The sequence below is a fragment of the Ascidiella aspersa genome, chromosome 2 (genome assembly GCF_963924565.1).
Source record: "Ascidiella aspersa chromosome 2, kaAscAspe10.2, whole genome shotgun sequence".
NCBI lineage: Eukaryota > Metazoa > Chordata > Ascidiacea > Phlebobranchia > Ascidiidae > Ascidiella > Ascidiella aspersa.
Window position 1 is genome coordinate 22,912,223 of NC_139448.1, and position 127,822 is coordinate 23,040,044.

The following is a 127,822-nucleotide window of genomic DNA, read 5'->3' on the forward strand; positions in this document are numbered from 1 at the left end:
AGGACTAGGCTACATCTCCTAATCGCTAAAGTCTATAATAGAACGAGGGTCGGACTACAGAAAATCATAATTTTTGGAATTTTGGAACATCTGCAAGAAAGGTACCGGTAAAACAATGAACACCAAAACAGGAGTGATGCTCTTAACATGCTACAAACGCTTGCTTAAACACTAGATGCTAACTCGTTATCGCTAATTGCCGTGTTGCTTCTTGCATTTTTTTCCTTTGTGTTTTTTCCTATATTGTAGCCTATTACGAGCGTTTGGTGTCACCCTGACGAAGGCGACTTATAGGTTGCCTAAACACTGGTTAAAATAATTACAATAACCAGAAGAGATTTTTTTGAATATTACTACTTTTTTCTATATGTTAGGCTACTATAGGCTAGCGCCCCGCGAACTAATAGTTTATGAAAAATAAATTTGTGACGCGATCTCTATTAAAAAAAAACTCAAATAAAATCCTCGATTTGCCCCTGCTCGGTACGACGTTTACGTTATTTTCTCGAAAGTTATCTGTTCATTGTGTATACCGATCATAATCCTACATTTGGGTTTTTCGAAATAATATTCTCAGCATGCTCCCTCGAATGTCAACAAATTAAGGCGAGTCCTTAATTTGTTTCAAGACTCACGACACGTTTTAAGACTCGCGACGCCTGATAGAATCAAAGCCATGGCAACGTAAAGTATTATACATGATACACGGTCTTTCTCACCGACCCACAAGAACCACAAGAAAGCTGATGTAATCTATGTTCGTATAGGACAGGAGCTGCTGAACCACATTGGTTTATGGGCTAAAATATGATGTGTGCTTTGCCAGGATTGCCAGATTCAGTGACATGTTCATGCGGCTATCTGGAATTATTCGACCTTAAAAGATCGTTTTAGCTACGAAAACATTGAAATCGTGCACTACATTTACCGTTTTACTAATGTTCGTTAACAGACTATACCATTGCCAGAAACAATCACGATGACATGTGCGCGCGCTTTAATTTGTAATTAAATTTTTTAGGTTTCACCTTCAGGTCTGTGAACAACGGGGTAGCAAAGCGACTCTGACTCGCTTGAGTCGTCTCATCTGGATAAAAAAATGGTTTACAGTTTAACCGTGTTTATTACGGGTGTTTTTTCAACTTCATAGCACACAGCAGCTTTTGCCGGCGTGCTTCAAATCTAAAGATGCTTCAATCTAGGAATTGTTGAACTTAATGAAACCCGCGGGCGGCAATTGCACTTGTTTATCATTATTAGTTATTACTAGGGCGATTATTTTTTGACTTGTCAAAAAATGTCAAAATTTTGTCACAATTTACACGTTAGATCAAATTTATCGTTCAATTTAAAAAAAAAATTTAGTTTTGATATAACTTCAAAGTCATTTTCACCGTATTATATCTTCATTAGAGCAATATACTGTATAAAAAACGTGCGAATAACGACGCCCAGGTTATTTAAATCAATGGAATTACTAACAGGTCAAATTTTTGTCAAAATAAATTATTGTTAGGTCAAATTTGTCAAAATTTTAACTGTTTAGGTCAAAATTTCTTAATTTTTTGGTCAAAAATAATCGCCCTAGTTATTACCTATATTCCTACTCTTACCAGCTTGTCAAAATAAGGCCATTTAAAGCAATCTTTTAAAATAATTCACACTTTGTTCATATATAATAAATAATAATGTATTTCTGGTCCCTTTCTTGACCGGGCCCTATACGACATTTTCTATGTACGTAATATAAAAACTCAACCTAATAAAATAATGGCAATATGAAAAATACGAACCACAGACCGACACGTGCGAAGTATCGAATAGACCAGGGGTCGGCAACCCCTGGCACGCGTGCCACTTTTGGCACGCGAGATGATTTTTCAGGGCACGCCAAATGATTTGCGCACGTTATATCACCTTGAGAAAGTGCAACCATTACTTTTCTTATCCCCCGTTTTGCAAGTGATATTATCGTTTTTTTTTCCTTTTTGTTACCAGTGGCTTGCTCTTTAGGTAGTAGGGTCGGGTCACGCGTCTTAATCTAATGCGAAACCAAAATCGAGCGCAAAACGCCATTTTTTGTCTTTTGTTTGGTCGACCGTAAACCCCGGATAGTTTGCTCTTTCGTTATTCGTTTAGGTTGACTGATTAGCAAGTGTGTATTCGACAATTGACAACACTTAGTCAAACCTTCTTTCTTTTTTCTCGCTGAAAACCGTCGAGTTATACGCAGTATGTTCCTCGCTGTTCGGTCTCTGCGCTAATATCCGATGTTGGTGTAACATCGACATTTGTTTAACTCAGTGTTTCCCAACCTTTTTTACACTAGTGCCCCCTTGAGCTCAATATTATTTCATATCGCCCCCCTCATCTTGCTTTACGGTAAAGTATTATATCAATCGTTGTCTAACATCATATTGTCTTAACCTTCGTTTCGATAAGCTGTCAGTCATATTTTAGGTTGTCTAACATAAATTCACTGTAGGAATTAATACATACATTATTTCACCAGGTTATGTCATACTTTCTGCACCCCAAGATTTAAATCAGGGGTCGGCAACCTTTTCTAGTCGCGGGCACCAAACAAACTCAGAAAGGTCTCTGTGGGCCGCACAAAATGTTAACTAAGAATTGTGTTATTACAATGTTAGAACAAATTGAGTTATTAAAGTGTTAGCTTTTTCATCCATACTACTAATGAAAAGTGTAATAAAGCTACTTTGAGGAAACGCGATAACCTCAATATATTTGAGGAAACGCGATAACCTTAAGATAGTGTAATTCAGTGTTTGTTAATGTTTTGAGGTCCGAGCGCACCTGCCAATCGAAGCGAGCGTGATTTTTTTGGGTATATCGGCATTTCTTTTAAATTTCCTGCTAGTTTGTATAACATTGCCGAAAAAAAATCAAAAGGTTAAAAAATAGATGTCTAATATTTTTGAATACGTTTTCCGTTTGTCCGCGACGCACTTGGCAGCCTTCCATGGCGCAACGGTAAAGAAACGCTTATCTAGTCCAAAAACAGCATCAAAACGTAAACAAACTTAATGTAGAAAGATCATTGGCGCGAAGCGCGAAAATTTTTCGCCCGTACGAAGTTAAAATAGTCGTATTTGGTGAAATGAAAAGTATTTGAAATGGACTCGAATCTAGTTGTCAAAGAGGCGGCGGACAGAATCTGGCCCGTGGGCCGTAGGCTGTTGAGCCCTGCTTTAAATATACAAGCATTTTGCCACGTATTAAACGGTGAAACGCAACAGCAACCAACAACTTAACATAAGAAAGCCAATTATTACGTAACAATGGTCAGGAAACTACTACAAGTTTGCAGTACGGAAGTTGCCATTTAAGGTTAAAAATTACCTACAGTGCTGCTTGTTACTATTTTTATGTGAACTTTTTATGAAAACTTTTTTTTTAAGCACTTTTATGTAACTCCCTCTTATGTGTGTTCAACGCCCCCCAAATGACAAAAAGACCCAAAACGCGCAATTGTAACTCGCCAACGCCCAAAAGGGGGCGGTACCGCCCACGTTGGGAACCTCTGGTTTAACAGAAGCAGATTTTTAAAGGAGGTATAATGGTGACTGTCGTGCGCGTTTCAAAGTTTCCATTTTTAAGTAATGATGGTTGACGCAAAATTGTGCTCTTTAAGCATACTCTAAGACCAGGTGCTAAGTGTGCAATGGACACAACTTATTTCCCCTCAATCGCAGCTTGTAATTTAGGTGACTTGGCACACAGCTCGGCGCAGATGTTGCGCTAATCGTGGCATAATAACACCGGAAAGAACGATATTCGTCTAGCATTACAGGTGGTCAAAGACGTGCTTGTAATTTGGCGCTCGTTCCGTTCATGGAACTTGAAACTGCGCTGCTGATAGTCGAATTATGTGTGATTCTACCACAATTGATCACACATATTTCACGGTCTTGGTTTGTTTTTTTGCTTAAAGTTAACGATTGCACACCGTGATTTCGCAGCTGGCGCCTGGCAGGATTGTCGGCGACGCACTTGGTCGCTTTTGCTGGACGTATTTGGCTGTTTCTGATTAGTTTTTTTATCACGTCTTGCAATCACCATTCTATGACGTCATACTGTCACTCTTTTATGACGTCATTATTCATTAAGGTCCGACGAAAAATAGGGGAATTCCCTAGTTGATAATTCAGGACCCCCCCTTTTTGATTTTCTGGTTACGCCCCTGGTTGCCCCCCCTGGAAAATTTTCTGCGGGCGCCCCTGGCTGCAGTTGTCCAATTTTAACTCAAAATAAAGAACTAAAGAATAACTAACAATCACTATTTATTTAACGTACGTAGTAAGCAAGTAGTGGGGCATTGTGGCAGACTGTTTCCGCTAGCCACATTATCATGTAAGACCGAAAACTGTCTGCGGGCCGCTTAAAATCCCTTCGCGGGCCCTGAACCAAATGGTTGCACACATTTCCAGTTCGATCTGCAATGTTCGTGTCACAAATTGGTGTCTTAACTGTTGTATTTAACATTATTTTCTGTCGGCGTTAATTGTTGCTTACGACTTCACAATGACCCGAAAGTGGCGTGATGTTTACTGCGTTAAAGCAGGTCATTCTATATTAAAAGTTACGAGGAAAACTTTTATAGAGATCAGTGGTTAATCAGGGCACTCTACATTAAAAGTAAGCACGTGTGTTTTTGTGCGACTGAGAAACCAAGCTAAAAGCGAAACTGATAGTTAACACTTATAGGTATCGGCTTAAAAGCGTCGAAGTATATTCCAAAATAGCAGGCACAGTAGGCTATTATGTTCGTGACAGTTCATTTTTTTTCAGCAGGTTTGGGGTATATTCACAGAATTTAACTTGTGAAATTAGGTTTAAAGGCGTCTCCCAAGATACGTAAATTAGATGTCATATCCAGTGGCGTAGCCAGCCGAAAATTTTTGGGGACAAAAAGCTTGAACTTTTTTGTTTAGCTTTTGCCATTGTATGAACTGCGTATCGATTACAAATAAATATACTAGCAAATCGTTTCGAGCAGCAACTGACTGAGTTTCGTTTGTGACGTAACAGTCCATGACAACTGAAGTTGTGGTATACCTGGGATCGACTGTTGTGGTACTGTTCATAAATGCCACAAAACAAATTATTAGGAGTACAATATTTATCATTTTGGCGGGGCATGGCCCGTGTGCCCCCCTGGCTATGCCTATGGTCAGATCATTCGTAAATTAGCAGATCATCGGACTCAGAATTTGAGTAATACTAGGTAAAACCTCCCGAAGTGCGCATGTAAATTTTGATAAGGCACTAAAACTGTAAATTGTTAAGGTGGAATATCATATGGTGGCATATTTTCCATCATGCCTATGAGTGGATTGCTGAATATTCTTCATATTTAAGTTACGTAAATGGATAACATACAGGCTGTAGAGTCGGGATCGAACATTTGGCCGGACTCGCACTCGGGTTGTTTTTAACCAACTCCACAGTCCTGTGAAATTGATTTGTGTCCAATTTGTCAAAGAGGCGGCGGGCCGGATGAATTACATCGTTTTATTATTAGAAAGAATTATATCGCGGGCCGTAGGTTGCCGACCCCTGGAATAAACAATCACAATCCATTGTTATTATGTAATTTAATGCATTACTGTTATAATCTGGGTTAAATAACTTGGTAAATATAAATAAAAAAATGATAAAGAACGCTTTAGAAACTACACTAAGACAAACAAAGCACACAACTCTAAAATAAGCACGTTTTTTAGAAATAAGCACATTTGCGTTTTCTAAGACACTGCGCCCAAAATAAGCACAAATCTTAGAAATAAGTACGGTATGGTAACCCTGCATATAGCCTAGGCCAGTGTTTCTTAAAGTGGTGAATGGTTCACCCCAGGGTGAATACAATATTTGCAGGGGTGAACCAACCAAAAGGGGTGAATAAGGGTGAACGAAAGTTCAGGAGTATCCTATAGTCACTAGTAAACAACTTTCTGAAGTAAATCGAATAAAACCTGTTATTTTTTGTTATTTTTTTGCTTATTGTTATAATTAAGTTGGTTTGCACTGAGTGTATGAGTTAGGCCTACCATATGTCGTCTCTTTTAGAAGGATTTGTCCCCTTTTCTTAAGAAAACTGAATGGTCCTCCGAGGACGCTCAAACATGTCCTCTTTTTTCGCATTTCGAGTTAGTTGCTTATACTTTTAACAAGACTTTTAGGCGAGAGGTTGTATTTATATCCAAAATTACTTAAGCCATGAAAGATGCTGAATTGCTGGTTTAAAAAGGGTTTCTAGGGGGGCTCCAAGCAATTCGTAGGGGGGAGGCGAGCTCTGAAAAAGTTAATATTTAAATTTTTTGCTATGATTCTAATGGTATCGTTTTCGTTTTGGTTGTACACGACTCCTACAGCGCTGAACAAACTCTGTTTTTGCCAACTTTAACATTAAAACTGCCAAAAAAAATTTGTGAATCTTCTGTTATTACTTTGTTGAGCACAAAGTCTCTTTGAGTGTCAATCCATGTTTTCATATCATCGAAGGTATAAGGGCCCTATTTAATTATAATTTTTCTAACTTTTAGATAAACGATAAAAGTCATCCCCCGTTCGAACTATTTTTTATCCACATTTTATATAATTGGATAACAGGCTTGCAACAGGGGGACGAAATGTTTTGCGAAAAGCCTCCTGGTTTTACAGTTTAGCGCCAATTCAACCAATTAAATCCAATTTTTTTCGCGCTTTGCGCGACCGACAACAAACTACACTATTTTTTTAAGTTGTCTCAGTGATATTTAATTAAAAATTCCGAATTGCTTTTCGTAGGGATGCAAGTCATAGGAAAATTACAAAGGGTGCCGCTGCTGAACAAAGTTGTGGATATGGCACGTATTTCTCAAACGTAACAATTCTATTTTCGTTTTACTTGCAGGAAAAAAATGTCCTCTTTTTGGGTGCTAAAAATATGGTAGCCCTAGTATAAGTACAAAAATTTGGTGACTTTGTTTTGTGCTTTTTTAGCTTTATATTCCTGGACTCGAGAAATTATAGATTTTCAATGTTAAAACTTAGCTTGAGTTGATTTTAACAAAAATCGAAACAACTTGAGTCATTTTGTGCTGTTATATATATATAGACGAGATAGTTTTATCATATCATGAGACAAGGGTGAATGAAATCTAGAGATAGATGCTAGGGGTGAACGAAACTAAAAAAGTTTAAGAAGCACTGGCCTAGGCTACGTACAAAGCTTGCCAGATTGGCTTTTTTGACAAGAGGCTAAAACTATATAGAGCCCAAAACTTTCTAAAACTAATTAAAATGCATACGTTTTTTCGAAACCTTTCCTGCTTAAATATCAAAATAATAAATCATTTTATTACGGGACATTGTTTAAAAACATTGTTGCATGGATTTATTGTATTGCACCACGCTTGAACATTGAAAAAACATTATATTAGCAAATTTTTCGATATATTGTCATTATAGGAGTTTAATTTGCCAATAAAGATATGCATTTTTAAATGTTGTGAACGTACTGCTATCTAACTCATATGGCTACAGCACACTTATACTTGTTTTAAACCTCCCGAGAGATTAAAACTAATTGGGATTTTTATCATACCAATCAACCATTGAGTATACGAAAGTGAATGTGTTTTGAATAGAAAAATACGTTTAAATGTTTTCCAGGTTTTTACGTGCAGTTCGGGTTCAAATAAAAATTTTAAGGACGTTAACAAACTCCTCGCGGACAGACGGTTGCCGACCACTGTACTAATAAATAAGACTGACCAACACGATTTTTGCTGCATCGTATATAGGCCTGGCTAAGGTGCCTAATGGACTCATTTTGTGGCACCGTGTACCAAAATCACTGTTATTTTCCTTCATTAGGTCGAGGTTTTATGTTATGCGATATAGCTAGTAATTTTAGACCATAACTATACGAATAAATATTTTGGCAGTCATAAACCAACTTTGCTGAAAACACTGAATCATATTTATTACTATTTGCATTGGCTATAGTAAATATTTTTTTTTAGTTGCAAAACTAAGTTTTTTAATACAAACGTGGTTTTAAAATGAAAATCCACCACAAAACTTCCATTTTTCTTATTGCTTGCCAATTAAGGATAATTGAAATGAGGCATACATATTGCACTGAATGACGACGTGCTTGCCTTTAAATATATTGGACAACGGCAGTTTCTTTTTATACGAGGCAATTTGCTCTTATTTTTAATTGTATATTAATTTTCCTGGGAATATTGGTGCAATACGTTTTTAGGCGACCGAGTAAAGAGCTAGTATAATGAAAACTTTCATCCACCTGTAGTTGAATTTTGTGATTTTTGAGTAGGTTTTTTTTCGTTTGGTAGGTTAGGCGAAACTGTAGTGTTGCAGGCTTTACATGCCTGGTAGCCCTCAGAATAGGCTGACGAGTTACTATTGCGATTGTGTAAGCTATTCAATAAAGAATTAGATATTTTCAGGCAGAAAGGATTGAGTTGCTTTTAAAAACGATTCTAATGTATTCTGCTATGTAGGCTATGTGGGAGTGAACAAGAAACAAATGGACGAAATTATAAACAGTTGATCTTGCGTATTCCAAATGAAATTGGGTGACCGAAAAAAGCCCTGGACACCGCATATCATATGTAAACGTTGTGCAGAACATTGAGTCAATATGGACAAACCTCAAAAGAAAAAGCCTAACATTTGACATCTAATGAAGTGGTGAGAACCGAAAAATTACTTTAAGACAAAAATATCACATGTTAGTTTTATGGAGTAAATAAACAACAGAAATAAATCTGAACAATAAACTGACTTTTTCGAATTTAAAATCGACAAGAAAACGAGAAGAGAAAATAAATTAATTAATAAAAAATTACATTGGTTTTCCTTATTAGGATGATTTTTCTCATAGAGAACTAAAGACTTGCCAAGATTACAACTTTGAAATCAAATGTTTTCAAACGACTCTCATCTCCTTTTATGGGAAGATAGACACTATACTGATTTGCGTATTGTCAAAGACTGAATGGGTGTACTCTCACAATGATAGAAGAAATTGATGTCTAGGAGTATAAAGGATTGGTGCCTGTTTACTGACAGCTCTAAACACGCAGTTTGAAATGCATTCTTCTCCAAGAAAACTGCCAATACGTTTAATCGTATTCCTTTGGCTATTTGAGTTTTGAAGAAAATATGACCAAATTTAACTTGTTTACTTCCATCAGCACTAATAGGCCGTAAGCAATGATGGGATTCAATTTTTTTGTCAGCCGGTTCTATCACAAAAGTCATATTTTTTAGCCGTTTCTGTTACAAAAACTCATATTTTTTGACAAATAAACTGCAGCGAGCATACATTAACATTGTGTCATAATGAACCGGCTGAATCCCACGACTGGCCGTAAGTGTTGTAAAAAGATTAACTTTTTACTTGGACAGCAGGAAAGAGAAAGGTATACACATTTAAAGTGTTTATGGGAGAGCAAACAGCATTGGGCAAATAATAATTGGTCTATGAGAGAAGACATGTTGTGTTCTCATTTTCGTGGTTTGGTATGCTATTGTAGTGTTCTAGTGGGAAAATTTTCTTGCAAACATACATTTAATTGGAATTTCATCTTCTTGTATAACAAACAGTATTATCTTGTTATTCTTAGTGTTATTTTTGAAGGCATAATAATTGCACTTTTACACTAAGAAATATGTTTGCGCTTTTGCAATTCAGTTTTAAAAAAAACAAAAGTTAATAGCAGAAATGGCCATCATTTGCATTTCTCACTACAAGCGGAGTACTCTCCAGCAAAAAAATAGCCCTGATAGAGACAAACTGATTTGCATCGCCGTATTACGATTATTCTAAGGCCGGGGTCGGCATCCTACCGCCGGCGACCTCTTTTTCAAACAAGACACGGGTCATGTTTCATATTTTAAACTATTTAAATCATGAAGCGCGAATCTAATTTTACTTTCAAGTAAATTTTCGTTTTAAAAGAGTCACAAAAGGGACAGACCAAAGGGACGTGTGCAAGGAAATTATCTATGTGAAAGTTATTTGTAGCAACTTTCTAAAATAAAAGATTCTTCAACTTAATCTATATCCCTTTTTCGCTGATGTATTCCGTCGCGTACGATAAGCATATAACTTAACAAGAGTATAAGAAATATGTGCATCTTTTATTTTGTGTGTGCGCAATGCATCACGTCGCCTTGTAAATTAAAAGGTTTGCCAATTTAAACCGAACAAAGGCAATTTTTTCCGCTTCACGCGTTGCTACTTTATTGGAATAAATTAGACTATTTTTTAATTGCATACGGCCCGCCGAGAACTTTCTGAGTTTGGTTTGGCCTGCGACTAGGAAAAGGTTTGCTGTTCTTAGACAACACTATTTGACTGAAGCCATGATTTTGATTCAATGATCGAAATCAAGTGTAATGGTGACGGCATTACCACAACTGGTTCACTGCAGCAAAAGCCTTATAAAGAATCACGTAAATATTACACGATCTAAGTTTTTCTCGTGAAACCTTCATATATATTTTTTTCTGTGTGAAGACGTATTGCATTAAAGACTAAAAGTAATAGAGACCCATATTTTGTTGAGTTTGCTAATAGTAATCCTAAAACTTTTTTCTCTATTGAACTCGTGTAGGCCTACTAATATGCAGCTGAAAAACAGTCTAAACGCGAAAAGCGCAAAGAAATTGCGTTTGGTCTAAAATTATTTTTATAAACAGGCAAAAAACACTAAAATGAAAAAAAAGTTTGCAAAATTTGCATTTTTATAGCATATATCAAAAAATGTACTTTGGGTGACATGGTCTCCCACTCCCCTGGAAAAGCCCCTGCTAAACTACCCTAATCTATAGCTTTTGAAACAATTTTGTAAGGGAAAAAATGTTTTTAACTCAAATATCGTTTCTTTCTTGTGACGCTGTTACCGATGATCAAGTATTTCTAGTCTGAAATATTTTTGTACCTGACATATACCCCATTTCCTTTTTTTTTCAACGAGATACGTTTTTTACTATCAACACAAAAATATAAAATGTAAAATGTAGTTTACAAAAATAACAACCACTTGGGATGAATGGGATTGATACGATGGTCTTCTGTTCTCACTTCACCACTTGTTTTGTTGTGACACAAAACGATTTTAACGCTTGATGCAAGGTTGTTTTTCCTTTGACGTTTCACGAATTCGCGTGCGGTCGCAAAGCTCGAGATTTGTGCGTCAGGTGCACATGGCGACAACGGTGATTACGTAAACAGTTTTTACTGTGATAAATCTTTCGATTTTTGCCTGTAACAGCACATGAAGATGTATTGTCGCTGTATTGTGTAGATGGTGGAGGTGGGGGAGGGTGGAAACAGGTACTGGATGAAAGTGCACATAGAGAATCAACATCTTCAGTACTGTCGCTTACTCTTACATTAAAATCTCCATACGACGAGCGTAGAGGGACTAGTTGCTGAGGCATAGAAACGAAACCATCTGCCGTATACGAGTATACGCATGAACTTGAGTCTTTATCTTTTGGAAAAGTTTCTTGATTTATGACACATTCTGTGTTATGGTTTTCTTCACTGGAGCATGTTGCTTTAATTTCACCCATTCGACTAATGTCAGTTGCGTTTCCCAGAAAACCAGTGAGAGGATTCAAACGATCTCGTTTGCAAACACAGTATCTACGTAACAATAGAAACACTGGGTTACTATTTTAAATCAAGGAAATAAACTGGTTTTAACCAAGACTGCGGAATCGGTTAAAATACGCCAAGTTCGACGCCGGTCAAAAAATTATCCCGAGTCCGATTCCTGAGCCCCGAGCCCGTCTCCAACTATACAGCCAGTATTTAACTCATGTATCTAAAACAAGGCAACTAGAATAATGCGGATATTCAGCAATACAGTCATGTGTTTAAGATAATTCACCACCCACAATACGTGGTTGACAAATAGATATATGCGTGCTATTGCACGATTTACTGTTTTAGGTCTTATCAGTTTAGAAATTTGGTGCAGCGCATGTGCACCTCGGACTCGAAACGTTTTGGTAGTCGCAAAACAAACCGACTCCATCGAGTTCCGAGTCCGACTCCAACTCCGCAGTCCTTGTTTTAACATATCAAATAAAATAATATTAAAATATACTTACATTGTTAATGAAAAAACAACCATCAAACTCAAACCAGCAGGAATACCGATGATAATTGGCAGTGACAAAGATTTTTCGGCACTAAATGGTAACGAATCTTCTTTTGTTAGGACTGAGTTGCCTAAATAAGTTTAAGAAGTTTAGTGTTGATGTGTGTAGGTTGTTTTAAAATAGTTTATACTGACTAAGGGCGGAGCAATATTTGTTTAAAAAAAGTTTTGGTAGTTTGTAGTAATTTCCAAATATTTCTACATTTGATCGACAGAATAACAGTAGATATTACACCTGAAACGAGAAAGACCCACAGGGATGCGAACTGTGCGCAAATATTTAGACAGAGCGCACAAATGTTATTTATTATTTTTCCAAGTTTCTGTACCTTTTATATTTCGCCAGTTTAAACTTCTGCTGTTCTAAGCGCTATACTGCATGTTTCGTTTAATGTTGCGAGATACCAGTAGTCAAGCTTTTCATAAGTTTAAATAGATCTTCCGATTAGATAATTATTAATTCCCATCATTGATAACGAAAAAATATTTAAATTTAAACTATAGCACTATGTTACAAAACTATAGCATTATATTACTTAACAATTAACTCAATATTTTGTGAAAGTTTATGTTCTGCGTAACAACCAAAATGACTTCGGTAGCCTACAGCTAGGGCATTGGGGCACACAACCGCAGCCGTTAACGGTAACTTATACGCAGGGCCGGATAAACCATTAGGCTACTAAGGTCTTGGGCCCGGAAAAATTCAGCCCTTAATTTTTTTTAGGCTAATTTTTTGTCAGGCTGATATAATGATACAGATCCAGTACCACTTGACTACAGCTGTTTCTGCTTAAAAATAAATGACTGAGTCGAGTCAATATATATATACTTTTATTACTTTTTGTAGCTTGGTTTGTAAAATTAATCCCTTCTCCAGTAAACAGTCTTAGGTCTACAATACCCTTAATCCGGCCCTGCTAATACGGCCGTATGTATGTTTGGGAAAACACAAGTGTTGGTGGCGGTACGTTGATACAATGTTTTTGTCCACTTTATTCAAACATTACACATCTAAACCTGGTTTAAAAGTAAACAGGTTTTTTAAGTTATAGGCCAGACATATATCAGACTCCAGCTGCTGGTCTAGATTGGCTAAGATCAGTGTTTGGAAGCGATGCGAAAAGATTTACTGCAAAAAGCAAGAAGCTTTATGGCGCTATTCATCTAAAGGCGTCGTGTAACATTACCACATTTTTTTGCAGCAAACGCTTTGACACCTGATTCCAAATATACATTTTTTATAGGTTACTTTGGTACATCAGTGCAAACCAGTCCGTTCAGGAACATCACGCTCTTTATATTACTTAAAGCACGCTTTTATATCACTTAACCCTATGACTAAACATAGTACGTTGTATCTGAAAAAAAAATGTTTAAGAAAAAATTAGAAAGCTCAAATAATTTTCCAGGTTAGCATCCCTCCTGGCGGCTGTGAGAAAAATACAGACGGTTTATGCGGTCGTCAATAGCTAAAAGGTTGTGTACCCCTGAACTAGGGGCACGTACCACAGATTGATATTGTCCTACTCAGTTTTACAGTTGTTATTTAAAAAAGGTTGAAATTCTTTTAAAATGGTTCACATGCTTTTATCGCAATTAAATAACAAAATATAGCAGTGCAATGTTTATGTTATTTTGTTTTTTAAGGGCAAATTTTACTTTAGCGTTAATAAATTTAGTTACTTACATTTGTTTACTTGCTTATTTATAATAAATTTATTTTTGAGGGTTTATCGCTGCGTTCGATCGCAAACCATAACAACTATATATGCCTATATAAATTTGGTATCGGATCGGCATCTGTTCCTTCTTATAGCGATACTACTTTCATTGATCACTCCCAATTTGTGTCACAGTTTAATTGTTAGTTGGCGTGAAATCAGAGTAAGACAAGTACGCAAACATGAAGTTCTTGTATAAACAAACTAAATATTTTCACTTACGTGGTAATACAGTGAGGTAAGCGTAGCGAAAATTATATCCCATTGTATTGACTCCAAAGCAATAGTACATTCCACCATCTCTGACAGACACGTGCTTGATGACTAACTTGTTTAGGTACGACCCATCTCTTAATCGTTTCATCTAAAATTAATTTGCGTTTAACATTAGGAAGTCCCGCACTTTTTGACTTACAAGCTAGTATCAACAACCTCTTGCGTGGGAAGAACAACAAATGAGTTTTCCGCAGAAACAAATTGATTGTCTTGCCATTTGTCCATTGGATGTCCGTTATGTCGTTGATCAATGCGTTTTATCCATTTTATGGTTGGAGGCACAGGACTAGAAACTTGACATTGAATTGATGTTTTATCTCCAACAGTTACCGTAGTGTTAATTGGATGTGGACTGAGCAGCACGGGCCTTTCTCGAATATCACCTGTGCAATTACATCCACATGATAATAATTCACATATATAAGTTTGCGCGTTATCTGTAACAGTTTTGCGACGACGAATACAATATTCTAGTTAAATATTAACAGGAGGCGAACCACAGATATCAATAACGACTTCGCTAAATCTTCAATTTGTTAACGGAGTCTAAACCATATTTGTTTACGCTGTAAACCTCTGTACATCGTGGCAGGGTTTTTATACAAATATCAGTGGTACAAAAGCCAGTACAAAGATTTTAGCTATACTTTTTGATTCCTTTGCGATTGTTGCATTATCATTGTTCTTCGCAAGAATATAAAACAAACTTTCTTTTATTGTTTCATGATGATCAACTTTATAATTTAATACGTACTTTGCTTATAAAATGTTCAAGCATCCATTTGTAACACATTTACCAGTATACCATGTTTTTTTTTTTAATATTTACTTACCAACTACTTGTAAAGTATAGTCGAATGTTATTTCACCCGCATAATTCCAAACCCTGCAAGTATATCTGCCGCTGTGCTCTGGTTTTAAATCGCGGAGCCTAAGCGTCCATTGGGGCTTAGTTCGATTCATATCGTATCCTATTGTAGTGAGATTGTCGTTCTTATACCTGCAACAAGATTTTTAGTTAACTTTTCGCAAAAGCATTTACTTTTAAAGTAATTTATGAAGTTGGTCTAACCCTAAAAATAAATTTCAATAGAATTATAGATATCGTTTAATTGATCCTTCATATTTGGGGTTGTAGCCTACTCTGGTAATTCAATTTTATTTTATACATTATTGATTTTAGTAGCGCATGCTTGAGTGGCGGCAGATAACCTATGCAAATGTTTCGCAACCTGATGGTCGCGACCCAAAATGCCGTACGATTTGGTTAGGTCGCCGGCTGCAGTAGTTCACAAGGTTATAGGTTTGTTGAGATTGGTCATATTAATAAATTCGATGTTTTGTATGCTATTGCCTTATGTTTTGTTCAATGTAAAATTTAGTGAGGAGAATTGGGTCGCCTAAGCTTCGCTGTTATATTTATACGCTTAGTATTGGGGTCGCGAAAAAACGTTGGGAAAAACTTACCTATGTTATTCGGCATGTAATTACTTAAGTCAATGCTTGTGGTATGTGTCTTTAAGTAACTAATTTTTAAATTATTTCACTTAAAGTGCTTTTGGCAACTTTATTTAAGTCGTTAAATTAACGACTTAACTTGAGCATTTTGGCAAATGGCTTACATTAATCTACAGCGTTTGAATTGCAAGCAATTTGCGTAATAAGTAGGATTTTACTTCAAATTTTAGACGTAAATATTTGTTCGCTATTTGATTCGTTTTTAGTATTTGCCATAGAAATATTGCTTAAAACCGGATGAACTTAAAATTTTTAATAGTGTTTTTTTTATTTTATTTTTTTTATTTTTAATAAATTTTTTTAATAAGTTTTGTGATGCCAATGACTTGACTTGGATTTGACTTGGTATGGCAATGACTTGTACTGAAACTATAGGGTAACTATGACTTTAGTCATTTATTAATTATTTGTTTATAACAGAGGTGATTTGCTACCTTGCACCGAACACCTTTGGTTCGGCCAATTTAAGCAATAACGTCTTTAAGAATACAAATATATCGAAAACATTTAGTACACTCACCATTCAATTTTAGGAGGTGGTCGTCCCCTGGCTTTGCACTTTAACCGTACAGTTTTTCCATATAGTTGTACAATACTGTGATGGCGCATTTTTTTAGGCTGTGTGAATATGGGCTTTTCTAAACAAACCATAATATAGTTTTAAAATTTACATTTTAGCAGCAAACTGTAAAGAAACGCACATATATATAAAGAATGTTTATATACTTGGGAGTTCTTATGGCTTATATAACTTTATAACCCGAGGTTAATACAGTTGTTTTGTTAAATGAACTTCCTTAAGTTATTTAGTAAACGTTGAACAATACAGCCGGAGTGATACATTAAGCGGAGAAATATAAGCGGCCCTAGGCATGTGCAAAATTTGCGATTATATCGCTCGATCAGCATTACTTTAGAAAAATAAATACGGCGTCTGACAAATAGCTGTTACTGCATAAGCCAGCTTTCTTTTTGTAACACGCCGTCCAATGCGTTGTGAAATATTGTAAACATACGAAGTTCTATGCGCAGATAGGAAATTAGTAAACTAGATTACGTATACACAGTTACAATTGCAATCTATATTCTTACCTGATTTTTTGAAACGTTGTCCTTTCTTTTTACCTAAACACATATTTTAATAAAAAATGTGGCAGCAAAATTGTTGTTATTCATATTTTGAATATGTTGTGATATTATAACCTTATCCTCATAAAAGCCGAACAAAAAATACATTTTTATTGACAATTTATTGTTTCAGACAAAATTTCTAAATTAACCGTTTAGATGTGCTGAGTGCAACTAATGGTGCCCATATAGAAGTGTATTAAATAAAGTAATTATATTTTTAATTATTTTTAATTAAATGTTGATTAAATGTTTAGAAGTGTATTTAATGTGTCAATAAAGACTTTATGAAATACTGATTAACATAAAACAAGTCTCATTGCGATATCTCATCATTTCACTTTTTAATAATTTTTTAAATTGTAAAGAGACTTTATGGACACCCTGTATTACTATAGTGTCCAGCGTATAGCAAACACAATTATAGAAAAAAATCTTGGAAAAAGTATTGCTAAAATAGATCTTAGATGATAAAACACGGTGGTGAATAGATTACCAATTACCACAACAAGTTTTACCCTATTCAGCGCAGTCTTTACAACTGCCCATTTCAGAGCAGTCAAACAACAGCGCTTTGTATCGCGTGTTTGAAAACAAATACCTCGCCGAGTTTAATTCGCGTCCGACCGTCCGTGTTATTTGATATATATTGATTTTGTTGCAACGAACTGTCTATTTACCACAGTTTCAATAAATGTGTAATAACTAATAACGTTTGGCCAATTAAATCCAATGTATTATGCCTTGAATGAGCAAACGTTTAGTTTGTTTAAAGCCTGTTCTAGCTTTTTAAATAGCATTTTGTGCTGAAATAGAGGGAAATAACGATATTGGTGTACAGCAACGCCAAACATAAAGTTATATTCTTGCTGTACACATAAGCAATTATTAGACATTTCTGTGTGGGAAATTATTCGCAAGAAACAAGAAGAATTTGACTTGAAAGAAGACTTCACACACGTGCAAGCAAGCAGAACCATGAATACAAAGTTGGTTCTAACTCTGTCGTGGGCGCTACAATAAAATACCGGAATGGATAAATATTAATTTCCTTCATTATGTTCACTAGTTTATTGAAATCAGAGAAAATGCGGAATTATTATACTTTAACAATTTTGGACAACCTATTATGCAGTATGGATGGCAATAAAGTCACTGAAACACAATGAAAGGGAAGCAGTTAAAGGACGTATGACATTGTTTGTGCACACGAGCGTGATCAACGGCAAAATTCTCCAGGTTACAAGTGAAGTAGACGCGAGATATATCAAGTAACAGTCAACGCTACAGTGGTTTCCTGCAACTCAACTATTTAAACAGTGTTTAGCTAACTTTGTCAAACATCACGACACAGCACAAAGGACAAATTTGCATCACGAACGTAAAAGTTTTTAGATTCGACCAATTTCAAGTATGACAACGGCCTGCAGAAGGCTGTCGTTCTCGAGTATATTTTGTTATAAAAGTTTGAATCGACGATTCGTAATAAAAAATATATGCGTATCGGGTAAATTAATATTTTACACAACTTATTCTCGCAATTTTACATAAAGGTCGACCCCGAAAGGTTACTCATTGTTATTTCTTCTACAAGATAAAACATAGACTTTATCGATAATAATTTTTAGGTAACATTATATTTTCCCAAAATTGAACTTTTTCAAAACTTAGGTTTGCCGTCGTGTTTGTACGCAACTAAATATCATAATAGATTCTACTAAATGAATAAAAAATCACAATATATAAACAATCAAAATTAGTTTTTTGTTAGATCGTCGATAGTATTACATTAGTAAAGAATCAAAGTTTGTTTTTATATGAATAAAAACAATTAAAGTTTAAGTAAAAACGAAAGTTAGTAATAAGAACCATAGACGTGACAATGGGAAAATGTTTTTATCTAGGTGAATCTGTATCATAACAGCATGTTTTTTTTAATCTGTATTGAATGCTAACAAGGGGTAAACTTAGCATCAGGAAGGAATATAGTGAGCCTAAAGTCGCTCATGCGCTAAAGCAAGTCGCCTTGTGACATTGTTGGGGTCGTATTACTACAAATGACAGGACCCGGGGCGTGAAAAAGGTGCAACAATCGACATTTCTTCAGAACATTTTAGTACGATACGATCATCGCGGGAAAATTTGTTTTGCTTTATTATACAACGTAAATATACTTTAGGAAAGTAATCTTACAATTAATTACCACAACGTTGCATTTGTTGTTATGCTTACCTAAAAAATAATAAAGGCATATCAAATCGTCGTCTAGAAAAGGTATAAAACATACAGTAGTAACTTCCATTGCGCATTTAGCTTCAAAATCTAAATCTAAAATTTCAACCACTTGTCAGTGTAACGTGTAAGAAGTACACGGCGGCCTAGAAATCTAAAACAGGGTTTCAATGGGCTATTCTACCACACCAGTTCGACACACTTCATGTCACAGTGGAAAAGATTAAGTGGCTCAAGCTAAGGGCTCAAGTTTTTTTAAGCTTGCTGCGCTAGTTTACTTATACATGAATGCAACAAAGTAGACAGAAGCTAACTGTCAATTAACAAGTATTAATGATCCAGCTAGTCAACGATAACTTTCAAGTTTGTAATGTATAAATGTGATCACAAAGTAAAAAATGTGATCACAAGAAGGTTTTAGTAACTGCTTATAAAAAAATATATCCTTTTACCTATGCCTTTATTACAAAAATGTTTGATAAACTTTTTTAACATTTCAAATTTGGTAAAAGCATTTCTTGGATATAACGCCCAAAATTTTCTGCTATTTATAAAAAATACATGGGTGAGTTGATGCTTATGAACTGTTACGACCTTGCGCAAAATTCAGTGCATTACGGTGCGTTATATTTCAAGAGTTGAAAATGTACAAATGGGTTAAAATGAAAAAAAAAAATGTAACCAGAACACGAAGGTCGTGACTAATTGCAGCTGAGTAGTAAAAAAGCTCTTGGTGACACTTGTTAGGTCAGCTAATAATTGAATGGGCTCAAACCTCTTCAAACTACGTAAAAGCACTTTAAGCGACCTGTTACTTTTTGAAGTAACTTCTTTACATACAAGTGGCTGCGCAATGTAGTATTGCTACTAATAATAAATCAGGATTTTTGTAACTTGCTTACAAGAAAGCAAACCTAACAATCTTATCCATATAAATAATGAAGATACCTTTGACGTTAAAGTGTATTTCAACATTTTTCTTTCCAAATCCATTAACTGCCTCGCAGTGATAGGTACCCGAATCAGACAAGTGGACGTTTCTAATTCGTAAACTCTTTCGACCAATTTTGAAACGTTTCCATTCGTTGCCAATTCGTTTTTCTAAATAAAAAATAAAAATATTTGTAATAGGTAACTATAGTATTTTGTTTCGTTTGTTTACTCAAACAATATCGTTTACCGTCTTTCCACCATGTTGTTAAAGGAATCGGTTTTCCAGACACACTGCAAACCAACGAATGAGTCTCACCAACGTAGGCTGTGATTGAGGTAGCATCAGTGGCCACTACACTTGGAGGATTACCTTCTTTAAAATATAGGTATTATGTAAATGACACATATAATTCCACTTGTTCACACAAATCGTTAGTAGGACTCTGCATTAAGTACCACCGATAATATATTTTGTATTTGCTTTTTAAAACAATCGGTGTACTGCATGTGATTATTTTATAAAACGAAGTGTAAAACATAATAAAAAAGTAAAGAATTTGTGCTTATTTGACATTTCAATAATTTTGTAAAAACACACTGAAAACGTTGGTGATTTAATTTCGTTAGAATTATATAAACAAAATATGCTTCAATATTTTTACACCAAGATACATGTCAGGGAGTCGAACCGTATTATTTTTTCGGCTCAGGTTAAGTTCGGGTTCAATAGTTTTTTTTCTAGAATCTGTTTGAATTGCGGTTTTGGTTCAGAAAAATCCAAAAATTCCCGTTCAGCTCTGATTTTTGTTATAACCCGTTTATGAATTTCAGATATAACATATAAAACGTTTTGGTTTAATATAAGTCAAGGGGCGGGCTCAAAACTTTGGTTTTAGGGGGTCGTCATCATGGGCGCCCGCACGGGGGGGGGGGGGGGTAGGGGGAACTTTCCCCCCCTGGAATTTTAAAATGCGATTATTAGTATTATTTATAAGTGTAATACTTATTACTTATGAAGGATAAAAATATTATACATTATCCATTGCACCAAGTGGCGTATCCAGGGAGCGGGAGTTGTTACCTCCTTTTTGTAAGTGATATTATCGTTTTTGTCATGGTTTAACAAACTGTTCGAAGCGGCGTGCTTTTTAAGTAATTGGGTCACGCGTCTTAATCAAATGCGAAACCAAAATCGTCGACCGTATTTGGTCGACCGTAAAAACTGTTTTTTTTTCTCTTTCGTTATTTGTTTAGGTTGACTGTTTAGAAAGTGTGTATTCGACAATTGACAACGCTAAGTCAAACCTTTTTACTTTTTTCTCGCTGAAAAACGTCGAGTTATACGCAGTATGTTCCTCGCTGTTCGGTCTCTGCGCTACTATCCGATGTTGGTGTAACATCGACATTTGTTTAACAGAAGCAGATTTTTAAAAGGAGGTATAATGGTGACTGTCGTGCGCGTTTCAAAGTCTCCATTTTTAAGTAGTGATTGTTGACGCAAATTATGCTCTTTAAGCATACTCTAAGACCACGTGCTATGTGTGCAATGGACACAACTTATTTCCCCTCAACCGCTTAACGCAAAATTATGCTCTTTAAGCATACTCTAAGACCACGTGCTATGTGTGCAATGGACACAACTTATTTCCCCTCAACCGCAGCTTGTAATTTAGCTGACTTGGCACACAGCTCGGCGCAGATGTTGCGCTAATCGTGGCATAATAACACCCAGAAAAAACGATCTTCGTTTAGTATTTCATGTGGTGAAAGACGGGCTTGTAATTTAGCGCTCGTTCCGTTCATAGAACTTGAAAACTGCGCTGCTGATAGTCGAATTATGTGTGATTCTACCACAATTAATTACACATATTTCACGGTCTTGGTTTGTTTTTTTGCCTGAAGTTAACGATTGCACGTGATTTCGCAGCTGGCGCCTGACAGGATGTTCGACGACGCACGTGGTCGCTTTTGTTGGACGTATTTGGCTGTTTCTGTTTAGTTTTTTATCACGTCTTGCAATCACCATTCTATGACGTCATACTGTTACTGTTTTATGACGTCATTATTCATTAAGGTTAGACGAAAAATAGAGGCAATTCTCTAAGTTGAAAATTCAGGACCCCCTTTTTGATTTTCTGGTTACGCCCCTGGTTGCCCCCCTCTGGAAAACTTTCTGCGGGCGCCCCTGGTCGTCATCATGTTTAGTGATTAGATAAAAAATTAACTCGACTTCATAAAACAAGTAACGTTAAGGAACCCGCTGTTTTTGACATAATTGTGCACAAATGTGCAATTGAAAGCTAAGCTCTGTCGCAAAAGTGATAAATTGCTGTTATTTGGTGTAAATTATCCAAACACTTTCCTAGCAAGGAGTCGTGGCGCCTTGAACACAAACACAGAATTACCAATGGCTTAATATAATAGCATTTATTTATCAAGATGACTTTGCCAAAACAACAAACTGTGAGGGCCATTGACCCTCCAAGGTGTAAGGCTGCCTAGAAACCAGACTGCGGGGTCGGTTAAACATAACCCGAGTCCGATTGTCAATTCCCCTATTCCGAGTCCGGATTAAGACTATGTGCGTTTTCGCCGTGCCCCGAGTCCGGCTCCGATTCTACAGCCTAGTACTTTGCCCATTTATGTAACTAAAATAATGTGGACATTAATAAAACTTCTCATTATGCAAAGGTATGCACGCGGTGCCTTTGGGCTGAAACGTTTTCGGAGTGAAATATATTAGAAGCTAATCACGAGGGCAAAGCTCGAAATAAAATTGGCTTAACGTTCAAAATAGATACAAATAATAAGTTTTTTAGGCCTCGTGTCCCTGAGTCCGCTTCTGCTTACCCTCAACTTAAAACTGTTGGTTTAACAACGTTTTTAACTTATAATCATCTGTATTTGCATGATGAATTAAAAGCGGTTAATCACCCCTTAATAAAACCACTAAACCATGCAAAGTGCACGATCTTTTTTATTTTTTCGTCACCTTACGCGTAATTGTTGCTGCGAATTTTATGATTTTTTCTGTTCCCTAACCTTTCCCTAAATAGGCTACTGCAAGCCTATCTCTGATAGGTACCTCCTGTCTTATACCTATCCCTTAGTTAATAAGTGTGTTAAAAAATAGGTTTAATATTATATTTTTTATTATTATGTGCACACTGTCATAGAAGGATGGATAAACAAAATTTGTTATAACTATTTACAAACGGCACCAAACTCGAACATGATATAACTTTAATCAGTAAGGATTATCTTTGCTATATTGAAGTTAAACGCTTCTTGGCAGGCTTCGATTTGCTTCAGGGCACTTAGAAAAGTATTTAGTTCAGTTCCGGTTGTATTCCCAAAATTCTTACGAAAAGTAATTCCAAGTTCGCGAAAACTTATGCCAATTGCTTAAGACTCCAGTTGAGTTTAGGGTTTGGCTCGACTCCCTGTTATACCACTATATTTTGAACTCACTTTTCGACGTAGCGTTGACGATAGCGACAAGGACAAAAGAGAAAAAAATGGTATAATAGTAATACTTGATAACAAAATAAAATTTCCGACAATTCACTGGCATGGTTACATGAATTATATAAACATTTTCCTGGAATATCTAAAAAATAGTTACATTTTTACGGGTGCAAGAGCACACCTACATATTTCCATAAACCAGGTCAAACGAAAGCATTTACTCGCACCAGGACTGCTGATAATGTTATCCTGTTTTGACAATGCCAAAGGTCTCAATTCGCTGTTTTAGTGAAAAAAGTGACCTAAACTGGCAAAATAAGAGTCTAAAAACAAGAACTCGTCTCGCCTTTACAGTTACCGTAAACTTTAACTAATAGTTAAAGATTCATTCGACTGGGTGATGCCTAGTTTTGTGGTGCAATATATTTCCATTAACAATTTGACTGACTTTGATAAAGACAGAATGGTCTTAAGATTTTAAGCGACCTGAATTTGCAGTGTTTTGTTTTTTGATAACTAGTACACGTCCTGCTCGGAATATTCCTCTATCTTACTGAACGCAACTCTCATGGCCTGGGATGCGACTATGATGAAGTACTTAACAGTTTTATACTATGCATTAAAAAATCCTAAAATTAATACTGTTATTGCAAATTGGTAGGCAATATTTTGCGTATGCCACAAGAGTATAACGAAATAAATTTATGATTGAGATTACATTGAAATATAATTTTTTTATTTAAAAACGGTAATACATTATACACATTCTTTATTTTTATGTTCTTTACTAAAAATTTGAAAAAACAGCACCAGTAATTCGTTAGATAAAACTAGGTCAATACTTCCTATAACTGATATACACGATAATTCAGCAGATATTTCTCTTGGCTACCACTACCATTTCAAAATACTATTATCCTATTTATTTTACAACATATATTACGCTTATATTACGCTTGGTAAAGAACTGTCCTTTAAGCTGCTTTGTTGACTCCTTATACCTATTGGACTGATGTATGCCTTCTCTGTGGGTATGGTATCATTGCTCGCGCCAGCTAGGTAGACTCACAATGGTGGCGGCGCAAGTCGACAAACAAACGTCACGGCACTGAAAGACTCAAACAAGAGGCCGTGTGATTGCGCGAAAATCGTAATTCTTAACCTACTCTTTACTGCCCCATGTCGGGAGAACAATTTGTTTATGGACAATACATAATATATATTTTCTTTAGTCGCAACAGAATTGCAGGTTTGTATAAGAAAACTTATTCTCCAAAGCTTTATTGTATTTACGTTGACTATCATAATTTGATTTCCATTTAGGTGCATGGTGTTATACTTCAATCAAGGTTTACAGTTAAAGTTAAAGGCGCTGGTCTAGAATCCTACCACAACGCACATTATTTGGGCTAGGGTGCGGGCAGTGACTATATGTATATCAATATGTACAGGGGCCTACCAAAGGCACTGGTACGAATAAGCGTTTTGGTTAAATTGGTTTAAGCAAGATTATCAAATAATGAATATAATAATACTTACCTACGCCCAAACGCTAATAACCCATATAATGGTAGCAATAAAACATCCCGAACGAAAATGTGGTTGGATTTTAGACCAGTGCCAGGTTTTAAAATGGTAAAAGTTATTTTTCTGTAATTCATAAGTTCAACATAACTCTACGCTTAGAGTGCCACTGCAATTAAAAAGATAACTGGTTAAGCTGACAGTGTAGTCTAAAGTCTAATGCTTTATCTAACATTTGGAGACTAATGTTAATTTAAACTATAAAGGCAAAAAGGTCCAAAAAGTATCTCCAGCGTCAAGCCTACATATTTCCATCACAACCATTGATCTTAGGGACACCTCCGATATAATGCGAAAATGCAGCTGAAATCAAGTTTAATCGCTTAAAGCGCGAAGAGAAATGCATTTACATAGTAGACTACAAATAAAAAAAAATTGGGGGGGGGGGGGGGAAGCATGATCTTGTGGCCCTAGATCCGCCACTGGTTATGTGGTACTTAACTGCATTTTGACCGCACATGAAAGAATAGCTGTTTACAACCAGTCCTGTTACATTGATTTGTTGTTATGTCACAGAATGTTTATGTTATATTCTGGAGCATTTTCATATTGTGTGACGTTATGCGAAACGAGTACGTACTACACACTCTGTTTAAAATTAAACCACGGAATGTAAACTTTATTAAAAGTCAAGGTAAGTATATTGGAACATTAGGTATTTTACAAAAGGCAAAGATAGTTTTGGAATTCCAATCTAAACCGCTAAAACGATGTTAAAGAGTCACATGTGCCTCTCGGAGTCGCGGTTGAAAACCAGAGTATGAAACTTTCGTTTAAAGATTTGTTTTAAAGCTTGTTGAGTTTTTGAAAGACGCTTAAGTTATACCAGCTAAAAGTACTTTCAGGCCCTTTTCACAGAGACGTGTGCAATAAAGTTTTATGCACACTCCATCTTCTGAATCCTCCCACAACGTGACGTTTTTATGTAATTTGGGTATGTAGCCCAATTAGCCAAAAAGTCCGAAGTCAAGTCTTTTCAAACAATAGCAAGTCAAGTACCAGTTCAAGTCATGATTAAAGGTAGTCAAGTCAAACCACTAATATAATAATGAAACGATAAACCATTAAAATTTGAGATAAATAGCTCCATTTTATATTAAAATGGTAAATGAAAACACTTAATTTCAACCATAGTCATTTGTCTAACTCCATAACAGAAGTCAAGTTAAGGCATTTGAAAACAGTGACATAAGAACACTTAAATCAACTCATTAAAACACTGCTTCATGCATGGGATTAAAATCGGATAAGAAAGCAAAATAAATGCGTTAAACGGAATTCTTTAAGGAGGTGATTAAATTTTATCGTTCATCGAGTTGAAGTAAACAACAATTGAATTCCGAATAGGCCGTTATAGTCTCGATTTTTTTGTTAATTTTAAAAAAAGGAATTCATTCCAGTAAGTTGCGGAAATATACCGCCCTCTTGCGGAAAAAAAACAATGGGTGGCGAAAACCTTGGAGGGGCGATAGATAGTGCCTGCTTTAAGCCAGGATAGTTTAAACTTGAGAGACATCATTATCTGTGGCTTGAGGAGTAATAAAGTGATTCCCAAACTTTCTCGTTTCGCATACTGTTACAAAGATTGTATCAAACTCTAATTAATTATAAAAAAGTAAATGTCTTTAAATTATTGCAGACTTTTCTTAAACTTGTCTATTAGCGTAGCACTCATATAACTTGGTATAAGGGGTGTACTTTACATTAGTTGTTTATAGGAATTTAACCCCAAGGAGCCTTGTGCAACGCAGCAATATCTAATGACTTAAGCCAGGATGGGCAACCGTTTCTCATTCGGGGGCCCAAACCAAACTCAGCAAGGTCTCAGCGGACAGTACAGAAAACATCACTGATCATTTGGTTGTTGAAACGTACATGTTTTTAAGCAGTAGATATAACAACTTTCCAACAGGGACATATTTAGCATTTTATGCATTGAAAAAAGTCTAACTTTATTCAAGAAAACGTTTGCGCGAAGCGCAAAAAACAATCTGTGAAGTGATTTATTGCTGCACAGAAACCCGTAAAAAGTTATGGTAAAGCACAAAAACAGTACGCTTTTCTTTAAAAATTTTGGTTGGACTTGGAGAGGTGTTACTTATACTTAAAAATATTTTTATAAGTGAATAAATGGATCCATGGTCTCGCAGAGAAGGATGTAACATAAATCCTCACGGATAGCCATTGTTATAATCACTTAAGTCACTGTTTTTAAATGATTTGATTTGACTGAAATCTTTTGGACAAATGACTTGGGTGAAATTAAGCATTTTGAGATAGTTTATGCTAATTTTGCACATAAAAACAATTTGCTTGCTGTATATTGCGTTTTTGGTGTTTTTTAGTTGAGGTATTACTCATAATCGGACAGGAACTTGTAATTTTTGTAACAAGGACTTGACTTGGAATTGACTTGTTCTAATTATGACTTGATTTGGACTTGACTTGTTATTTATTCAAAAAGACTTGACCGGGACATTTTGTTTACAACACTGCGGGAATGAGCGTATAATAACGTTGGTTGTTCAGGCGTTAGTTACGGTGACAGACACAAGGGGCAAACCTGGGTTAAAGTCTTTGTTAATGCTACAATCCAATATTGAAAAATGCTATACAGATTTATTCACCTTTTAAACTGAATATGCTGTAAGTACTGGTCTATCTATAGCAGGGGTGGTCAAGCCGAGGATTTTCAACCAAATTTGTGATGTAATCTCTCAGAAACATCATCCGTTTTGGGAAGAAAACTTTTCATCGAAAATTGTTCTACTTTCACGAATGGTCGTCTCACTCGGTGACTTTTTACAAAAGCATTCTAGTATGACCCCTCAGAGCAATTGTTAGTAAAAGTTTCAGATACATTTGCCGTTGTCCGAAGTGAAACTCTACTTTCTTGCCGATTTTCCCAAACTGATTTTTCACTTTCAAGTTTAACAACGCAATTAATTCAATAAATAGTTAGGTAATACCGCTGATAATTATGATTACAATGAGCCCCCTTCCAACAGAAAAAATCTTGTTACTCAAGTTGTTGAACCCCAAAGAAAACCTTACTATATTCAAAAAACGTGTCATGTCATTTTTTCATTTGAATTGAGACGGAAATGTAAGCTTTTTGGAAAAATACGCACACATTTCAAGACCGAAAATGTACGTACATTTTTTGACTAGAAACAATTTATGTATACATTTTGATACAATAATGGTGTGCCTATTTTGAGACAGGCACTTTGCTACGGAAAATGAGATTGGGATCAGTGTATTTAAATTAAACGTTATCCTCTCAGTTAGAAACGTACGTAATTTTTTTTTTTTAATTGCAGATTGCGCACGCTGTGGTTAGTTGTTGAAAAAAAAGTATTACACCCTTTCTAACCATAACTCCAGAGAATCAGACAACATCAATTAGTTTCGGAATTGGATTTTCTGATTTTGAACAATATAAAATAAATTACTGTATTTTTCTCATTAGAAATGACATTTCTAGACAACCCCAAAAGTTCTTAAATAAGTGACAAATGTTATTTACCTTTGCCATAAAGTTTCATGCACACGATAAAATGTGGTCACATTTGCAAGTGTACGTTCTGACATGTAGATATCTGAACAAAATCATGCGCACATTTAAATTTGCACAGTTTTTTGCACTTTGTGGAAACAATTCCAAGGCCCTTTATTTGTTGCGAAAGTTAGCTAATATGGGGGTCTCTTTAAATCAAGTGTCTCACCATTTTTTCGAAGCTACCCCAACCTTAAAGTGTAAGAACCACAACGAAGCTTTGGCGACCCAATTCTCCTACAGAACATTTTGTTATCGAACAAAGATATAAGAAATTATGCATTAATCAGTGCAAATTGAATTAATATGAGCCAGTCTCTTCGTATTTCTTACGCAATATTTTTCAAAGTTACCATTTTCAAAAAATCTACCCAAATAAAAGTACTGCAATCGGCGACCCAACCAAATTAAATTTTGGGTCGGGACCCATAGGTTGAGAAACAGCGCTTCAAAAACGAAATTTATTAGGAGTGCAGCACTGTGCGCTAGTAAAAAACATGTTTCAGCAATCGAGTGTGAAATATGCAGAATCCACCGTCATAAAAGGTGATGGTCAAGCGAGGGTTGATCCACGTTTTAGTAAATGTAAATGTTAAACTGAAAATTGGGTAAGTTGGTCTATTCAATAATTTTCATGGTTTCTTGAAAAAGCGCCAATATCTTTAATTTGGGCCTTTTAATTTTGAACTGCTGAAATAAAAAATATTGTGAAAGTTACATTCTGCAAAAAGTATAGTAATTCAATATAAATGGCACAATTAATTAAAGATAGTACGTCAAGAAACTTTGGTAGAGATTTTCGTTTTATGACGACATTATTTACTTAATACATGTTGCCTATCGAAGCTTAAAGCAAAGCTTATAAGGATCGTAACCTAAATGTTTTGCAAAACTTCAGAAAACTTAACAGTTATAGCCCGGAAAATTTAACATGACATAAATAATTTTGAAAGTAAGAAAAATTGTAGGCGATAAGAATCGATTATTTTAAGCGCTCATCCGTTCAAAGCAATCACCGCGAGCATTGGCCCGTATACTGGTAAGTGGTAAATAAACCAAATATATATTATACCGGTAGGTCTTACAGAAATATCTCTCATAGTCGGATTTTTTTCGGTAAGAAAAATCCTTCCTATGCAAGGCTAATTTTTGTGCTAGCAGGCAATTTATCAGTTATTATCGAAAAAAATATATTTAAAATAAAGTCAACAAGGGAAATTCAAGACGAAAAAACTATTTAGGTATCAACGTATATTTTTGCCTATAAGGATAATGCTTGTAGGCTACTTGTTTTGCTGTAGCGACAGATAAATCTGAAATGGAGTGCGTATTCTGTTCCGCCATTTAACCTTCCCTCTGCGATTTGTTCTGCTCCTTCTGGACCCGTTGTATCAGCGTTGTAATTGATTTCGCGGCGTCTTGGTAAATTCGTGTCAACATTTCCCAACATAATGTTTATGACTTATTAGCGGCCAGTCGACAGTTTTATAACAGCGGCAATAATAGAAACATATGGTCTTATGCAGAAATTATGCTGTGCTGTATGACATGGGTAAGATACAACATTCAAATCGCATTCACGTTTTAAATGTAATGGCGGTTTTCGGTTTATTGATAAATTACCTTATTTTACTTAGTATTACTTAATCTAGGAAAGGTGTTTTAGTATATATTTAATTTGAAAACTAATTAACTTTTTTTGTGGTATGGTGTTGGTTATGTCGCATATACAAGAATCATCACCGTTGGAAAAAACTCGTTCAACAGAATCAATGTCAAGTTCAGCTATTAAGATTGTCGCTCAATCGTCGCCAACAGATACTGGGTGTAAAAAGTTTTCTATTGCCAATATACTTGGTTTTCGCAAACAAGATGATTTTCGAGCTTTTCTTACTAAAAATGTTGAAAAAAATCAATGGAACAGCGATTTCGTCGAATTGGTTGAAAAAGACGAATCCAGCAGTTCTAAGGTTGAACAAAGCGACATGAATTTTAATACAAAGGCTCATCAAGATAGCGTAATACAAAGAAAAAATGATCAGGAACTTAATGATGATCAAAGTGAACATGAATCTGACAAAGATGCCTTAAACAAAAGCGAAAATCCCTTTAAAAATCAGTTTTGTGTCCCAATGAAAAGTGATGAATGTGGATTACTTTCAACTTCAATGTTACGACCAGAAACTAATATTTTTAGTATTCAAAAATGGCCTTCCGTTTTTTCTAACGCTAACAGTGGGCTGCATCCTACTTGGAGATTTTGGCAGGATATAGCGTTACGACAACCAAGTACCAACTATTCCAACTACCTCTCAAGCCAAGGATACCGATTCCAACCTTACATAAACAGACAAAGAGGAATGAAACCAACACCTCCAGAAACGAATACGACAAAACACATACATTATTCTTCTACCAAACTGTGCATTGAGAAAAATAGTTCGAATCCTGAGGGTGAGTTCATCAATTTATTTTAATTCAACAGCAGCTAACTTATAATACCCGAACAAGTTTAATAGCCTATTTATTTCAATGGGATAAAAATGGCTATTCTTTTTTTCAGATTTTTGTAGGTTAAACAATCATATACGATTGAGTTAAAATGTCCGAACTTCCACATTCGGTAGTTGCACGAACGCGAAGTTCACAGAAACTGTCAAATTATGACATGACGATTTATTGTAAGCTTAAGGAAATTGATGGTATAAATTTTAATTGCATGATTTCAGCTGTCTTATGAACATTATTAGACAGAAGTGTACCACTCAAGGTTGCGTTCGATCGCGTTAAATACAAAGCATAACAAGTTAGCGAATAACCGATGCAATTTCGAGATTTCGTTATTCGGCGTCAATACAAACGCTTTAGTAAAATGTATATGATTTTGCACGTATGGCACTTTCTACTTCATTGAAAATCCTATTGCAACAAAGCGCTTTTCAAAAAAATGTAGATCTTTGAGAAACTTTTAGCATTTAGTTAAAGTAAGTGTAATTTATAAATATTGGCAAAGTTTGGATAACTGTTATCCGACTACTATTGGTTTTCAATTAAATGTACAAATTTTACCTTTCGTCCGGTACAACATGTATTCAACCATGTGGAAAAAAGTAAATCAATTGCACGAAAGCCATCTTCTTGTGAACTGAAGCGTGTTTGATTGTGTGAAATTGGCGTGAACGGACAACAACAGACTTAAGAGTCATTTGAACTAAAACGGTTTTTACAACATTTTTCAGTAATTCTGGGTTTCCGTTAAACTCAATACTTCTGGGGTTGTAAAGTTGGGTTTGAGTTTTGAGTGGCAATAAAACGTAAATTAAAATAAATGTTTAATTAAATATGTTCGCGGATTCGGGCCTTTAACGTCCGTTGTTAAACAAGCTTATCCAATAAATATGCGCAGGCTTATACAAGTTTTAATATAAAAAATCTGTTCGATTGTTAACGCGCGCATATTGAGCCATTCTAACCCCAGGGGCGAATTCAGGGGTCACAAGGCCATTGCCCCACAAGAAACCTTGTTTATTCCTATTTTGAACTATACATTTAGGCCTAGGCAAATATTTCGCACTCAGCGCTATACTCTAAATCGCTTTGTAATAAGGTTTAGCCTTTTCTGTGGACATCTTTTCACCACAACTGTAGTTTTTGCGCTTTGGAAAAAATCACTAACCCTATATGACCATTGCACCGAAAGCACCACCTCTCCAATTTAAAACTTTAACAGCATAAACGCACTGCATGTTGTGTTACACTTTTCGTTCTGCGTGGTTTCTGTGTTTCTCTGAGCCAAAAAGCTATTGGTTCAACGACCTTAAAACTAATTTTCCCGAATCGTCTTGATAGTTATTTTGAACATTTAGCCATTTTTTTATAACGCTACGTCTAAAATAGAAGTTTTGTCTGTTTGATCCTAATGAACTGCATTAGCACGAACGCTTTATCGCCATATATGAAGGTGTATTTAGATCAAATTTTAATCGCACATCTACGCATGTGTTCGGTTAGGAACAGTTCATTTAAAGTTATTTGCCGCTCTTCCCAGGATTTAGGTAAGACGAATCGCGTTTGGTGCTAAACAAATTTAGATTATTTCATCTACTTTTATAAAGTTTTGGTGATTACTGGACTACCAAAATGTTTTTTTTTAAGGTGTGTAAGTTCATTAACAAACTATTTTATTGAAAACATATTAAGTTTAAATGTCACTGTCGTTTAATATTATAGTTAAATCCGAGTTGTTTATTTAGCTAAATTACCAAACATTTTAAGAATCACACAAAAAATATAGTTGTGATTTTAGGTTATATTTTAAACAATATTGGCCTTCGGTGGGATCAGTCGGAAAATAATAAAATTTGCAGTTGTGATATTAACTAAAATGTTGGTGGTTCGAATAAAATAGCCAAACTCTTAGTTCGTGCGATTAAGGCCTTTTTATAGCACTCCAAAGACATAGAAAGAAGAAAAAAACTTTGACATGTGCTGTTGTACAGCAGTTTTCGTCTTAAATTTCGCCTTTCGATGCCAATAATTTTACCATCCATCTATAAGTCTATAACAACATGTAAATGACTAGAGCATTTTTTTCAGAATATTGCGCGAAACACCGACAGTTAAAGTCACAGTAAATCTGTTGTGTTCACAAAATGGGCAAATACTCAAATGTGCTGTTTTTTGGGACTGCTCGAAATGTTGCGATTTATGCGAGGCGCAGTATTACATGGTTCCAAACTTGTATTACTTTCTCAGTCACTTTATAGTTTAGATTAAACAATTTTTATATAAGTTTTTTTTTTATAAAGTCCTACTTAATATAAATAACGCAACACTTATCCAACGGGTTCCCCAGAAAGGCTTACCAAACTAAATCTGTTTTTAAGATTTCCAAACAAGTAAAGTTAGTTTACACAATTAACCCGCCGTTAGATTCGAACTAACCGCCATAATCATAAGGGTAATATCGCGCTACAATGTGCTCGCTGTAACTAAGCATATTAGAACTATTATATTTTAAATGCACCAAAAAAACTAAAAAAGAAACGAAAGTAAAACTTTGTAAATGCAAATATTTTAAACTTCGTTTACATTTTCGTTGTATTCATTTGCCTAAAATTGTCATTTATTGTCAAATTTCGAACAATTCAAAGTACATTGGCTTGTACAAATTCAATAGGCCTACCTGTGATTTTCAACATTACATCGAAGAGGAACTCAACATTCTATATATCTATATGGACTTGATACAAGATCGTAGATAAATAATAAACATTTTTTTGGAAATTTAGCACTATATAGATAATACGATACTACATATTTATTGGTATCTATATTACAAAGTATTGTAAAATTTATAGACGTACCAAGGAACATATGTAAAAATCTAGCGACACAACCAAATCTTACCGTAAAGCGGCCATTTACAAAATCAATTGAAATATGGAGAAGCAAGGCCCGTTTACTTTTTTTCAAAAGAAAAAGCCCACGTTTGAAAAAAACTTTTACAGAATGTATGGTACAACACTTTTATGATATATTTATTTCTGAAAACAGGGTTAGAGGTTAACTAAAAACTGTTGGACAGTAATTCAAAATATGTTCATTATTTTACATGAAAGAAGTACGTTAAAGGATCGACCGCTTGTGTTTTTCCGCTATAACTAGAAACTTCTTTATTACAAGAGACTTCCTTTCATTTATCAATATTGTTAAAGGTAAAGGTTTGTTGGTATTAAAGAAAGTCATGAACTCATGCCGTTTTACCGAAGCCTTTTCACAACATGGTAGTTTTGAATGCCGCGCACAAAATGTTAGTGCTCACTTGCGTATGCCTTGGAGTTTCTGCTATTCATAGTTTTTTTTGTCCCAGACATCCCCTTACTAATAGCTATATATAAATATTGGCTTAAGAAAATATTTTATAACGTCATTAATCAAATAGCCTGTTTAGTTGTACTCAAGACGCTTTTAAAAAATGCGAGCCAAGTCAAACTCATCCAAAACTTTGTTATCAAGAACCTGTCAAAATTTGTCTTGGTTGTACATTTCAGAAACACAAAATTATCGAACTTATATAACGAAACTACAAATATATGGGGTAATTTTGCAGGCAAACAATTAGGTAGGTATCGACGCAAAAGTCTTAAACGATTCATTCGACACGAGAACTAAAATATGAAGGTGACCAAGTTTTAAGTTGACGATGCCAAAACTTTGATAAGCTGCCAGTTGATGCGATTATTTCCTTATAAAAAAGTAGCACAAGAAAGACGAAAGTTTTTTTTTTCTGACATGCGCTACAGTGCAATCATACTATTGGATAATGATCTTTGAAGTCTCGTATGCTTGTTACATGCCTAGTTGTAATAGGAATAGGCATGGGAGGATCCAGGATTTTTGTTTGGGGGTAGCATGGAAATATTTAGAGATGGCGTCACAAAGCTACGTCTTCACGTGCCGTCATAAAACCATTAATCCTTAAAACACTTATTGTTTTCGATCAAACTCGCACATAAATTGCAGCTGAATTCAGTCTAATCGCAAACAGGGCGAAATAAATTCGGTTTAAATTGCCAAACTTTTTTAGGGTACGTGACGTATTAGCCACATAAAATAAATTTAGATATTCCTCGAAAAAACAGTATTTATTGTTCAATTATAAAGTTTATGAGTTCACTGGAGTACACGCCGAAGTATGAGCATGGCGCATTTGGGCTGGATATAATTCCTTAAAACGGACAAGAACATAATAAAAATGGGTAGAAGTTTTGCATAAGATTATGTGCTGCAGAATACTCTAAAATTTTAATAATAATATATTGGTGACAGTGCACAGGCGTTTCAGCATTAAATAAATTAATGTTGTTTTACTAATGGTGTTGGTCGGAAAAGAATGTTTGACAGCAATTACAGAAGCTGTAGAAGGCCCGTATGTGATAAAGTTAGTGAAACAGATATCTCTGTAAAATGTTATCTCGGGACCTTGGTCAATGAAATTTACTTACAGCTTTTCATGTTGATTAGAAAAACAAGTTACGTTTCAATACTTTTGCAAAACAAAATATCATTAAATACATAATAGTTTAGGCACTCCAGCCACAAAGTGCAACATTCCCTGATAACGGGAATAATTTAGAGTTTAGTCTTCTACGGAAGTACTTTTAAAGTTATACTTATTTCAGATGAATGCATTTTTGCGTCTTGTTCTATTTTTTTACAGACAAGCAATATAAACCTAGCATAGAAGTTTTGTTATTTTACTCAGATTACAATTTTTTCAACTTAAGAAACAAACTCGACAATATTTATTTTGGATATATGACCAATGCGCCGTAAGTAGGCTACCGAAATATATTTTTTATGCGTTTTTTCTGCAACCACGCAACTGGGGCGTCAGCGATCCTCCCAACTTAGTCTTTTGCCAAGATAAGGTACAGCTTAAATCCATGTCGATCTTTTTTATGTAGCCAATGCGATATGCACTATTTTAATTATAAAATTGCTATTAGGCGAAACGATATATTCACGAGTCAAATGAAATTGAGTCCTCATTCAACTGTGAAAAGCGGTTACCCTACTCGCTTTTTTTCTTAAGAGCAAAAAATCATGTAATACATTTATCTATTATTTGTCCAAACGTATACTTCTTAGACCATTTGTCAGCCAAAATGAACCATGAACTCTCGAAAAGCATAAGAATCAGAAAATTAGTTGTGAAATGAAATGCTTACCTCGATATCGGAGCGCCAACTTTCAGCGGGACTGGCTTAAAATTCGTATCCGGATTATACCCCTGCTAAACAATAATCCTCGTATCACAAAACAAGTAATAGAAAAAATACAATTTTTGAGCGTAGGCCTACAAAAGTGCACTACTATTGTATTTAATTTGAGTTGTCATCTTCGGCTGTCATCATATAGCTATTTTGCTTCACAAAAAAACAGTAAACGTTCAAGCAAAGCCCCTTAAAAAGCAATCCTTATTTGGAAAACTTTAAGATGGAGTGGTATTACACAAAACTGAAATCGCAATATGTTATAGATTCGAGAAAACGAAAAAATGACTATTACCAAAGATTGCATTTTGTACATATTTTGTACAGAATAGATAAGATCATAGAATTAGTGAATTAAAAAACTTTCTGGACCGGAAGAATTTTTATCGTTTATTACAATAAGTTAGTAGATTTGTATTTCGAAAGGAGCCGTTAAACTATTGATTTTATATTCATACCCAAAATACAGAAAGCATGTGGTACGTACGTCTTTGAACTGAAAAAAGTTCCTCAAAACAAGCTACAACAAGCGAGAAAATCAATTAGAATTCACACGAAGCGCCAATATTATTTTGCATTTAGATTTAAATTTGCAATATATATTTGGGAAATCGACGACCTGCTTGCTTTTGAGTTAGGGTAGGGTAATCGGTATAAGAAGTTGGGTTAAGTATGAAGCTATTCCAACTTCGGTCTTATTTCTGAACTCCGTTTTTTTACAGTGTTTTTTTAAACATGTTGCAACAAATCTCGAAAGAACAATTAAATGAAACACAGAAACCCGTTGATGCTGGGAGCAATTCAAATGGACGTTACTCCTCGGTTAAGTTGAACTAGCAAAAGAACCCGCACCGACACAAAAACATTAAATCGGAGTCTTCTTGATTTATTTGTATTTTAGTGATTTTGTCATATAGTCCTAGTATTAAACTTTTTCTTTAAGATGGTTTCCAAATCGCTTGCCACGTGTATGTTTAAACAAATAGGGTGATTGATTTCGTCACAATATATTTATGGGTACCAAACAAATAGGTAAAGATCATTGGTCGGATAAGTTACCAAAACAGAAATTGTGATTTAAATTAGGCAAATAAGCTAATATTCTCTTGTTGTCATTACCTAAACACATCTCCTTCTGGATGAAAGGTTCTTCCAAAACTGTTAGACAAATAAGATATGCGAGAAGTGTTTGCATTTACGTCGGTAATACATGCAGGGGGCATGGCCTTTTTTCTCCTTCCCCCTTTTCCGCCCCTGGTACATAGTCGACATGGCTGAATATTGCTTACTTAGTAAAATAGCTCATAAAGCAAACGAAATTCTTGTTTACTTTTGCACAATGCACGTGACAAACTTTAAATAGAAGCATCTAACATTTTCGTTCGGAAAAATAAATAAGATTAGATAATTATTAATCAACAACGGTAATATAACAATACAAACAAATTCAAATCACAGATGTAATATCTATTCCTTTTTTTAATATCTATATTTTTACTAGATTCTCAAAATCCAGACAAAGCTCATCCACAAAAGCAAATAAAATCGTCAAAAGAAGCAGTGGACGTACTTGACAGTAGTGATATGTTTGCCTTGGAAGCAATTTTAACAAAATCAAATGATTTTGAAAGTGGACAAAGTGTGAAAGATAGTCCGACTGTGGAAAAAAAGAATATAAGAAGATCTTCTTCGCGAATTTCTAATTCCTCGTCATGTTCATGTAGTGATTCCTCATTTCCAAATAACAACTCAGACGATGACGCCCTTACAGCAGCAATGTGTAGTAAACCTGTCGAAAAAAACGACATGTCCAACACAAACTTTACCGAACCACGTAAAAAGAAAACACGCACTGTATTTTCTAGAAATCAAATATTTCAACTTGAATCTACATTTGATATGAAACGATACCTCAGTAGTTCCGAAAGAGCGGGATTAGCGGCAAGTTTGAATTTAACTGAAACACAGGTAGGCTGCATGGTTTTCTACTGCAGTTATTTAAATGTAAATTGGCATTTTACATCAACGTTGCGTTCAAAGTGATTTTTATATCTTGTGTTCTTTAAAAGTTTTTTTATAACGTTTTGTCAGTAGTATTACCTGACAAAAAACCTATAATTATTTATTCACCTGGGGCGAAATATAGAAATCAGAGCAAAATGTAATAACAAGAAGCTAAATAATTGATCGGCCATCTAATTTTAATAACTTGTTGAAAGAGCAAAAAAATTACGCGGAGTGTAAAATACTTAAATGAGTGATAGCATATTCTGAACAACCTATCTTTAATTCCAGATAAAAATATGGTTTCAAAATCGAAGAAATAAGTGGAAACGACAAGTTGCGTCCGATGTTGATGGGATTCCATATGCAACAACAATGCCTGCAAACTCTTTTAACGTAAATTCTCTTCAACAACATTCTTCCCAAAGAAACCACAGGCCAGCTATACTGCATAGGGGAACATTCAATCATCAAACTGTTGGGAACTCGTCTGCACAATTTCCCACACTACCGTGCTTAGGAAATGAGCGACACCTGTTCCAGTGGCCGGGCATGAAACTCTCTCCAAACATAGAAATGGCAAGAAATATTGGATCGGCATTTTCATATTATCCGAGAGCAATGATGGCTGCTGCAGTTGCAGCTGCAACGGCATCGGGTGGAGGATTATGTTATGGAACTGGAGAAATTCGCAACACTTTCTCGAATAGCAACGTGACAAACCATTTACGTCAAGACCATACATTAAAGAACGAACAATCAGACAACTCTTTTTCCACAAACGGAATAAAATAAGAAGGTAAATTTCTAACTCTAGTCGACCCACTTAACGGAATGAGTTTATTGTTAAATGTCGGCTAATCGTTGCAGTTGGTCTTTCCCTGGAGATAAAAAATCGATTTACTTCATTCATTTTTCATAATAAACTGGTCAAGTAGTGTGGCGCTCCTATAAACGAGCTTTAACCGCCGTTGCACAAACACCCGACTATGTCGTTTAAAAGTGATATTTATCTTCAATAAAGTGTTTGTTTGATTACCGCAAATCTAAAAATGACCGACCGGGAATATTGGCAAAGCCATACTCGTTTGGTCTTTAATAATTAATGGAAGAACACAAAACTTGTAACTGTCAAGTGAAGCTGTTAATGGGTGACGATTAGTAAGGTTTTAATAAGTTTATTTTATTTGTTTTATAGACATTGGAAACGAATTTATTGGGGAAGCGGTAAAGAATAATCTGAAAAAAAACGTGCTCTTATATGTTTAAAGGATATTTGTAAATAAAACGCTTTTTGCTGATCATTGAACACAGATGTAACGATTTTATTGTAAGACTCAAGGGAACGGTGTACGTGAAAGATACACAATGACGCAGAGCGAGTTGTTTGACATGACAATCCATTACCTCGTGCTCGATGCACGCTCGTTGAGCACTTAATAGACGTTGTCCCGAGAGTGCAACTTACTTGTTAGTGAATGACAATGCGATGGCTTCGTAGTTTATCATGAATTAGTCTTAAATTTTCGCTCGAGTCGGATTTGCATTAGGCGAGACATTAATGCAGTGCAATAATGGGCCGCGCCACGGCGTTAAGATCGAAGCTGATGTAGCGGCTCCGAGACGGCAAGCCGCTAATCTCCTTTAATTAGCTTTTCCCATTAATGGAATGTATGTCGTAATAAAACAACTTTAAATCAGTTTAAATTCCTAAAATATATAGTCTTGTAAACTGTTATCATTTACGTTATTTTAATCAGAACGAAACAACTGAACTGTAGTATAAACTCGCAATCAACACACGATATTACATTTATTTGAAAAAATGTCAAAACACGTAAAAATCAATAATAGTTTGCACAACCTGTCACCCTTGCTGGGTAGTTAATTCTGTGCAGCAGGTTTGACGTGACACGTGGGACAAGTGGGTGGCTCACTCACCTTTCACGAATTGCTACCAAAACACCTGCCTAAAGTGCTCACCAAACTATTCCTAAAGAGTTACTTCATATACTCTTTGTGAATGTGATTTTATTATCATAGGGTTTTTTATATGACACTATTGTTGGATGTCAAGGACGTATTTAGGTTGAAGGACGTATTTAGGCAAACTAGTTGTAAGCCATTACTTCAACATTTGCATGATTTCACAAAAAAATACATCGCATAAGTTTGCGGCCAGCACAAAACTTATTTTGCGTTGATTTTGTTTAACTTTGAAGTTGGATGTCAAGCATGACGCTTTCAATTTGATAAAAAATATTAATCATTTATTTTCAACTTTATCAATAATTTTGTATCTAGACAGCGACCAAGAAGAATTATCAGGCATCCCTACTTTGTGTCGTGACACATAAGTCGGAAAACACTGGTTTAGCGCAGTGTTTCCCAACGTGTAATCTAAAAATATTTTTTTTCGTCGTATCGCACGATTTGCCAGATTAATATTTTTTTAAATTTTGGGGTTGTGAACCACTAGTTTAAAGTGTACAAGTAAACTTTAAAAGTTTATATTCCTGACATTGGCTAACATTAAACGCTATCGATGGCCTTTACAGGGAGCTCTTAAATTAGTTTCAACACAAAAAACAAAAATAACAATCAAATCTAAAACTACAATCATTATATAGATGTGTTTTGTACCGCCAATTTTTCAAAAAATACTCTAACATTAAACGAAATTGAAAGCAATCAATTTTGTCAAAACCTTATTTCAAGTTTTAAATATAATTAATCTAGTAAAAGTTAACCACAATACGATATGGCCTTATTAGTCCTCCGTTTCTGTATGATGGTCTCCATGGCACCTTCCAATCAAAATAGGACTCCAGATTAATTTGCAAGATAATCGAAAATTCTAGGAAAGTGGATGTGCGCGAACCTGGAGAATGCGTTTACAATACACATAGTTAGGCTATTATGCAGTATAGTCTTCACAAAAATATTAGAGCGGTTGACATTACCCGAGCGGGACATTCTCTGTATCCGTCACGTAAACACCAACTGCAGCTGGCAGGCCAAAAAACACTTTTTTAAAGATATTTATTTTGTCATTGCAAAAGAATATAAAACACGATTCTTTAAACACTATGATTGAGTAACTAATAATACAGTCATGCGTAAACATGTGCCACACAAAGATTTTAATAAATCAGAAAAGCTTGTTTCATTTAGGTTTATGCGTGACATGCCTTAAATGGATTAAGTTTGCAACAGTTGCATTTTGGAAAGAATCTGAGTTTCCCCTTCGCTAGCCCATGGTAACATAGAAATTGTATAACTAAAATATAGGATGAATTTCCATGTAACGGGACCGTTAAAGCTTACTACCAATTTTAATATACTTTAACCTGATGAAGCACGGTTGTGCGAAAGCTTGTCGAGAATCTAACACAATTTGTCTTTATACAGTGCCACCTGATTCCTCTATTTAGAATTAGATAAATACGGCCATATACAAAGATTACCAATTTTAAGTTACTGATTAATAGGCATATAACATAAGCTATAGTTTATATAGGGTGGCATAGCATTTACCATGCTTGGCGCTTCAAGGTTAAAAATACAGCCTAGCGGTCTAAAACTCAGCTCCGGTTCGACCAAAGATATTTCCAAACCTACTCATAAAAGTTCTGATTTCAGGTTTGAATAAGTATCTTTCGGTATACTTAACCTGTCTGGGCCATAATTAATTGATATGGTATGATTGATGTGGCTCACTCATGATAAAAATACCAATTCGAAGTGTAAATAAGCTGATCAAAAAATCTCGGACTATGATGTACACAACCGTAGAAAAAAATAAAAAACATTAGCCATAGAGAAATCAGGCAAAAAATAATATTAAACGAATTCAATAGAGGCATTTTATAATAAAGTGTTGCGTCCTGGTGCTGTCTGCTGTGTTATATATTACGGAAGCTTACATTACGGAATCAATTTTTAAAACGAAAATAAATTGCACCATTTTACTTAGGCCTAAACAGTTAGGGGGGCATGCCGACAAATCAGCTGCCTTAGTTTTGTCCCTATATTGTTATGTGTTTCAACAAGAGGGACACTTATTAAAGTTATATCTAACTCCATTAGGTCCAACCTGAACAAAATGTCTTGACATTTTATCGAGAATATTGTCAGATTGTGGTATTTAATTGACATTTTATAAATTCGATATAAATGCGCTTTCAACGAATTTGACTCGCAGCTGAGCAACAACTAAATCATTCGTAGTCCATTGCCTCAAATGGCATTAAATAATATAACGTAGTAGGCTAAATAAATCTGTGATGGGAATTAGCGGTTCACGTAGCTGACTGGACTAGTCCTCCGGACATCATTCGCATGCCCTTTGAAGAAAATGAAATAAATAAATAAAATAAAACCAACATTGACTAACTTGTCGCTTTAAAACGTTGACCAACGTCTAATACTTAAATAGGTATGTATTTACATTTTGTGTATTGTTCCAGCGTATTTTTTAACCAAAGACCGCGACTTTTTTTGTTATAATTTATGTGCCTTTACTCAATCGGTGTGTACGACTTCGCGATCCGCAGATTCAAATAGTTAAAAAAATGTTGGCCTCAAAAATGTTTGAGTTGAATACCATTGTGTTTAACGTTTTGAATAGGTACATCAAACATATCATTCCAATATAGCCTATGTATGTACATACTACTGTACTTTGAATATTCCCGATTCCAAGCAACATTGCTCACAGCAAGACAAAAAACTAAACAGCATCAATTAATATTTTTATATACATGCGCGAGTGGCAAGTTTGAAACAAATGGTCTAGGAATGCTAGTATAGCCTATAAAGCAGATGCTTTATAAAGATGTTAAAACAGATATACATATATATATATATATATATATTGCTGGCAAAGGCATCGTCAGTATATCTGAGTAAACACGAAAACAGTATAGACCAGGGTGGTCCAAGTTTGACAGCATCGCGGGCCACAATATTTGTTGCATACTCTTGGCGGGCCACATAAAGCAGGTTACATTTTCGTTTGGTCGGGGTATGAAAAGTTTAACGATGACGCCGCCGCATATCATCGTCAAAAAGTAACGTCGTAGGCAGGGCTGGGGAGCCACCGTAAAATAGCATTAGCTCCGGCTCCAGCTCCGGAGCCATCAGCCAATTATTAAATGGCTCCGGCTCCAGCTCCGGAGTAGTAGAACTCATATCCTTCGGCAGCCATCAAACACACACCCAATGACTCCGGCTCCAGTTCTGGTGCCACCAGTCACTTATTCAATGGCAAGTTTGAAAAATATTGCTTTTGGCTAACTAACATTGGAGATGGAACAAAATATAATTTCTTAGCTTTAGCACCACAAATTGAAAAATGGCTGCAGCTCCACAAAAATAATAAAAAGGGCTCCGGCTCCACAAAATAATAAAAATGGCTCCGGCTCCGGCTCAAGCTCCACAAAAATAATAAAAATGGCTCCGCTCCGGAGAAAATGCTTAGCTCCGGGCTGCAGCTCAGGCTCCCCAGCCCTGGTCGAAGGACATATAAGGTCCACAAACTTGCAACTATCGTTGAAGTGATAACGAGACTGACAAAAAGGTGCGCGCGAAGCGCGAAAAAAAATTTAGTATTTGACAAAATTTCAATTTAGAAGAAGCTTACTGCACTTATAGGCGTAGAACTAAATTAATTTGGCTAAAATTGCATCACGGAGAGCGTCAGCCTTTAGTCATAGTGAAAAATTGTAAAACACTGTTTCGCAACCTTTTTTAACTTGCGGCACACTACGGAAATTTTAAATAGTTCGCGACACCCTTGCTCGTATTTTGGCTGAGTGGTTAAATGTAACGTTACAATAAACGAGATTGCAACAGCACCTTTGCAACAGGGTTGACAAAATCCATTTTTGGAATTTTTATCGTACACAAAAAATGTTTTTAAGTAGGCTACCGTAGCTTACTATTAGAGCAAAAATTTAAATCTTAAAGAATTTGAAATATATTTTGGTACCCTTGAGCGTTAATAATGGCGCCCTATAGAGTGCCAGGGCACCCCAATGGCGCCCTATAGAGTGTCAGGGCACCCCGGTTAAGAACCACATCTGTAAAAAATACTTTCCAGAAGCGCGGCATATTTTATTGTTCATTTACTTTGAAGTGGCAGAAATAGTAATATATATTGGGCTGTATTTTTATGTTATGCTCATATTAAAGATGGAAAACGAAAAGCAAAGATAACTTATAAGTTCGCAAAACAGCCATTTAAAAAAGTCCCATATGGGACGTAGTGCGACTTACAAAACGGTCTAATACAACAAAAAAATAAGGCGTTTTTTGTCACCCCCTGGATTCGAACTTGATAAGCGATAGTAATCTGGTTTATTTAATGGTGTAACCGGAAAATGTAATCATAACCAAACAGTTGCAGTATGCTTGCTGATCGTTGGTCACTTCTATTTCTTTGATTAAACCCTCAACTATACGCATTACAATAATTCAACAATGCTTCGCGAGCCATGAACAATGATGTCGCGGGCCACATGTGGCCCGCAGGCGTGGGTTTGGATCACCCTGGTATAGACAATGGGAAGAAATAAAAAATGTAATAAACAAAAAAAATAGAGTATAAAAAGCAGGGAATTTAAATCAATAAATTCCAGTAAAGTTTAGCATGTCAAATTCCTGTCTAAAACAACAACACAGTTTGAAAGACGCGGCAACAAGAGCTCAAGGCAGCAAAGAGAAAAAAGAAAAGAAAATTTAAAGTAGAGGCTTGAAAACACGATAACAACACCTAACGTGTCCGACCAATTACTACTGCATTGTTCGGCCATTCTGCTGTTACCTGGCAAGAGTTTAGGTCGCCTTTTTATTTAGGAAGGGTAAAGGTGATTTCAAACATCACACGTTTAGTGCAACGCTGGCAAGCTTGAATAGATTTACTATCGCAGTGAAACCTTTATAGTGCTGACCTTACAAATAATCTAATTCAGTAAGACCTCCGAAATATTTCGAGCGATAAAGTTACATACCCCCCCTCCCCCTTATCATTAATACCTGTCAGTTGTTGTCTAAGGTAAAATGTTAAATTTAAAGCTTGTAAGTGTTGTGTAGCCCGGAATTGTTTTTTCTGACTTGTTCATCGTTGCTTTTTGACTTCTCTTTAATGTTGGATAAATGTTTATGCAGTGCATAAGGATCCAGCAGTCACTTCCCAGGTTGATGAGGTCACTCCTATTAAGTGTTTTTTATGAAGGATACGTGCTTACTTTTTTGGTGGGATACCTATGCCCCGGGCGCCAAGGTAGAGGCGGGGCGCCAAAATGAGGCTGCTTTCTTTAAATACACTGTTCTATTAAAATTTGAATTGTTTTTCCGTATAAAGTAAGGTATATTATGTGGAGGAGGGGCGCCAATTTTATAGCTTTGAGGGCAAAATAAACGCAAATTAATGATATTCACAAGTGAAAAATAATTGTTATAGTTTCGATATAGTTTGATCGGTATCGTGAGTTCAAATCTCATCGCAGGCTAGTTGTTTTTCTAACCTCACATTGCTTGCGCTACAATCCTAATTATAGGTCAACTGAATTTGGTTTAAGGATTTCCTATAGTAGGCTATGCCGTAATCGTTGGTCGACTTCAGCAATGCACAGTATTTAACCACGCGGATTCTTCATTGGCATAGTGCTTGGACCCGTCTGTTAATCTTCAACATGCAGTTGTATGTAAGAAAACAATACAGCAGACAACGGTGCTATGTTTTGTTTGTTTCAAGATGTGCTCCCCTCTGAACCTATGTATAGGTCAGTTGGCAGATCGGCGTTACCGTATGGCCGAGGTCGTAGGATCGAACCTTACCGCAGACTAACGGTGTGCGCCACACCTTGCTTGCACTACAGTCCTGATTTGGCCAACTGATTTTGGTTACATCCTTTCCAGGGTACCCGGTATATTGAGTTAACTGTTTGATATTTTGCGAAGCAAAATTCTACATCTATAGTTAAAACATCATTGTTGCGTCATGATTCATAAAAGACTATAATGTCAATTGTTTTTAACCTTTTTTGCAGCGACCCAAAATCTTATCTAAGGGAGCGGTGCCGGCCTAAGATTTTATTTATGAGACAAGCAACCATAAAACGTATATGGTCGAACTCGTGCGTGAAACTGAAACCGGGTCTAAATATATTTATGGGTTTGTGCCTTTGTGGTAAATGCAACACACTCGGGTTTATTTGTTTTAAATTAACTAGTCTTGTAGCTTGGAAGTAGAACGCCTTAAAAACAAAATGACTCGTATTGTTCTATAATAGTAACCTATTTATTACTTTCAAAAGGGGATCGTCTAACACAGGTGTGTGACTGTAATCACTAGTTGGGAATTAAATTCGTGTTTATTCTATTACATTAACTATAGGAAAGGTGTTAACAACGATAATTACCATAATGTAAAAACGTTATATAATGACATGGCCTCGAAATCTCTCGTTCATGCGGTATTAGCCGTTCGCTCAATAATATTTGAGCGAATATCGTTTTTCTGTTTTTTACCAAAACCTCAAAAGACAACATAACGGTCCCCTGTCTACTGAAAAGGGGATTGTATCGTGCCACTTTTTGAAGCGTTTAGATTGAATAAGCGATAAATATTGCGTCATCCCGACTTTCGGCGGAACACAGCCTCAAAGTACGGCACCCCTACCAGTTAAATGTACCTAAAGCCTTGACAACGTTTGCCAACCCGCAAAGATTATGGCATCGTTACGTTGAGAAAATATTTGCCGTGATTGCTAACAACCAGCTGTACTCGCAACATCACACAGAGCAGCAAGGGGTTTGCTTATTATGCAAATTCAAACGATAAACTGCCTTCCGTTCATAGATGTCGAACTCGCAACGATCACTAACAGAGTGTTGTGCTCAACATATTTACGAAAATACAAGAATAACCGGCAGGCATCTCGCTTTGCTCTCATCACTCCATAATCTATTCTATACTATAGGCTCCCGCTATACGATTAAGAGGTATCGTGCAATTGCTTGAAGATCAGTGTACTCCCAAGCGTCTAGCACGAGGCAGAGCTATAAAGGGTACCTCAGCTAATTGCTTTTATTTACGACCGAATGAAACTTTGTTCTACATTCAAGCCAGTGATTTTAGAGCAGTGTGTTTTATAGCACGAAAGTCTGACTACAAGAAAATAATATTTTTGGAATCGTGGAACATTTACTACGTAGGCCCTATGTTACAGTGTTGCACCATGAATGTCAAATTATATGTAGACTCTCAGCATGCTACAAACATGCTTAATATATCATTGTGCTGTTGCGCGTGATTTGTCTTTAACTTTTTCCTTTGTGAAGAAGTTTAACGTTGAATAACAATTAAAGTCACCATGAAGATATAATGTTGATTAATAGTGTGTAGGCCAGTAAATAAAATGAATATAATCGAACAAATGCAAAAAAAAATAAGTTTTTTTCATGATTCATGAAGAAAGGTGACACAAACTAAAAAAAAGTAAAAAAAAAAAATATAAAAAATATCATGTATAAGATGTCATAATGACGTCAGTCATATTGTAATGGGCTACAAAATTTAAAATGTCGATATGTACTCTAGATTGGTCTCGTATGAAAAAAAAGTAAGGGCGGTATCCAAAAGTTAAATGGGACAAATCGTTTAAGAAAGTTATGACGTCATAAAGGCGTTATCAACAAAATATTGCTATGACTGATGTAAATTGATTTTAGCATAGAAACTGTAAATTGGTCACACATGTTTAGCAGTTTAGATCTACAATCGCGAAATACTCCTAAAAAGACGCCCAAAAGTCAGTACTTATATTAAATGTTAGAAAGAAACATTACGGCAACATCAAATATATAACTATTAGTCAGTGCCAATGAGATTAGTGGCTATCCTTTTTTTGGACAATAACCCTTACATTAATCGCATGCAATGGTGTACTGTAGGCCTAGGGGTCACTAAACTTTTCTCATTTAGGGCCAGAAAGCTGTAAGGCCTAGCTACCGCGGGCCGGATTAATTGACCCGACAGGCAGTGGTAAGGTGACGCCTGGTGTACTGCAAACCACCCTTGTTATGCGAACAATTGACAGTTGTAGGTTACACGTCGTCATGTAACCGCGAAGAGATTGCATAACCGCGAGAAATAGAAATAGGTTGGTTAGTAAGTTCAGGCTTTAAAAAATCTTTACAGATTTTGGGCGAAAACTGCAATATGTATTAACATTACTGTGTTTTAGCGTTGATGGATTTTCACTAAAATGTAGCCAAAAAGTCAGAAACGTGAGCCCCAAAAAATGTTTAGGGTAAATGAATTCACAAATACTCAGCTTTCACCATGTAGTTAAACGGGACATATCCCTGCTTTCCAGATGTATTGGCCATGAGCCACCAGTCAGCATTTCCCTCGAGGTCACTCGGTACCAGAAGTTCTAATATTTCGCCTCTTTTTACTGTTAACTCCAATGAGGAGCGGGCCTCGAAATCAAACTCAACGCGATAATTAACTTGTGAATTATCTTTCCACTCAATATACTCGTCATCATCCAACATCTCTTCTTCTTCATCTGTGATGTCACCTGGTTGAGAATCATCAGGACTTGTCACCATTGGTTGTGGAGATGTTGGATGGTAGTTTTTCAATGATGATTGTGATTGACAGTTGTCCACATAAGAAGCTTTGGGCGAAAGTTGTTCAGCACCAATTTGGACTTCAGTAGGTCGAAGCTGAACCTTGTTGGGTTCCTTATCGTAAGATGCAATCACACTGGTTGCTACAAAACCTTTTGTGTCTACAATAAGAGAGTTTTAACTTTCTGTGTTATTGGCAGGAGGCTTCTATCATTGGTAAAATTTTACAAAACTATGGTCGGTCCAGTACTTAAAATACGAATATAGGGTGTAAAAACTATCCAACTAATATAATTACCTCCATTGTCCATCAACCATTTGTCAGATTTACCCATCGGGTCCTGCCTCTTTACTACACCTAGCAATTGATTAGAAAAGCAAGACAAATCACACGAATTTTCAGCTTTCACAGCATATTTGGTAACAAACAAATCAGGAGGAAAATAATTGGCCAAGAGATAATTATTTCTGGTAGCAATTTGTTGATCCTTTTAAAAAATAAAATATTCGTCATGGCAAGGCATGAAAACGAATTGTAAATATATACATAAGTACCCTTGAATATAAAAATATCTTATTTAGGCCTGTGTAAGTCTGTTGAATAGCTGGACAAGAAAAATAATTAACCGAGGAACTATTTAGATTCATTTTTACACTTGTTGCTATCATTATCTTATTCAAAATTTGGCCTTTAACATTCTGTTAAAAATTCATTTTTTTATGTTAATCAAAACACAACCAATCCGCTAATACTAAAGAAATGACATTATAATTATAAAACAGTCGTTGTTGTTAAACAAAAACCAAAGTTTGGTAAACTTTTACACCTACTTGATCCGTTATTATAGCAGTAGCATTTCCTACAGCCATTGATAACAGTGGATGATATACATTTGGCGTTGCAGCTGCTTCAAATGTTGGTGGGACAATTAAATACCCAGATATTTTACTACTTCTCTGCAAAAGTAAACACCTTAAAGAACTTCTAAATACGACTGAAATTTATTTATCTTTGTTTTGCACTCACTTGTAAACAACTAGACATGTATTCTTCTTCCAGGCTCTCTAAGGTTTTTTTATTGGCCGCATCCAATCCTTTGGTAAAAAAGGCGGTGATCGCGAATGTATCCTACATAGTTATGTTTAACATAGAGCAATGCGATTTTGTATAACAAACCAGGACAATAACAACTACCTTAAGGATGTTTTGTTGAAAATTCGCATATAACTGCATAAAAATAGCAGCACAATGATCAAACAATGTCATGGAGAGGTCAGATAGTTTCGGGAGCTCTTCAAGAAGTTGAACATTGAGGGCTTCATAAATATTTTTTGCCATCTAAAAATATACAAAAAAAAAACATACTCTATATTTTTTAGTGTAGCTGTATTGTTTGTATATTTGGCAACTAAAAACGTCATTGTTCTTTTTTATATCTTTCGGATTTTCGCATACCTGTAAAACTGATTGGTAATGAAACCATAGTCAAACAAAACAACTTATTGTGTAACTGTAAATAATCCAATACAGAAAAAAATATAATAATCAAAGTAAAAGGGGACCAGTATAGAATATCCACAATAAGATTAAAACTGGTCAATACAGTTACACACAACAAAATTTCATTTTTAAGTGTTATTTTTATTTCTAAATTCTTATAAAAGTTTTGTTTGGCACTCTTGTTTTCATTGTTACATGCCCAGGATTCTAAAAAAGCCAAAATTAAAACAAATAACAAATTAAATTAGATTTCATTATTACGATGTATTACAAAATTTAGAGATGTATATAACTAATAAAATATTACTTGAACTTTTTCTTTGGAATCCACATTTTTTTGAATATTTTCCAAATCAAGTAGTTTATCAAATCGCTTGCCAATAATAGAATGTGGGCCTTCAAAACGATTAAGCAATGATGAAAGGGGTGACAATACTTTCAGTTGCAGCTCATCATACTATTAATAAATATTTTTGTTTTTAGAATGTTTTTTTCTCTCCAAAATAAAATACAATTCAGGTTACAAAAAAATTAAAAAAAAAAAATTAAACAATAGCACCTAAAAACTAAACAACAACACCCAAATTGTGATCAGATATACATTTAACGATGTAAAATAAACTATTTCACAGATATAGTAACTAGAGGCCTAGAGGACACAGATATAGCAGACTAGGTGGCACATATATAGTAGGTTAGAGAAGGGAAAGTTATTATTACGAGTTACCACAATACAGTGAGTGAAGGATTTGAGTAGCATGACTGAAAATTATAGCATGACTGAAAATATAATATCCTTATAGAAAGAACAAGGTAAATATATGAATAATCCAGGCACAGGCAGAGACTTTAGGTTTAATATCATGTTTTGTAATTGAAGTATATATGCTACAATCTTTTGATTAAAAGTTGTCCTTTTAAAAAAGCATTGGGGTATGTATCACACATACTATGTACAAATCGGGACTTACAAATTTTCTGTAATGATCCTCAATGATTTTCCTTGATGCAGAAATTATATGACGTAAAGCTTTTACATTAAATGAAGCGAACAAATCACTTAAATTCTCATAAACCACAAATTCAGAATGAAGCCATTCTTTGCAGCGTAAAACAAACGTCTCACAATTGTCCCGGAAATCTTTCACAACACGCTCAATGTCTTTAAACCTAAAAGGAAAAAGACTGTTGTTTTGGTGCATTAAGCATATTTCAGTAACACAACGGAAATCAATTTTAAATGCAAATGTTTTAGCAAATAGTCATTACTCAGAGACCCAGCTGCATTCCATAATTTTTGGCTGCTCAAGATTTCAACGCTTTCTGTCTTGGGGGGATTGAATGATTTGAACATGTAGCTTTACAGAAAAAAATGCAATATTTGTATGTTTACAGACAAATAGAAGCAAGTGGTAAAAAGCAACCTGGGTTGACCTGAACTCGAAACCTGGGTTTTGTTGCTGTTTTTTTTACAACCCAAAACCCTGGTTATAAAAACATGAAAAGTTTTTTTAGGAAGACTATAAGATGTAGGTAGGTTTTGCTCTGTTGAATGCTATATAATACTTCTCACTATTTGCTTATGGTTTTGTTATACTGTACTCATCACAATACGATTGCTGCGAAATAAAAAACTTGTTTATTTCTATTTTTTCATAGACATGCAAAGGTTTACCCGGTTATTTGATGTCACATAACTGAACCCGGGTTTTCAAATTTGGCCCCGAATTGCAATCACTAACACAGGCCTAGTTTATAGCATTGGGTTCAGCTCAAACTTTTTTTTTTGCTTGAGATTGTTGTGTATTTCTGATTTAAACAAATGAATTAAAAATGTTTGCTGTGCCTTTTTTCGGTTATGTTTTGCAATTTAGACAAAAGCTTGCAACTGGAACTTTTATTAGACAATTTAAGTGATTTATAATTTAAAGGAAGTGAGATGTACCCAAACATTTGTAAACTAGCTGTACTATCTGTTGATTGCCCACTTGAACTACATATTTGTGCAAGGCAATATTCTCAAGATTGGCAATCATTAAGTTAAACTGATGATCCTATTTGAAAACTGTTGAGGATGTTCTTTGTCCTGCATTGTCATGTATAAAGCCATGAATGAATGACGTAAACATCATCAACCACATCTATCTCATTAAACAGGCTTCATAAATTTTATAAAACACATGTTTTTTTTTAAATCACTTTTACTGAATAACATCATAAGAAAGACACTCAAGATTTGCAATGGGCCATTTATTTTAATAGGACATTTATTTTTTATTGGTCATTTCTTAACTGTTTACATTACCACTTTAAATATTTCAGTGGGCCACAGCCAAATATTTCAGTACCGTCCACACCTATTAAATTTAATTTACAAAAATGGGGTGGATCCAGCATTTAATTCATTTTTGAGTTTTAAATTTAAAAAGATGACATCATGGGTTATGCCACATTGTGACGTCCTAAAACAACTAATGTTCGAAACATTCGGTCTTCTTCGGCAAACTTATTTCCAAATATGGAAGTGAATCTCAGGTTAATCGCATATAATTTAACAAAGGCAGAAAATTCGTGTGGTACAGCACCTTAGGTAAAATGGTCAAAAATACTAGAATTTCGCACAATTTGTTTTACTTGCACATATTAAAAGTTAATATATATATATATGGATATATAATTTTTTTAGGACAGGACATGGCCTGGTGCCCCTTCGTACAGACCAATGTAAGTAAATCACAGAGCATGCACCCATTCATTCACAACCCTCGGTTAAAACTGGTGGCTGTATAATGTAGGTCGGCTGTTGATATGCGGCACTAGACATGATTGGAGTTTCAGAACACAGCTTGGTGCATATGTTGCGCTAATTGTGGCATGATAACACCCGGGAAAAACAATCTTCGTTTAGTATTTCATGTGGCCAAAGACATGGTTGAAATTTAGCAGAGTCCCATACATGAAACTTAGTAAATTGCGCTGCTAATAGTTGTAATTAAAGAAAAACAAAGGATAATGTAGAAAATGGATAAAAGATAAAGATTTAATGAATTTTAAGCGGATCCTACTTTATTTTGGAGTCATGCAAGTTGCCTTGATATATATTTAACACCATGTTAAAATAAAATGAGATATTCAAAAGGTATTAATGGTTTACTGACCTTTTTTCAAAGTATTTAAAATTTTCATCATTAGTTTCTGCTGTTCCAAGGCCAGTTACATGACCTAATCGTAAGGAAATTCGTGCAGATTTTTTCATCACTGAATGTAATGAAAGTTTTGAAATTTTTCCTGATAATGTTCCTTGAGATCCTTTGCGATATTTTCTGACTAGAAACAAAATAAGACTTGATATACCCTACAAATTAGGTTTGTCTATCTAATTAGTATTTTAATAACCTAAGTCTTTGCGTCTTTTTTCTTCATTGATTGAATTAGCAACTTCTTGCATCATTTTAAGCGATTGAACAAGGTCTGAATGGCAAGTGCTGTCAGAACCAAAATCAGAAACATCAGTTTGTTTAAGAAGCTGTTGTAGCAACAAGGGGTATTTTAAAATTCTTTGAACTGGTTTAATTAAAAATGATCCCAGGTCGAAAACATTGATCTTTGATCTGCAAGTGGAAACAAAATATTTTTTTTAATCATGCACAGAATAAATTTGATGTGAATTAGTGATTTACTGATATATTATGCAGCATATGTATCAGTGTTCTTAACATCTATGATTTTAATCTGTATTAGCTTTAAAAAACTTTGTGATGTATCTCCAAATGTTTGTCTGCCCTTGCCCTCAATCCACATGCTCTGAATCTGCCCCTGTTTATTTTGAGGTGCTTTAGTTTTTGCCAATATTGCCCGTGGCCACTCGATATATACAGACATCAGAGGTATTCAAAATTTGAATGATCATAACATACTTAACATTGCAAAGGCAATCTTCCAAAATTCCTTGAAAGTTTGAATCATCTTCAACTTTTTCTAGCATTGTAATTGCATCATCGTGGTTACGACAGTAAATAGTATACAACTCTTTCATTTCAGGAATGTGATCAATAAATATTTTGCCAATATTTAAAGGTTTGTCTTTGGTCTAAAAAAAAGAGATTACTGCAGCCATTTAATTGATTGTGGGAACTAGCAAAATTGAGTCTATTTTTACATTGTTTTTTTGGTTTCCATAAGGGTCTGGAGATTGTTTCAGACAACACAAAAATTTTTTAGAAAACTTGCAAATATCTTCTAGATTGCCGAACAACACATCGACTTGAATATCCACTGGAAGCTTTTAAAAACAAAACAAGTAAAAACACCTTACCATCTTAAAAACAATATTAGCTGTAAATAAAATACAAAAGTGACTCCAATTAAATCAGTGGTTCTTAACCTTTGTATGACTGGTATGCAGTGTTCCCGCTAATTTTTTACCAAGTGCGCAGGTGACCCAAAATTTTTGCGAAAATAAGTGCGCAAAGTGCCCAAATTGGATACACGGAAGACCTTTTTTTCCAATATTTTTGAATACGATTTTTGTTTGTCCGTGATGCACTAGGCAGCTTTTCACGGCGCAACGGTAGAGAAGCGCTAATCTAGTTCAATAAACAGCATCAAAACGTAAACACTGGACGTAAAAAGAAAATCTTTCGCACTTACGTAGTTAAAATAGTCAAAAAGTATTTAAAATGGACTCGTGTATAGTTTGTCGAAAGGCGGGCCCGATGAATTACAGAGACCGCTTGATTGATTGGTATTAATTGTCGAACACACACTTGTTGATCAGCCAACCCGACAAATAACGAAAGGCAAAAGAGAAAATTTATCTTATGCCTACCAGAGTTTGGGCTTTTTCCCAGCGTTTAAATATTTATTAAATTTACGCAAATTATTTGAGTAAGGGAACTGGTTATCGTTGGGTTCAGGTGGGTCAAGCATTATTAAATTTATCTCATAGTTTTTTGTGAGTTTTCAGCCAATATTTTTTATTTATATCTGCCGGAAGTTTACCTTAAGATCCAATTAGTGCAAATTGCCGTTACCTCAAGGTCTAAAAGTCAGACTCTCCTGCCTTTGGATGTCCTAAATGTCGTAGACCTTTTTGCATAAAACTGCACTAATTTTTGACAGATCGGCTGAAACTACACATGTGTGTAATTTCAAAGTAGAGCATAAGACACCGAATATAGGCAGAAATCACACCGGGCGTGACATGTAACCATAAAAATTATTGCACAAAATATTCATAGCAGAACTGGCACTTTTTTGGTCGTACGTAGCTACAATAAAATTGATTTGGGCACTTTTTGTTCCGTACGTAGCTCAAATAAAACTAATTGGGGCACTTTTTTGTCCGTACGTAGCTCAAATAAAACTAATTTGGGCATTTTTTTGTCCGTACGTAGCTCAAATAAAATAAATTTGGGCACATTTTTGTCTGTGCATAGTTCGAATAAAAGTAATTTGGGCACTTTTTTTGTCGTCATAGCTAAAACAAAACTAATTTAGGCACTTTTTTGGTTGTATGTAGCTTAAATATTTAACCAATTGGGGCACTTTCTGTTCTGTATGTAGCTCAAATAAAACTAATTGGAGCACTTTTTGTTCCGTATGCAGCTCAAAAAAAAACAATTTGGGCACTTATTAGGTCGTACGTAGCTTAAATAAAACTGATTTGGGCACTTTTTTGTCCCTACGTAGTTTGGATAAAAGTAATTTGGGCACTTTTTTGTCCGTACATAGCTCAAATAAAATAAATTTGGGCACTTTGTTGTCCGTGCTTAGCTCGGATAAAACTAATTTGGGCACTTTTTTGGTAGTACGTAGCTAAAAAAAAACTAACTAGACGGGGGTGCGGTTGTTGTATATTTTGTCAGGGGATATAGTTTCAGGGCTTAGTGTTTATTTTCAATTTTTACTTTATTTTAATTTTTTTTTTAATATTTTGTATTGTGTACTTTATATTATATATTTTGTTTTTCATTTTCCTTAACTTGTTTCTGCAAGCAAAAACAGATATGGGCCGAAAACTTCCACACTTAAAATATGCCTTTGATGCGAAAGTGGTTCAAATATGGCGTAGAATTTGGGGAATGATCGAAACATATATTTGATAAATAGAATTTACTTAGATAATGCATATGGCTATTTTACTAAATTTTGACCAGCTTACGTGTTTGAAAATCAAATATTATCATTCTCTTAAAGACTAAAAATGGTTTAACGCCTATGGTTTGCTATACTTTTGCAAACTTTCACTAGGTAATTTTTTACCATAGCTTGGTCCGAGCAATCACTGTTAAAACAGGCTTTAAATCTGTCGTTTCAAACAATATGAAAAACACTACACCGAAAAGCCATCGCAGACTCGCCGAATCTGTCGATCTATGATGCAAGCAGAGCAAGCCAGAAAAACAACTGGCCTGCAGTGAGGTTCGAACTCACGACCTCCGGTCAAGCCGGGACCGTCGCTCTACCAACTGAGCTATGCAGGCTCAGAGAGGAGCGAGTCGAGAAACAACCATGCGCCAATACTTGCACATTTTGTTAGTACAAGCAACTTCACACTGGGGGATCATCAGTCCGTATCAATCAAGTTGCTTGTACTAACAAAATGTGCAAGTATTGGCGCATGGTTGTTTCTCGACTCGCTCCTCTCTGAGCCTGCATAGCTCAGTTGGTAGAGCGACGGTCCCGGCTTGACCGGAGGTCGTGAGTTCGAACCTCACTGCAGGCCAGTTGTTTTTTTGGCTTGCTCTGCTTGCATCATAGATCGACAGATTCGGCAAGTCTGCGATGGCTTTTCGGTGTACTATTGATACGGAAGCCGTAATCGTTGGTCATAAAGCAACTTCCGAGGGGCTAGATCACAGATGTTATTAAACACATGTTTGTGTGTGTCTTTCATCAATATGAAAAACACTATTACGTGCCTAATCTGCAAACTATTAAATCGAAAGTTTTGCTAGATAAGTTTAGGCCTGATGTTGGTCTGCTGGTTGGAGCAAGATGCACAACAGGTGCTAACAGAGAGGCGTAGACTGCCTTAAGATTTCGCATTTAAACTTGCGGTGGTAAATACATCCTATTGACACTTAATTATTAGGCGAAGCTTATCGCGAAGTAATTGGTCGCCCCAAAAAATGCTGACGCCGCATTTAAAGCAAGCATTATAAATGTGTCGCCGATATTCTGCCTTGAACATCCCTACTCGAAATGCTTCCCTCCGTTAATTGTACGGTGGGTAAAACTTTATTCACGGCCTTACCTCTTTGTGTATTACCGCGACAATACGATTTGGAGAATATTGGAAACATCGTATTTGGAGAATATTTGCTATTTGCACCTGTTCTGTATGTTACTCCAATCCAACATATCTACACACAATTATAAGTTGTGTATAATAATATAATAACTTATGGCTTTGAAGCGAAGGGAGTTCAAATATGGTGTAGATTTTGGCAAATGATCGAAACATACATTTGATCAATAAAAATTTACGTAGATAATGCTTACGGCCATGTTATTACATTTTGGTCAGCTAGCATGTTTAAAAAGTCAATATTTTCATTCTCTCTAAATGATTTAACGTCTATGGTTTGCTATACTTTTTCCAACTTTTACTGTGTAAATTTTTACCATGCCTTGGTCTGAGCAATCACTGTTGAAACAGAGTTTAAATCTGTAGTTTTGAGCAATATGCAAACACGTTTATGTGCCTAATAAGCCACGTTTTATATTGAAAGTTTTGCCAATTTAAATCCAATAAACGCAAGATTTATTTATTTATGACGCCATGTTATGACGTAGCTTTGTAACGTCGTCGTTAAGAATGCGTTAAACTTAAGCTTTTTGTTGTTGCGGCCCTTGTATAATTATATTTGCTTAGACCTGGTGTTGATATGTTTGAATGGTGCAACAATTACAACATGTGCTAACAGAGATGTGTACACTGCCTGTAGGATTCGCATTTAAATTTGCGGTGGTAAAATATTTTGTGTTGTAAGAGCAATAGGTTTTTTTACTTAGAGAGGCCTCTTTATGAAAGGCAAGTCGCATGTGCATAGTTTTGCTAGGCAAGCCACTTCCAACACAAATGTTGCACGCGCGGGACAACAGGGCGCAGCAGGGATGCCAGCAGCCGCCTCGTCGCGACGCGAGCTGGACAAAGCAAGCGAATATGAACGAATTCTGTATGAAAGTTTTTCTGCTGCTAGATGGCTGTCGTTAGCTACAAAGTGCTAAAACGCAATATTTCAGGTTTTTACCCCCCAAGCAAAGGCCCCTGGGAGTGCAGCCTCATAAACTTTTACAAAGCACCTACATACCACTCTACGCCATGTCTGAAAATTTGAAGGTTCTACGATGTCTACTTTTTTTATAAAGCTTCGGACAAAACTCGGTCTGAAACAAACCATAGGAAACCAAAAAAGAACTAGACGGGGGTGCGGTTGTTGTTTATTTTGTCAGGGGGTATACTTTCAAGGTTTAGTGTTATTTTTTTTTAATTTTTAATTTTTTTTTTTTTTCAATTTTTTTTTTAATATTTTTGATTGACTTAAATATTTATTTTTATTTTTCAATATTTTTATTTTTTAATGTTTTTATTTTTATTATTTATTTTTTTTATTTAGTTTTTTTTGATTTTTGTTTTAATTTTTCATTTTTTATGTTTTATTTTTATTTTCATTTTTTTTTTATTTAATACTTTTTATTTTTTAATATTTTGTATTGTGTATTTTATATTATATATTTTGTTTTTCATTTTCCTTAACTTGTTTCTGCAAGCAAAAACAGATATGGGCCGAAAAATTCCCCACTTAAGCCTTTGATGCGAAAGGGATTCAAATATGGCGTAGATTTTGGGAAATGATCGAAACATATATTTGATAAATAGAATTTACGTAGATAGTGTGTATGGCCATTTTATTACATTTTGGCCAGCTTACGTGTTTGAAAAACAAATATTATCAATCTCCCAAAGACTTAAAATGGTTTATCGCCTATGGTTTGCTATACTTTTGCAAACTTTTACTCGGTAAATTTTTACCATGGCTTGGTCCGAGCAATCACTGTTAAAACAGACTTTAAATCTGTAGTTTTAAACAATATGAAACACACTATTATGTTCTCAATACGCAAACTATTAAATCGAAAGTTTTGCTAGTTGTTTAGGCCTGATGTTGGTAGGTTGGTTGGAGCAACATGCACAACAGGTGCTAACAGAGAGGCGTACACTGCCTTAAGATTTCGCATTTAAATTTGCAGCGGACACTTGATTATTAGGCGAAGCTTATCGCAAAGTAATTGGTCGCCCGAAAAAATGCTGACGCTGCATTTAAAGCAAGCATTATAAATGTGTCGCCGATATTCTGCTTTGAACATCTCTACTCGCAATGCTTCCCTCCGTTAATTGTACGCTGGGTGAAACTTTATTCACGGCCTTACCTCTTTGTGTATTACCGCGACAATACGATGAAATACGATTTGGAGAATATTGGAAACATCGTATTTGGAGAATATTTGCTATTTGCACCTGTTCTGTATGTTACTCCAATCCAACATATCTACACACAATTATAAGTTGTGTATAATAATATAATAAATTATGGCTTTGAAGCGAAGGGGGTTCAAATATGGCGTAGATTTTGGCAAATGATCGAAACATACATTTGATCAATAAAAATTTACGTAGATAATGCTTACGGCCATGTTATTACATTTTGGTCAGCTAGCATGTTTAAAAAGTCAATATTTTCATTCTCTCTAAATGATTTAACGTCTATGGTTTGCTATACTTTTTCCAACTTTTACTGTGTAAATTTTTACCATGCCTTGGTCTGAGCAATCACTGTTGAAACAGAGTTTAAATCTGTAGTTTTGAGCAATATGCAAACACGTTTATGTGCCTAATAAGCCACGTTTTATATTGAAAGTTTTGCCAATTTAAATCCAATAAACGCAAGATTTATTTATTTATGACGCCATGTTATGACGTAGCTTTGTAACGTCGTCGTTAAGAATGCGTTAAACTTAAGCTTTTTGTTGTTGCGGCCCTTGTATAATTATATTTGCTTAGACCTGGTGTTGATATGTTTGAATGGTGCAACAATTACAACATGTGCTAACAGAGATGTGTACACTGCCTGTAGGATTCGCATTTAAATTTGCGGTGGTAAAATATTTTGTGTTGTAAGAGCAATAGGTTTTTTTACTTAGAGAGGCCTCTTTATGAAAGGCAAGTCGCATGTGCATAGTTTTACTAGGCAAGCCACTTCCAACACAAATGTTGCACGCGCGGGACAATAGGGCGCAGCAGGGATGCCAGCAGCCGCCTCGTCGCGACGCGAGCTGGACAAAGCAAGCGAATATGAACGAATTCTGTATGAAAGTTTTTCTGCTGCTAGATGGCTGTCGTTAGCTACAAAGTGCTAAAACGCAATATTTCAGGTTTTTACCCCCCAAGCAAAGGCCCCTGGGAGTGCAGCCTCATAAACTTTTACAAAGCACCTACATACCACTCTACGCCATGTCTGAAAATTTGAAGGTTCTACGATGTCTACTTTTTCTATAAAGCTTCGGACAAAAGTCGGTCTGAAACAAACCATAGGAAACCATAGGAAACCAAAAAAGAATAACGGCAAAAACAAGATATGTCCCGAAAATAAATTTTCAGCCCATATAACTAGACGGGGGTGCGGTTGTTGTATATTTTTTCAGGGGGTATATTTTCAGGGCTTAGTGTTTATTTTCAATTTTTACTTTATTTTATTTTTTTAATTTAATTTTATTTATTTTTTTTTTTTAATATTTTGTATTGTGTACTTTATGTTATATATTATGTTTTCTATTTTCCTTAACTTGTTTCTGCAAGCAAAAACAGATATGGGCCGAAAACTTCTCCACTTAACTTATGCCTTTGATACGAAAGGGGTTGAAATATGGCGTAGAATTTGGAGAATGATCAAAACATATATTTGATAAATAGAATTTACGTAGATATTGCGTATGGCCATTTTATTAAATTTTGACCAGCTTACGTGTTTGAAAAGCAAATATTGTTATTCTCTTAAAGACTAAAAATGGTTTAAGCTAACTTTTACTCAGTAATTTTTTACCATGGCTTGGGCCGAGCAATCACTGTTAAAACAGGCTTTAAATCTGTAGTTTTAAACAATATGAAAAACACTACTATGTTCTCAATACGCAAAATATTAAATCGAAAGTTTTGCTAGATGTTTAGGCCTGATGTTGGCAGTATGCTGGTTGGAGCAAGATGCACGACAGGTGCTAACAGAGAGGCGTAGACTGCCTTAAGATTTCGCATTTAAACTTGCGGCGGTAAATACACCCTATTGACACTTAATTATTAGGCGAAGCTTATCGCGAAGTAATTAGTCGCCCGAAAAAAAACTAACGCCGCATTGAAAGCAAGCATTATAAATGAGTCGCCGACATTCCGCTTTGAACATCTCTACTCGCAATGCTTCCCTCCGTTAATTGTACGCTGGGTGAAACTTTATTCACGGCCTTACCTCTTTGTGTATTACCGCGACAATACGATGAAATACGATTTGGAGAATATTGGAAAAATCGTATTTGGAGAATATTTGCTATTTGCACCTGTATAGTATGTTACTCCAATCCAACATATCAACACACAATTTTTAGTTGTGTAGGCCTGGTGTTGATATGTTGGATTAGAGTTGCCACCAGATTTCGCATTTAAATTTGCGGCGGTAAAATAAGTTGTTTCTTAACAGCATTAAGTAATTTTACTAAAGAGAAGCCTCGTTTTAAAATGCAAGTCGCACGAGCCCAGTTCAGGACGTGCCACTTCGCACAATGAAAGTCTCACGCGCGGGACAATAAAGCACAGCAGGCGGTGAGTCGCTTCGTCACTTCACAAGCTGGACAAAGCAAGCGAATGTGAACGAATTCTGTATGAAAGTTTTTCTGCTGCTAGATGGCAGTCGTTAGCTAGAAAGAGCTAAAACGCAATACTTCAGGTTTTTACCCCCCAAGCAAAGGCCCCTGAGGGTGCAGCCTCATAAACTTCTACAAAGCACCTACATACCACTCTACGCCATGTCTGAAAATTTGAAGGTTCTACGATGTCTACTTTTTCTATAAAGCTTCGGACAAAAATCGGTCTGAAACATACCATAGGAAACCAAAAAAGAATAGCGGCAAAAACAAGATATGTCCCGAAAATAAATTTTCGGCCCATATAACTAGACGGGGGTGCGGTTGTTGTATATTTTGTCAGGGGATATATTTTCAGGGCTTAGTGTTTATTTTCAATTTTTACTTTATTTTAATTTTTTTTTTTTTTAATTTTTTTTTTAATATTTTGTATTGTGTACTTTATATTATATATTTTGTTTTTCATTTTCCTTAACTTGTTTCTGCAAGCAAAAACAGATATGGGCCGAAAACTTCCCCACTTAAAATATGCCTTTGATGCGAAAGTGGTTCAAATATGGCGTAGAATTTGGGGAATGATCGAAACATATATTTGATAAATAGAATTTACTTAGATAATGCATATGGCTATTTTATTAAATTTTGACCAGCTTACGTGTTTGAAAATCAAATATTATCATTCTCTTAAAGACTAAAAATGGTTTAACGCCTATGGTTTGCTATACTTTTGCAAACTTTCACTAGGTAATTTTTTACCATAGCTTGGTCCGAGCAATCACTGTTAAAACAGGCTTTAAATCTGTCGTTTCAAACAATATGAAAAACACTATTACGTGCCTAATACGCAAACTATTAAATCGAAAGTTTTGCTAGATAAGTTTAGGCCTGATGTTGGTATGCTGGTTGGAGCAAGATGCACAACAGGTGCTAACAGAGAGGCGTAGACTGCCTTAAGATTTCGCATTTAAACTTGCGGCGGTAAATACACCCTATTGACACTTAATTATTAGGCGAAGCTTATCGCGAAGTAATTGGTCGCCCCAAAAAATGCTGACGCCGCATTTAAAGCAAGCATTATAAATGTGTCGCCGATATTCTGCCTTGAACATCCCTACTCGAAATGCTTCCCTCCGTTAATTCTACGGTGGGTGAAACTTTATTCACGGCCTTACCTCTTTGTGTATTACCGCGACAATACGATGAAATACGATTTGGAGAATATTGGAAACATCGTATTTGGAGAATATTTGCTATTTGCACCTGTTCTGTATGTTACTCCAATCCAACATATCTACACACAATTATAAGTTGTGTATAATAATATAATAACTTATGGCTTTGAAGCGAAGGGGGTTCAAATATGGCGTAGATTTTGGCAAATGATCGAAACATACATTTGATCAATAAAAATTTACGTAGATAATGCTTACGGCCATGTTATTACATTTTGGTCAGCTAGCATGTTTAAAAAGTCAATATTTTCATTTTCTCTAAATGATTTAACGTCTATGGTTTGCTATACTTTTTCCAACTTTTACTGTGTAAATTTTTACCATGCCTTGGTCTGAGCAATCACTGTTGAAACAGAGTTTAAATCTGTAGTTTTGAGCAATATGCAAACACGTTTATGTGCCTAATAAGCCACGTTTTATATTGAAAGTTTTGCCAATTTAAATCCAATAAACGCAAGATTTATTTATTTATGACGCCATGTTATGACGTAGCTTTGTAACGTCGTCGTTAAGAATGCGTTAAACTTAAGCTTTTTGTTGTTGCGGCCCTTGTATAATTATATTTGCTTAGACCTGGTGTTGATATGTTTGAATGGTGCAACAATTACAACATGTGCTAACAGAGATGTGTACACTGCCTGTAGGATTCGCATTTAAATTTGCGGTGGTAAAATATTTTGTGTTGTAAGAGCACTAGGTTTTTTACTTAGAGAGGCCTCTTTATGAAAGGCAAGTCGCATGTGCATAGTTTTACTAGGCAAGCCACTTCCAACACAAATGTTGCACGCGCGGGACAATAGGGCGCAGCAGGGATGCCAGCAGCCGCCTCGTCGCGACGCGAGCTGGACAAAGCAAGCGAATATGAACGAATTCTGTATAAAAGTTTTTCTGCTGCTAGATGGCTGTCGTTAGCTACAAAGTGCTAAAACGCAATATTTCAGGTTTTTACCCCCCAAGCAAAGGCCCCTGGGAGTGCAGCCTCATAAACTTTTACAAAGCACCTACATACCACTCTACGCAATGTCTGAAAATTTGAAGGTTCTACGATGTCTACTTTTTCTATAAAGCTTCGGACAAAAGTCGGTCTGAAACAAACCATAGGAAACCATAGGAAACCAAAAAAGAATAACGGCAAAAACAAGATATGTCCCGAAAATAAATTTTCGGCCAATATAATAACGGCAAAAACAAGATATGTCCCGAAAATAAATTTTCGGCCCATATAATTAGGCACTTTTTTGGTCGTACGTAGCTTTAACAAAACTAATTTAGGTCCTTTTTTGGTTGTATGTAGGTCAAATAAAACTAATTAGGGCACTTTTTGTTCCGTATATAGCTCAAATAAAACTAATTGGAGCACTTTTTTTCTGTACGTAGCTCAAAAAATACCAATATGGGCACTTTTTTGGTCGTAGGTACCTAAAATAAAACTAATTTGGGCACTTTTGTTCCGTACATAGGTCGATTAAACTAATTTGGGCACTTTTTTGTCCGTACGTAGCTCGGATAAAACTAATTTGGGCACTTTTCTGTCCGTATGTAGCTCAAATAAAACTAATTTGGGCACTTTTTCGAAACTTTTGTGTAGCAAAAATGGAGTAAATAAGGTTTATATGTAATAATCTTTGCAAAATAGTGATAATGTGGGCTTCTTTGCGCAAATGCGCAAAAAATATGCGCTTAGCGGGAACCATGCTGGTATGCACCACTAGGGGCATGCAAGTTTAGTTTTAGGTAAAATCACAAATTTATTAAATATTTAATGATAATAAATGTCATGGTAATTCATACCTTAAGTAACCATTTTTTACTTTTACACTTTGTAAGTTAAGTTATTCGAGCTACAAAAGAACAAAAAGTGTCTAAATTAGTTGGTAAGCTACTTAAGAAAAATCCCTAATTCTTTTTAATGTAGTGCCCAAAATGATACAATGAAACACAAAACTGCCAGCAGATCTTAAAGTTACCAGACTTAAAGACAGTGCCACTCAAAAATGGGCTTTTGTGAGTTTGAGATCCCTGATGTAGCCCCATATACATAAGCGTATACTTCAGCCTGTTTTTTATAAAGTGCCTGACACCTTTACCTAGCATTGCTAGGCCATTCTGCTGTGACCTATCAGGAGTTAAGTTCGACATTTGTTTTGCAAAGGTTAAGGTGATTTTAACTGATTCAGTGCAACATTAAGATACTAAGCTATTGAAAAATCTTGTTTAACCGTAAGGGCCACAATGCTGTTTACTCTACATAAATCTGTTAATTCTCTTATCTAGCATAGCTATTTCTGTGCAATTTCTTTTGATATTTCTGATCCAAATGGAACATATTTGATATATTGTATTTGAAAATGAAATGGCTTTACATTATTTTCCCAGCCATTACTAATTTAGCTCTTGTGTTTAATTTTCTAGTTTTTCCACTTCAAAGTAATAAATGCTACAAAGAGGCACAGTGTTTCAATGATAATATGCGCAATCACAAAATCGATTTTCAAGAGCTGTTAACATTTTGGTGATTAATAACCATTTTGTACTGATTGAAACAAGCATCCTGGAATTATTACTGATTGAAAACAAGCACCCTGGAATTTTGAAGTTCGACGCTTAATGAAACATCTGTTCCATAAATCCCACTCCTACCTATTGTATGCATACCAATGCACATTATTTCCCCGCCCCACTATGGGCAACATTCAGAATTAGACAGGTATATAAATTAATGTTTACCTTGACCAACATTTTTTTTAACAGAGTTGTGCTACAGTTCAAGTATTTGAGAAACTTAGAAGCATACCTCTTCACTTATCAGCGGTTGCATAATATCTTTAATGATTATCTCTGTATCTCTTAAAAAATCTTGTTCAGTTGACAAAAGTTCATTAATGACCAATTGCTGCCTTTTGTACCGTTTCTCTCTAATTTCTTTGAGAGATTCAACAGGAGGTGGAGTAGGTGGAGCACTGAAAAAATATAGCTTGGGATTATTAAACAGCATAATGTATCAACTAAAAAAGAACTTTATTGCTAGTATGTATGGACTTTAAAACAAAAAACAGTTGGTGATACAATAAAGTGGTGACATTTTACGGAGAAATATTTCGATGGGCTATCATATAATTGTGACTTGAAAATTTTGGTAGCAATTTGGCTGCAAATAACATTTTAAAAAGTTTTTTGAATAGCAAGCTAGAGACGATTTTTCTCAACATTAATAAAACATTCTACTAGCACAACACTTTTACAAAATTGAAACCTAATCATTCTGGTAAATTTATTCAATTGGTACAGAAGGTTAACTTGTTTTGCAAATATAGCTATTAAAATTCTTTTTATGAAGCATACCTTAAAAAAACCTGGTTTAGGTCAGATTGGCCAATGCTTTCGTACACACTTTCTGAAAATTAAAAACGAAATTATTTGGGGGGGATTGGGGAATAATAAACATTTGCAGTTTTCCCTAGGCTGAATTTGCTGTTCCCTCTATGATGAAAAATATCACAATGATCTGAAGAATGAATTCATACAGCATAAAGGTTATATTTATTCCCAATTGTTCTTCTGAGGCTTGGCCAGTAAATCTAGGTAAAGGGGTTAAAACTAGGGATGTTCAAAGTAGAATATTGAATCCTTGGATTCGAATCCAGATGGGATTCGAATCCAATTCTGCCGTTTATTTCGGGTAATTGGAACCGATATAATTTAATGTTTTACCGCCGATTGTTGCGCCTAATTGTAGATATGCGTGTGGTAAATTGGCCCATTGTTGCGGCGACCAATTTATGGCGCTTGCTGTAAATGTAACGATGTAGTGCAGTGTCAGCGTTTTTTCGGGCGACTAATTACCGCGCCTCGCGATAACATTCGTCTAATAATTAGATGCCAATCAAGCGTTATTGGGAGAGCGACTAACGTGTAATGTCTGGTGTGGAGTTCGCAATGCGTTAAGTTGCAAAAGTAATATTACGTTGTAAAACGTGCTGACCGTCCACAAAATGCGCTATAGGGTTACTTAAGGTCAACTTTAGGCCAATATTCAGCGAAGTTATGCAGTTATGCACAACGTAATTGTCAAGAATTCGTTATGTCAACAATAACTTTGTATTCTTTGCAGTACATTATTTGACTGCATAACAGATCATGTTAGTCAAAAAAGCACCAAGACCCAACAATGCTTTAAAAAACAGGACCGAATTGCTAAAGAGTTCTGTGGACAGTGTTTCATTGTACTCACTATTGGCAAAAATATAAGTTTTGACAACAACCTCGACAGTTAACATATTACAGTTTACAGAACTGCTTCAAATGACACTTGTTAAGAATGTTAAACATATGGGAGATTTTTTTATTATCATATACGTATGTTGGAAAATTGTTTGGGCGATTTATTGCTGTGATTGTGGACCCTGTGGGGTAGATTAAGATTAATCCCTTCCCCAAACAAAATGAAGGTTAAATAATTTAATAAAAATATACTAGGATTCGCTATTCTGGATTCGTTATTCTAGATTCGAAACCTATTATTCTAGAATACCTTGGGATTCTACTTTGAACATCCCTAGTTAAAACTCAGATTAATTGCAATTTAAGGTTTTATTGCTGTTACGAAATAAGTGCCACTTCAAAAAGAGTCTCCACAACGTCTTTAAGGCATTAGCAACATGTTTTAAATACTTTACATGTTTTAAATAGGTTAATTAAAGCGAATAAGCTGTTTAAAACCATGCTAAATTGGTCTTATATAAAACATAAAGGTAAAGAAAAATTAAATTCAGGGAAACTTGTGAGACCGACGTCCCACATATGACATCCGAATGACATAAACAATATAGTTTAAAGGACAAGGTAGCAGATGTTAGATTTATTAAAATCAAAAATTAGCACTATAAATCTGTTTATTTTTATTATTTGGAGAGAAAATCCTGTTATGTATGTTATGGCAAAATTTAAAAAACTAAACATATTTCAAAAGAGGTTAAAAAAATTCAAAACTAAGCCCTGAAAAAAATGGCGCTAACTTATGAACCTGTATAAAACAATTTTTAATTTCCATCCTACCAAATTGTTTTTCAATAATTTAAACGGTCTTACTTAGGGATGTTCAAAGTAGAATCCCAAGGTATTCTAGAATAATAGGTTTTGAATCTAGAATAACGAATCCAGAATAGTGAATCCTAGTATATTTTTATTAAATTATTTATCCTCGATTTTGTTTGGGGAAGGGATTAATCTTAATCTACCCTACAGGGCCCACAATTACAGCAATAAATCACCCAAACAATTTTCTAACATGTGTACATTAAAATAAAAAAACTCATATGTTTAACATTCTTAACAACTGTCATCTGAAGCCGTTCTGTAAATTGTAATATGTCAACTGTCCAGGTTGTGTCCAAAACTTATACTTTTGCCAAAAGTGAGCAAATGCACCACTGCACACAGAAGTCTTAAGCAATTCGGCCCTAATTTTGAAAGCATTGTTAAGTTATATTGCTTCTTTTTTGACTAACATGATCTGTTATGCAGTCAAATGATGTACTGCAAAGAATACAAAGTTATTATTGACATAACGAATTCTTGACAATTACGTTGTGCATAACTGCTTAACTTCCATGAATATTGGCCTAAAGTTGACCTTAAGTAACCCCATAGCGCATTTTGTGGACGGCCAGCACGTTTTACAACGTAATGTTACTTTTGCAACTTAACGCATTTAGGGAAATTGCGAACTCCACACCAGACATTACACGTTAGCCGCTCGCTCAATAACGCTCGATTGACACTTAATTATTAGACGAACGTTATCGCGAGACGCTGTAATTGGTGGCCCGAAAAAATGCTGACACTGCACTACGAGGTTACACGGCGACAGGCCAACTTACCACACGCGTTTATGCAATTAGGCGCAACAATCGGCGGTAAAACATTAAATTATATCGGTTCCAATTACCCGAAATAAACGGCAGAATTGGATTCGAATCTCATCTGGATTCGAATCCAAGGATTCGATATTCTACTTTGAGCATCCCTAGTCTTACTATTTAGGTGCAATACAGTTCTTAACTGACAAATCAGCATGTTTATTTACATGCATGAATGGAAAAATGGAATGCATACTGCGTGCTTAACACCAATTATGTTCTTTTCATTGGAAATCCACATGCTTACAAGCAAACAAGACGACTAAATAAACGATATTAGGAACGATTGATCAATCCTTGAAACTGGCAAGTAGGTTATTTACTTATTACAAGCGTGTTGGAAAATGTAATAAAGAATTATTTTTCTGTGAGTTTGAGTCATAGTGCTGCCCTAATACCACAAACACTCTAAAACGGACTTTTAAACCATTTTATAAGTCGGTAAATAATTTGTTAAAAAAAGAATTCTTGTGATCTTGCTAACTATAAGCAAGCCATATGGTTGTACAAATTTGTATTTACAATTTTATCACGTAAAAGTTACCTTCATTTGCTTCAAATTCATAATCATCATTTATTTCTTCGACATTGCACTTTTCTTCAAAACCAGATTGATTAGAACTTTGAAGATTTAATGTGGGTGGTTGTTTTACTGAAATCCCTGGCTCGATATTTTTATAGGCAGGATAATCAGAAGTTATTTCAGAACACCTGTTATCGGTGAATGGTTGACCTTGCTTCTTAAAATTAAAGTTTTCTATCTCCATTGATAAGTCGTAAACAGGATTTCCATATTGAATGTTGCTTTTTTGATCTTTTTTAAATGCTTTCTTTTCATGCTTACTTTGTTCAGTATCACCATATGTTCCCAAGTCCGGAATGTCCATAGTTATTCATAAATAGCCTAAACAACACACTATATTACTAAAAATTATATAAATAGTAAAACAATAATTTGTATTTATAACAAAGTTGCCTTCGCATCTTTAGGGTTAACATAAAACCTACCTAAAATCATTGGTAAAAGTAAGTGTCTTGGGTCAGAAAAGTGAATTGTGTATAGGGGGGCATATCCTGAATTCGAAAAAGGGGACGTGCCAATATTTTTAAGGTAGGAAAACCCATTTTCTGTTTGATGTTAATGAATATTGATGTGATAAAATAGTGGTAGGGAAGACTTTATGTAAAATACTGATGGTCATTCTCTAAAATAGGGAAAAACTATTTAGAACCAGTAGAATAGTTAAATTTAGTTGTAAACTAACCAAGACATATGTGGTATTAAATTGATTTTGGTAAATTCATAATTCCACTATTAGGACCGGGTTAAATTAATTACAAGCATACCTTATGTCGCCTGCAATACTAAACACTTGAGAGAATTTGTGTTAGTTAAAAATACGACGTTGTTAAACCAACACGGGATATTAGCTCAGACAGCGAACAGCCAGGAACATTAACATTTCGATTTTTTAAACTGAAAACTAAAAAAATAATTCTAAAAAGGTTTTTGAAAATATCCAATACATTTAAACAAAATATCAACATTTAAAGCATAATGCTGTATGAAGTTGCATACAGGGTCTTGCTTTTTTTTTTTTTTTATTGATTTAACGACAATCAGGTGGCAGTCTTTCGACAATCAGGTGGCAGACTGAAGAAAACCTTTTGTCCCAACACCATGATAACGAGTAACAAACGGTTTTAAGGAACAACACGTAGTGACTCAATAATGGACACTAGAAAGAATTTACATCAAAATGTACATATTCAGTGGACTGTGGCCTAATCTCAACATACCAAGAATAGCAGTAATTTTAGGATTCTTTCCGTAAAGGTGTGTGTATTGGTCAATTTATAGAAAAAATGACGTTTAATATTTTTTTGAAATATTGAAACTGAAGATACAGCCAGCAATTTCGCCGGGAGACTATTCCAGAGTCGAATTGACTTGCAAACAAACAAATTATGCATCATTTGGGTTTTCGAGCGGACTACGGGCATTTGTAATGGGTAGCGAAACTCATAGCTAACAATATCTTTTATAAATTTAGGTATGTATGATTGTAAGTACGATGGTCCAATGTGGTCTTGCTTTAGGCCTAAGATTTTAGATCTAATGTTTTCTGTTTCTAAAATCACTTTACTGAACATGACCAGATATTATAATTTTGATTTCATACCACATTAATTATTTTTCAATTAGCAAAAATTGTAAACTTATGAAACTACTGAAATACTATTCTCGATCAACAATGTAGATCATACAATCCAATCGCGCTGGTCTAGAATCCTACCACAACAAACATTGATTGGGTTAGGGTTTCGGAGGTTAAGCAATAATAATAATCAATAATATTTAAACTAGCTCACCCAAACTCTAACCGACACCCTAACCCAAACAATGTTCGTTGTGGTGGGATTCTGGACCAGCGCCATTGCCACGACCTTAAGGTCTAAAAGACTTTTTTGCCCTAATTGTCGTACTTTTTGCTTAAAACTTCACTAATTTCTGACGGTAGGGGTAAAAATATTCTAGAATGGCAACTATGCCTTGACCATTGTCAATATGGCGAAGTTATTTTTCATGCATTTTTACATTTTTTGAGCCGCTTACCACAAATTCATTATCTTTTGCCGAAAGCACACAAAAGTCAAATCTGTTAATTTTCATCGATACATTTAGGTTGTCAAAAAAACATATTTCATTGTATATGCTAAAACCTATTTTTTTTTAACAATTTTTAAAATGTTCACGAAACATCCAAAAGTTACAAAACAACTACAATAAAGTGTATCTGACAAGATACGCACAGTCTCCCACTCTGGTCATTCAGATATTTTCAACGAAATAAGTTTTCCAAAGTTCAGTAATACGAATAAATCAGCAAAAAACACGCGTGGACGTGGGTACATTGAGCTGAATTTTTTAAAACTAACCATCTGCACGTTACAAGTTGTTTTACAAACATCTAAGATTTGGCGCTCTTTCACTATTGTACGTAAAAATTAATAAAAAAAAAATTTCTTTAAATGCCGCATACCACAACACATATTTTATGGGTTAGGGTGCGGGTTAGCGTTTGGTTGAGGGTCGGTCAAGTTATTATTAATAATAAACATAATACTACTTGACCCACCCACACCCAAACGCTAACCCGCACCCTAACCCAAACAATATGCGTTGTGGTATGCGGTATTATTATTTTTTTTTTTGCATAACTTTTCACGTACAATAGTGAAAGAGCGCCTAAGATTTTATGTCTCCCACTTTTTTTTTTATTTGTAAGTTTTAGGCAAAGAGATTATAACCATGAGGACAAACTCTCACTTTTGCCTTTTTTCTTTTGCCTTTAAGCAATGCATTCTACTTTCGACAGCCGTCACGGTCTGATTCACAATAAGAAAAACATCATCTTTTCCATTTAAGCCTGTTATAAAAATGTACGCTTTCGGCGTGATTTGTTGTTTAATGACCCCTAGTCCTAATTTAAACCGTTTTCTGTTTACAAAATTAACTTGGTAGGACAGGCAAGGTTATCACAAGTTGCGTGACAGTTTCTTAGGACCCTACTGTACATTTTTGAAAGGTGTATTACTATTAAAATGTACGCGATTGACCTATGTCGTTGATTTCGTGGTTCTTTCCATTTGGTACGTAGAAAGTAACACAAAAAAACGGTCTGCAAATGCCGCATAACGCAACGCACATCATTATTTTATTATTAATAATAATGCTCTACGAACCCAAACTCAAACCCGCACCTTAACCCAAATAAGGTGCGTTGTGGTACGCGGTATTTGTTGACCGTTTTTTACGTTACGTTCTACGTACCAAATCGATGGAGCGCCTTGGTTTCCACTTCTAGGCGTTAATATTTATGTGAGGAATTGCCTTATAAATTAAATTAATACCACTCAGTTTGTTGTAAATCCCAAGGTGCCGAACTCATTAAACTAAACTGTATGGTGGTGTTAATTGTGAGCTACTTAATGTAAATGATATAGGTATTTTGCATTGTAGACTGTACAGAGCCTATTACAGAAAAAGCAACTTTTGGTAAAATAAACCCATGAATGAAATGGCTTTAGTGTACAAATTTTAGTAAAAATTGTAGAATTCCAAATTTAATTTGTGTGCCGCAAATCAAAATTCTTTTTTGGGGGCGTCGCAAAAACAGTTTGCGAACCACTGCCTTACATTACTATTGGAATACAAATATATCTTTTTTTATACTACTGTTTAAGATCCCAAATTTAGCGGTGGGGCGCAATGGTGCTATGCAGCTTGCGAACAATTTTTTGAAGTGCAAATTTTGTCTGCAACTTGGTGGTAATTAAGCTTAAAAAATTTAATTTAAATGGTAAATGGTAATTGGGTTCAACCATTGCCCATTTAGGAAATGTTCTTTAAGCAAATATTCCTTAGTCGGTTTGTTTTGCCGAAGTCGGGCTCGGGACTCGAGTAAGACCATGTAAAACTACCAGAGTCCAAAGTCTGACATGCGCAGTAAACTAATATGACCGCCAACTGAAAATTGTAAAGATGGAATAGCATGTGGTGGAATATTTTTCAACCACGTATTATGAGTGAATGAATTATACGACACCCCTATAAGTGGATAGCTGAATATCCATGTTATTTTGGTTACGTAAATTGGCGGAATACAGGCTGTTTAGTCAGACCCGGACTTGGGACTCGACGAAATGCCACATTTAACCGGAGTCGGACTCGGGTTATTTTTAACCGACTCCGCAGCCCTGTTTGAAATAGATATTTTTTGTCATTTTCAATGTAAGTTTGCGAAAAGTATTTTTTACCTTGAGTGCTTCTCATCTTTTCTCCCTAATAGCTGATAACAAAAGTTTGGAGCTTAACTGCTGGAGGTTGTAGTTGAATGAATATCAAAGCCCATGAATAGAACGAGGTGACATCTTGTAAACAGCTTATATATATATATCTTTGCCCTACAGGCTTTTTTAAATGTGTTTACACGAAACTCGGCAATGAAAGTTGGACACCTAATTCAAACATAACTTTTAACCTGTCAGAAATGTCGAACCTTAAGATATATAAGCCGGTTGCTCCAAAATTTTAGCTCACCAACATGCAAGTCAACCCCAGTTGTTTACGTTTTACTATTATGCACTAGAGCGGAACGCTGTCGAAAGTAGAACAATGGGCTACGTCACAGTATGTCCTCATGGTTATAATCTCTTTGGTTTTAGGTTTCCAACTTGAAAAAGACTTCCGTACTAAGCGCGGGATTGAGTGAAGCGCGCATCATAAGCATTTTAAGGGCACGATCGTGCGAAAAGTCAGGTTTGCGACCTTCAGCGCAAAATACGCGACATTTTAATACAGAAGTCAACCAGGGCTCTCACAACTGAAAACCAGAAAATCCATAAAGCTATGTCCAAATCCCGAAATGGCATGAAAAATCCCTAAACCATAATTAGCGCATTATATAATATTATATAAGTTATCACATTACCTCAAAAATGGTTAAGAGGGGTACATATATACACAAATGACAAACAAATTAACCTTGCTTACATGTTAAAAGCAAGCTGAAGATATTCCACTTTTTTAAATAACTGCGTTGTGTATCCCAGAGTGGTCCAAGGTTAATGACAGAATCGCGGGCCGCAATAATTCTTACAAATTCTTTGCGGCCACAACGCAGGCTACATGTGTTGCAGCATGAAATATTTACAGGTAACGTCACAAAGCATCGTCAAAAAGTAACATCGAAATACATTTAAGCTTCATAAACTTGCTGCTATTTTTAAACTTGTGCGCAAAAGAAATCAAGTAGGCCTAATAATGAGACTAACAGAAGGGTGTGCGTGAAGCGACAAAAAGAATGCGTACCGGTATTTGACAAAACTTTTAATTTAGAAGACTGCATTTCATAAGATGCAAGCAAAACCACAAAGGTTGTAAAAGAGATCCAAAAACAACTTTATTCAACAAAAGCAGAATACTATAGTTACGCAAAAAGCATCGTCAGTTCTGCTAATATACTACAAACACAACGAAACACCAAAATTATATGTAAATAAAATAAAATAAAACTATTCAAAAGTTTAAAAAGCCAATAACAGAATTACAATACAGTTCAGTAGAGCTGTAAACCAATACTGACGTTAAAATGGCAAAATAAAGAGCTACTATAATAAAAGGAATCACAATGCCTGAAGCAAAACACCGCCAAGAAAACGCAAAAAAATTCTGAGGTCGCGGAAAAGTAGGTCAAGAAAAGAGAAAAAAACGTAAGGTACAAGGATTATTTAATAGTGGGTGTTATAATATGCTGAATATTGATGGTAGCTCCTATTTTATTTAACCAAATATCCTCATGAAAGTCCAGCTGGACCATTTCGTGCAAACAAATGTTACATTGTAACACTCGTGTATTGGGGGTTTTCTTTCTAGTTCATTACTGTGATGTGTGGCGTAGTGTCGTAAGAGGGCAGATTGGTCATTATTGCCTGAAATGTCAAACTTTTTCCAATGGTTTCTATGTGCGGTCCATCTTGTAGAGAATTTATTTTTTGTTTGGCCGACATACTGATTTTTACATAATTTACATGTCGCGACATAAATCCCGTAGTTAGAACACGTTAGATTGCGTTTGAGATTGATATAACCTTGTGGAGTGTAGAGCTGTTTAGAACAGTTAACCATTGAAGTTTTATATTTTCCATAATTGCCACACAAAGCACACTTTCCACATGGGCCCGACTTGCCTTCATCAATATTTTGACTGTTGAAAGCTAAACGGCGATAATTTGTAAGGATTACTCCGAGTGTTTGCGGGTTTTTATGCGTTATAGTTGTTTTAGGTGCTAACTTCCTTTCTTTAATCGTCAATTACATAAACGCTTTAGGCTCAATACCTCAATTTGTGAGGTAACAATCCTATGGTACCATAGACGAGAAACTATCTTATGCCCACCCGAGTTTGGGCTTTTTCACCAGCATTCAAATAATTATTACATTAACGCACATTATTTGGGTTCGGGTTCGGGTTAGCGTTTGGGTTAGGGCGGGTCAAGTGTTATTAATGCCATCTCACACTTTTTGTAATCTTTTGTGAAAGTTCAACGAACATTTTCAATTTATCTACGCCAGGAGTTTACCTAAAGTTCCAAATTAGTGCATTGCCAGGACCTCAAGGTCTAAAAGTCTAGACTTTTCTGCCTTTGGATGCCCTAATTGTTGTAGACCTTTTTGCTTAGAAAAGCACTAATTTCTAACGGATCGGGTGAAAAATAAGGCGTTCTTGCCACCCCCCTGGATCCATACTTGATGAGCGATAGGAAACTGCTTTATTTAATGGTGTTGTAAGGGTCGTCTTATTATTTGTTGTTATTATTCGAAACTAAGTTTTATAACCAACTTTATGACGTGACCCAAACGCAATCCTGTCACCATAAAACATTGACCGAGTAAAGAACACTGAGATGTTATTTCCATTCCGTTAACACGCCTCAGCTAAACGATTCTATGGCCAGGCGATGTGTGCAAAAGCAGTGGGCAAAAGCAAAACGAGACTTAACGAAACGAATCTTAACTTAACCAACTGAACGTATAACTGAACTGAACGCAACTGGACAATGGCTCAACTCACTCAACTAAAATAATGTATCGGACAGAAGTTATTATGCTGGACTGTTAATACTGTGCATGGACCTTAACCTATTCCTGTAAGTTGTTTGCGGCTCCCATGTAATTCAATAAACTCAGATACATTTAATACCTTGCTGTGGCTAAGCTGTTGGAACACGCAACCTTAATGTAAACATAACCAAACAATTACAGTACGCTTGGTGTTTGTTGGTCATTTACATTTCTTTGATTGAACCTTGAACATTACTCATTGCAATAATTCAACAATGCTTTGCGGGCCACGAACAATGATGTGGTGGCTGTGGCCCGCAGGCCTGCGGGCTTGGACCACCCGGATGTAGCCTATTGGTCTGTCTATTAAGTCAAGCTACTCATTTGAGTAGCATTAATGTGTTGATACTTCAGTATCAGTGGCATTGCTTTTAACACTTCTCACCAAATTTAACAGTTAACAAATTCATGCAGAAACACTCCAGGTTTTAAATAGGCTAACAGTTTCACTCTTAAAATTTCAAATAAACTTCTAAATGAACAGAAACAGGTAGGCTAGCATATTCTAAACCTGTTTTTCTATTTCAAATTGGAATTCGGTTAACATTTACTAGTTAACAAGTTCTACAATACAATTTGCAAAAAATCCCCCCCAAATCCCTAGATTTGTTCCTAAAAATGGGGCTAAAAGTTCCAATTTGAAACTAAATCCCTAAAAGTGAGGCCGCTGAAGTAAACGCTCAACAACCTCATTCTCAATGAACAAATTATAATTGTTTAGTTCTGTGTCGCAACACGCGATTAAAAACAATGCCACTGTACAACAGGCTCCAGTGTTATTAAACCGAAAATAAATTTGTTTATTGTCACCTAGGCTTGCCTGATTGGCCTTTTTCTGGCACGTTCGAACGTATTGTGTGGCCCATGCACAGCAACCCTATTTGTCTCACTAAAATTGTTTAGTAAGACTGATTAAAGCAGATAAAAAACTTACCCGCAACATGCCAAAACCTCACTCTCTGTCAATATGGCTTACGCATTGTTGGGAAGATCGCTCTGTTTAACTGTCAGTTTGTATATCTTTTCATTTTCAAAGTCATAGTATTCTGATTCCGACTCCGGCCCCGACCCTACAGCCTGTATTCCGCCAATTTACGCAAATAAAATAACGTGGATATTAGGCAATTCACTTATAGGGCGGTCATATCCTTAATTTACTCACAACACATGGTTGAAACATATTCCACTATATGCTATTGCACCTTTACAATTTCCAGTTGGCCGCCATATCAGTTTAAAAATTTGGCACTGCGCATGCGCATGTCGGACTAGGGATTACGTGGTCTCAATCGAGCCGACAAAACAAACCGACTCCTCGAGTCCGACTCTGCAGCCCTGGAAACCATTAAACTGGAAGTATTAAAGGGTGACAAAACTCCTCTTTTACGGACTTCTGCTGTTAAACATACCGGTACGTCACAATGATTTCGCGTTGTTTTAAAAATATCTTTTTAAAGCAGTCCCCAATCGATTAGTTTTAGCGAAGCAAACTTAATTAGAAATCACCATTGTCCTAATTAAAAAAAATGATTTTACATACAATTAGATACCCGGCAATTACAAATTTCACGCCCTAAGCACGTCTTCCTTTTTTTGAATTGTTTTTATTAAGTGCCATGTCACATCGCGCTGTGCATGCGGCGCTGCTTTTTTTGTTATCGCGAACAGACTGGAAAAAAAGTCCCAAGCACACCAGTCAGTCAAACTAATTGCGTTTTAGCGATGCAGCGCGTGCACTATAGCTTTTTAAGTGAACAAAGATACCTTTTGATGATTCTAACTTTTAGGATAGAAATGCTAGCTTTAGTTTATCAGCCGTTTTTTTTCTAAATTTTGAAAAAATATTTCCTTCGGTTCACTTGTGATTTTATGTAGCTTTCATAAATAAGTAAGGCTGTTTGCATTTGTTTCAACAAAAAGGAAGGTAATTTTACCATAATAAGTTGTTAAACATTTTATGTCAAAAACCTTAAGATTAAAAACAAATGTGTCGAGTATAGGTGAACCATTGTTAACAACCTAATAACTACGATTACATCTTGTGTGTTACGTTACTATTTACCAATAGAATGAACACAGAAACTTTCAAGAAATTAATGAACCATAAGAATGGGCTACATGAGAGACCACCCGATTAGGTTATGGTTTATCGCAATTCTATGTTTTGTAAATGTACTTCCGGGCTAAATCTGACCTTAAAAAGAAAGACTTCTTCTTCGGCGACTTTCGGCATACAGAGCGATTGTAGAACGTTTATAATTGCGTTCCATATTTTAAGCACAACATATCTATAAAAAAGTTGTACCCAGTACTTGCGTTGCCGTATAAACCGCATGTCAGGTTTTTAAATCCCACATTGGTCCTCAAGTTTATATTTCATTCGCTTCCGCCATGATCACGAATTAATTATATAGCCTTGCTTTGACTATTTGAAGTTTCGCGCGCTGTCGGTGGGGATTGTACAAAGTTGCTCTCATTCACGACGCGACCAGACACCAGTCAGACATGTTTCGTCGTGTCTGACGTCCGGTAGGGATCCAGCTTTATTTTCCATGAGGCGTCCTGTTCGTTATCCTTTTCACAAAACAAATTTTCAAAATTCGCATCTTATAGAAGATTTGAACTATGATGATTGAGAACTTTGTTGTTCGTTGTCTGATGTTTGTGAATTATCATTTGCAAAATCATCGTCATCCTCTTCATCACTGAGGACGTAAGTTTTTCTTCTAACCTCTCCATCTTCGTCTCGTTTTCGTTTGGTTCCTAAAATAAGAATAATTTCGACGTTTATTTTAGCTTACTTAAGAAACAATTAGAATTGCTTGTTTAAACACGCACATACTATATACCTAATATATCATCATCATATTCATCGTCTGATCCAAAGCGTTTTGAATGAAGTAATTTCTGTCGGTCTTCATCTGATTCGTAACCAATATTATACCCAGCATCTCGTGAATGGCGAGCACCTATGGGGAAACACATAAGACCTATAAAGCAACATATCTAAAAGTGGGATTATCTGTAATACCATATTATAATAAGACAAACGACATTATAATGTCAAATACGCAGTATTATTTACGATAGAACCTCGAACTGTCGGAATAAGTTGTAAATTGCCTAAATTACATCTAAAAACAGGACGGAGAGGATGTGGGACGATTTAGCGCAGCTGTTTTGGTATCGGTCATTCTGATATCGACGTTGAGGCGTTGTTTGGCACAGAATGTCTGTCCCTTTTGGGTCTTGGGTGTGGTTAGAAATTGGGTTACGGTTGGAATTATGAATCGAGTCAGGGGTAGGATTTGGGGTTCGGTAAAATAGTTTTAGGTCTTATTCGATTTAGATCTTATTTCGAATATTAACTATTAGCTATTACCGTTTTTTTTGTCTAATACCGAACTGTGTTTTATTACGACGTTGATGTAAATCTAACTTCGGTCTTATTGCGGTAGTCTCAACCAGGGCTGCTGAGTGGGAGTCGGGACTCGAGGAGTCGGTTTGTTTTTCTGGAGTCGGACTCGGGACTAGAGTAAGACCACGTAAAACTATCCGAGTCCCGAGTCCGACATGCGCATGTGCAGTACTAAATTTTGAAACTGATATGGCCGCCAACTGAAAATCCTAAAGGTGGAATATTTTCCAACCATGTATTGTGAGTGAATTAATTATACGACACCCCTATAAGTGGATTGCTGAATAAAAGTCAGGGCTAGACTCCGGACTCGACGAAATCGCACATTTGACCGGAGTCGGACTCAGGACTCGGAAGTCGGACTCGGGTTTATTTTTTTCGCCGGATTCGGAGTCGGACTCGGGGTTATTTTTTAACGACTCCACAGCCCTGGTCTCAGTTTTGATATGATATCATAAATTAAAACAGAATAGTTTACTTGAGGTAAACTTAAGGTTAAACAAAAAAAAACAAAAAAAAACAACAAAAACTTGTGGTCAATCCATCTTACCGGATTTAAATTCATTTTTAATGGCGGAAATGCTATCCCCGTTGTTGTCATCATCTTCTACGTAGTTAGAAGATAATCCTCTCATGTGAGATTTTTCACGTATTCTACGCTTTAGAGCTTCTCTGCGAACATGTGCCTTAAGTAACCCTTCTTCCACTTTCATGAGATCGGCTTTCCTAGATTCGGGATCTTGACCAGCAATAGGTAGAACGCGTACCTAAGTAGGAGAAACATAAAACGCTTGAGTTTTCTCGAAAATTCAGATTTGGTTTATGGTGACTAAAGAATGCCGCGTTCTTGAAACGTAACCAAGTGATAAACTTTCTGAATTTTTTTTTAATTACTTTTATAGCAGCATATAAAACTATGTTGAATGAGACGCACAGCCAGTTCTCCAACTTATTTCAAACAAAGAAGTTTACGTGAAATTATTTTTGTTACTAATATGTTTGTTTTAAGGAAAGGCCAGAATTTTGAAGAAAGGCAATAGGCCATGCTGCATCTTATGGCATGTTGCGCATGAACTCAACAAAGGACAATTTCTGTAAATTAGCTCGGGATCAGAGGTTAATTCTTCCGGCCGGCAAGATATTTTTCAAAACACGGTAATGTTATATTAACGGAAAATATTTAATTAACGGAAATACTTTTCGGATGTTAATATAAATCACTAAATGACAATTTGAAATCTTACTGTAGATTTTGTTAAATATTACTTTTGTAATGGGAAACGCGATCTACATTTCTTGCAGTTATCCGGCCCGCTTACGCCAATACTTACAGTAATCCGACCCCCATGAAATTTGCTAATCTAAACAACATAAGCGCAATTTGTTTCTCGCTTCGCGCCATTAGATTTCATTTTAGCTATGTTTTTGCGTACGTGTTCGTTCGAGAACAACTGGTGTTTTTAAGATTGTTCGTTTTATGACGTCAAATTCTACTGTTCATTGTGACGTCATGAAAAATCCCGTGACCCAGAATAAAAATCCTGGACTGGTCCCCACTATGCGACGTGCTTATTTACCGGTATTAGCAAATAATAATGTTGATTATAGCTAGGAGAGTTAGGTCTACAATACGTCAGCCGGGACGGTTTTTAGTGCTTGAAAAAAAAAACAGAAAAGTTAACAGAAAAGTTAACTGAAAAGTCCCGTTATTCCATTCAGCTAACATTTTCCGTATATACATAATACAGGTATTGAATTGTTGTGATTGGTCTGTTTTGCTAACTTGATGAAGAATGAATATTACATGATGTGCGTTTTTTTTTTCATTTAAAAGTCGATGTAATTGCAACGTCACCGTGTAATTGGTTCAGTAGTGGGTTTCTACTTGTTAGCGCCTGTGTTGTAATGACTTTAAAGTCGTTTAGGTAAAATGACTTGACTTACTTCTTTTAGAGAAATGACTTGAGTTGGACTTAAATCATTCAGTCAAATGACTTCGGCAAGTGTTTTCTTTTAACATTTTTGATAAAATTAGGGTATTTATGTTAAATTTTAATACAATCCGCTTATTATGTTGATTTTTTGTTATTTTTTAGTTGGGGTTATTGCTTATAATTAATCGGATAAGTTTACCCATTGTAATAGTTTATCGTCTTATTTTTATACATAGGACTTGACTTTAAAAAAAATTTACTTGCTCTAATAATGACTTGACTGGCAACTAATGACTGTGACTTCACTTGTTATTTTTCGAAAAGACTTGGACTTGTTGGACTTTGGTTATTTTACAAGTGACTTGGGATGTGAGCTGGTTTAGGTGGCTCTTTACAAGCGTCTCGCGTTCAAGCCCCCAGTATGGTATCCTGTAAATAGCCATACTGTTTGTACTACCCTGTCTAAATATTAATAAGGAAATACATTATTCATAAGTGGTCAATCAATAATAATAACTTTTAGTAATATGATGACAAGTAGACCATTATCTAATTTTTTTACATAGCAAGTAATACCTTTGCAGGCCCCTGAAATCCACTGTGCTCTTATTCTAATGTAGAAAAAAGTGACTAAAGGGTGTTTTAGGCTACAAACACCTTATAAGATTACTTGGCAGCCTTTATTGTTTATTTTAAGTTAACCACATTACAATTTGAAAGCTTATGTCAACACATCCAAATAATCTCGCAATCTTAACTTATTTCTAACAAATTGAAAGTTTACTTATTTTTAGGCAATTTAAAAAATATTAACTTGAACACTTAAAAGAAAAAATGTTTTTTGTTCAACATTTTCCGACTTTGGCAACATATGAACGAACATTAAATAATAGAACTTGAATAAATAGAATGAATACAGATCAGCAAAACTGTTTCTACAGCTACTAATTATGTTATGTTACTTTTTATTTAGATTTAGTGATATATAATTGTATCAAAGGTTTCAGTAGTACTTTTCCTGCAAAAAGTAGGTTTCATGGGATCAAAACAAGCCCTCCCTTTTAAAATTCCTAAAAAACAGACTTGTACTTTACTTTTCTGTTTACCAAATCGGCTTACAAATGTCCATTAATGGGGTGATTTTTTGCCTATTTCTTGCATTTATCCAGTTTTGAAACATCAAATACAAAAAAGCTATACTTACTTTTTGTTGGTTTTGATTGTGTCTCATGGCAAGTCTATTTGTCATTTTTTTATGGGTAGCAGATTTTGTGCTATTTGGCCTAAATGTAAGCTTTGTTTTAAAAACAGCTTGCCCTTGCAATCCTGTCCCTTGCCGTATAAACAAATGGTTGTGATCTCCCTGTTCAAAAACAAAAAAATATTTAAAAAAATTTTCCTGGAGTAAACATAGGATACAAAAACACAGGCGTACTTGTTTACAAAACAAAAGGACAAAATAAATCTTAACAGCCTTTTTCTGCCAATACTATTTTTTTAGGAATTACTATACTTCTACACATTAATCAAACATACTTGAATAGACATTTGATGTACATCAAATATTTCAGATCCCAGATGCATTGACATGCTTCCATCAGACCATTTAACAATCCTTGCATTAGATTCGATTAATTCAATTGCATTTTCATCAATATACTTTCTCCACCGAATTGTGTTTTCAACCTAAAAGTTGTACCAGGCTACACTTTTAGTTATGCCTTGCTTTGTTCAAACATTTGTTTATCTCTATTATCTTAATCGACACTATATGAAATATAACTCAATACAAAAAAAAACCTAAACATGTTATCCAAAAAGAAGCACAAAGGTTAAAAAGATCTAAAACAACCTAATTCGACATACAAACTTCACATAATGGCATTAGGATGACATTAGGATGACATTTAGTTTTGCAATTTAGTTGCTTTATCACCTTTAGCTTGAGCCTTGTTCTTCCCTCTTCATCAAGTAATTCATCTTCTTCAATTTCATCCTCATAGACTGCTGCATCAAATGGTCTTGCTTCAACGCTTATGAAATTAGGAAATCTGACGAAGTGTACAGCAGATCCCAAATCAGTTGTGATTTTAGGGATTTCAACTTCAATTCGTGTGTCCTAAACGCAAGGAAAACCACATCGTTAATATACAAAGAAATTGTTCTAAACAATTATATTCAACATGGTTATTAAAATATTCACATAGCAAATAAAGTTAATCATATAACAAATTTAAATATATTTCATAAAAAAACTGGTAAAATAGTAAAGACTTGGTAAAATATTGTGGCATTGCCCAGGTTAAATAGGGCATGTACCCACAGGTAGCCAAAGAGAAGCATGCAAGCTGCAGGTATTTTTTTGACATGTTTATTGTGGGTCTATATATATTTTCCAGCAATGAAATTCAATTTTTTATGTCATAATATGCTTTATTAGGCTTGCCCAGACACCACAATTGGTTATTTTAATGTTCTACAGGTGTGCCACAGGCCAGCTACCGTAATGACATAAACAGTATTTTTTTAAATAACAAATCCGCAAGGTAATCGGTGAGATAAAATATATTGATACAAGATGGCCTACAAACCAATACCTACTCTAACTACACTACTTATGCTGCTTGAGTTTATCCAAGTTTATGGACTGTTTTCATTCTATTCATATAAATATTGCTTAAGAACGCTCTTTTTAGAAACTCTCTCCCTTACCAATAAAATGCACAATTGGACACATTGCCATTGCTACATGCAAGATTTGAAGAAAATATTTCCCTAAGGGTTTATTTAAAACAAACAGCCACACCTAAACTAGACTTTAGAAATTAGAAAACTTAATCCAATAAATTAAACTACTTTCAAAGTGTTCTACTATCTCCACAGGTAGTTGCACTTAGCAAATGTGCTCGCAGTAAATCTTTGAATTGTAAATGAAGTCCATAGTATGCTGTTGTGTTAAAGTTAAAATCTATTTGCTAGTTAATATAGTTATCTGATGTAAGCCCATGGTAAATCCAATAACTAAAGTTAGCGGTTCATTAAGTACAGAAAGAAATAAAAACAAAATGCAATACTACTTCTGAACAAATCCAGAACAAAATGCATAATGCAAATGCCAAGAATATCAAGGAGATTAAGAAATCAATTGTAATGACAAATGAAGCTGAGATGATTGCTAAACACGGATTTACTAACACACTTTTAAGACCACAAAGCAACTTGGTTGTAACTATGCCCAGCTCATGGCTTGCCTACTTAGCAAAAAATAACATCTTTATATGCAGAGAAATCACTGGGATGGACACTTCAAAAAAAATTTCTCAACAGGCCCAATCCAGAAAACCTAGCAAAACTTAACTACAGCTCTTCGCAACCTTGACACAATACCATATAAACCTGAACGAGGTAAAATATTCATTAAGGCAATGGAAAGTTGCAAAGCAGCCGGCTCATATTCTTTTTATTGTACAGTTTACTAAAGGCTGACAGAACAACATTAACAAAAATGTTTTATGAGTCTTATGACCTACTTACGAGCATTCGGAAAACCAAAACCGTTCCAGAAGATAGGCAACCTTAACAAGTGTTACAACTCGCATACAAAACTCTTATCAATCCCCATTATAGTGTTTTGTAGGGTTGTTTTAGACACGGCACAGGGTGTACAGACCATATATTTGAATCATGAAAAATTATTGAGCAGTGTTTGGAATGAAACACACTACTCTATAAGAGTCTATATCAATGTTGCATATGCAACAGATGTTAATGCTGCATAACTGTACCAAAACATTACTTCACTTTTGCCCTATTATAATAAGATTTAGGTATTTCAACCAAAAATTAAGGCCTTCAATATAAAGCTTGATGTATTCTCAGGAAGAATTAGATTAATTAGTGTAAAAAATAAGGCTGGTGTAGATATTTATAAGGTAATTCAGGTATGTTCTAGAGGCCAACAAAGTTGGTTGATTGTGTATTTAAAAAAGTTGGTAACCACTAGGATGAACAGGGTATACTTTTTTTTCAGATTTTGCAAATAGCAATACATTGACACTTTTAGGCAATGCCATACCCCATAACAATGTTCCGCTAAGTGCATCTTTTTGCTCAAAATTTTTGGAACTTGAGCCCCTTTATTATCGGAAGTACGCAAGAAAAAAAAGGAATATAATACTTTCAGACTTCAGTAATTGGAGCTCCGTACAGCTAAAAGCGACCAAATTTGTTTTATTTGAGCTAACTATGACCAAAACAAGGGCCAAAATTAGTTTTATCAGGGCTGTGTACGGGTAAAAAGCGCCCAAATTATACTTTTTGGAGCTCAGTACAGACAAAAAAGTGCCCCAATTAGTTTTATTGGTGCTAAGTACGACTAAAAAGTTCTCAAATTTATTTGTCAGTTTAATTCTCAAATTTATTTGTCAGTTTAATTTGAGCTGGTAAAGGCCTATTCGTGTTGTCCCATTGTGGAAATTAATTACCGCTGCAATAAATGCAATATTTTGTAAAACATACTTGAACTTTGCGTGGTTAAACAAAAGAAGAATCCATCATGCAGTGGGCTCTTAAACACTTTTGCATATTTAGTTGTAAAATGTTGTTAAAAATGTAAAGTGTAAATTGACTACTCTTTTGTGTTATGGAAAAAAAAATTATAAAAACATTGGCCATAACTGTAACCAAAATGTAAAGTTCAGGCTAGCGTAAAACCTTCTTTAAAGAGCTAAATAATACGAAAAAGTGGCATTTTACTTATGCTCAAATGTTGCACTATGTGGTGCTTCACGTTGGGTAGATAGAAATTTCATGACATGCAATGTGTTTTTCACATTTCGAAGTGATAAGAAATCAAGAAGTTTACATTGTAAAATAGAAAGGTGCTAGTCGTCCCTCTGTTGATTGCCGCTGACAATAAAAGTAACACTTTAGAACAGTGGTTCTTTACAGGACGAGGCGCTCTCCAACATGAAGCGCTGGCCAATTCTCAGGGGGGCGCACTAACCGCTATATTAAACTTTTTGTCAAGTAATTATGGTTACATGTTACCCTTGGTGTTTATCCTGCCTTTATTCTGTCTTTACTTTAAAATGACAAGTATGTTTGGTATTTAGTAACTGAGAAATTTGATTTGTTATTTTGTGATTGGCAAGTTTTGGAGCTACTAATTTTTAATAGTTCTGGATGTCTAGTCTAGGCCCATTTAAATCCTTTTTGCCTCTTTTATGACCTATTGAGCTTAGTTTGTCTAAATAAGGTACAGTTGACGGGGATCTAAGTTGTGTATAGGGGTTAGACAACAAGCCATGGCTCCCAGTAACTGCAATTTTTTTATTTATAGTTTTGCAATATGGCCATATTGAGTAACAACATTTAAAACTTGATAAATGCAACATGTAGTATATTTTTCTCTTTGTGTGAACTTTTATGTGTTGTTTTATGCAGCCTTAAAGATATGGAGTGAAATACACAACACTTTCAGATAAACGGCAAAAAAAAAATTTTGATAAAAGGCAATATATCAGGCACAAGTAATGTGTATTGTTTGTGTTAAATACATCATGTGTTCTTCACTAAATTTTGGCTAACTTAAACAACATAAAATTCAAAAATTCGATAAGGATTTGGCATTTTCATGCTGACGTGATATAATTGACAAATACAAAACTACTTTTGTTATGATACCTTGTTTTTCAAAGAAAAAGCCTGTGCGGAAGCTGCATTTATAGGCATGAGGTGAAACATCATTAAATTCTTTGTCTTCCTAACTAAACGAAAATTCTTATAAGATTTTGCTACATAATATGAAAAACCTCATGGCGTAATAACTTTTTTAAACAAAATTATTACATTTATCTGTGATAAACTTCAATTTGCAAAAGTAACAACAAAAAGTGAAAACTAAATTAAAGGTCTTTCAAGAAGCCTATTTGGGCACTTGCGCACAGATTTTCAGCTCCTGGCAAAATTTTGGGCATTTGCACACATGGTAAAAAATTCTAACTACACATTGCAATAACATTAGTTTTAACCATTTGTTGTTTTTGTTCATTTTGCATAAAATTAGCATCGTCATCTTCATCATCACCAGACTCAGTCCTTAAAACCTCTTTAGTTTGGACAGTTTCTTCATTGTCTAAAACAATAAAAATAAGTATTACTTATTTTTTTTCCTTTAAAATGGTACTTTTTTATACGGTTGAGTCATGTGGATTCGCAAAAGGAAATTTTTCTTTTATCTATACTGAAAGTTTATTTCACCTAAGCAATGTTAACCCGAAAATAACTAATGCTGATGGTAAAGGGAGCAGCTATCAGTTGAGTGCTTTGTTTTACACAATATTATGTGTCTTTTTATTGTTTTTAGACTATGCATATAGTGTTCCACAGTCGTCTCAACAATGGTCTTATCCAATTATAACAAATGTTTCTTTAGTCTTTCAGCTAAAAGCCAGACTATCAGAAGCCAAAAAGTCATACAATTTCTATCAAAGTAGTGTGGGCATTATAAAGGAAATTACTTGGGAGAAAAATCCTTAAAACAATTTAGTCAAATGTTGAATTTGCTAAACTATTATCGCTTCTAAGTTACATTTTGCACAATATATGAGAAAGTATCAAATGTACTGATTAGGGATATCTAATAATGGCGAACCCGAATCAATATGCAATGACGAGTTGTAGTATCAGTAGTGGTCTGATACTAGGATGGTATCAGTGCCGATGAATTGGGGCTTTAAAAAATAGTTATTTTGTATTTGGAGTCATTTAACTTTGTGTAAAACTATTTGTTAAAATTATAAGATATACACAGGTTAAATAGGTGTTATCACTTTTATGTCACCTTAACTTTGGTATGACAAAAAAATGGTTGAACCGATTTATTTTTGTCGCTAAGTGGCGGTAAAGTTTAGACTGTTTAAAAAACAGCAATATTCATTTAATACTGGTCATTTGACAGGGTTGTTCCTAAGCAAAAATGGCTATTAATCAGCACTCGCCCGGACGAAATAACACTCGCCAAATTTGTTGGCAGGCCATCTGCAAATTTCCGTCTAGCACGGTCATTTTTTGGGTTATCGTTAACCTGACTTAACAGTTTCTATACATAAACATTAGTTTTTATAAGTCTGGTCGTTTATTTCCATGTATGGATGAACAAATTAATGACCATAAAACAGATTACGCTTATAACAATATTTTTAGCGAAATATTTTTTACAATCTTTAGTGAAAAAAAAAACCCTGACAATTTAGTAGCCACGGCCTGGCTATTCTCCATTTTTCTAAAAATGCTCGCGCTCTCTTTTTTTTGTATTCTGTTTTTTCTGTGCTTGAAGGACGTTTCGTCGCAGGTTGCTTCGCGCCACAAAAAAACGCCACATTTCGCCTAACACTATAGTTACTGGTTGAACTGCAAATAATGACAAAATAATTGTAAATTTACAACTACACCATTCATTCGAAAAGTTAACAACTATATGCACCAGAGGTTCTGTGCTGCGCGACGTAGGTCATTTGAATTTTCAAGGGCGTCCGCAATGGTTTCGATTCATATCTTAACATAATTGCGATATAAAATATTTACAGACTGTTATTTTTTAAGCTTTGGCTGGGTTGACCGCTGTGAAATTTAAGAGATCGCAACAACATACTTACGTAGACCAATTGCTAATTCTCAGCTGTAGGTACACGATATTCTAAAATATCGTAGTGTTCACTCGGCCCCTCAAAACAGCAAAAAAAAACACTGCTTACAAATATTATTATAAGACATTTGCATTCAAACTTATTGTTACCAAAACTGCAGCAATTGCTCTTTTTTTCCTAATATAAACAATTAAATATATACAAAAAAGTAGAATTCTTATCACTGGATACATCGCAATTCCAATGAACCTTTCTAAAGGCGCCAACTACTTGGCTAAACATATAAAAATTAACAACGTTTAAGTTAAACGATAAACCTCATTACTATTTACCACTGCAGCAATGAAGTCTTTAATTTGTTTGCCGGTAAACGATTTTGTTTAAAACGGGACAAAGAGTCTTTATTACGCTCATTTAACGGGACAGAGAGTCTTTATTACGAGCTTTGAATGTGACTTCGATTAACCTTATTATTAGTGTTGAATGTATTTGCGTCTTAGTGTTTAGGGAAATAACTGGCGCTACGTAATATTTTGCTTAGTAGTTGTGCTTAACACAAGTTATCCTACACTAATTAATTTATTGCCGAAGCCACTCGCCAGTCGGGCGAGTGGGTGTCAATCAGCACTCGCAGGAGCAATTTGTACTCGCATTGGCGAGCGGATATCGTGCGTTATGTCTGAAAATAATCAACTTACTAGGCTATTGCGTGCTTCTTACTATGCACATGACAGTCATCACACATACTAAAAAGAAAATCTGTTTTTTTTCAGTTAGTCTGGGGTGGATTATTCTCTTATAACTAGTTTGAGAAAGCAAGGCCACTTACAGGGCGTGATTTCTGTTTTTCTCCTACCAAAAAGGAAAAAAGAATTCTTATGTTTATTGTTGCAAGACTTGAAGGGAAAGGACCTTTGGGCAGACTAACCTTAGTGCAAAGTTCTATAAGCTTACCTTTATTCACATCATCCTCATCATCAGAAGAAATGTCATCCGCATCACCAAATAAGTTATCTTCTACAAACAAAAAGAGCTTTAATGAAATTTGAATATATTACTAGATTACAATAAAATAATGTACATTAGAGTCCTAGTGAATAAAATAAAGTTTTTAAGCTTCACAGCCATCTAATGATCAAGTGGCAACATAGCACATATGGTAAAATGTTAATCTGAAATTTGGTGTGTCTATTTGCAACTACTGATTCAATTTGTTTTGCATTTTCCCATTTTATTAGGCAGCTTATTTTAGAGTATATTCTTATGGGACTACATTGATAAAGGTATTAGGAGTAGCTATACTTTTAAAATAATATTTGCATGCTATATGATACAATTGTATTGTTTCTACACAACATATTGTACATAAAGCAAGACTCAAAAAAACTTTGCATCAGTGATTATATCAATGTATATTTACCTATTTAAGCCAAAGCTAAAACTTTATTTTAGACTTAAGGAAAATGCTTTTAAGTACACAACTGATAATCCATCTCCAGGATAGTAAGTGCCAAATTAAAAGAAAAGCTTTAAAAAAATGGGCAATTCTCCACCACAGGACACTTGAGATTTTTAACCCTTGTTTCATAAACTCAAGAATAAACACACTTAAAAAAACTGTAAAAATGCAAAATATTCTCTAAAATGTGTTTTCCTTTTATATTAAGCTTGAATGGAATATCATTTATGTTGCTATTTTTTGTATGCCCTTAACTGTTCAATCCTTGATTATGTACAGCATTTTAGGAATCTTTTTTATGTGAAAAATAGTTGAACTTACACCACTTTAAATCAATTCTAAAAGTTAGAGACTTAACAGACCAGCCAAAACTTATCTGTTTTGAGAAAATAAAGTACCCTAGAAAAATATCGAATTAGGTTGCTTCACAAGAAACTATTTAATGGAAATATAAATTAATTTAGTGAAATACTAATTTCTTAGGAAAGTTTATCACAGATCAGTTGGCCTAATCAGAATTGTAGTGCAAGTAAGGCCAGGCTAGAATAAACTAGCATGTCATGAGGCTCTAATTCATGACCTCAGCCATGCCGGGACCAAAGCTTTACAAACAGAGCCTCAAGAGGTGAGTAGGTCAAGAAATTAGCAATTTCATTCAATTTATGGCAAAAGTTTGGATCTGTTTACATTCCAAACCATTAAACATAAGTGACGAGGTCCATTTGACAACCAAGGAAAACTACAGCAGCGACATTTATTGTACTCAAAAGCTGTAAAGGGAATCACTATATTTTCTAAAATTGTTTGTTTTCCAATTTAATCTTTAGTATAAACCTAAAACACATTTAAATATTAACATTTTCCTCAAAGATAACATGCAGCCTGGCGAGCAGCCACAAAAAACAATGACTGGCAATATATTACTTTGAGCCTTTTCTTGAACTTCGTTTGTTGGTTGCAGTTCGTCTCCTGAACTGTTATCGCTGCTCTCACTTTCATTTGCACTTTCCACATCCGATATCAAGCTTTGTGGGTTTTTTTCTTTTGTACTTTCATGATTGATTTTATTGTCCTCCTCATGATCTTCACTGGAACTGCTATGTTTAACACTGCCTTCTTCACTTGATGTTTCACCAAAGACATTTTTGTGCTTGGTCAAATCGTTGGTCGGTGTATTATTTTCTTCATCATCTCCACTGCTTTCAGAATGCGAATAATTGTGTTCCATACTAAATCTGTCATATATCATAATATAAGAAACGTATAAGACAAAAAAGGAAACTAAGCATGGCAGAATATACCAGGGCTGCGGGTTGGATAAAATTAAAAAGTACAACTCCTTCCGAAAAAATAAACTAGAGTTTGATTACACCTACATTTGCAGACTCCACCAAGTCCTCTTTGTAGCTTAAACTCTACAGAGTATATTACACTCAATTAGCAAGAAAATTAGGGTGCATAAATTATACAATAATCCAGTATTCCACCTTATGATTCACAGTGTGCAGCCTTAACGAGTCCAAATATAGTACTGTGCATGCACATGTCGGACGTAGGACTTGGTTTGCCTTAAATAGACTTAATGGAGAGCTAAGTAAAAAAGTCTGTCAAGCCCAAAAAACGGACTCTGCAGCCCTAGAATATTCCAAGATTGTTTAAAAAATAAGGTAAAAGTTTTGTAATAATTGTTGTTTGACAAATATATTTTGTATGAAGTTGTGTTAAAGGTTTACTAGGTGTCACACAACATATGCCATTGAAGTCAATTTATGAATCTTCATCTTTCTAGGATGATATGTGCTCACAGGGGTGGATCAGTATTTCTCACCCTTAAGGGTAGCGACCCAAAATTGGCTAATTGTATAATTTTTGGGGGTCAGCGACTTCTGTAGCTCACATGGTTAAATTTATTGAGATCATTCCAGAGCAAGATTTCTTCAAAATTTAAGAAAACCTCGTACAAATACCAAGACATTGCTCATATTAATTTATTTAAACTTTATACTATTTGTATTATGTTTTGCTTATAAAAACTTCAGTGATGAATGTGTCACTAAATTTTGCTGTTATATTTATATTAAAGTTGATTTTATGTCTCAATTAGTATTTTACCACAAAACTTTAAGGTCGGGTAAAAGATATAAATTGTACTCTGATAGTCATATACTGTTTTTTGGTATATAGCAACGATTAGGACAGTAATTCTCATCTGTGTGTCACAAGACTAAGCCAGCAGGGGCATAGCGTGGGGGGTGTCTAGGAGTCTTGACACACCAATGCTAGTGCAATTCACTCCAGGCGATTGCTAATTGATACCCACTCGTCCGTCTGGCGACTGCCCTTAACCAAAAATTAGTGGTTGTTATCAGACCACTGGACTTAGTTTTTTGATGTGCGGTAAGTTATGTTAAATGCCATCAAGGAAATGCTAATTATTGCATAAATCAACTGGCAAGTGCAAATTGTAACTCAATACCAACCATGTTTTATGTAAAATATTGGGAATTTTTGTCCACCCTATCTGACTCGATTCGCATAATAACTTTTTTTTTATCTTGGTTGGTGTCCAAACAACTATTCAAACATTAATCTACAAAATGCAGTGTTTGAGTGAGTTTGATTTCACAATTCCATTTAAAAGCTTTTAATATTTTCTGATCTGCCATCGTTAGGGGCATCCGAGGCTAGTCGCAGAACTTTAAACAGCTTGTTTTAGGGCTAGTTTCGTGATTACTAACACATTAAACACCTAAATGGATTAATTTGCCAAGTCAAATCTAAGAGTTCTTATCAACAATAAGTTATATAACGAACAGATAAACAGGGTCTTAGTTTACGCATTCCAGCTAGGGTTCCTCTTTTTCCCGGATTTTTTCACTCCCGGGAAACGGGATTGAAAAATGAAAATTCATGTGAATCCCGGGAATCTCAACGAAAAAAGCATACCTAATTGCGCCATTATAATGTTTAAAATTATTTTATATTAGCTCCAAACATTTAATTAAGCTCATTTATGTTCTGTAGTATTGCTTCTGCAATCTTACAAGGCCTTCTGGTATTAAAAGCTGCACCCTTAAATAAAAAAAACGCATGCAGAGCGCATTTTTATTGATTGAATAAATTAAATTAAGTTTTTTCGCTTGTAAGCGCAAATAAAGCAACTCAGGCAACGACTTTAATAGTTTTGGTAATATTTTTTTTCTTTATATCAGAAAACAAAAACGACTAGTTTTTTTATTAAGTTTTGGTATGTTAACGAATAACCGGGATTATAAAAAATTTCCCGGGGTCGTTAATTCGCGGGAAATCCCGGGAATTTTCCGTCGAAACATTCCCGGAGAGGAGCCCTAGTTCCAGCCTTTGTTTGCCAAATGTTTTCTTCAGGAACATAATATAAAATTTGATGATGCAATGTTTTCCGTGTTAGAAACTTTATATTTTGCGCGGGGGAGACGATTTTGTAACTTAAAATTGCGCCGCCGCTGTAATAACATTTCTGCCAAAATTTCCACGGCACGGCTGTAATCTTGGGCGCTCGTCTAGAATCCTACCACAACGAACATTATTTGGGTTAGGGTGCCGGTTAGCGTTTGGGTGAGTCCAGTAATAGTGTTAAACAATATTACTTGACCTACCCACACCCAAACACTAACCGACACCCTAACCCACATATTATGCATTGCTTAATAATCATTTCAACGTTGTGGTAGGATTCTAGACCAGCGCCTAATCTTGTTATTTGTAATACACACATTTTGCTCTAGCTTTCCTAGTTTGTCTTCGTTGGCTAGCACCGCACAACTTTCGGAGATATTGCCCAAAACCTATTCCAGCGCGCCAAGTTCGTGCAGGTCGCACAAGCACAGGTTTGTAATACAAAGGGGGAATCCCCACGAGGGTAAAATCGTATGAGCAATAGTAATTTCAATAACCTACGGCCATAGGCCTACTGCCATCTACAATACTTCAATAGGGCCTACCCAATTTCAATAGCTATACTATACATAATATAAGCTTTGGTAATTTCGAGGCTTATTGCCTAAATATTTTGATATGGGTACTGGACTACTGGTATTGGTAATTTTGTGATTTGTTCATCGTCAGTGTTTTAGTAATGGTCTATTAACTTTTTGTTCAAATTTATTTTGCTATTAAACATTTTTTAATTTTAGTGCACGCATCATATTGTAGTTCTAACAGCGACGCATGTCTGTTTGTTATATTTTTGATGTTGAATACTTTACCTCGCTTTCCTTTTCCTAGCTGGGCCGGTCTGACTAATCCAGTCGGCCACTGATCGGCTAATCCAGCAGCTTTTGCACTTCATCTTCCTCTGCGAAAGCGAAAACGTTTGTTATCAAGCGTTTATGTATTGTTGAAACGTTTGTTATCAAGCGTTTGTGTGTTGTTGAAACGTTTGTTATCAAGCGTTAGCCATCAAGCGTTTAGCAGCGTGGTTGCTTGGACCAAAGAGATTATAACCTAATAATCTCTTTGCTTGGACACGCAAGACTGTTTTAGTAGCTACAAAAGTAGTAAGCTAACGCCCTTGTTATTACGTTAGGAGTTGTGCGCAATTGTGCAACTTAAGTCGAATTTGTGAGAAATAAAAAAATGTGACTATGGCTATTTGTTTTAAAATGCAAACTTTAATTTAGGCATAGAGGGGGACACCAAACATTGAGCATGGATCAAAAAAATGTAGGCCTACATTGCTTAATATATTGGCGTTAATTAAGTTGTGAGACTAAAATATTAAGCTTAAAATACGTAAATATTTCGCACAAAAAAACTTACAGTGCGTTTTTGCTATTAAGGCTTTAATTTACCGATGTGTTACTTAATTGCGATATACAATAGTCATATTGCAAAGACGGTATAAATCGGGAGAAACACACAACATAGCATTAAAGAAATTAGGTTGACAAATATGTGAATCGGTATGTTTCAGAGGTTAAAAAACGGCCGGTATTTCTTAATATTTTTAATGCGGAATACGTTCGACCGAAGCGCAAAAAAAGCATAGCCTACCGTATAAATGATAATAGGCTAAGTTTGTTAAACTGTCGTTGGCGAGAACTTGAGAAGGCTAATACAGTCAAAGGAATCTTTTTGTGTGTAGCGATGCCCAAAAGTCGCGTGGAACTTGCAAGAAGACAATTTTCATTTTAATATTTAAAACGGGCCCAAAATAGAGTTTGGCGGGGTCATGACTAGATCCGTCGCTGGAAAGAGTATTTACGATACAATCAAACATGTAGAAAGTCGCCCATTGTGTTCGCTTAGCCTATATAGGTACTTTAGGAAAAATAAGTCGCGGGCCGGATTAAATCGCTTGGCGGGCCTTATCCGGTCCGCGGGCCGTATGGTACCCAGGTCTGAAATAGACTGACCAAAAAAGCCATTTCAAAGGATTGCATACGGTACCATATAAGTTTACTTTAAGTAACTTGACGTTGCATTGTTGCAATAAACCATAAGCTCTTTTGCCGCCAATTAAAACGAAATATAAATAGGGAAGACACAAAGACCTAAAAAGCAACAATACCTAAAGCAGAAATATATATAAAACCATAGGACCAACCACATAATAAAGCCAAATACACAATAATGTCCAGTGCGGCATAAGATCAAAATCGTCAGAATTAGGCCTAAATTTATCAGAATAAGGCCTAAATTCATCGCCCCAGTGGTCGGCAAACTTTTTTTGTCGCGGCTCAAAGCACCCTTTTCCGAACTAATGAGGGCACACTACATAGAACCACTACGAAAACAGTGCCGGATTCAGGATACTTGTTTTTAAGGTGAAATATTACACGGCGTTTTGATGCCCAAAACACTGTCATGTCATAATGTGAAACATATTACAAAAGAAAATTATACGCGCATAGCGCGAAAAATTTTGCGTATACATATAATTAAAGTTGGCAAAAAATATAGTTCGACCGGCTCTCAGGACCCACATAAACCACGCTGACGAAATTTAAAAATTCTCAGCCTCATAAACTTTTAAAATAAAGTGCAATGGATGTACGTTTGGTCACGGCACGCGGTCTGCCGACCACTGGAATATTAAGGCCTAAATTAATCGAAATAAGGTTTAAATTTACCGGAATAAGGCCTAAATTCATCATAATAAGGCCCAAATTCTTTGGAATAAGGCCTAAATTAATCGAACCTATATTCATCGGAAAAAGGGCTAAATGGCCAAAATAACGCCCGAACCTGTGGATAGAGGGTATGGGACGATCGGGGGTCATTGGTTTGGCATCGGCCGTTTTAGTGACAACGTTTGGAAGCCCTAGTCTGACCGGTACCGTCAGGGCCAGATCCTGACCGTTTAGGTCTTATTCCGACGGATTTAAGACTTATTCCGATTTAGACGTTACTAATACCATTAGGTATTAGTCCTATTTTGGCCTTATTCCGAATTGTGTTTGATTCTGACGTTGGTGTTGTTCTTATCTTGGTCCTATGGCTGGAGTCCATAAAATCAAGTTCAATAAAAATATGAAAGCCATAAATTTCGCTATATCGACATTAATGACTTGACTGGGTCTTAAAGTCATTTGACTTATTTACAACACTTAAACAAAGCATACCAGTATTTCATTAATCCTTTAAAATTACGCAATATAATGATAAAATTTTGTCACCAAGACTATTTTAAGCTATCTCTCCCTTAATCCGTATTGCAAATTTTGCGCACTTTTGGACCTCTTTAAGATAGCGGATGCGTGCCGCAAGTTGCAGTGGTTGGGTTATCTAGGTTTCATAGAGATCAGTAATTGGAGCAGTCAAACATGTACATAAAATAGAATCTAAAATGCCTAAAAACTTATAGTATTTTCCAGTGTTGCTATGAGTGTAAAGAATATAATAAAGCAAATCAGGAACAGAAAACATTTTTCAAATTGTGGTATGCAGTTCAAAAAGCTAAAAAATAAAACTAGTTTTGACATCATTGGGTAATTCCCTATGTTGATGCCGCAGCTGCAGTATATAGTTTGCAAGAATTTACTGAAGAGAAGTCCCATAAGTAACAATCAAACTACAATGGATCAACCTGGTAGTAGAGCACAACTAATTTCTTTAGTTGTACGAATACTTGTAACTGGAGCTGCCAGTTTTTTCATGTACAAGTATATCGACAAAATATACAACTTGATGGACCCAACAAAAAAACAGAAAAAGGACTCTGAAGAAAAGGTTTGATTTTCTCGTATTTGACATATTCCTGATAAAAATTTGGCCAGGATGTTTCCCCCTCGCAGTTGCACTCTTGTCCGCAGCATACTCCGCACTATGTGAAAAATCCATGTGAATTGCGACCAACCACTAGAATTGTTCAAACTTTTTTAACGGTTTAGGTAGCATTCTTTAACGGTTTAGGTAGCATTCAATTACGGAGGCATAAATAATAAAAAAAAGAAGTAATTTGTAGAAAAATATTTAAAAAATCTTTTGAATGTGTGGTTTCAGAAGTATTTATTTACCGAGGAACCCTCTTAAAAGTAAGGCACATCGCGATAAGATCTTGCCGGTGCACGGCTGAAAAAAATGGGGTGCAACTAAGGTCAATAGTGCACCCCGCCATTTTACCGTATATGGAAAAACCTGGTGCATATATTGACCTATTTTTTACGCATTCATTTACCGAGGAACCGTCTTGAAAGTAAGGCAGATCTCGCTGAGATCTCGCCGGTGCACGCTGAAAAAATTGGGGTGCAACTAAGGTCAAAACTGCACCCTGTCATTTTAACATATATGGAAAAACCTGGTGCATGTATTGACCTATTTTTTACGCATTAATTTACGTTACCTCACCTATCCAGCAAAATGCTTCATTAAAATAATTTATATATAATTATATAATTTTCATATGTTTGAATATAAAAATTCAGTTATAATGGCTTTAAAAATTAAGCACATGTAAAGTGACTCACGTAGAGTAAAAGAAGAGGTTTTTTGCCCGGTTGGTACAGAATCCATTTTCCATGGAAGAATAAGCCAGGCTTGAAGTTCGAAATTTAAAGTTCTGTACATAGCTTAATAATCATTTGCAACTCAGTAGTACAAAATTATATAACGCCAGAGATCAAAAATTTATTGTTCTAAAGGTTTAGCTATTAATGAAAATTTTAGATCTGAAATGGTAGTCTCCATTATGAGTGTTTGTGCTTGGTACTAAACACCTTTTGTTAAACTCCCATCTTAAACAAAAATGTCAAACTGGGAGAATAAGTGTCGTAATACTTGAACCACCCGAACCCAAATGTGATGCATTTAAATACTCTCAAACCATTCTTATATCCCATGCCTTCAAAAAAATACCCAAATCCAAAAAAAAATTGTTTATTAGTATTATTAATACCTAACCTAAATACTGAACAACTGGCATTTAAGTCATAGCTTTTTTTGTATAGGGGTTGACCTATGTGAGTCACTTTTTGTACATCTGATGAAGGCTGAATATGACTGAAAATAAATATTCATAAATATAAAAATTAAATTATTAATAACAGTGATAAATGCGATTGCTGAATAAAAGGCTGGCAGAATCTTGCCAGCCTTCTGGTGACGAGCATTTTTGGCGTAAATTCTTCGGTTTTTAGGTCGTGCCCCAAAACTTAAATGATTGTTTGTCAAATGAATATATCAACCTTGCCATGTTTAGGTGATAAACAAGATTATTAAGAAGTAACCGAATTAGAACAAAGTTGCGGCGAAGGCGCAAAATTTTTTGTGACACAAAGAAATACATATGGGGTATGCTGAAGTACAGCCTGGGGGACTGGGGGTGGGGGTGCACATGTTTGCTTTTCTTACTACAACACTGTTACATAGATAAGCTGTATTGGGGCGAACTCATGTGCACACATGCAGCTTAAAATCACACTAAAAAGCAAGAATTTTTTTTTTTAACTGGGAGAAATTTTTAATAAAAAAAGAACGGCATGTTATAATCCAAGTTAATAGAAATTATTTGCCCAAATAAGAGTCACACAGTGAAGTGCAACATGCCGTAGTATGCATAATACCTCTTGGCTGAATAGATATACTTCAGAGACACAATCATAGCTTAACGAGACCGAAGTCCGCGCGAAGCACGAAAAATTTTTGGGTTTACGTAATTAAAACAGCCAAAAATATAGTTTAAGCCTTAGATGGAACAGCATGGCCTAGTACAGGGATGTCCAACCTGCGGCCTGCGGGCCGCATTGCGGCCCGCCTGATGTTTATGTGCGGCCCACCGCTTATTCTCAATTTCAGTAGCCTTTATTTAAAACAATTGTTTATACTATTATGAAAATGTGCAAAACGCGCAGTATTTGATGTAGACCTAATTTAAGAATTTCTGAGACTATAATCGAGTCTAATGTCGCATTTCAACATCCATAGAACACTTGAGTAGGCTATGCATCATTGTTAAGGAAGATGTGTGTGTGTTTTTTAATGCGTGTTTTTGCGGACCGTTTTAAGGAAATAAATGGTGTCATAGCACGGCATGATACGGCATGTAAACTCAATTTTTCGCGTTTCGTGCGATTAGAACTTCGCTTTCCCGGGGTTAATTCTTGCGTATTTGCGCACAAGTTCTATCTGGAAGAGCGGTTGTTTATAAGTAAGTTGTTTTATTACGTCACGATATGATGTCACCTCTTTAATTTAATGGGATTTGCGGCCCATCAAAATTTTTGAAGTGGCAATGCGGCCCATTCTGCTAAAAGGTTGGACATCCCTGGCCTAGTACATCTTCGTTATGCCCATGCGAATGTCATACCTGTCTATTTAACAGGAATGGCGACTATCATGATTGCTTTTTTAACTTAATAAAGAACTACTTGCCAAATCAAGTAAAATTGCAAATACACAACAGTTCTATCGAAATTTAGTAGTTTTTAAACTAATAAACAATCTATATACCAAACACTGGCTTTTTCCTGCTAAACAACATGCTTCGTACTTTTTTCAGAATGGCACAAAAAGTATTTTATGCCAATTTTAGTGCAAAATGTTCCTACATATTCAGCATTCAAAGAAAATATTGGATTGAATATGGTTAGAACAAGCACACGTTTGTTTGGTAAGTCGATCTTTCAAAAAAAAATTAAATTAAATTTTTTTTTTGGGCCAATTTCTTCGGTTTTCTGTCTAATTCTTCGGCCGACATAGTCGCCAAGGTTGGTATCATTAAGCCCGTTTATATGCACGTTTAAGCCGGATTTGAATCTGATTCGTTAATTCATTCTCTCTTGTTTTGGCGCTGGAATGAATTAAGTTCTCTTGTTTCTTAATCGGTTAAAAGGAGTGGTTTTCAATCCGTTCTCCACTTAATCTGTTCGTTTCTCTGACGGCCGGAATTGTTTGATGTAGAATGACCTGCTTTAACGCAGTAAACATCACGCCACTTTTGGGGCATTATGACATAACACGAAAGGCTAGTCGTAAACAAAACAACGAGTTAAGCGCATAAGGAAAGAACATTACATACACTCGTTAGAATCAGATACTAATTTGTGACAGAGGCGCTGGTCTAGAATCCGCAACATATAACATTATTTGGGTTAGGATGCGGGTTTGGGTGGGTTTAAATAGTAGTTGGCCCACCCTCACCCAAATATTGTACTTTGCTTTAATAATTGTCTCAACGCTGTGGTAGGATTCTAGGCCAGCGCCTAATCCAGTTTTCATTAATGTTTGTTACATCTTATCACCTTCTTTTGTCCACTTTGTCTTGTATATAGCGTTGACCAGCACAAACAAGCTCAACTTTCCTGCACTTACATTCTGTGTGCCAGGTAAACTGAAGCACTATACAGACAGTCAAAAACTTACTTAATTGGCAAACCTAACTCTAGTAATTCTTGTGTTTTTTTTCAATATATATCACGTAAAATAATGCATATCAGTGCATCACGTAAATAATGCATATCAGTGCAGTTTGTACAGTCAAGCTGGCTTGAATTTCGCGCCATGTAATTACGACGCTGGAACGGATTACTTTTCAAGCCGGCTTGAACCTTAACTTAATCTGCATGAGAAAGGTGCATATAAACATGCTTATTGGTGCAGCCAACTTACAGAACTTGTTATAAACTTCTTTCCTGTAAAACATTCAAAGTTTTCAATATAGGACATAGGTTGGCACTTAGTTGGCCCTTAATTTCTATTAAAAAGCTTTGTCAAAGAGAGCTGTCTTACCACATCGTCAGATGCTAGACAAAATAACTATTTCCGCATCTTGATTGTTTACCAGTCTATTGAATGTGTATCATTTATTAATACTAAGCAATGTGTTCAGTCAATTCATTGTTGTGGTTGTGCAAGCTACAGGGATGTATCAAAGCAATTAAATGAAATAGTTTATCTTTAGAAGTTTAGCAAAATGTGACATGTGAAAATTAAATTTTTCCAAAACTTTGTTTGCTGCAAATTTTACATTTTTAGCATGTCATCCATGCTATTTTTGTTTATCGCAGGCCCAGGAACTTTTAAAGCAGCTTGGAAAAGAAAATGTTAAGGATCTTAAACTTACGGAATATGAGTTAAACATTGCTTCACAACTTATCATTCCTCAAGGTGTGTATAATGATATATATATATAAATATATACATTGATTATTGAACTTCAGATTTTACTTTGCTGGGATGAGCATTTTACACTTGTTTTTAATTTTTTTAAAAGTGAATTTTGAATTCAATTAAACAGTTAACCTCTGTACATAAGCAAATTAAGTTAGCTGCTATGCTTGAAATGATGAAGAATTTTTGATCGTGTTTAAGCATGCAAAGTCTAGCATCAGTATGACAGAATATTGGCGATTTGGCAACTACTTTGACCAAAAGATCAGCCTAAAAACTTCACAAAGAAGTTAATTCAAAAAAGTATTTTAGTTAAAAAAATGTTTTTTTTTTAATATGGATTTTAGATCTGATTGATAGCTTAAGAAGCGTACTGCTTCTAACAACAATCAATCAGCAAGTTTTCAAACTTGCATTCCGCCGTATAAATGAATGGCAGCATAAGTTGCCATGAAATACATCCAAGACTAATACAGACAAAGACAAGCTTCTGTTAGGGCCCACCACTCAAGTGGTGAGCGTTGGAAATGCCGTATTGTGAAATACATATTAGCTTAGATAATATAAATTAAGACTCAAAATAAATTGTGTTAGCCTCGTGAGGAAATTTTCTTTACTTTTAAATGGAAAAATTTCTGACATCTTCAGAAAAGTTGAGGGGGGTATCAAACATTTATTTATGATTGCCAATGAAACCAATTAATACCATAAATTGCATGGTTCGGCATTTATAAAACATTAAACTGCAGCAGTAGATTTAATGTCTTTTTGGAAATAGAAAATTATTTTATCAAATTCTTATAAATTACTCTTTGTTCAATCTTTCTTTTAGTACTTTTTTTTCGGTTGTAGAATATTTGTCAAAGTTGCTTCTAACCATTAAGGCCCGTTTACACTACAGCTGCACTGAGCGGAGCTGAGTGCACTGGGCGTGAAATTGTTAGCAAAGCGTGAAAATCGCTCCAAAGCGTATGTTTTTCCAGCTGCACGGGGCTTGAGTTTAACAAAGCATAACTTTAAGCTAGCTGCAGCTGCTGCACAGGGCTTGAGTTTAGCAAAGCGTAAAACGCTCGCCACAATAGAATTTAAATGCAAATTACGCTTTGCTCAGCTCATTGCAGCTGCATATCTTTTTCAAAATTGTTTTTCACCAATAAAAAACTTTATGTTCATTTCTTAGTTGATATACTCATGATAATGCTTTTCCAAGTGATAGCAACTCCTACCTTGGGATGTTTGCCATTGTTATAAATCCTTATGTTGATCCTACCATCGACCAGGCTCCTTTTGTGCAAATTGTAGCACATTGCTTTCAAGATAACACAGTGATCTTCAAATACAATAAATCAGGGTGGTCCAAAGTTGACAGAATGAAGGGCCGCAAAAAAATTTGAGAAAGCCTTGCGGGCCGCAGTCGAGGAAACTCCAAAGTAATCCATAAACTGCAAGTTTTACTCTATATTAAATAAGCGAGTTTACCGAACTAATTAGCCTAGAGCGGTGTTTTTTTACATTAGGGAAATATAGATAAAGCACAAACAAAATAACAAAACCATTCATTGTTTCTTGCTTTTGATTACTGCTTCAATGTCAGCATTGATTTCAGTTGTCGACAATCGTAAGCAGGCATCCAGCGTTTCATCAGCTATTCTTTCGTACATCACTTTTTATCCGCTTCATAATTGAGAAAGTGCTTTCGCAAATGTAGGTACTACCAAACATGGAACACATTTTCAGTGCAAGTTCTCTTAAGCGTGGAAACTGCACGTAGCTTACAAGTTTCCAAAAGGTGTTGTAACGCTCATTTTTTTCTTCACTAAGTAATTCACAGCATGAAGAAAAATGAGTAGCATCATTTCTTTGCAAAGAAGTTTCTTGCGAAAACCTTCAACGTATCCCACCAATTGAGATATGTTTTGTTTCTTACCTTGCAACTTCATGTTTAAGGTGTTTAAGTGATTAGTAATATCAGTCAAGAATGCCAGTGAACCTATAAACTTATCATCATTCAATTAAATCACGTTTTCAGGAAACCCTCCTATTTCATTCTGGATAAAAGTCAAAATTTATTTTCTCAAAGAAAAAAAGCATTTCAGTGTTTTGCCTGCACTTAACCATCGGATGTGGGAGAATAGTGGAATATCTTCATATTCTGCATCCCCATCTTTAAGGAATTGGGTGAACTTTCTATGTCGAAGAGCCTTATTCCCCCCTTTGATGATGTTTACCATATTTGAAACACTATGCATAATTTCACTCATGTTCAAAACTTTGGCACAAAGTGCTTCTTGGTGAAGGATGTAATGAAATGTGAGGCAGTCCACACCATGACTTTTAAGAATGCCAACCAGGCCATTTCTCCTTCCTGTCATTGCCCTGGCACCATCTGTTGCAACACATGAACATTTCTCAAAACCTCCATATGCATCAACGACAGAGGCGAGGCTGTTATAAATGTCCAAGCCTTTTGTAGTCCCATGAAGTGGAACTGTCTTGAGCAGTTCTTCGCAAACAACAAAGTTTTCATCAATAGTGCGGATGAAAATTAGGAGTTGACTAATGTCACTGCTATCAGTACTTTCATCTAAGGCCAGAGAGAAGAACTTGTACTGCTGAACAACTTCTTTCAATTGTGAAGTAATATTGTCGCTTAAATCGACCACTCCTCTCGCAACGGTAGAGACACATTTTCAATTTTTTTGGCAATTTTTTTATCTCCAAATGCAAGAGCCATCTTAATTGCACATTCTTTTATGATCTCCCCGTCACGAAAAGCCTTACCATGCTTAGCGTGCGTTAATGCAACTTCATATGATGCTTTCATGTTTGCGGTTGAATCATTTTTGGCAAAATTGGAAATCATATTTTTTTGTTTGAAGAAGTTACCCTTCAGTTCTTTTAAAATTGCTTCCCGAGAAGTCCCGTGGTATTTTCCATATTTTTCCTCATGTTTGGTGTTGTAATGTCATTTCAAATTAAACTCTTTCGGAACAGATAATACTTGAAAGCACATCAAACACTGTGGTTTACCATTGTTGTCGCCAAATAAATATGTTTCCTCCCAGTTAGAATTAAACACTCTGTTTTCCTCTGTCACCTTTCTTTTAAGACTCATTTTATTAGGAATTGTTGTACTTGGCTAATTTTATAACTTTCAGCATAAGTAGGCCTATTACTATCGTCAAACAACAACAAATCCTGCCTAAGTTGCGATTGCGGCTGTCACACGTGCTTGTAGCTAACTGTGTTCAAGTACACTACCTTACTCAACTTCTAATGAAAACTAATTTTATAGCACTGTTACGTCATACATACCAAAAACAGCTGTTTACAGTACTGCATTATCATGATGTAACGAATCGTATCTCTAGAAAACATGGCGATCGTTCGGCAATTAATGAACAAAACTGAAATTTTTTGATGTAAACTAAAATTATTCTGCGGGCCGCACGAAATATGTCCGCGGGCCGCATGCGGCCCGCGTGCCAGGGTTTGGACCACCCTGCAATAAATCTATCTAACCTGTTATCTTCCTTGAAATTCGTGTAGCAAAAAAAAAAACTGTTCTGTGATTTTTCGCTATTTACATACCGTATAAATTTTAATAAATGACCTTTACCATTTATGTCTCTGGATTCATCAAACTGCATTACAAATGCTTTGCTTTACTTGCATTACATCAACCTGTAGTACAAATTCTTTATATCACAAATTCTTCTGAAAATGGCATTGTTTGATCAAGTTTTTTATTCAGTGTTTCACCAAACTTTGTTTTTGTAATTGCACTACAGGCATTAAGGATTATACGCTATCCTATGTGAAAAATATATATATAAGATTGCCACTTAGGATTTAAATATCCCAAACCATTTAAATTCTGAGGTATTCTAATCCATATCACATTGCAATCAATTCTGATCATAACAAAGAAACTGCTTCCTGCGCCTACCGCGCCTCTGTTTCGCCCGTCTCTAAAGAGTTGTTAAAAGTTTTCCTAATCGACTTTTTGGCCATCAAAAGTATAACAGGTTAACCCTCAAAAATAAATTGCATTGTTTTTTTTTAATTAACAAAAATAACATCAATTAGCTGTCGAACACAAATTTTAACATGCAAACATAATTAAACTTCATCAATCAACGAAGGTTAGTTTTCATGTTTTAAAGGAGTAGGATATCACCAGAGCTAGTGTATGGCATCAAATTAATCCAGAATAATAGTAAGAATTATTTTTGCCTTATATTTATAGAAATACCTGTAACATGGAACGATATTGGTGGATTAAATGATATAATTCAGCAAATTAAGGAAACTGTTATCCTTCCATTTCACCGAAGAGAGATTTTCAAGCAATGCAAATTATTCATGCCACCAAAAGGTAGAATACTTTTTTAATGTATATTTCTAATAAAAGTGATATACTGTATATGAGGATATAAAATATAAATAGAGTACACAATAATTATGTGATACTGTACAGGACTTCTATTGTATGGGCCACCTGGATGTGGTAAAACAATGATAGCCAAAGCCACAGCAAAGGAAGCAGGATGCACTTTCATTAATATAGAGGTACATTGTGGGGAGATTAACTAAAAGGAACTTTAAAAACTATATGATGTAAATTAATCTGTTGTATAATTTGTTCTTTTGTTTTTAGTTTTTACAAATGTTAAAAGGGTTGTAAGACGGACATTTTTGGTAATTTTCTTCATTGCACAATGCTGAAAATGACCAATTATAAAAAATTATAACCAATGCAAAAACACGTTTTGGTTATACTTTTGAATAACTATATTCCACAAACCACCTTGTCTATAGCAACACAGTTTTGTTTTATAAGGTTCAACAACTAACAGACAAATGGTATGGGGAATCACAGAAATTGGCAGCAGCAGTGTTCTCTTTAGCTCACAAATTACAACCTGCTATTATTTTTATTGATGAAATAGATGTATTTCTTCAAATGCGGTAAATAAGTGTGTGATATAATCATGTTATGTCATTCTATTTAATTAATATGTACACCTGGTAATCGTGCAACACACCATGTTTTTGTTAACTGATTTAAGGTCTGATCGTGATCATGAAGTAACTGCCATGATGAAAGCTACATTCATGAGCCTATGGGATGGTCTGGCATCAGACAAGGAGAGCCAGATAATGGTGATGGGTGCCACAAACAGGCCACAGCAAATAGATCAGGCCATTTTACGCCGCATGCCTATCCGTTTTAATGTTGCAATGCCGGTATGATATAATTAAGATCAATTATTTACATATCTTTTTTTGTTTTGGTGTAAAAGATAAATATGTTCTCCGTCAATTTTACAACAAAATATAACAAGGTAATCAAAGCAGGAAAGAGAGAAATAAATACACCACAAACCATGTTTTTTCACATTGATGTACTGGCCAAGCAACAACTTTTGCATCTGCAACAAAGCAAATATTAAGTAAAAATTAATATTTGCTTTGTTGCTCCCCCTTACTCCCCCAAAAAGTCCATTCTGATCCCGTTGTCAAAACAGCGTCCGCGAACAGCCTGTTTAAAAAACAACAGCGGCGGAAGGCGTCCCATACTCATTGTTAGTTAGGCCACACATCTTACACCGAAAGCGTATTGGGTTTTAAGATAGCATTGATTGCTTTGTAGGTTTTGTTGTGTTTCCCTGAAAGTTTGTGTTTTTTAAATGTGAGGCGCTAAAATATATTTTTTCCACTCTTGTTCAATGAAAATCTAAATACTTTTTCGTGTGTACAGGTTTTAAGGTTTATTCCAGGTTGTACACGTAATTTGCAGATAATAGATAGATGTAGGCCTAAATATAGCGGTAGAGTATTCATATTAATATTAAAGCACTTGCCAAAATTGTCAAATCTTGGTCTGTTAATTTCCCCCATCCTATGTATTATAAATAAGACCTAAATCTGACCACAAACGCCACCCCTAACTTCAGCACTAACTCCCTAATATATTTCGACCATAACCAAAATTTTAATTCCATCCATTACCCGACCCTTCAACAGTACAGTCCCAAAACAGCGGCGATAAAAACATATTGACGGCTCTGCTTAGAGCTATCCAAATAAGTCTTCATTGTGTTGGATTGTACGAGGAGACACCTAACTGCTTGAGCAGGCCAGGAATATCATGACAGTAAACAAACTGCTTCTGTTATAAACGGCGCCAAGTTTGAACATGGTACAAGCTGACTCTTTGAAATATAGGTTGTAACGTCATGGTTGAGTGAACCGCCTTTTAACAGGTTCGGGTTCGATTAAGGTTCTTTTAAAACATATTCGGTTCAGTTCGGGTTGAGGTCCAGTTACGGTCCACGACAAATCAGCCCGAAACCAGTTTATAGAGTTCCCTTTCGGTTTCGGTTTGACTCCCTGACGTAAACAAACATTTAATATAATATAAACTTCCTATGCCTGGTTACTTGTGCACAGATGTGCAATTATTATAAATCGAGAAACAGGGAACATCAAATAATCGCTTCCGGAAATCACAAAAATAACTAACTGTAAAAAGCATACATCGCTTCACATTATTTGGTTTTTTAGGTTGAATAGTTTGTTTTGATACAACGACCACATTGCCAAGACGTTATAGATTTGTGCGAAGCGCGAAAGAATGCCTTGACTATGTTGACAAGAAAATGTTTACAGCGCAGTCTTGAGACCAAAAATTTCTCGGTTGACAAAATGTTTAATATTAATGCGGCCAATCTATTATCGATGCTAAAACTTACGCGCAACAGAGTTTACATATTTCTTTGAAATAACTTATACTTACGAATTTTGGGGTGGACAACGACCTGCTGCCCCCTATAGATCCGCCAGGCACCTAATTTATACTTGTTTGACTGTTGTTTTTAGAACAAGGATTTCCGGTTCCATCTAACGGATAAACAGACCGCTTTTTTTGGCTTTCATTCAGGAATTGTTTTTTTTCTGTAAAATACAACTAAAAGGGGCCTGACATGCCAAAAAGAAACCAGCATCCCATAAATTTCTCCTTTGGCTTTTCTTATAAATTAAACTTAAAATTGTAATGGCATTTTCGTTGAGATAAAAGTACTTCTTGTTCTTGTTAAGGTTTTACAGAAATTATGTATAGAAGCGTGCAATACGTGGTAACTGATAAGCCTTTTTTGCTTGAAACAATTAAATTTGCAGTAATATTAAAGCTGTATGTTTAATCACAAAACAACACCTATCGAAGTGTCGTAGTATTGCAGAAAATAACGAAAGTGGTTCTATATATCCCTGCTTTAACGATTTAAGCTCTTGCTTGTATCTTGTTTTCTCTTACTTGCAGTTAGCTCCGAAATTTATGAAAAAACACATTCGTACGTTTTGTTTCATAGAACGTTGAACAACGAACAAAGATCCTTCAAATAGTTCTGGCAGTGGAGGAGCTTGATCCTTGCGTGAACTTACGTGATTTTGCGGAAACTTTAAATGGCTTCAGTGGCAGTGACATAAATGAAATTTGTCGTCATGCATCGGTTGCTCGCATTCACGAACATTTAAAAAATCACAGGTAAATTTTATTTCAATTACATCACATATTTACTTGTGTATAAATGTGGATTTGATCTATGCATAGCCTTGTTGTTAAATATATGAAGACAATGTTTTGACGTATGTAAATTACTTGTTTTGGGACTTATTTTACAATGTTAAATGATCAAAAAATATGTCACTGAGATTAATGAATTAAATAATTATGCAACAAAGTTGTTTTTCTTGCCTTAATGTTTCCATGTAAAATAGCTTGCTTCCTAAATGTTTTGCCTACGTTATTTGCTAACCGAAATATTGGTATGGAGAGGACGCATCTAACAAAACCATCCAGTTTACTGTGAATGACTGAACATGATTTGGGAAATGTGTACTTTGACTTAACTGACGATTTGAACTTGGGCTGAAAATTTGTAAACATGTTACTTTCTAATTTTGTAAATGAATTCTACGACTTGCGTGTATTTAAGATTGCTAGGTTACAACGTTTTTGTAATTTTTAATCAAATCAGCTCTAAAAATACCTTTGGTATTTAATATACGTTTTATAAAGAGCTGCTATACTTCTCAAATTAACTAAAATATTATCTATATGGACTGTCCCTCCAAGACCTGGGTCAACACGTTAATGTCGAAAACCACAAGCCCAGGATGTGAAATGACAGAAATTCACCATGGAAAACATAAAATACCTACTGAAGAACTCATTGTCAAACTACCCGAACAAAATGTGCACGTATCTACAATAAAAATTGATAAACTCACAAATGTAAACGTTTGTAAACCAACAAATTCAATCTGGCTGGGCCACCAAATGCTGTCTTTCAACCATCCTGTCATATACATTGGGATTTCTACAGTTATCACAACGACTGGGATACAAACAGAATAATATCGCTGGCGAAAAACTTAAAAAATAGGCGCAAGACTTGAGCCTGCACCTTCTCTATAATCCCAAACAACCTGGAACGTTTAAGTCAACAAAATAAAAACAAATCCCCCAATGTATGCTTCACATCAACAAACAAAACAGGAAACCACCTCCAGTGTTTCGTACAGTTATAAATGACCTTCCCAACAGCCAACATAGACCTGATCAGCATTGGACAAACCAATTCCAAAGGCGAGATAAAAGATTTGAAAGCTGAAAAATTATACTAGCATCGCAAAATAAATTTTATATTTTTTTTTATATATATTTTTTTTAACTTATCCTTAAAGCTCCACGGCAACACATACCCAGGGGTAGAAGACGATCCTACATTCCATGCTGGTCCAAAGACACGAAAATATCACCTAAATAATATAAATCTACCCATAGCCGTGATACTGCCGACCTTTTACTTGAAAGCTTGACAAATGACAGAAGGAAAATAAGGATTGAAACTGTTGAAATACGTGACTTTAAACACTCCAGCAGAGAAGCCTGGGCCCTACGTAAGAAACTAGACCCAAACTCAAAACAACAAGACAACCATAACTTCAATTGCAGCAAATGACATAGCTAAGCATATTAAATACAGAGGTATGCACAAAGCCAATAGAAAGTTGGAAACTAAAGTCCAAAAGAATATCAACAATTGTATTTAAACTACAAAATTGTAGACACACAACGAACTAATCCAGTTACTCAACACGAAATTAAAATAGCCTTGCAAAGTACAAAACTAGCGAAGCAGCTAGACCCGGTGGAATCTACCCAAAGATGTTAAAAAAACCTAAATTACCTTCGGGTCACCCTTGACCCCACATTAATCTGTCGACACCATATTATTAACGTAGCAAACAAACTTAAGTCAAGAAATGCTCTTATCCGTAAACTAACTGCAACGAAATGGGGGTGCTAACCAAACCGTACTAAGTTTTTTCGCACTTCATGTTTTGCTATCTGCTAGTCGAAGAATATTGTTGTTCCATTTGGGAACGTTGTAACGACAGACAAAATCGATAAGTACTTTAGGACGTCTATGCGGATCAGAAGCAGTAAAATCGACACCAACACAATGGCTACCAACTATGAGCGCAATCGCCCCAGTTCATCTCAGACGGAAAGCAGCCTCAGCAGCTCTATATCATCGTACTAAACATCAGGCCGACAAAACTTATCCACAAAAATTATTAAACCAAACCCATTTTGCTGTTTTGTTCTTGAATTATGTGCAAAACACATCGAGTGATAGCATTTTAAGTTTTAAATAGATTAATTTAGGTGGAAAATTGCTCTTATGGTGTAAACGAAGTAAACCGAATTTCCGGACCCAGAAAACTAATTTAAATAAAATTTAATAGTTGAATGTCTACATTTGACACTTGGCTTTGTCTTTACCAATTGGTGGACGAAAATTCTTTAACTTATATTGCAAGTTCTCAAAGATTGTTAATACTTTGTTTCGTGAAGTATAAATTTAGGCTTTTTTTAATAAAGTGAGTGCCTAAGCAAAACATCACACCGTCCATAATTCAATTAATTTCCTTCGAGAGTAATTAGTCACTACATTGGGTACATAAACCTCTAATTCAAACTTAATTACCCTTTTCTGATAATGTATCAACTTAACTAAGTTTGTCTTCCATCAGAGATAATGATGGTAGGCTACGGCCGATTGGATTGGAAGATCTTCAGAAAGCGTCTGCCGTCATGCAACACAGTAAGAGTTCAGAACTTCCTTATCTCTTTCCAAAGTTGGACTAAGGCGGTTTATAATACAAAAAGTTTGTATGTAACTTTATCTGTGGTTCAATCAATGGCGTATCATGTAACGACAATGTTGAACTTTCAATGTGACATTAAATAAAAATACAATCGAAAGAGTACCTACAGTCGTAAAGTATTAAAGCATAGAATATATCTAAATTGAAATACCTTAAAGCCGTAATATCCAACTGCCTGAGTGGACCATTGTTTATTTAAGGACGCCGTGTTGAGCATTAACGACAACTATAAATAAATAAATAAATCCCTGTTGTCACGCGCTATCATGCAGTCAACGTAGATGTGCTACGCAGACAAATAAACTACTGCAATAGAAGGCTTTTTAAAAACAGGTTCATTTTTAGCTCGGCGAAAACGAGAAAAGTGGATATGCTTGGGGGCTTCACAGATTTTCTCTGTGTGTCCACCAAACTAGCCAATTTAAACGGGGGTGGTACAAAATCACATAAAACAGTAATTTAAGCCACGGCTTGATTTTCTAGATAAACTGTTTGTCCATCGCTTTTGATATGGTGAAATGTGGGACGCGTCTTATGTCTTTACCATGCCCTAAAAATTATCACGTTTCCACACCTGTTAAGATTACAACCAAATACGTTAATTACCCGATTTTGCCCATACAACGCCAGATAGATTTACATATTGCAACTGTTAACTACGCTTATTATTCTAGTTAAACATTGGCCCTTCTTGTGCATGGTCACTCTATCCATTATTATCACCGTAATACAGTGATCTGCAACCGGTGTGTCGCGAGACCATGGCAGGTGTGCCGCGACGTTCCTGGAGGTCTTTACTTGCGTTTTTTTCAAACAAATTTTGGAACACAATACACGTTTTTTTTATTAATTTTAATAAAAATACTAAAGCCATTATATTCGATAAAATCGACATTTCGCTTTTACAAACGTTTCGGCAATACCTCATGCCATCATCAGTGTAAAAATCACGTGAAGATAAAATTCTAGAGCGTACACATAAGAAAAAGGACAAAAATAGCAGAAAAAGATGGCGATGCATAGGTCAGTGAGTACCATTAAGTGTTAAAAAGATACGAAGGTGCCGAGGTGGACTCCAGCAAATATAGACGGTATCTGTCATCCAATGAACCTAATATTTCCGGTTGATTGAAATTAACCTTATTGGTAGGATTGGCAAGCAGATGTGCACAAACCTCCGATTTAGGTGACGACTGGTGTTCTTTCAAACGCGTCCCAAGGTTGAGTTGCGTTTGTCCGATGTATGCCTGGTTGCAGCTGCATCGCAGTCGGTACGCCACGTTGGTTTTGTGGGGTAGCGACGGTGGATCAAACTAGGAGGCTATAGAGCAGGGGTTCCCAACCTGTGGGCCATGGCCCCTTAGGGGGCCATCAGCCTTTTTCAAGGGGGCCGTGAAAAAAATTGAAAAGTAACATTTTTGTTAGTTTAGTATCTATAAGTCTACTCCACTATAACAAAGAAATAAATAAAATTTAAAGAACTCTTGAAACCGCAAGAAAAGACGGCAACCCGATTCATCTTTGGGAAAAAAACTAACGTTAAAATAAACCTTGAAAACCCATTTAAATAAACTGGCAAAATGCCTATTTTAAGGTAAATGTTTTTAACATCTTGCTGACTGATTTTAGTTTGCAGCTATTTATTTACAAAAATATCTTGAACATCGAATTCTATTGCTGGAGAAATGTCAAAAATACATGTACAATCCTAAGTGCTTAAAAACAAAATTAGAGATGTTTTGCATACTATGCAGATTTAAATGTAGAACTTTAAACAGTTCCTTCCTAAATAATGTATAAGTATAGCTTTTGTTTTTTAAGGAAATACAGGATTCGTTTACTGTTGTTCCGTATATTAATATTTTCTATTAGAATGTTAATCCACTACTCATTTAGCGTATATTGTTGAGGTCAAATCATGCGGACATGTATTTAAAAACGTTCGCAAAAAATACTTAGGAAATATATTTCGGTTTTAAGTATTCGAACTCTAAAACAGAATGTCAAATTGGCTCAAATGTTTTGTTATGTTTTATCTATATGTAGGGGACTTAGTCACACCAATGGCGTAATACTAGCAAGGTGGTATAATGGTAGTGAATATTACAACGGAATGCTACACGGCTCCCATACCAATTAATAAGACAAGCGTAGAAAGGGTTCTACGAAAACACAGAAAGCAATAAATTGTCGACCTTGCATTATGGCAACGCATCTTAATAGGTCCGGTAAAGGCGGTGTGTTATGTAGAGAAAATAATTTTGTGGCTGCCTGAACCCTTGTGACGAGGAAAACATCAGGAAATACGTGGCAACACATATTATACACAAATTTGTGAGCATTGATTTTGGCCTTTAGGTCATTTGGCGAACATTTAGTTTAAGCATTTATTTCCCTATGATCGCTGCCAGTTAGCGACCCTATATGAAAGACTTCGCAGAGGACAGTCGTGCGATTAAGAAGCGGGGCTTCGTTAAAGGGTAGAATTTTCAAACGGAAACAAGTTTTAAAAGTTTGCGACCCACACAGTTTTGATTATGTTTAATAAAACGACCTCAAGTATTTTAATTAGATGCGCTCCTACTAAATCGTGGTGCAATGGACTGGTTGGCTGTAATGATGGGAGCGATGAGACAAACTGAAGCAGCTGTCAGAGAGGCTCAATCCATTGCAACGATGGGCCTCAGTGTGTTAAGGAGTGGAAAGTATGGTATGGTGAAGTAAATTGTTTGGATGGTAGCGACGAAATGTTCTGCAACAGCTGCCAGCAACAAGTGGCTGACGGTAGGATCCAGTGCGTCGGACGAAAGGAGCCTTGCGATGATCAGTTTGTGTGGAACGATGGTGTCGTCGTTAACATCAAGGTTTGTTCCAGCAAAAACCATAGTTATGGAATGTACAAGAGCATGACTTGCCGCCAACTTATGGGGCCGTGTGAAGGGCGGAGAGACAGGGTTTATGGGAATGGACGGTGGGTTTGTGAGGAGGGAACGCACACAAAATTGACTCAATGCAGTGATGGTCGTTTGATTTCCATTATTGCGTACTGCGGTGAAAACATTGAACAGTGCAATGATGATGAAATCAAAACCGGGCTGGGATTTAAATGTGCTGGAATAAGTCGAACTGGAATTTGTGCTTTATCTCAGATAAACATCTACGAAGATGAAGCTCAATGCGCAGACAAGTTTGATATTTGTTTCTTTAATGGTCAATTCGTTTGCTTCTTGTGTTTGGATAAGCGACTGGTGGTTTCTCAACAGCGATTTTGTGACGGGGTTCCAGACTGCTACGATCTTTACGATGAATGTTTGTGCGACGACCAAATAGTTTGCAAGGCAATCTTAGGCGACGCTAGAGACACTTGTCCTTACACCCAAATGCATTGCCACAATGCAACGGACTGCGTGGATATGGACAAAGTACTTTGCAACCCAAAAGTCAGTTGTGTGAGAGAAACACCAAATACTGTGTTGAATCACAAGATGTTGGTAAAGCAGGTCAAATGTAGTGCTGGTCACTCAACCTTTCGATCATTGCGCTTGCGACGAAATGCGACGGCAGACCTGAATGTTGGGACATGAGAGATGAATGCGAAGGTTGCGAGCCTCGACCAAAGTTCTGCGATGTAAAATGCATGCGTGGGTGAGCTGATTATGCATCGGGGTTGAAAACAAATGTGAAACGTGGTGGCCGTGCGACGAAAATGGTCTGTGTCCCAAGCGTTACGATTACACAAATGGCACCCGATCCGTTAGAAATCAGTGCATTGCTAAGCAAAAAGGTCTACGACAATCAGGGCATCCAATGGCAGAAAAGTCTAGACTTTTAGACCTTGAGGTCCTGGCAATGCACTGATTTGGACCTTTAGGTAAACTCCCGGCGAAGATAAATTAAAAAGATTCATTAAAAGTTCAGAAAAGATAACAAAAAATATGAGATAGGATTAATAACACTTGACCCACCTAAACCCTAACGCTAACCCGAATCCTAACCCAAATAATGTGCGTTATTTCAATAATTCTTTAAATGCTGGGGAAAAAAGCCCAAACTCGGATGGTTTCTCGTCCATTGTATTTAAGATTTTTACGTCACAAATTGAGGTAATGGGGCCTGAAGCGTTATAAGTATTAAATCATCGCACATTATTTGGGTTAGGGCGCTGGTTAGCGTTTGGGTTTGGTTGGGTCAAGTATTGTTAAACTTAATCTTCTTATGCACATTTGTTAATGCAAATTAGTGCATTGTCCAAGACCTCAAAGTCTAAAAGTCGGACTTTTTGATCCTTTGAATGCACTGATTGTCGTAGACCGGGGGGAGGGGTTTGTCAAAGGACAACTTTATTTAACAAAAGCAGAATACTATATAGTTACGTAAAAAGCATCATCAGTTCTGCTAATTTCTGTAAACACAACGAAAACACCGAAGTTATATATGAATATAAAACTATTAACAAGTCTAAAAAACAATAACAGAATTGCAATGCAGTACAGTCCAGGTGTAAACCAATAGTGAAGTTTAAATTGCAAAAGAAAAACAACTATAATAAAAGGGAACCGCAATGCCTGAAGCAAAACACCGCCAAGAAATCGCAAAGAAATTATGAGGTCGCGCAAAAAGTAGGTCAAGAAAAAGAGATAAAAACCGGAGGTTAAGGATTATTTAATAGTAGGTGTTATCATAATATGTTGAATATTGATGGTAGCTCCTATTTTATTTAACCAAATATCCTCGTGAAAATCCAGCTGGGCCATTTCGGGTTGTGCAACAAATGTTACATTGTAACACTCGTGTATTGGAGGTTTTTTTCCCAGTGGGGTAAAACCGAGACCTATGATCAGGCCGGACCGATGAGCCACCCCCAATAACTTTAATATTTTAATACTTTAGTGCCATCAACTTTGTTAGCTCTTTCAAGCATGTTATAATGGCTTCCTAACAACGAAATCAGCAGGATTAATCGTCGTAAAATTTAGGTAGAAACCCAGCTAACACAGAACGTTTTTTCGACGTTCGGAGTTTTTTTTAAAACTAAGTAAACGTTGTGGGAATGTGTCCAAACGAACGTTAAGAAAATACGTCGAGGCCGTGTTATCAAAACGTAATGTAAAACGTAGCACTAACGTCAAAATTAACGTTAAGAAAAACCGCAATGCGACCAAATTTCAACGTCATTTGTAACGTACAAACAACGTTGATTACATACGTCGATCTTAACATGTTTTACATCATTTTGGACGTCACTTCGAACGTTTGTTGAACGTTATTTTTTAACGTTGCGACGAACCACAATGAAACAAATTTACAACGTCATAGGTGACATGCAAATAACGTTTATTACTGACGTAAAATCTAACATTTTCATACCGGTTTAGTCTTTTACACGTTTAATTAACGCTGTATATTTAACGTTCCGTAAAACTATAACGCAACCAGCTTAAAACGTCATACGTGACGTAGAATTCACGTTCATTTCTGACGTCACAATTAACTTGTTATAGAGTAATTTTAACGTAAATTTCAAACGTTTGATTAACGTTCTTTCGTAACGTTGAAACAAACCAAATGCAACTTATTTTAAAACGTCATAAATCACGTACAAAAAACGTTGTTTACTGACGTCAAAACTAACGTCTTTTCAGCCACTTTTGACGTCGTTTAAACGTTTTTTCAATGGTATTCTTTAAAAAAATTGTGGCGCAAAACAAATGTAACCTGATTATAACGTCAAAGGTGACGTACGAACAAGTTTAATTACTTACTTCGAGGCTAATAACTTCTTTTAGGCTATTTTGTACGTCAAAGCGAACGTTTTGCTAACATTGTTTTTAAACTTTGTGACCACCATTGATGTAACTTATTTACAACGTGATACGTGACGTACAATCAACATTAAATTCTGACATCAAAGCTAAATTCTTGTAGACCAGGACGCCATTTTAAGCGTTATAATAACGTAAAACGTGACGTAACAACAACGTTACCTTTTGTAACAAGGATAATTTTTTTATGACCATTTTATACATCATTTCTAACGTTTTAATAACGTCATTTCTCAACCTTTTTACAAACCTTAATGTAACCAATTTAGAACGTCATAGGTGACGTACATGCAACGTTAATTACTCACGTCAAAGTAAACTTGATTTCATTTCATACGTTGTCGTGAGAAACCACAATGGACCCAATTTAGGAAATCATACCTGACGTACAATCAACGGTGATTTCTGACGTCAAAGCTAACTTATTTAAGACCGTTTTGGATGTAATTTCAAACGTTTTAATAACGTTATTTCTTGACGTTGCGACAAACTAAGATCGAACTAACTGACAACGTCACGCGTGAAGTATAAATGACGTTGAATTCTAAGGTCAAAGCTAACTTCTTTAACAGCATTTTGAACGTGATTTTAAGCGTTTTAACAACGTTATTTTTTGGTTTGTAACTAACAACAATGCAATCTAATTAGAACTTCACGTGACGTAAAAACTACGGTAAATACTGACATCGAAGCTAACTTGTGTTTAGAATTAGACTATTTTATACGTCTTTTTAACGTTAATATAACGTTATTTAACGTTATTACAATCTTCAATATAACCAATTCAAAACATCATACGTGGCGTATATGCAAAAATCAATGATAACTGTCGCTGAAGATAACTTATTTGAAACCATTTTAAATGCTATTTTCAAAAGTTCCAATAACTTTATTTCTTGGCATTACGAAAAACTAAAACGCGACCAAATTTGCAACATCTTAAATGATCGTAGTCATTTCGAAGGTTACGGCAAACCACAATGCAACCGGATTAAAACGTTGAACGTGACGTATACAACAAGGTATATACCTGACATCGAGGTCAACTTGTTTCAGACTATTTTATACATAAATCAAAACATTTCATTAATATTTTTTAGCGTTGATACAAACGTCAAAGGAACCCTATTAAAACGTTAAACGTGAGGTAGAAACAACATCAATTAGCCTACTTACGTTGAAGGTAATTGATTTTAGACGAATTTGCGTGTTATACACAGTTTTTTCGACTGAGCTAAAGTACAATCGAATCAAAATGTCATACGTGTCGTATAAAAAACGTTGTTTACCGACATCAATACTAACTTTCCAAGTTTTAATTTTCGTTAAATAGAAATGCTCTCTTTTAAGGAATGCGTCGGGATTATGTAGGCTATGTACAAATTTCTGTAATGTGTTTTGATTAACTTTTTTAGAAAATGTAAAGAAGTATACTTAGTTATGCTTACATAAAATAGCGATGTGACTTAATTTAAGATAGCATTTTAGAAAGGGTAACATTGTCTTTACATGAAACAAATCGCATAAAAAAGTGCTTAGCGCAGCGACCGCTACAGACGCAGTTTCCTGGATAGACAAGAATGTCGCTCCCTGCTGCTTTTTTTTCGCGGTTTTCGAACGGCGCGTAAACTCGTGATTGGCCAATATGCGGATGACATCACAGTTCAGTTTGAACATTTACTATCAGGACATTGGAATTCAAAATAGGTTTTGGCAGCTCAGCGCTAGAGTGCTCGTTAGATTTTTAGGTTGTTTTCCTTAAACCATGAAGATTAGGGTTACATAAAAAGATTAGGCTTTGTTATCAAATATATTTTCAGGTTAAATAGTCTGAGCTGTATTTGTATTATAACTTTTATTTTAAGTAGGAAAACAAATAATTTACTGAATAAAAGACTTTAAAGCCTCCACTAATTTTCATCTAACATAGAAAACAAGCTCTATTACCTCTGTGGGCAATGGCAGGCGCTGGTTTAGAATCCTACCACAGTGTACAATATTTGGGTTAGGGTGCGGGTTAGCATTTTGGATTAGGGTGGGTCAAGTTTAAATAATAGATATAATACTACTTGACTCACCCAAACACTAACTCGCACCCTAACCCAAATATTGTGTGTTGATTTAATCATTGTGGTAGGATTCTAGACCAGCGCCCAATTGCTTTCTACGGCGAGTGAACACCCAAATTTTTTAGACAATTTTAATGCAAATCTTGATCTTTGTATCATGCCAGCGTAAATACCTTGGGTGTGCATAAAACCCCAAATGAACACTTGAAAATTCATTACTGAAGATCTTGATTAAAAGTTCAAGGTGGGATTTGAAGAAGGGTATACACGTTAAAGATGTTCCTCATGAACGTGGCTGCTCATCAAAATTTACAGGTAAATTAGTGATTAATATTTTCAAGATTTTTGTTAATTATTTTATTTATTTGACTCTTACTGTTTTGTTTTATGCTTGCTATTGCCTGTGATGCTAACAACAAAGACTTTAAAATGTATCTTGGCTGCGTTTAAATTTCTTTATTTGGGCAGCAATTTTTTTCAAAACCTACCAGTGATAGTTATACAATGTCACTAAAATTTTAATTTTATATATTTCTGACCAGTCTGCATTCTGTGGACCAGATAGCTACACAGCATAAATGCTATCACACAATAGGTAAAGGCAAAATAAACATAATGTGACAAAATTATTGGGAAAAAATTATACCATAGACTAGTACTAAGAATGGTCTATATTTTTTTAATATAAAAACAAAGTTTAAAAAATGTAAAAAATACTAATATTCATTATTAAATATTATTATTGGCAAAAAAATGAGATAAAAATTCTTGATCCTAAATTTTACCAAACAGATTCAGGTTGCACAAGAAAATACATTAACAGTGATATAAAATTTCTGTGCTTGGCTAAATTAGTAAATGGCACATCTAAACGTTGAAACTATGGTTGAATTGTGTTAGGATTCCAAACGTCTGGATCATTATATTACCAATAGTGAGAACAATTAATCACAAAACACTTTGCTGACTGAATAAAAAAATAAAAAACATGAAATAACTATCAGGTTGTTTTAAATTTTTTGTTTAAGGCAACCAGTTGGGCATTTATTGAACCATGTAGAAGCACATGCATCATTGCAATTAGTTTTTTTGGCTTTGCTCATTTTGATTTGGTTTCATAGGTAAATGAAGTTGAAAGTTATGTTTGTAGTCATTAATCACATTTCCCAGTTAATGCAGCTTAAACAGATGAAAGTTAGATAAATGAGGTGTTCCTTAGCTTGACAAACACATGAGCCATTTTTATAAGGTATATATTCCCCTGTTCGACCATATAGCCCTAGCAGTCCTTCCCTATTCCCTATTTTTTTTTTAATTTGAGTCACAGTATAAAATAAAACAATTAATACAATACAAATAATTACAAATATTTGTTACCATCTTGTTAAATATATTCATTAACATAAAATTCTTGTACAGTACAACAATGCATGTATGCATTTTTGCCTTGAGAAACAACCATGTCTTTAAAGTTTATTAGGTAATTGTATGACCAAAGGTAAATTAATGTACCAAACATAAAACTATAAAAAATACTGTTTACAACATTTTGTACTGCTGATTTTAATGTGTAAATGGCGATGTGGACAACTGGACACATTATGCATTCTAACCAATGTATGTGAGAATCAGTACCATTGGGAATCATATCCACCTCACCTAATCACTAAGGCGAATATTTTTTGACCTTTCAAAAAATGTCATAATTTACATGTTAGGTCAAAAATTAATTATTTCAAGTCAGACTTGTTTACAAGTAAACGAAAATTGTAATAATATTTTCTAAATTGTTGTTTAGTTAAAATTTTATTAAAATATAGGTTCGATTTGCATCCAATAGCATTTTATTTTACCAAAAGTTCTAACTATTTCGATTATAATTGCAGGGTGAAAGTGCCAACAGCTCACTCGATGTATCACACACGCAATCAGATGTGGATTAAACTGCTGGGTTTTCATTTTACACCGCTGGATTTGCATTGTTCTTAGTTTTTCAATACGTTGTTGTTATTAACGTTACTTTCCTGTTTTAATGTGCATTGTTTTACACATAGTCTGTAAAATGAAAAACTTTTTAAATTTTGTCTTTTAGACAGTGTTAGTGTAATAGAGCAATTTAAGTAACACTATAAAATTCGTGTGTTTTGGAAGTCCACAGACCAATTTTCTCAGTTTTCTTGTCTTTTTTACAGTTCTTTCCTGTCAACATTTTTATACTGCCGTGTTTGTGTTACTTCAATACTATATTATTTCTATATTTTCCTGGATGGTAATTGTTTAGAAGATTTAGTAAGAATTTGCAAGTGTAAATAATTACAGTCAGATATGTCACAAGTATAAGTGTTTTAAAAGTTCAAAAAAATCGTTATTATGTTTCTTTTTTGCGCATTATACCGTAGTTGCGAACGTAATTTGTAGGGCATGGAGTCCAAACTATTACGCAAACATAACAATGTGTACGCTTTCAATAACCTAGTTTCACAACGTAATTTCTAACGTCGCATGAACTTTGTTCGGATCACACATTTTTACGTAAAACGTCTGTGATAAACGTATAAATAACGTCGCTGAACATCGTAATTTGCAACGTCTAATCTGAGTCGTCTGGAGTAGACACTTCGACGTAAAAACAACGTTAATGATCAACGTATAAATAACGTAGTTGCACAACGTCGCATCTAGGTCGTAAAGTGTCGACGCTTTTACGTGAAAATAACGTTCATGATAAACGTCTAAATAACGTAGTTGCTCAACGTCGCATCTACATCGTTTGGTGTCGACGCTTTTACGTGAAAATAACGTTCATGATAAACGTATAAATAACGTCGCTGAACATCGTAATTTGCAACGTCTAATCTACGTCGTCCGGAGTAGACACTTCTACGTAAAAATAACGTTTATAATCAACGTATAAATAACGTAGTTGCACAACGTCGCATCTAGGTCGTAAAGTGTCGACGTTTTTACGTAGAAATAACGTTGGTTGCAACGTCTTATCGACCAAACTTAAACCAAAAATCTACGTCGCTGCGACGTCAAATTGTTAGCTGGGAAAATACATTTTGTCAGGTTGAAACTAAATTTTTTGGTGTTTACTATTTTTGTTTTATGTGTTTCGAAGAGTTATTATTAAAATTATCTTTACTTAGTACGGTATACAAAGTAGGGACAGTACTCTGTCAGATTAACCAGTTTTTTACAAACTTGAAAGTTTTTATAAACGTTTTTTTTGCTAAGTCAGTCAACATTAGTGGTGCGGGACCGATGAGACAATAAAAACAGGGACCTATGAGCCACTGGTCTCTTGGTAACTGCAGCCAATGTAACACATATTATTAATATTTACAGTTGAAATAACATAATACAAGAAGATGAAAAATAAAAAAAAAATATTGCAGAAATACTATGTAGCACCTTTGTAGCAGGTTTCATGAAGCTTGCTGTCAAAGATGCTAATGATAAATTATAATAATCAATAAGATTGTAAGCAGAAGCTCACTCTGTTGACCAAAGAACACTGTCAATATATGTTAAAGACACAAGCCTAAAGGGATAACATCAGGTTGCTTTTAAAATGTCACAATGCAGGTAAAAAAATGTAAAAAAAATACCACAATAAGGACTTATAAAGTTTATTATTAAAATGGCATTTTGTTCTTCATGGCTTTTGGAATAAATTTAGCTGTTTAGTTTGTTTATTGGTCTAATCATTGAGTTTTTACCCATTATTTTCTTTTTGAGCTGTTGATACTTTTGGTTTTGTCAAATAACTTTATTTAATACATTTTACAGGCATTTACAAACATTGACATGGAATCTCTTGCAAATAACAACTATTTGCACCATAAGATGTTTCCAAATGTCTAATTGCCAAGTTGGATTTCAAGAGCCTGATTTTTAGTTTGCTGTTTCAAGCCTAAAAATGCCTCCTCTTTAGATGAAAAAGATGTGTTTAAAGGCTTTATTTATCTACTGATATGCCTGTTAGAAACACAAGTCTGATTCAAAAAAGATTGCGGCAAAAACGTAAAGTTAAGGATAATAACAGTTTCTTCAACTGCAAAAATTAATAGTTATGTTGTTGTGTATAAGCATAAAGATAATAAGCATTAATATGTAGGTGATTTGTTATGATAAAGATGGTGATTTTAAAGTATATTTTTAGGTAAGGACAATAAAAGCGGATTTGATGAGTCTTGAATAAAAGATATTCTGTGCAACTTTCTGAGTACCAATGCTGCTTAAAAATGAAAACTTGTATTGTTATTTGAAATGTTCTTTTTCGTCTATTAAATATACCATTTTAAAGCAATGTGCTGTTTGACTTGGTTTTTGAAGAAGAATTAACGTTTAAATAGCGTGTCTCAAGGGCCCCTTTATCGTGGTTCAACGGACCCGACTATGAGGGTCCCTTGAGCCGTTTTAAAGACTCCGACGTTTCAGTTTCTCAATCAAAAGGTTTAAATGTAAACCATTTTAAATTTCAACCCAGTCAACCTAAAGCTCTAAAGCACCATTTGTCCAATTATTAGCCATAACGGGTTAGAAACGCAAAAGTGACGGGCGAAAGTTCAAAAACAGGTCCCGGTTTTCCCCTACATTACTGTGATGTTTGGCGTAATGTCGTAGGAGGGCAGCTTGGTCGTTATTACCTGAAATGTCAAACTTTTTCCAATGGTTTCTATGTGCAATCCATCTGGTCGAAAATTTATTTTTTGTTTGGCCGACATACTGGTTTTTACATAATTCGCATGTCGCGACATAATACCGTAGTTAGCGCACGTAAGATTACGTTTAAGTCTGATAAATCCTTGTAGGGTGTTCAGCATGGAGTATTAGACTTTGTTATGGAGTATTAGACTGTGATGATAAATCAGACGAGGATAGGAAACGATGCAGCGAAACAAGGTTTTATTGTCGCAATGGAAAGCCCCTGTCGGTCGACATCAACTTGGTTGAAGACAGATTCCCTCAATGTTCGGACGGAAGTGACCAATGTCCGCCCTAAGTAAGCGAAGTTCCACTTTCTCAAATCAAAAGGAAATGATCGCCAACCCTGTTTACAGAGCCTTCTTTTGGTTAATGGGGATGGTGGCTGGCATTGGGAATTTGGTGGTTGTCGTGATTACTATGAGGGACATTGTAAATAACAAAAACGCAGATAATTTTACAAAAAGCACCTACATATTTTTGCTTAGTTTGGCACCCGCTGATTTTCTCATGGGCATTTATCTAATCGCAATAAGCATAAAGAGTTTACAGTTTTCGGGAGAATATTGCTCGTTTGACGCACTTTGGCGTACAAGTAGTATTTGCTCCATTCCTGGGCTGTTGTGTGTTGTAGCTACCATGGCCTCTTCGGGTGCTATGGCTGTCATAACAGCGTTTAGACTTGCAACAGTTTGTAAACCATTCATTGCTAGGACCCTAGAGTTGAAATGGATTTACCTTTCATGTGCATGTGTTTGGTTGTTTGCACTTGTATCTTCCATTCTGTCTTTAGCTGATTACAGTTCAGGATTTTTTGTTTCTCATGTTTGGTTTTTCAGTAGGTTTTTCAAAACGGACCAAGTTCCAAAACAAAACATGGTGCATTTAGCCAATAACATCACACTAGATAACATGACGTCATTTTCTTGGCATGACGTCACCCAAATTATCCACAATACTTTCCCAAACCAACCGATAAACGGAATATTTAGTTATTATGGGGAAACGAGTGTTTGAAAAAAAAAAACGTTCTAAAAAGCCATTTTTCGTCCAAACAGCCTAACAAATGTTGTTAAATTGTGACATTGGTACCATGACAACTCACTTTTTTACTGCAAAACAGGTTTATTTAGAGCTATTAAATTGCAAGGCAATGCGAAAAAAAAGAAAAAAAAATTTTTCAGGGGAGGATAATATATATCTTTATCTTTTTCAAAAGTTTTAGTCTAAATCTGAATTCTCAAATGGACTTACCACGGTCAATACTAAACCAAACGTGCTCAAATTTGGTTTGTGGGGTTTTTAGGCGCAACCTAACAATTCCAGGGGGTCCCCAATGAAATTTGAAAAAAAAGTGTTTTTTTGAACAACCCCAATATATATACATGGGCGCCCCAACGGGGGCAAGAGCGGCGATGCAGGCAGCTAAGTCTCCTCGCAGCCAGCATTCGAATTCTATGTCTGTTAGAAAGCCTTTTTCAAGCCTTTTCCACGGTGCATTATACTCGTCGTCAAAAAGTTTTGACACCAATTTAATATTTAGCGACATAATATATGCGTCAACGTCCAACATATTTGCTCCCCCGTGTTCAGTATTTGCGCAATTATTTTCACTT

General features: G+C 35.4%; 4 protein-coding genes and 1 long non-coding RNA gene across 5 annotated transcripts; 2 read left to right on the plus strand and 3 right to left on the minus strand.

Moving 5' to 3' along the window:
• Positions 1-11,013: 11,013 nt before the first annotated feature.
• Positions 11,014-24,412, minus strand: LOC146164349 (fibroblast growth factor receptor-like 1). Its single transcript, XM_083382413.1, has 10 exons — positions 23,495-24,412; positions 20,271-20,396; positions 20,039-20,191; positions 16,823-16,855; positions 16,251-16,368; positions 15,046-15,212; positions 14,369-14,595; positions 14,159-14,300; positions 12,163-12,283; positions 11,014-11,692 (listed from the first exon to the last, which is right to left on the minus strand). The coding sequence occupies exons 1-10, from the start codon at positions 23,595-23,597 to the stop codon at positions 11,197-11,199; spliced, it is 1,686 nt and encodes a 561-aa protein (XP_083238539.1). The 5' UTR covers positions 23,598-24,412; the 3' UTR covers positions 11,014-11,196.
• A 23,067-nt stretch (positions 24,413-47,479) lies between these two features.
• On the minus strand, positions 47,480-70,545 carry LOC146164350 (dynamin-binding protein-like). Its single transcript, XM_083382416.1, has 14 exons — positions 70,172-70,545; positions 67,052-67,103; positions 66,504-66,669; positions 54,721-54,843; positions 54,479-54,651; positions 53,958-54,172; positions 53,720-53,888; positions 51,533-51,731; positions 50,869-51,018; positions 50,256-50,399; positions 50,088-50,189; positions 49,892-50,017; positions 49,359-49,548; positions 47,480-49,221 (listed from the first exon to the last, which is right to left on the minus strand). Exons 1-14 carry the CDS (start codon positions 70,512-70,514, stop codon positions 48,746-48,748), a joined length of 2,628 nt encoding a protein of 875 aa, XP_083238542.1. The 5' UTR covers positions 70,515-70,545; the 3' UTR covers positions 47,480-48,745.
• An 8,559-nt stretch (positions 70,546-79,104) lies between these two features.
• Positions 79,105-95,620, minus strand: LOC146164351 (RNA polymerase-associated protein LEO1-like). Its single transcript, XM_083382414.1, has 10 exons — positions 95,527-95,620; positions 92,699-93,009; positions 91,270-91,332; positions 88,699-88,802; positions 84,603-84,785; positions 84,203-84,352; positions 83,871-84,029; positions 81,283-81,499; positions 80,164-80,283; positions 79,105-80,077 (listed from the first exon to the last, which is right to left on the minus strand). The coding sequence occupies exons 2-10, from the start codon at positions 93,000-93,002 to the stop codon at positions 79,938-79,940; spliced, it is 1,440 nt and encodes a 479-aa protein (XP_083238540.1). The 5' UTR covers positions 93,003-93,009; positions 95,527-95,620; the 3' UTR covers positions 79,105-79,937.
• Positions 95,621-98,773: 3,153 nt separating this feature from the next.
• On the plus strand, positions 98,774-113,696 carry LOC146164352 (outer mitochondrial transmembrane helix translocase-like). Its single transcript, XM_083382415.1, has 8 exons — positions 98,774-98,983; positions 103,258-103,357; positions 107,610-107,738; positions 107,841-107,932; positions 108,204-108,331; positions 108,433-108,610; positions 110,737-110,912; positions 113,471-113,696. Exons 1-8 carry the CDS (start codon positions 98,831-98,833, stop codon positions 113,583-113,585), a joined length of 1,071 nt encoding a protein of 356 aa, XP_083238541.1. The 5' UTR covers positions 98,774-98,830; the 3' UTR covers positions 113,586-113,696.
• A 7,969-nt stretch (positions 113,697-121,665) lies between these two features.
• On the plus strand, positions 121,666-124,645 carry LOC146164353 (uncharacterized). Its single transcript, XR_014494559.1, has 2 exons — positions 121,666-121,811; positions 123,383-124,645. It is a non-coding gene; the product is annotated as an uncharacterized LOC146164353 (long non-coding RNA).
• Positions 124,646-127,822: the final 3,177 nt, after the last annotated feature.

Excerpts from the sequence above, each read along its gene's own strand:
- LOC146164350 (XM_083382416.1), bottom strand. The coding sequence starts at position 70,514 with ATGGACATTCCGGACTTGGGAACATATGGTGATACTGAACAAAGTAAG. Across the intron at positions 66,670-67,051 it reads CTAAACCAGGTTTTTTTAAG|TGCTCCACCTACTCCACCTC; the intron begins GTATGCTTCATA and ends ATATTTTTTCAG. Across the intron at positions 54,844-66,503 it reads AACCGCTGATAAGTGAAGAG|CTTCCAGTGGATATTCAAGT; the intron begins GTATGCTTCTAA and ends TGTTTTTAAAAG.
- LOC146164349 (XM_083382413.1), bottom strand. The coding sequence starts at position 23,597 with ATGCCAGTGAATTGTCGGAAATTTTATTTTGTTATCAAGTATTACTAT. Across the intron at positions 12,284-14,158 it reads TTACCTCACTGTATTACCAC|GCAACTCAGTCCTAACAAAA; the intron begins GTAAGTGAAAAT and ends AAACTTATTTAG. Across the intron at positions 11,693-12,162 it reads GTTGTTTTTTCATTAACAAT|ATACTGTGTTTGCAAACGAG; the intron begins GTAAGTATATTT and ends ATTGTTACGTAG.
- LOC146164351 (XM_083382414.1), bottom strand. The coding sequence starts at position 93,002 with ATGGAACACAATTATTCGCATTCTGAAAGCAGTGGAGATGATGAAGAA. Across the intron at positions 84,786-88,698 it reads ATGAACAAAAACAACAAATG|GACACACGAATTGAAGTTGA; the intron begins GTTAAAACTAAT and ends CCTTGCGTTTAG. Across the intron at positions 84,030-84,202 it reads TACATCAAATGTCTATTCAA|GGAGATCACAACCATTTGTT; the intron begins GTATGTTTGATT and ends GTTTTTGAACAG.
- LOC146164352 (XM_083382415.1), top strand. The coding sequence starts at position 98,831 with ATGGATCAACCTGGTAGTAGAGCACAACTAATTTCTTTAGTTGTACGA. Across the intron at positions 107,739-107,840 it reads ATTATTCATGCCACCAAAAG|GACTTCTATTGTATGGGCCA; the intron begins GTAGAATACTTT and ends GATACTGTACAG. Across the intron at positions 108,611-110,736 it reads GTTTTAATGTTGCAATGCCG|AACGTTGAACAACGAACAAA; the intron begins GTATGATATAAT and ends TTTGTTTCATAG.